This window comes from Apodemus sylvaticus, chromosome X, assembly GCF_947179515.1.
Source record: "Apodemus sylvaticus chromosome X, mApoSyl1.1, whole genome shotgun sequence".
NCBI classification, from domain to species: Eukaryota; Metazoa; Chordata; class Mammalia; order Rodentia; family Muridae; genus Apodemus; species Apodemus sylvaticus.
In genome coordinates, this window is record NC_067495.1 from 12506032 (window position 1) to 12642971 (window position 136940).

At 47.1% G+C, this 136940-nt stretch overlaps 8 protein-coding genes across 33 annotated transcripts in view; 1 reads left to right on the plus strand and 7 right to left on the minus strand.

Moving 5' to 3' along the window:
- Positions 1 to 1458: 1458 nt before the first annotated feature.
- Timm17b (translocase of inner mitochondrial membrane 17B) lies at positions 1459 to 8639 on the minus strand. The gene is made up of 6 exons (XM_052170524.1): positions 8523 to 8639; positions 6876 to 6975; positions 4559 to 4622; positions 2226 to 2354; positions 2034 to 2144; positions 1459 to 1937 (listed from the first exon to the last, which is right to left on the minus strand). Exons 1-6 carry the CDS (start codon positions 8546 to 8548, stop codon positions 1849 to 1851), a joined length of 519 nt encoding a protein of 172 aa, XP_052026484.1. The 5' UTR covers positions 8549 to 8639; the 3' UTR covers positions 1459 to 1848.
- A 52-nt stretch (positions 8640 to 8691) lies between these two features.
- On the plus strand, positions 8692 to 13112 carry Pqbp1 (polyglutamine binding protein 1). Of its 3 annotated transcripts, none has more exons than XM_052170521.1 (7): positions 8692 to 8806; positions 9304 to 9389; positions 11537 to 11648; positions 11833 to 11945; positions 12054 to 12332; positions 12526 to 12589; positions 12753 to 13112. In XM_052170521.1, exons 2-7 carry the CDS (start codon positions 9323 to 9325, stop codon positions 12907 to 12909), a joined length of 792 nt encoding a protein of 263 aa, XP_052026481.1. In that variant the 5' UTR covers positions 8692 to 8806; positions 9304 to 9322; the 3' UTR covers positions 12910 to 13112. The 3 variants fall into 3 exon arrangements, with proteins under 3 accessions (XP_052026481.1, XP_052026482.1, XP_052026483.1); XM_052170522.1 differs by lacking the exon at positions 8692 to 8806 and adding an exon at positions 9006 to 9097; XM_052170523.1 differs by lacking the exon at positions 8692 to 8806 and adding an exon at positions 9104 to 9203.
- Positions 13113 to 13162: 50 nt separating this feature from the next.
- On the minus strand, positions 13163 to 23631 carry Slc35a2 (solute carrier family 35 member A2). Of its 3 annotated transcripts, XM_052170519.1 has the most exons (7): positions 23225 to 23321; positions 22591 to 22647; positions 22251 to 22312; positions 21719 to 21901; positions 17858 to 18009; positions 14758 to 15485; positions 13163 to 13432 (listed from the first exon to the last, which is right to left on the minus strand). In XM_052170519.1, exons 4-7 carry the CDS (start codon positions 21774 to 21776, stop codon positions 13405 to 13407), a joined length of 966 nt encoding a protein of 321 aa, XP_052026479.1. In that variant the 5' UTR covers positions 21777 to 21901; positions 22251 to 22312; positions 22591 to 22647; positions 23225 to 23321; the 3' UTR covers positions 13163 to 13404. The 3 variants fall into 3 exon arrangements, with proteins under 3 accessions (XP_052026479.1, XP_052026480.1, XP_052026478.1); XM_052170520.1 differs by lacking the exon at positions 22591 to 22647 and having other exon boundaries at positions 23225 to 23311; XM_052170518.1 differs by lacking the exons at positions 22251 to 22312; positions 22591 to 22647 and having other exon boundaries at positions 23225 to 23631.
- Positions 23632 to 24204: 573 nt separating this feature from the next.
- Positions 24205 to 29740, minus strand: Pim2 (Pim-2 proto-oncogene, serine/threonine kinase). The gene is made up of 6 exons (XM_052171356.1): positions 29477 to 29740; positions 29241 to 29350; positions 28363 to 28413; positions 26219 to 26591; positions 25393 to 25569; positions 24205 to 25290 (listed from the first exon to the last, which is right to left on the minus strand). The coding sequence occupies exons 1-6, from the start codon at positions 29535 to 29537 to the stop codon at positions 25127 to 25129; spliced, it is 936 nt and encodes a 311-aa protein (XP_052027316.1). The 5' UTR covers positions 29538 to 29740; the 3' UTR covers positions 24205 to 25126.
- A 3566-nt stretch (positions 29741 to 33306) lies between these two features.
- Positions 33307 to 65338, minus strand: Otud5 (OTU deubiquitinase 5). Of its 6 annotated transcripts, none has more exons than XM_052171862.1 (11): positions 64837 to 65333; positions 64223 to 64682; positions 63981 to 64093; positions 51546 to 51639; positions 41359 to 41423; positions 41115 to 41271; positions 40869 to 41017; positions 36408 to 36611; positions 34831 to 35032; positions 34633 to 34746; positions 33307 to 34352 (listed from the first exon to the last, which is right to left on the minus strand). In XM_052171862.1, exons 1-11 carry the CDS (start codon positions 65044 to 65046, stop codon positions 34228 to 34230), a joined length of 1893 nt encoding a protein of 630 aa, XP_052027822.1. In that variant the 5' UTR covers positions 65047 to 65333; the 3' UTR covers positions 33307 to 34227. The 6 variants fall into 6 exon arrangements, with proteins under 6 accessions (XP_052027822.1, XP_052027823.1, XP_052027821.1 ...); XM_052171863.1 differs by having other exon boundaries at positions 33307 to 34349; positions 64837 to 65332; XM_052171861.1 differs by having other exon boundaries at positions 51546 to 51636; positions 63981 to 64682; positions 64837 to 65335.
- A 2932-nt stretch (positions 65339 to 68270) lies between these two features.
- Positions 68271 to 81524, minus strand: Kcnd1 (potassium voltage-gated channel subfamily D member 1). Its single transcript, XM_052171670.1, has 6 exons — positions 80273 to 81524; positions 74240 to 74402; positions 74055 to 74138; positions 73870 to 73968; positions 73235 to 73485; positions 68271 to 69708 (listed from the first exon to the last, which is right to left on the minus strand). The coding sequence occupies exons 1-6, from the start codon at positions 81391 to 81393 to the stop codon at positions 69468 to 69470; spliced, it is 1959 nt and encodes a 652-aa protein (XP_052027630.1). The 5' UTR covers positions 81394 to 81524; the 3' UTR covers positions 68271 to 69467.
- A 3133-nt stretch (positions 81525 to 84657) lies between these two features.
- Positions 84658 to 114237, minus strand: Gripap1 (GRIP1 associated protein 1). Of its 12 annotated transcripts, none has more exons than XM_052170616.1 (26): positions 114152 to 114237; positions 112108 to 112174; positions 111907 to 111968; positions 109944 to 109970; positions 109099 to 109206; positions 104562 to 104718; positions 103352 to 103536; positions 103108 to 103155; positions 102472 to 102503; positions 102332 to 102379; positions 102099 to 102198; positions 100066 to 100143; positions 99754 to 99846; positions 98927 to 99061; positions 94544 to 94639; positions 94071 to 94283; positions 93818 to 93931; positions 92416 to 92493; positions 92218 to 92313; positions 92032 to 92088; positions 91843 to 91942; positions 89868 to 89998; positions 87066 to 87188; positions 86820 to 86913; positions 85844 to 85998; positions 84658 to 85216 (listed from the first exon to the last, which is right to left on the minus strand). In XM_052170616.1, exons 1-26 carry the CDS (start codon positions 114191 to 114193, stop codon positions 85124 to 85126), a joined length of 2532 nt encoding a protein of 843 aa, XP_052026576.1. In that variant the 5' UTR covers positions 114194 to 114237; the 3' UTR covers positions 84658 to 85123. The 12 variants fall into 12 exon arrangements, with proteins under 12 accessions (XP_052026576.1, XP_052026575.1, XP_052026577.1 ...); XM_052170615.1 differs by having other exon boundaries at positions 111907 to 112016; XM_052170617.1 differs by lacking the exon at positions 103108 to 103155.
- A 13676-nt stretch (positions 114238 to 127913) lies between these two features.
- The window catches only part of Tfe3 (transcription factor binding to IGHM enhancer 3), a 12650-nt gene continuing 3623 nt past the window's right edge, over positions 127914 to 136940 (minus strand). For 4 of the 6 annotated variants that reach the window (XM_052170905.1, XM_052170911.1, XM_052170910.1 and 1 more), the window contains exons 3-10: positions 136297 to 136597; positions 135289 to 135534; positions 134975 to 135079; positions 133385 to 133502; positions 132128 to 132184; positions 131884 to 131959; positions 130431 to 130578; positions 127914 to 129640 (exon numbers count right to left, since the gene is read on the minus strand). In XM_052170905.1, the coding sequence (XP_052026865.1) occupies positions 129206 to 129640; positions 130431 to 130578; positions 131884 to 131959; positions 132128 to 132184; positions 133385 to 133502; positions 134975 to 135079; positions 135289 to 135534; positions 136297 to 136597 (1486 nt within the window). In that variant the 3' untranslated portion in view covers positions 127914 to 129205. The remainder of the gene's footprint in view (positions 129641 to 130430; positions 130579 to 131883; positions 131960 to 132127; positions 132185 to 133384; positions 133503 to 134974; positions 135080 to 135288; positions 135535 to 136296; positions 136598 to 136940) is intronic. The other 2 variants (XM_052170909.1, XM_052170907.1) reach the window with 2 other exon arrangements.

The following is a 136940-nucleotide window of genomic DNA, read 5'->3' on the forward strand; positions in this document are numbered from 1 at the left end:
AAGACAGCTACAGTGTACTCACATATAATAATAAATAAAATCTTTAAAACAAACAAACAAACAAACAAAACTGGTACCCCATAGCACTCAAGAATCTAAGGCAGGAAGATCAGTTCACAGGACAAGCAACTGTTATATAGAAAGTTAGAGGCTAGCCTGGGCTACTTGAGACCCTGTCTTGAAAGACAAACAGCAAGCAAGGTGTGGAAATACACCCCTTTAATCCCAGCACGTATCCATAGTCGATTTGCACTATAGCAGTCACAGTGGAAATTTCTGGAAATTTCTATGCCTCTTATATGGCAACTGGACTCCAGTAGAGACAATGTCTATACCATTGACTTAAGGGTTTATACAACATGTCAGATCCTGCGAGCTGTCCATCGGGATAATGGAGAAGGCAGGCAAATCTCTGAGTCTGGCCTACGTGAGCTCCAGGACAGCTAGGGCTACATAGTGAGACACTGTCTCACAAAACAAACAGCAGAACATAAAATTAAGTTGGTAGAGATGTGGAGAAGATCTGAATGGAGGTGGAGGTGGAGAAGGGGAAGAATATATATGAAAAAAAGAAATAAAAAATAACTTAAGATGTAATTAGTAACAGTAACAAAGAACAGCAAATATAAAAAGATCCAGATACCAGCAAATGAGGAAATGACAGAGACTGACAGTCTTTTTTTGAGAAAGCAGTCTCCCTCATCCCAGGATCTCCACCCCAGAGCTGTTATAAGGCCACAGAGATTGTTTTTCTATTTTGTTTTGTGGATTTTTTTTTTGAGACAGGGTTTCTTTGTGTAGCCCTGGCTGGCCTCGAACTCAGAAATCCACCTGCCTCTGCCTTCCAGAGTGCTGGGATTAAAGGCCTGCGCCACCACCGCCCGGCTGTGGATTGTTTTTCTGTTTGTTTGTTTTATTTTATTTTGCAAATGGACCCTTGAGAAGATAGAATGAGTGGTATTTTTAAAAAGCTTGTTTTTGCTTTTGTTTTTGAGACAGGGTTCTCTGAGTAACAGCCCTGGCTGTCCTAGAACAACCTCTGTAGACTAGGCTGTTGATAAACTCACAGAGATCTGCCTGCCTCTGCTGCTCTGTGCTGGGATTCAAGTGTGCACTACCACACCCAGGGCAAAGGCTTTTCTTCCAAGGCTAGTTCCCCATCCTCTCCAAGGGGAGCTTGGACCAGGAGGGTCCGGCGTATGTGTGCACAGCATCCACATGCACCAGCAATCCTCGTGCTCTTCCCTGTTTGCTGGATCCATGTCTAGGCCCCTAACCACGTTTATGCATGTGCCCAATTCATCTTCGTGACTCCTAACGCCCTTGCTCATTCATTCTCTAAACCTTTACCAGAGGCTGGGTGTGGTAGCATCAGACAAGTTCAAGCCCTGCTTAGACGACACAGTGAGACCCTGCTTCTTTCTCCCACTCCCCATGCAAAAAACAAACAAACAAAAATCCTTAGAACCCATTCATTGTGGAGCTTCAAGACCTAGACTTTCCAAGGCCCTTCTCCCGAGAGGGTCATCTAGGTGACTGAAGGTGGACATACACAGACATTTCAAAACTGACTTTAAACATTCACCGGGGTGCCACACAAGGGATCTGGGGTGAGAGAAGTGTTACATGTGTGAAGCTGAGATGCCCTGAGACACCAAAAGGGAACCCATGTGACAAGGCTGCTGGGGTGCCCCCACCCCTACCACAGAACAAGAGAGTAGAATAGGCCTCTAGGCCTTCTGTGAAGGTCTCAGGGCTCGGTAGGAGCCAGTCCTCCCTTGGAGGTAGATCATCCAGGAGGGAACTGAGGAGCAGCTCCCACGGTGGCAGGGGCAGGCAGCGGCTTCCTCAGTGGTACTGCTGGTAGTTGGGATAACCTGGGGCCGGAGCTCCCTCTTTAGGGGTTAGCTGGCTGGGGTCCTCCATGAATGGGGGTGCTGGAGAGGGGAGAATGAGGTAATGAGGTGAGGAAGTGTGGAGAAGGCTGGCAGTGCTTCCTGACTCTCCCTGACCATTGCCCACCAGGTCCTCACCATTGCGGAACTGCTGGGCGGTATAGCGGGTGAGAAGGATGCCAACACCCTCAATGAGGGCCAGCAGGATGCCCCCCATCATCGCAGAGCCCACCATGGCCAGCGGACCACCTGGGAAGCAGAAAGAGACACAGCTGAGGAAGGGCAGGCAGAACAGGGCAAGGACTGGGGTTGGGGGCTAGAGGCACTCACTGCGCGCAGCCAGCACGGCTCCAGTCAATGCTCCACTGGTGATGGAGTTCCAGGGGTCTTCTTTGCCCCGCAGCCGTACCAGGCCACAGTCGATGGTGGAAAACAGACCTCCCCACACTGCAAAACTACCTGTAGGGGAAAGAGAGTCCAGATAAGACATTCTGAGACACTACGTAGCTCAACATCTAGAAACTTCCAAGGTCTGAAGTCTGGTCAAGAAACAGTGCTGGGACTGAAGATGTGGTTCTGTGGAAGAGTGCTTGCCTAGGGTGATCCCCTCCCCCACTAAGCAAATAAACATGACCAGGATATAGTATAATCCCAGCACCTAGAGAGCTCACCTAGGAGGACTGCAAAGACCTAGACACCTATGCAGTAGAGGCTGTCTCAAAATCAGGAATTGGGTTGGGAGAGTAACTTAGGATGGAAGCCATGGGTCACAACCTTAGCCCCAAATACGAGAAGGAAGAAAGGCCAGATAGAGAACTCGGTGTCAGACTGCTGTAGACAGGCCATCCTTGCCGCCGTGAAGTGTCCACGGCTGCAGTTACCAGTAAAATCCTTTTGCTTTTATTTGGGAAATGGACACAAGCAGATTAGCCTTTCATACAGCTTTCAATGCAGCAACTTTCACCCTGTAAACACCACGTGGAGTTGGAATTCTGGTTCTGAGTTCAGGGAGAGGGAAAACTGAGCAGGAAAGCCAGAAGACAATATATATTATTAAACACTCATAATCAAGAAATCCAAAAGGCTTCAAAAACTACAACTTTTTGAGCATGGTCATGATATCAGAAACAGAGAATTCCATAGCTGACCTTATGTGACAGGAAACAGTCAAAAACGCAAGAGGACCAAACATGCTGCTGTAAAATTGGCACTTTTTTGAGACATTATCTCACAAAGTCAAGGCTGCAGTCAACCTTGCTATGGAGCCAAGGATAACCTTGAAGTTCTGATTCATCGGCCTCCATCGATTGAATGCTGAGATTACAAGTGGGCCCCATCATACCCAGCTCTTCTGCAGTGACTCCAGGGCTTTGTGCTGCTAGGTAAGTACTCTACGAACTAAACTCCATTCCCAGTCTCGAGATGCCATCTCTTAATAAAAATGAAATATACAGTGTTAAGAATCTGTCTTGGTGACAGAGCACTTGTCTAGCATGCTTAGTGCATCCCTACTATAAAACAAGAAAAAATACATGTTCATAGTGTTTAAAACAACACTTTGGGTAGATATAAAACTGATGCTATAGTACTTGCCTAACATGCTGGAAACAACAGGTCCAATCCCTGGTATCTCAAAATAAGTTAATTTTTAAAAAAGAGCCTGGCATGGTTCACATCTGTCATCTTAATACTTGAGAGACTGGAGCAGAAGGACTGTGTTTGAGGCCAGCCTGGACGATAGAGTGAGACAGGTTTCAAAAAGAGAAAGATATTCAAGATACGTAAATAAGTGGTACACAAACACAATTGTGTTTAGACTTGGGTCTAATTCCTAAACTATCTCACTCTGCATATGAAAGTATTGTAAAATCCAAAAGCCTCTGACAAGGGAAACACTTCTGGTCTGAAGCATTTTGGATAGGCACACACAACCTGTGGTTAAAATATTTACTGGGGGTTCATTGTGTTCTAATTTTTTTTTTTTTTTTAGTTTTTTTCGAGACAGGGTTTCTCTGTGTAGCCCTGGCTGTCCTGGAACTCACTCTGTAGTCCAGGCTGGCCTCAAACTCAGAAATCCACCTGCCTCTGCCCCCCAAGTGCTGGGATTAAAGGTGTGTGCCACCACTGCACAGCCAAATATTTATTTGAGGTAGTTTGTGTTTAGCTAACTTCTGCAATTTTAAATTAGTTAATATGATAAAAGGCCTTAGTATAGAACTGTCAGTTATTAAGCACCTTGTGCATTTATTTTCAAATTACCAATTAAGTGGTCTGAGCTGTCATTATCAGACGAGGTTTGGAGGAAGACTGCAGGTCACCAAACAGGGAAGAGCCAGGATCTGGATTTAAGTGCAGAAGAACCCAGGCTGGAGAGTGTACCCCTTTAATCCCAGTACTTGGAAGGAAGAGGTAGAGGCAGGAGTAGGAGAATCTCTGTGAGGCCCGCCTCATCAACAAGAGTGAGTTCCAGGACAGCCAGGGCTACACAGAAGACCCTGTCTCGAAAACAAATCAACTGCAGAATACATCATGGTGTCCTTTCATATTAAACTGTCGGGAAGTCGCAGTCAACTTTGAGTCTGGACCTGCAACTCACAGTCTAGTGTCAAAGGATCAATTACCATCAAAGTTCCTAACATGTCTTTATGGTTCTGCGATCTCACCTCCAATCTGGGGTGCTCTGATCCTCACAGCATTGACGCTACCTCTAAACCGGTGCCGAATTCCCTAGAGAAAGCAAGGAGAGACATTAGGCTAGGGGGAAGAGCACTCACTGGCAGGCAGGGTTGCTAGGCTTACAAGAAGGAAGGGGTGCTGGGGTCCTTAACGAGCAAGGCTCAGGGTTCTTCTGCGTCCAGCACTGCAACAAAGAGGAAGGCATGGGAAAGCTATCAGATGCAGAGCAGAACCAGGAGGATGGAGAGTAAATCCAACCAAGATATTCTCAGAGTGAGGCTGCTCAGTTTTTTTGGTTTTGGTTTTTTTGAGACAGGGTTTCTCTGTGTAGCAATGGCTGTCCTGGGAACTCACTCTGTAGACCAGGCTGGCCTCGAACTCAGAAATCCGCCTGCCTCTGCTTCCCAGACTGCTGGGATTATAGGCGTGCATCGCTGCTGGCCGGCGAGGCTGCTCAGTTTTATTTCTTCACTCAGTCACTCCACAATGAGCAGGCACCACATGCCAGGCTTCATCCTATATACAGGGCTACAACAAGGAACAAGGTCCCTGCCCTGTTACAGTGAGTACACACAGTAGAGAACCTAAGGGAGTAAGACAGCCTCAGGCGACCAAATGCAATCTAGAACAGTGGTTCTCTTCTCACCGTTCTGACTCCCTTTTGGTGGACTGACCCTTCCACGGGGTTGCCCAAGACCACTGTAAAACACACATATTTACATTATGATTCATAACAGTAGCAAAATTACATGAACTTTTATGTAGTAGCAATGAAGTAATTTTATGGTTGGGGGTCACCACCACATGAAGATCTAACTGTATTAAAACTCAGACCCTTTAATTAGGTTGAGAACTGTGGTTGTGCACACCTTCAATCCCAGCACTCAGGAGACAAGAGAGGCAGGTGGATCTCTATGAGTTCGAGGCCAGCCTGGTCTACAGAGGTAGTTTCAGGACAGTCAGGGCTACACAGAGAAATCATGCTTCAAAAAATGGAGCAGGGGGCTGTCCCAAAAGCTGTTGCCTGTACACAGGATATGTTTTCTAACCAGACTACCTTGTCTGGCCTCAGTGGGAGAGGAAGCACCTAGCCCTGCAGAGACTTGATGTGCCAGAATGGGGGGGGGAGGTACAAGGATTATAGGAGGGGTTGACAGGGAGTGCAGTGAGCGGGGTGTAAAGTGAATAGAAAAACACAAATAGCTGGGCGGTGGTAGCACGCGCCTGTAATCCCAGCACTCTGGGAGGCAGAAGCAGGTGGATTTCTGAGTTTGAGGCCAGCCTGGTCTACAAGAGTGAGTTCCAGGACAGCAGGGGCTACACAGAGAAACCCTGTCTCAGAAAAAAAAAAAAAAAAAACAAATCCAAAAAAAAAAAAAAAAAAAAAAAAAAGAAGCATCGCTCCCAGGATGGGAAGATGGAGGTACCAGCATCCATTCCTTACAGCAGGGAAAAAAAAGGAGGGCGCAATATATGTGAAGACTCCCAAGAATGAGAACTATGGACAAAGATCCAGGAAAGAGAATTCCAGAGCGAGACAGTAAGGTCACAGAACCAGGCCATGTTGCCAGATACCTGTAATCCCAGCACTTGGAGAGCCCAGACAGGAGGATTTCAAGTTGTGTGCCAACCTGTGCTACAGAAAAACGGTGTGTGTGTGTGTGTGGTATATACACATGACTGCCAGTGTGTGAACATGGGGAGGTCAGAGTATCTCACTGAACCAACCTCCAGCTAGGCTGACTGGCCACCAAGCTCTTGGGATATATACGCCTGCCTGTCTTGTGTCCCCTCACCTCCACACTGGGCTTATGGGCACAAGCAGGCATGCCTGGCTTTTTACATAGGTGGTGGGAAATCAAACTCGGGTCCGCATGCTTGCGCAGCCAAATCCACTGAGCCTTCTAGCTTCACGGGATGGGGCTCAAAGGAAAGATAGAATTAGATTACTTTCCCCTTCAATTTAAAGGTTCTTTCTGTCAAACTCCTGTCACTTTCCTGTATAGAGGATTTTTTTTTTTTTGAGACAGGGTTTCTCTGTTTAGCTCTGGTTGTCCCAGAATTCACTCTGTAAACCAGACTGGCCTCAGACTCACAGATCTGACTGCCTCTACCTCCTGAGGGCTAGGATTAAAGGCGTGTGCCATCACCACCCATATATACAGAATTTACAGAATTTTAACCCAAAGACTGTCTTGTGGTAAAATCTATGTTGTATGCATATTTAAAATTTGATGCTAACTTTTTTTCTGTATGTCAGCAAGACTGCAGATTCCCACACCACTGGGGGAAGGCCCAACTCACAACAGGGGCATTGCGGAAGCCCTTGATAGCCTGGAAGACTCCACCACCAATGACACCCATGGTGAAGGCTCCACCGCAATCATCCACAATTCGCCATGGGCTGCAAGCAGGAAGGAAAAGATTGGGTTAATGTGAGACCCTGCCCTGTTTGGAGAACCAAACTGGGAAGCTTGTGACTGATACGGAACACCTAGGATAACAACAAATTAGTCGTGACACCACTTTTTATACTCCCAATAAAGCTAGAAAGGAAAGCCAGATGTGCCCTGCACACCTGTAATCAATACTGGGAAGGCTGAGACAGGAGGATCACAAGCTGACAGTCCAACCTGGGCTCTAAGTGGAGACCCTGTCCCACAACAAAAGTTTGTGCACTGGGTGCTGGGGTGCATGCCTTTAATAGCAGCACTCGGGAGGCAGAGGAGGGTAGATTTATGTGTCTGAGGTCAGTCTAGTCTACTCAGCTTGAGGCCAGCCAGGGTTCTATAGTGAGACCCTGTCTCAAAACAAGCCGGGTGGTGGTGGCGCATGCCTGTAATCTCAGCACTTGGGAGGCAGAGGCAGGTGGATTTCTGAGTTCGAGGCCAGCCTGGCCTACAGAGTGAGTTCCAGGACAGCCAGGGCTACACAGAGAAACCCTGTCTCAAAAAAACAAAAACAAAACAAACAAACAAACATACCTACAAAACCTAAAAGAAAAGGTTTGTAAATCTATCTGTGGAACAAAAGTGAGGAAGAAAGAATTTGAGATAGGGGAGGTGTCACACCACATAGCATTCCAAAGCTGGGCTTATTACTGGCACAATAGTACTGTTGAATACAAGCAAGTATCAATAAAACTGTTTTTGTTATTGTCAAAAGTCAAATGGCTTTGGGACCTAGGAATCTCTTGCTTAAATCGACTGCTCTCCCCGTGAGCTAAATACTTCTAGCCCCTAAGACTGTTTCTGACAGTACAGTATTTCCACAGAGTTGTAGCGGGACAGTTGAATAAGAGTCCCTCAAATCCTAGATCCAGGAGACAAAAACAAAATGGTTTTTGTTACTATCAAAAATCAGTAAACCTGGCTGTCTTGCCAGGTTTCAATAGTGTTAACTAGCTAACGTTATTTAAGTAAAATATAAACAGGCTGACAACTCCAAGGAAGCCTGTGCCTTGTGTCCTTTTAAAACCTAAAACGGAAGAAAAATCAAAAGACCGTCCAAAAGATGGGAAGACCCAGGTCCCTTCTCTTCGCCCACAGTGGGTTCACACATGCTCTATCCGAAGTCAAAAGTCAGCTTGGGAAAAGCCACGCTTGGAAACCCTGTGAGTATTGGCTCCACGCCTCTCCTCCCTCGCCGCCGGAATGGATCTGCCCCGCGTTTCTCTTTTGGCTCACGAAAAGGGTCTAGGAGGAGAAGGGCCAGGGCAACAGTGCGGTAGTTTGTCGCACCCCGCACATCCTGGGCCACTCCACAGTGGCATTTTTTTTTTTTTTTTTTTTTTTTTTGGACGAAGTCTGAGTGGGAGGGGCCACGCCGGCCGCGCTGAGCCCGTGAAGTTTCCAAGTCTCCCGCGTCAGGGACTTGCCATTGCAACCCCTGCCTTTCCCGCCCGCCTCCCGTGGCGCGCGACTGTCCCGGAGCCTGTGCCCATCGCCGTACCAAGGTTCGCGAGCATACTCTTCCATGGCGCCAGCGGCAGGCCTGGAGCAGTCGGTCGCGCGGGCTCGGCCCCCCCCACTCCGAAACGCCCACAAGCGCCGAGGCGCCGTGCGTAGACCAGGGAAACAATTGGTTTTTCTCTGCTTACGTCATGCCAACGGCGCGCTCTTATTGGCTATCCAGGTGGGCCACGTCTGTTCCCTGAAGCCCGGAGTCGACCAGTTAATTGTAGCTGGGGAGAGGAGAAGAGCGTGTTGCGCTTTAAAAAGACCCTTTCGGTGTCGGTAAGCGTTGGGACAACGAGGGAGGGGAGGGCAAGGTGACACACTTTGACTAACCGCACAGCTCTACTGATAAGGCCATGGCGTCAGCTTTCTTGCAAAGCCGGAGATGGTGTTGGCATTTTATCTCCCCCATCCAGCGCCTTGGTTCCGCCCGCCGTGCGGACCTTGAGGAACGTTGGGTGATCCCATTTCAGGGTTGCGGGTGTGTGGCACTTGGTCCCACGGGCGGTGGGTGGAGCCTTGGTCTAGAGAGGAACTGGGTCTACGGTCCATCCGGTTTCCAATACCTGGGTCCGTAGAGTTCTGGTGTTACTAGTTCTGGCCGTACTGCTTCGTATCTCTTTCATCTTTTAGCACGCATTTTTTGTTCTGCTCTTCCAGCTACTGGTGCAGTTAGGTGGGGTGGGGTGCGGCAGGGCGGTGCATGGTTACTGGCTATCCAGGTTAAATTGTTGTTCATCGGATCTGCCCTTCAGTACTGTCTTGTCAATCTCTAGGTCTAGTCAGCAACCCACTATGCCGCTCCCTGTAGCGCTGCAGACCCGCTTGGCGAAGAGGGGCATCCTCAAACATCTGGAGCCTGGTGAGAAAACCAAAAGCAGATGCATCTACCATGTGCCAGGGTTAACAGACGTTCTATTATTTATTCTATTCTTTATTCCCCCTCTTCTCCGCTCCGTCCCGCCTCGCTCTGCCCCATCGAACCTAGGTGCATGCTAGGTGCACACTCTGCCACTTTCTGCAGTCCAAGCGTGCACACCTCCCCCCCCCACCCTTGTACTGCTGGGCTCAGACCAAAGCTCTTGGATGTGTTCTGCTGTTGACAGGCACCTTGATTTTGATATTTGATAGCTTGCTTGGCCTGACAGGCATCTCTTTGTCGATATAATGTTTTCTGATATCCATAACTCCTTCGTGGTTGGTAGGTACTGTGTGAAATGTGAGGCTGGAGGGATAGGTTTAATTTAAATCATGACTCAAGTGGACACGGTACCGGGTACAAATACTCTCAGCTGCTAAGGAGGCTGAGCCACAAACATGGCTTAAGCCCAAGAGGTCAAAGCCAGACATGCCAAATCTGGCAAGACTCAGACTTCAAAAAATTAAAAAAAAAAATAGAGCAAAGTATGGTGGCATTCATCTGTTATCCCAGCATGGCCAGGGATGGCAAAAGGGATCATAGGAGACAGCCTGCTTCACATGGTGAATTCCAGGTCAAATTAAAAAAAAAACATATCGGAAAATAAAAATAAATCTGTGACTACATGGTATTTAACTAAATAATGTTTGAGACATGGTCTCATTCTGTAGTTCTGGCAGGACTGGAACCCATTGTATATATCAGGCTGGCTTTGAATTCATGGCTATCTGCCTGTCTCTGCTTCCCTAATGCTAGGAGTAAGGGTGTGCACTACCACACCAGGACAGTATTTATTTAATAAAAATGACACCTGATATATCCTGCAGTCTCCTATGTGCCAAATACAGTGACAAGGTGCTAATGCTCTATGGTTTCACTCCCCAGAGGTACTTCTGTGATGGGCACTGTAACCTACTAACATTTAATTGTTGCTGCCTAAGTGCCTGGTACATATGATATGCTAACAGTCAGAAAAGATGATTTGTCAGCCTGGTGTGGTGGCGCATGCCTGTAATCCCAGCACTCTGGGAGGCAGAGGCAGATGGATTCCCAGCACTCTGGGAGGCAGAGGCAGGCGGATTCCTGAGTTTGAAGCTAGCCTGGTCTACAGAGTGAGTTCCAGGACAGCCAGGACTACACAGAGAAACCCTGTCTCAAAAAACCAAAAAAAAAAAAAAGATGATTTGTCAGATTTACTGTATTACTAGCTGCTAATTACACATTGTTGCCAATAGTAATAAAATGGAGCATGAGTTTTGATCTATATGGTGTGCTAGGCACTTGAAGGTACATCACATTATTGTATGGATAGCTGACATCTGTTACAAGATTACTTTGCACCAGACAGAGACTTTGTGTTTAATAGTACTAATCATGAACATTGATATTCGTTTTCTTGGTGATGTTAGGATATGAATCCAGGATTTCAGGCAAACCCCATATCACTAGTGTTTCTTTTAAATCCTTTGAGTACTGTGCCCACTGCTGATAGTGTTTATTAGCAATATGGACAATCATACCTGACATCTCTTTTGGTGTCACTATGATGCTGTGGGCACATGCATTTTATTGTTAACTATACCCAGACCTGAAATCTTTTACAGGCTTACTAATGACCAGGCATTGGGCTGATATACTACACCCATATGATATATGATAGACACCATCTTTATTCTACTATCACTAGATGTCTGCTGCAGGCTTGCTGTATATCAGCCCCTAGGAAGAGTCAGAGCCTTCCTTATTTAGATTGATTCCTTGTTGTCCAATATAGATGAGCCAGAAACCCATTGCACTTAAGATGGACAGATTAGCCATTATTTTAGACAAACCCCCTACTGTTCCAACCCATTTCATTAAAATAGGTTGGGATAATACAATGCCACATGGTATGTGAACTCAGGAATTGATTGGATGTCAAATTTTTGAAGATTCTCAGCTCTGAACAGATGCTTCCATGTTTTCCCCGCATGGTAGTATAGATGTGAGTGGTCAGTCATGTCTCCAAAGCCTGAAACTAGGAGGAGGAGAAATCCCCCACCCCTACTACTGGGTCATTAAACTGCTTTTCTCTTTCCCCATTCCTCCAGAGCCAGAGGAAGAGATTATTGCTGAAGACTACGATGATGACCCTGTTGACTATGAGGCCACCAGGATAGAGGGTCTGCCAGCAAGCTGGTACAAGGTGTTTGACCCTTCTTGGTGAGCCTACCAACAGGAGGTGGGAGGGACAGCTGGCCTTGCCCTTCCTGTGTTCTCTTACTGTGGGTGGAGAGGGACAAGATCTGCAGGTGGGACGGTGAAACCGACAGATCTGGGCACAGGTTGAGGAGACAGATGGTACAAGGGACATCTGTACTGACACTGCCTCCCTCGCTGCCCACAGCGGACTCCCTTACTATTGGAATGTGGAGACAGACCTCGTGTCCTGGCTCTCACCACATGATCCTAACTTTGTCGTTACCAAACCTGCCAAGAAAGTCAGGAACAATAATGCAGGTGAGTTGGCAAATGCAGGGATGCTTCAGTGCTTCTTGCAGTCTCAGAGAGAGGCTGAAGAGACCATATGGGTAAGAGGGGGGCTTCAGGACTTGTGTGTGACCATAGATGCTGAGGACAAGTCAGAGCGGAATCTTGAAAAGGTGGACAGAAACCACGAGAAGTCAGATCGGAGTCATGAGAAACCAGACAGGAGCCATGAGAAGGCAGACCGAAACCATGAGAAGTCTGACCGAGAACGAGAGAGGAACTATGACAAAGTGGAGAGAGAGAGGGACCGGGACAGGGAACGCGAGCGGGCATTTGACAAGGCAGACCGGGAAGAGGGCAAAGACCGGCGCCAACATCGCAGAGAGGAACTGGCTCCTTACCCCAAGAACAAGAAAGGTAAGCACATGAGTTTGGGACTTAGGTGAGTCAAATGAGGTATCAGGGCCCAGAATGTCTTGTCCGTGCCTAGACCTGGACTTCTGAAGGTTGCTGTGAGCCATGGTAGCCAGTGGTAATAAATACTTCTTCCTGGGAGGAGGGGCTCCTTGGGTCTCAAGTGAAGAACTTATCCCGCTACGTATTTCTCTAGCGACGAGTCGAAAAGATGAAGAGTTAGACCCCATGGACCCCAGCTCATACTCAGACGCACCCCGGTAAGTAAAACCTTGAGCAGGCTTTTTTGTTTGAAGATTGCCACCATGCCTGTAAATAGTATCTTTCCCTTTTGTCTCTTTCTTCCCATACTTTAAATCTTGGGCAGTTAAGGGACACCCACTGCACCCTCTTGCTGTACTCTTAATTCTCTGTTGTCCCCAGGGGCACATGGTCAACAGGACTCCCGAAGAGGAATGAGGCCAAGACAGGGGCTGACACCACAGCAGCAGGGCCCCTCTTCCAGCAGCGCCCCTACCCTTCCCCGGGGGCTGTGCTCCGCGCCAATGCGGAAGCCTCCCGAACCAAACAGCAGGACTGAACCTTTGTTGCCTGGAGCTTTGACGGTTCGCATTTCTGTGATTTTTCCTTGTGGCTCTGGGATAGGAGCCATAGCTTCTACATGCTCAATATTTAGTCCATCAGTGAGCTACACTCCCAGCCCCCTTGGTGTTGTTTATAAACAACAAGCACTTGTTGTTGTTGTTGTTGTTTAATAAAAGCTTTTTTTTTTTGTGACACGTATCCATGAGGCTTGAGTGCTTCCTTTCTTCATTCTTTCCAACCCAACTTCACATGGTGCAAAACATTTTATTTGCAGAAACTCACCTAAGAAATACTGTAAAGATAGCAGGAGTTTGAGGTGTGTCCATTAACAGAGGTTAGTCATGTCAGCCCTATGTGGGGCAGGGTTGGTGGGGACAGGGAGTTCCCATGTCTACCTCACCCTACCCCTAATACTGATAAGAGTTTAGTCCCAGCTGGGCCAGGGCAGGAAGGGAGAACGAAGGTAGGCCAGCGTCTTCCATTCCAGCAGCTACGACCCCTTCACCTTGGTGAGCAACCTGTGGTGAAAATGGGAAGGAAAGAGAAATACAGAAAGCTGGGGTGGGCTGGCGGGTGGCTTTCCGAAGCAAGCGAGGGTGGCTGGTAGTAAGCTAGTAATCCTGGAGTTAGTAATGGTGCTTATGTGGAACGAGCAGGCCCTTGGTCAGAAAGCTACACATGGACTAAATAAATACATCATCTTTATTTGGCATTGGGTATCCTGACATTTGTTCATTACAGTTCCTTAAAAAACAAACCAAAAAAAAAAAAAAATCAGAACAAATTAATCAAAAATAAAGATCCAGTGGCCCTATTTACATATAGCAAAGACAGCCCAGGCACCTTCCATGCGTGCACTTGTGCGTGCGTGCACACATCCACACACGCACACATCCACACACGCACACACACACATCTGGGATACAGTTAAGGAGTTAATAAGCTTTGGGGAGTGCAGGGGTGCAGGTTCCATGTGTCATCAGTTCTGACACCCACCATGAATAAGGGTGTTTTAAGCGGCCAGCGGAGCTGCAAGAGTAGACTTGGCAGCTCTATTTTCCCTCTCTGGATGTTTCTGAAGATAATCCTTCGCCTCTGTCTCTTCAATTACATGAGATTCAGCCACTTCAAGGACCTCCCCTCCGCATTTTTCCAACACTCTGGATCATTGATCTGATTATATCACAAATCTCCAAGCTATTGGAAAGCAGTTGGCACCGATTACACCCTCCCCAAATGAGCTGATGCGACAAATCTCAGCTTGTGCCTCTCCTCGTTCCAGGCACTTACAACAGGCTGATTGATCTTCAAGGGTCTCTGTACCAGGGAAACTGGCCCAAGGCCACATCAAGAGACCAAGCTGTTGTCATGATCCAGGGTGATGGTGCAGGAGAGAAGGCCTCATACAATGGGAAATGGAACCCCACGAGTAGTCATTAGTCGTTACTGGAGAGCTGCGGGGCTTTTGTCCAGTCTGCAGGATGGCTGGGATGAGCTGTCCCAGGCATGTGAGACATGACATCTCCAGCAGAGGGTCGTGGGGGGAAGGCCTGGAATAGCAGGACCCCAACCCTGTTCCCAAAGAGGTTGGCCCGAGGCAGAGGAAGCAGGTCTAAAAAGCTCCTCCAGGAGAGGGGAGCCCATCGATCAGGAAGCATTCATGTGACATTCAGCCCTAGTTCCATATCCCTCTAGAAATAAGGGAGAAAAAAAAAAACCCCTCCAACCCCACAAGAGGCAGGCCCTGGCAACAGCTTCGGACCTGCAGAAGCCCAACCCCCTCCAACCCAACCCCCTGCCCTGTTTCCCAACCACCACCAGCTCTCACTTCACCAGCACTGACTTTGGCAGAAAGGGCTCCGTGGTGAGGTCTCCTCGAGAAGACAGCTGCGGTGGAGGTGGCTGCCCCGGAGGCTGCTGGTGAAGGCAGGGCCCAGAGGCAGAGGCAGAGGCTATGGCTTTGACTGCACCTCGGGGAAGGCTGTAGAGGTAGACGGCACCAATGACAAGCCCAGCGCCCAGGGCAAATAATGGGTCCAGGTGGAAGCCAAAGAGGCGGATGGAGGCAACGGTGGACAGTACAATGGACAGGGAGGTGGCAAAGCCCTTGAGGATGTTGTCAGCATACTTGACAACAACAGCCACCAGGAGGCCACCGAAGGCTTGGTTTAGTACTACGCCCCAGACAGCAGGTGTGTACCCGAAGAAGAAGCCTTGACTGGCCACGGCCGTGCCCTCAGCCCACCAGAGCCCCACCAGGCCCAGCGCCGTGCCAAAGAGGCCGAGCTGTAGGTTACGCAGCCACACAGAACCAGAGCTGCCTTTGAGGATCTTCTCAAAGTAGACACCGGCGAAGCCTGAGGAGAGACAGGAGGCCACGACAGCTGCTAAGCCCGCCCCGGGGTTCTGATCCAGTGGCCGTGGGCCACTGCCACCAGCTTGCTGTGCCTGGACAATGGCTACACCAGTGAAGAGCAGCAGCAGGGAGGCCCACTGCAGGCGGGAGAGGCTGCGATTCAACATGAGCACAGAGAAGAGCGCTGTCGTCAGGATCTTCAGCTGATACGTCACCTGCAAGTTGCATGTGAAGGCACTGAGGGCTGGTCCCAACTCCCGTGAATGCAAGGGGGTTGGGACAGCACCCACTGTGGGCCTTTGGGAACAATGAAAAGGATAAGGTGGGGTACATGAAAATAAAACAAACTAGCCACTGGCCACTGACAAACCTCTGGCTACCTAGTTCCTAAAGACTCTTCCACATGACTAAGGGATGCAGTTCAATTGGAGAAGACCTTACCTAGCACACACAGACTGCTGGGTTCCATCCGCAGCACCATATAACCCAGGCCTAGCACCGTATAACCTAGGCCTAGCACCATATAACCCAGGCAAAGCGGCATACACCTGTAATCCCAGCCCTTGGGAATTAGAGGCAGGAGGATCAGAAATTTAAAGTTATCCTTGGGTATATAGAGTTAGAGGCCAGCCTGGGCTAGAAATCATCTCAAAAAAGAACTACCCAAGTTCTACAAAAGAGTAGCTGTGTCAAGCAGTCCCAAGCTACAGCCAAATCACTTGTCCCTCCTGAGACCTGGCATCATCTCTGTAAAATAAGGCTGCTGTATATAAAACACCTCCAGGTAGGTGATAAATAATTAAAGCTTTATGATAAGGGAAATCTTTATAGGAATAACTGAACCATAACCAAGCCAGAACATAGTCACAGATTACTATGCATGTGTCCAGCATGGATCTGGGCACCATATCGGGATTTGTACATTAAACCTTCACAACTCCCACGGAACTGGACACTGCTATCCTCTGAAATTCACTGATGAGAGAGCTACACATGGTGGCACATGACTGAAATAACAGCACATAGGAGTTCAAGGCCACATTGACCCACATAGCAAGAACCTGTCTCAAAAAACCAAGGAACAAAACTAAAAGCTGAAGACATAGCTTAGCTAGTAGTTTTGCTTAGCAGGCACCAAGTGCTAGGTTCAGTCCCTAGCACGTCATAAACGAGGCACAGTGTCACACACATATAACCCCAACACTTGAGTGGTTGAGACAGAAGACCAAAGATGAGGTCGTCATCTGTAACATAACAAGTTCATGGCCAGCCTATCTCAAAGAAAACAAAACGAAATAAAAATAAAAAGATAAGCAAATAAAGGCACAGAAAGGTAAGTGACTGATCCCCAAATCACAAAGCCTGAAAGTGGTAGCACTGGGATTTGAACCCAGGCAACCTTGTTGTAGTACATAGGCATATATTTGTTTGTTTGTTTGTTTGTTTTTTTGGATTTGGTTATTTCAAGACAGGGTTTCTCTGTGTAGTCCTGGCTGTCCTGGAACTCACTCTGTAGACCAGGCTGGCCTCGAACTCAGAAATCCACCTGGCTCTGTCTCCCAGAGTGCTGGGATTACAGGTGTGCGCCACCAGGCCCGGCTTGTTTGTTTGTTTTAAAAGATTTATTTATTTTATGCATGAGTACACTGTAGCTGTCTTTGGACACACCAGAAGAGGGTGTCAGACCCCATTACAGATGGTTGTGAGCCACCATGTGGTTGCTGGGATTTGAACTCAGGACCTCTGGAAGAGCAGTCAGTGCTCTTAACTGCTGACCCATTTCTCCAGCCCTCTATTTGTTTGTGTTTTAAGACAGAGGTTCTATATGTAGCCCCAGGGGGCCTGGAACTCTGTAGACCAGAGGCTGACCTCAAACTCACAGACATCTGCTTGTCTCTGTCTCCCTAGAGTGCTGGGATTAAAGTCATATGCCACCACGCCCAGCTTAGCATCTAGGCTCTTTAATAAACCTTGTATGAATACAAAACTATCCACAAATGCCTCAGAGTCATCAATAAACATTCGAAGGCTCTTTCCAGGTATTTCTTTTCTTTGAGATAGGGTTTCTTCCTTTAATCTATATTACTTATATATTACATACATTTAAAACACACAGATAATGCATATGCCACCCCCACCCAGTTTGTGTATTGGTGTTTTGCTTACGTGTATGTCTGTGTATCACATGCATGCCTAATGCCTCTGAAAATGGAGCTACAGATGGTGGTGAGGCACCATGTGTGTGCTGGGAATCAAACCCAGTTCCCATAGAAGAGCAGCCAGTGTTGCTGAACCCCACGAGATGGTTTGTTTATGTAGTCCAATCTGTTCTTGAACCCTAAGTCCTTCTGTTTCAGCCTCCTGAGTATTGGATTTGCAGGTATATGCCAATCTGTCTGGCCCCAGGCATATTTCCAGTTATCTAAGTATCTCTCTTTTCAGTTTCAACACACAAACAAACCAAATTTAAAGGAGTTCCAAGAGTATTCTGAAAGTCACATAGTGTCTGTTCTTTGTAGGCTGCCTCCCTCCTTCCATCGACCCAACCCCCCAGGTCCCCAGGGGCAATGGTGGGCTGGAGGCTCACCTGGAAAGTGGCAGCTGGCAGGTTGGTGATGGCAACATACTGAAGGTTATTCTGCAAGGTATAGATGAGAGAGGGCACCGCGAGCTTGAGTGTGTCCACATATTGCACCAGGACAGCCTCGTGGAGGAAGAGGACCAGGTGCTTCACATTACCTAGGTGGGAGGAGGCTCTGCTGAAGGTTGGGACCAGGCATAGCTCCTCTGTCCACCTCCCAGGCTCAACTGCCACCACCTCTGAACTCTTGCTCCATTCCTCCTGCCAGTGAAGTGTCTCCTACAGGATCCCAATGCCAAAGCTGTTTCTGAGCAGGGCATGGTGGTGCAAGCCTTTTATTCCAGCACCCAGTAGGCAGAGGCAGGTGGATCTTTCATAGACTGAGGCCAGCCTGCTCTACTTATTGAATCCCAGGATAGCCAGTGCTACAGAGTAAGACCTTGTCTTTAAAAAAAAAAGCGTTTTTGGTACTCAACTTACTGTAAAAAGGAATGGGGATATAGTTTAGTGGTGGGGTGCTTTCCTAACAGATGTGTGCCCCCAGGTTCTACCCCAACATTGTACGAAAAGAAAAATAATGGTCACAAAACTATGAAACCGTTATGCTTGCTAATCAACTACAGTTCATCCACCTGAGATCTACCTTCCTGACACCAGTACATTCAAGGCCTGCACTCAACATACATGTACAATGAAATAATCACCAAGTACCTAGAACCGTGTGACACAGAAGGGACATTTTAAGATTGTTTGTTTGTGGTTGTACCTAGGGCCCAACATACCACGGAGTTACACATCCAGTATAAGTCTTTTAGACATCCTAAGTCCTTAATGGTCCATTTCCCACCCAAACATCTTTTTCTCAGTCCTAGATACACTAAGAAGCTGTCTCTGCCCTATGGATGAATGTTGTCTTTTTTCGAATCTTTCTTGCTTCTCAAAAGAGTCTCTCTGTGGAGCCTGGACTGGTACACAAGGAAGACAGAGGCTGATGTTGGATGTCTTCGCCATCACTCTCTACCTCAAGGTTTATTTTTATGTAAATGAGTGTTTGTGCATGTATGATTGTGCACCACATGTGTGCATTCCCCAAAGACGCTGGAAGAGGATGTGAGGTTCCTGGAACTGGGGTTACAGTGTGAGCCACCATGTGCTCGCTGGAAACAGAGTCCTCTGGAGATCAGCCAATGCTTTGAACAGCTGAATCATCTCTCAAGCCCTACCTTTAGTTTTTAAGGTTTTTGTTTTTTTTTTTAAAAAAATGTGTGTATATATGTGTCTGAATACATGTGTGAGCAGTATCTGTGCAGGCCAGATATATTGGATTCCCTGGAAGTGGAGTTATAGGATGTTGTGAGCCATGCGGTACTAAGAACTGAAGTCAGCTTCTGGAAGAGCACAGTACACTCTTACCTCTCCAGCTTTCTCTCTCTCTCTCTCTCTCTCTCTCTCTCTCTCTCTCTCTCTCTCTCTCTCTCTCTGGGACAGGTTTCTCTGAAGGTAGCACTGGATGTCTTAGAACTAGTTCTGGCCGGGCATTGGTGGCGCACACCTGTAATCCCAGCACTTTGGGAGGCGGATTTCTGAGTTCAAGGCCAGCCTGGTCTACAGAGTGAGTTCCAGGACAGCCAGGGCTACACAGAGAAACCCTGTCTCGGGGGGGGGGGGGGGGGGGAACATAAAAAAAAAGAACTAGTTCTGTATTCTACCTGCCTCTGCTTCTCTAGTGCTAGAATCAAAGGCATGAGCCATCATTGCCTGCCTCCACCTTTTCTTTGTGACAGGGATGGATCTTTTAGCTAGACTGGCTAGTCAGTGAGCCCACAGGGCTGCCAGTCTCCAATCACCTGCCCGCCCACTGTCCCCCTTCCTGTCCCTGATTCACAAAGATGTTTAGGATTAGATTCATGCCACTATAGCTGGTTTTGATGGGGGTTCTGGGCTTAAACCAGATCTGCATTTTACCCATGAAGCCATCTTCCCAGACACTACTTGTGTGTGTGTGTGTGTGTGTGTGTGTGTGTATGCAAGATGGGATTGAAGCTACAGCCCTGAACAAGCTAGGCAAGTGCTCTATAGCTGATCACATTTCCAGCATGTTGTGTTGTACGTGATGCATGTGTGAGTATGGGCACGCACATCCCATGGTGCAAGCGTGGAAGTCAAAGGACAACTTAGAGGCTGGAGTAATTTCCCTCTGTCCATCACTGCCTCTGCTGGAGAGAGTTCAGGTTTTCAGGCTGGCATGGCAAGAGTTTTTATCAGCTGAGCTATCTTTCCCATCCTATATTTTCTTTTGACACTGGGTCTTACAAAGTTGACCAGTCTAGTGTAGAACTTCCTGCCTCCGCTTCTCAGGTAGCCAGGATTACAGGCCTGCAGGTCTGACTTTGCTTTTCTGTCCTTTGGTAGTTAGGGAAAAAAATTTTTTTAAAGTAGGGGAATTTTTATTTGTTTGTTTTATTTTGAGTCAGGGTCTTCATTGAGCCCAGGAAGCCTTGGAACTTATGATCCTTCTGCCTCCCATGTGCTGGACTTACAGGTTTAAATCACTACACCCAGCTTTATTGTTTGTTTATTTTTCCATGTATGGTTTCTTATTAAACTCGCTTTTTTGAGATAGAATTCCAGATAGTTCAGGCTGTCCCTGAACTTACTTTGTAGCCAAAGATGACCTTGAACTGCTGATTCTTCTGCCTCAGATTATAGGCATTTATCACAACTGGCATCTGTGCTGGTGGATGTCAAAGCCAGAGCTTTATAGATGCCAGGCAAGCGCTCTGTCATTAAGCCACACCCACACCTCTCGGCATGATGTTCATTTACTTCATTTACTTTTTAAAAATATTTATTTATTTATCATATGTAAGTACACTGTAGCTGTCTTCAGACACACCAGAAGAGGGCGTCCGATCTCATTACAGATGGTTAGGAGCCACCATATGGTGTCTGGGATTTGAACTCAGGACCTTCAGAAGAGGAGTTGGTGCTCTAAACCGCTGAGCCGTCTCTCCAGCCACAACTTTCATTTACTTATTTCTTACTTTCTCTTGTTTTCAAATGGTGCATTAAAATGTTGCTCAAGACAACCTTGAAGTCCTAGAATCGCCCGATGCCCTGTGTAAGCACATGGGATAGCTGCAGTTACAAGTATATGACATAAGCCAGGGCTTGGGGGTGCACATCTTTAATCCCAGCACTTGGGAGGCAGTGGTGGGCCAGCCTGGTCTACAGAATAAGCTCCAGGATAGCCAGGGCTACACAGAAAATCCCTGCCTCGACAAACAAACAAACAAACATGTTGACACTACACCTACCATAAAGGTGCAGATATGTAAAAGATATATAGATCAGTAGTGAACAGCTAGCCACTGATACATTTTTGACTGTGTGACCAAGAGTTGATAACTGTGATACAGAAGCACATTTTTACTATTTTATTATTCTTTCTGAGTGTGTGTGTGTGTGTGTGTGTGTGTGTGTGTGTGTGTAATGGGATTCTCCATATTACAAAGGTTTTCTTTCTTTTTTTTGAGATAATCACATGTAGCCAAGGCTAACCTTGGATTTATGTTATCTTGAGCTCCTGATCTTCATGTCTCCACCCTCCAAGCACTTTTATTACATCTTTGAATTACCAAGGGTCTTCTGTTGCCTTGTGGGCAGACTATCTCACTAGCATAGTTCTCAGGTATAAGGAATATACAAGCAGCGATGCAACTTCACACAGCTGCAGTGGCCAGGAAGCTTAAATGCTCGTCCAGACATTTTCAGATGCATCAGTATACTCTCCCAGCAAACCTTCCAGGGGTGCTTACACCTGTAACTTAGGGAGTCCCACCAACCAAGCCCATTTGTAACTCATACCCCTCTTTTGTGCGAAGAGCAGCAGGAGACAGGTGAGACCTTTGAGCACTTCGGCCATGACCACGGCAGTGGTGGCAAAGAAGCGGTCCCCAGGCAGTGTGCGAGCATAGCGAATGCTGAGGATGAGGGAGGCATTCTGGACCACCAGCACAGCTAAGGATATATACTTGAGGCGCCGGTGAGCTGCAGGGAGTGGAAGGAACAGAGGATGGAGTCAGAGGCAGCTGGGGTATGGCCACCCACCTCATTCCTCTTTTCTCAATCAAAAACCTTCTGCCTCTTGGGACTTCCTCTGCCTGCCCATCCTGACTCCATGAGAGTCTGATCTGTACCTGTTTCCATACCCTCAGCTACTGGCAAAAAGGGGCAGGGCAGGGAGAAGTGGGCCCCAGGCTGACTAGCTCTTAACCTGAAATCCTTAGTGTGAGAAAATGACCGGGGCAGGCTCTGGACACATGCCTTTGCTTCTTCTCCCTTCCCGGGGAAGCCACTCTTTGTCAGACAGGATTCCCAAAGTTTATTGAATACTTACAGTATGCCTCTCACTGCACTAAGAGATTTACACGGATTCCCATCTCTTGATTTCTGAAGGTACTAGGAAAAAGTCCATTTTGTGGATAAGCAGATTGAGGATTTCTATGAATTGAAGTAATGCAGGACTGTCCCATAAATGAAATAATGTTGCAATATAAGTGTTTAAGATGTCCACCCCCTTAGGTTTGTTCTATTTTTCCATCTCATATGATTACCCCAATAGTCTGTTTACTTTAATCCTATATGGAAATACTTCCCTACTGCATATGGTCCGTCCTCCCTCTGCTCTATGCCCTTCTCCCAGCCAATGAATTATTCTTTGTTCTACCCACACTTACAATGGGCTCTCTCTGCCATATAGAAGCACTTGGCACCCTCAGAATGTTCTTTCTGACCTATAAGGAAGGAAGTCTCCCACTTCAACACAAATAAAACTATCTCCATTTGGAAGAAATATCCCCAGAACATTCTCTCCATGTAATGAAGGACAGTTTCATGCTCAAAATGGATTCACTAGTCATACAAGGATGTGCCCCACCCTGACAATTTATAAGGGCCCTTTATAAGGAAGAAGCCACCACCCTAAGAGTCGGATCTCCCTTCTATAAGGAAAAACTCTCGCCCCCACAATCGTCTCTCCCTTTCACAAGTAAGGATTACCACCCCCTCCGAACATTATCAATGTTCTTAGCCTCAATAGGAAAATTCCCCACACATTCACAATGGCTTTTATTTGCAAATCAAGAACCCCAGTCACAGTCACCCACAGAACGACAGACGCCTATCCACAACATACAATGATCCATTCTCTCCTTCCTTTTTCCCACCATGCACGCGCGCGCGCACACACACACATACACTAACACGTAGGTCCGCTCGCACGAGATGAGCTGTCACTTCAGTCTAGGTTCATCCCACCCTCAAGGATCCCGACTTCCGCCCAGACAACGCCTCCACTCCAGGCCACCTCACCCGCTGTAGTGGACCCAGGCTCCAACGCGCCCGCGGACACGGCCCCTGCCCCGGCCGCAGCGGTAGATCCACCAACCCCAATCGCTGCCATGTTGGCATCTGCCCGTCCCGTCCCCTCGGCAACAGCAGGCTACTTCCGTATCCATCACGTCCGTTTCCGGACCTTCGGTGTGTGGGGCGGGGCGTTAGCTGGGACGTGGAGGAGTCGGGAGGTAGCCAGTTTCCAGCCTGATTCTAAAATGGTGGTTTCGGATTCCCAGGTTCCATCAAAACAGGAGACACAGGGCGCCACACCGTCGCCCGGAGCCTTTGCACAGGTCTTATTTGCACGCTCGTGACTCTGGACCCGGCCCCCACGTCTCGTTCGCTCGCCTGACCCTGACTGTCCGCAACCACCTGTCCAAACAGTCTTAGGGTTTCATTGGCTCCGTTGCTCCGCCATCTCGGCTCCTTATTGGAAACCCCAGATAGCACCACCCTCCTCGTGTCAGTTCTATTCCCTTCCCAGCCAGGTCCCACCCTCTAAGGGCCAGAGGCCAACTGGGAGGAACGGGACTTTTGAGAAGGCGAGACTAGTGAACCAGAGCCGACTGAGATTGTGACCATAATAGAAGAGAATGAGGGGTCGACTTCAGGACCAGGGTGAGAGAAACTAAAGGAGGAGAGTTGAGAAAAATGCAAAGGAGAAGCGTGAAAGGTAGAGACAAAATTAAATGGTTAAAAGCTAGACAGAAAGTGCTAGAAAGGTTCTAGTTGGAGCCTGGGATTTAGCTCGGAATTTCTGTGTGAGCAAATCCCAGTGCTCCAAGTTTGGGCTTAGAATGGGCCTCAAAAGACCCTAAACCCCCCCCCCCCAACCCAGTCAGACAGGCCCTACTGTGGGCTTTTTTCCCAGAATTTTTTTTTTCTCCAGCTACCTCCTAGACTCAGCATCTAGTAGATGCTCCACTAATGCCTGCCTCTATAAATTGGCCATCCACTTGTGACTTCATTATTTATTAAATAGGTTTCCACACATGGCTTTAAATAATCCAGGCAGGGGGAGAAGGGACAGGAGGGCACACTCGCTGCTCTCCACCTCCAGTACAGAATTATTTACACTTCACCCATTGGACAATCCTGGCTCAGGAGGAGGCAGCAAAAGTTGGAGAGGGGGGACCCCAGGAGAACAACAGTAAGACTTATTTCCTCCATCTCATCCCCCCTAAACCATCCATCCCATCCATCCTAGTCTCTGGTGGTTTCCGGTGATGCCCATCTCCCATTCCTTCCCAAATTATGGAAGTTAAGGTTCTTCTCACCAGAATAAGAGCACTTGGGATAACAATAGGGTCCCCTCACCAAACAAAGGAAGAAAAAAAGGAAAAAAAAAAAGCACTGGGATACTAATTAATTAATGGGGCATTACCTCCCCAGAATAATTATTTCTGGGCTAAGGCAGGCAAGCAGCAACTTAATGAGATCCCAGGGTAAGGCCCTTTCGCTAAAGAGCTGCTGGGGGTGGGGGGTAATTTTAAGGAAAAGCACCCTTGCCCAAGTGAGAGCATTTGAACTAAGTGTCTACGTTTGTGGTAGTATAGGAGGTGCCAGTGTAGGGACTACAATGCCAGAATAAGAATCTTAGGGCCCAAAAGGGAAGGAATCCAATCAAATAAACATCCTTAACTGAAGAAACAAGTAACTCTTCCTCCCAAATTAGGGACCACAGGTTCTGGGAGGAGAGCTCCTTCCCAGAATTGGGATAGGAACTGGGCAGACTTGGCTATCATCTTCTGACCACTGATCCCTATTCCCTGACCTTAGTAATACTGGATTTTTAACAACCTGTATAACCAGGTCAACAGATGTCCATCTATCCCTGTAGCATGACCATGGGATTCCAACCAGAGAGCCTGGCTAGGTCTAGGGAAGCAGGGACCAGGGCAAGGGGGTGGGGCTTCCTTTGGAGGGGTTGATAGGTTTTTCTTCAGCTGGTGTTTGCATCCAGGGGTCCAGCAGAATCTCCTCCAGTGAAGGTCGGGAGCAAGGTTTGGGGGCCAGGCACCGGCGGATTAGGGCACAGCAATCTGTGGGGTCAAGAAGCAGAGGGGAGATTAGCAGTGAGCAAGGGATACCCAGACTGGGGAAGAGTGAAGGCAGTTGGGGTTGGGGTGAGTGACAGGCCTCACCTGGGGAGACATGAGCAGGGAAGTGCAGCTCAGCCTCCAGAATCTCCTGGTCTCTCTCGAAGGGAATGTCCCCACAGACCATGTCATAGAGTAGGACGCCTAGTGACCAGACGGTAGCTGGAAGGGCATGGTACTGGTGTCTCGAGATCCACTCTGGAGGGCTATACACCCTTGTCCCTGCACACAAGCCAAGGATTAGATTGTCATCTGGTGATGCCCTTCCTCAACCCCTGTGTCCCTACAAGTCCGAACTATAAATTCAAAGGAGTATCCACTGGCTAGAACAGTTGTACTTCAAGTTTAACAGCAGTGTCCTGTCTGTGGCAAAACAGCTTTAAAGGAGTACTTCAAAATGAACAGTAAGATCATTTCACCAAAACCATAAAAGCCCAACAAGCAAACCCCATCCTATCCCCAAGCCAAAAAAAGAGCCCAGGAGGTTAAGAAACTTCTAAGATGAACTTTATTGGGGATCTAGGCTTGAGAGTGTAGTGTTAGAAATCAAGAACCTTAAAAGTGTATGACATGAGTCAAATGTTACTAGGATAACCCAGTCTTAAAGCTCAAAAGCCAGAATTGGGACTGGTGAGATGGCTCAGCGGTTAAGAGCACCGACTGCTCTTCCAGAGGTCTTGAGTTCAAATCCCAGCAACCACATAGTGGCTCACAACCATCCATAATGAGATCTAACGACCTCTCCTGGTGTCTGAAGCCGGCTACAGTGTACTTACATATGATAATAAATAAATCTTTAAAAAAGCTAGAAGAATTAATGATGAAAACAGCCTTTCCCCTCCCACCCCAGTCTGTAGGGAAGAAGCCTTACCATCAAAGTCTGTGTACGGTTCATCATGAAGCAGGGCACCAGAACCAAAATCAATGAGTTTAATAGAACCCCGGCACAGGTCTATCAGGATGTTCTCATCCTTGATATCACGATGGACAACTCCACGGGCGTGGCAGTGCTGGACAGCTGCCACCACTTGGGTAAAGAAGCTGCGGCTACAGCTTTCACCCAGCGGCCCCTTCTCAGTGATGTAGTCGAAGAGGTCCTGAGCAGGCATAGGCCGCTCAAGGACCAGCATGAAGCCTTCCGGAGTCTCGAACCAGTCAAGCAGGCGGATCACACCCGGATGGCCATTGCCTTCACCCACCTTCCACAGCAATGCAACCTCAAGAGGGCAAGTGACTGACTCTGACTGGAGGGTAGGAAGTAAAACGAGAGAAGGCAAGGGTTAATTCTGGGTAGCCCTGCTGGCGACACAGCAAGGCTTAGTTTCAAAGCACTGATTTTGGTTGGGCTTCCCTTCCTAGATCCTAGTACCCTCCACCCTCTTAAAGGCTCAAGTCCATCGGAGAGTGAAATGAAGAGAGACCATGCACATCTGGCATGGAGTAGGACAGTAAATATTTTGATAAACTGAAGTGTTCATCTGTTTTGAAGGGGAGGGAGTTTGAGACAGGATCTTTACATAGACCAGGCTGAACTGGAACTCAAGAGATCCACCTGACTCTACCTCCAGAGGGTTAACATGTGCATCCTCCATGCCAGGCCTTCAAACTGTTTTATTTTTATTTTTTTATTTTTTTTGGGGGGGGGGGTTGGATTTGGCTTTTCGAGACAGGGTTTCTCTGTGTAGCCCTGGCTGTCCTGGAGCTCACTCTGTAGACCAGGCTGGCCTCGAACTCAGAAATCCACCTGCCTCTGCATCCCAGAGTGCTGGGATTACAGGTGTGCACCACCACCACCTGGCTCAAAGTGTTTTATAATGTAAGTCCCTCTTCATAATTTTACCTATCTTGTTCATCAAGATTCACATCAGGACAGTTTTTATGCATACTAGATACTCAATAAGTTCTTGTAAACAGAAGTACTTTACAGCAAAGAGGGGCTAGCATGGAACTAAATACTATTAAATTAATACTATCACTAGATTAAATACTATTATTGTGTGTGTGTGTGTGTTGGTGAACTTTCTTCACTAGCTATTGATCTCAAGGATCAATCCTTACTAACAGAGCAGAACACTGGTAAGGATGTTAAAACAGAGAGAGCCGTTAATAGAAGGGACCTAACATATAATGAATTCTAAGAAATGATGTCGTATTTTGCAAACTGCCTATAAATTAAACCACTGCAGAAGCGTCCTCTGGTTTTTACATTTTTTGTCTCAAGCTTGAGACATAATCTTGCCACGTAGTCCAAGCTGGCCTCAAATTTACTGAAATCCTAGTGACCCAGCCTCTTAGACGTTGGGATTACAGGTGTGTACCACCAGTCCCAGCTTTCGTTTGTCCAAACCCGCTTACAGTGATTAATTGCAAAGGACCTGACACAGAGTAAACATTTAACGAATGCTGTCTTGTCGGTCTAGCTTATCAACCAGCACAAGTCAATAACGGCCCGTGCCCCAGCCCCGAACAGGCAGCAACTGCCAAGGGTCTTGTGTTGCCTCAGATGGGGTCCTTTACAGGCTCACTAACTTGCACAGCCGCAGACAGATTTTCACACGAAGACGCAAAATCAGCTACTGCGCAGGCTCACCCTCCCTCTCAGTCCACGGGCCGGCACAGACTACCCGAAGGACCCACCAGAGGGAGCTCTCTTACCTACAATCTGCCCAGACCCGCCCTGATGTCCGTTAGCGTTCTCCGGGTGGCAGGAGAGAAGCAGCCAGCATCACCATGACAACCAGTGACCTAGGCCCCTCCTTCCCCACCAGCGTGTCCTGTGAACAGCCCCAAAAGCAGTGTTTGGAAGAAGGATGAGAAAAGAGAGTTTGAGAGGAGAATCCAGGGCTCTGGGGGAATTGCGGTGATTTCAGAACTATCACATGAAGGCAGGAATCACAGGCTGGTGGGGTTCTCACGGTTTCAGGGCCCAGGGAGTCATATGTCCCCTAGAAAAAAAGCAGTGGATGCGTTCGGTGATGGAGTCTATGGGTCATGACGCACACCAAAGGCACTCACCACGGTGGACCAGCCTAGCACACGGTTCCGGGAGATTACTTTGATGGCCACCTAGAAAAAAGGCTGAGATAAGGGGGCAGCAGGTGATCCCAGACGCTTCCCAATCTAGACCCTTTTCCCAATTCCAATTTCAACCACCCGAACATTCCTAATTTCCATACATATCACCCCCATCGGGACTCGGATGCCCAGCCAGCCAGCTCTTAAGTCCTCAGAAGCAAGTTCACCTAAACATCTTTCCGCCTGGGCTCGTTAGGAAAGCATCAAGAAGCCCTGAAATCCAGAACGGAGTTGTAGATTTTTTTTCCCTTTTGCGTTCTCTCTCTCTCCCACTGTCTTTCTACATGCCACCACCCCCGCGATGTTGGTTACTGAACTCAGTGTTTGTGAATGGTGAACAAATAATCTACCACTGACCCATATCCCCAGATTCGAGTTCCATGTCTTTTGACGTCGCATGCCCTCCTCCATCATCCTCTCATCTCCAGGACACAACAACTCTATCTGGATTGTTGTTCTCACGACTCCACACTTAACACCTACTTTTAAAACATCCCCACCATCTCAGACACACGCGCACGCACGCCAATTCCATGGATCTTGGAGTCCAGTCCTGAAGATCTGCCCCCTCCCTACTAGAAGACGCCAGTCTTCTAGAATTCTTGTCCTGAATCCTGCCCACCCCCATACCCACCTAGACTGCAGACACGCGCGCACTCACACTCATAGCAACCCTGCTCCTTAAGATTCTACTACACATTTGAAGGCTCTGGCTCCCCACTGGAGCAACTGGCATCCCAGTCCCCGGTACCCCGCCACCACCACCACCACCCTTTGCCAAAACACCTGACCCCCCCAGAACCCCTTGTAGGGGATACCTGACGTCTATCCGTGACGCGGTGTCCCGCGAAGACGGTGCCAAAGCCTCCCTTACCCAGGAGGGGGCCAAGTCGGTATTCGGCCTCGAAAGCTGCCCGATCCTTGCCTCCTACGCAAGCGGAGGCGAGGAAGTCAGGGTGGCGGTGTACTCTGATCCCAGCCGTGACTCGCCCCCACACCAGCACCCATCCTTCCAGTCCACCCAACCTGCTGTAACAGAGGAAGCTACGCTCACCTGGAGGCTTCGTGGGGGTCACAGGGGGCGAAGGAAGCCCCTGCAGAGGCTTGGTCAACATGGAGGAGGTGCTGCGTATATTCAGCCCGCTGAATCCGCTGAGCCCGCAGGGCGTGGATGCCCGGGGCAGAGCGGCCGGAGAGCCAGGGCTGGGGGGCGCCAGGGTGGAAGGCACGGAATCTGGCGGCCCGGAAGCGCCTGCAGACGGCGCAGCGTTAAGATTCGTCGCACGCGCCAGCCCCAACGCTACTGAGCCGGGGCACGCGCCTCCCGGGAGAGTCGCCCTGCGCGACGGACCCGCCCACCTGGCTTTGATCAATCCGGACGCGGCACCTGCTGTACCCCAGCCAATCCGAGCCAGTCCTTATTTGCATGCCACCCTCAACGTTTCAAGTGCCCCTTATGCAAAATACATGCCAGGTTCTTCCGCGGAGGCAGGGCCTATATGCAAATGTAGGAGGGAGCGCGCGTGTGCGCGCGCACACACACAGACACACACACACGCGCGCGCGCGCACATGTACACACACACACACACACACACGGACACACACACACACACACACACGGACACACACATACACACACGCGCGCGCGCGCGCGCACGCGCACGGTCAAACAGGTTCTGGGAATCCCTTTGCAACAACTGCGTATGTTTTGGTTGTTGGTGTGGTGGGGTGTGTGTACACACTTTTAAAAAAAAAAAAGCGCAGCCTCCTTTCCTGGGACACAGGTTTGCTGCCGCCATCGCCTTTGCCGCCTTGGGATCAGTGAGGAAACAACGACAACCAGCTTTTAAATATCAGAGCCTGGAACTAGTCAGGACCCTGTCATGGGTGTTTCTCACGCAAGATCAGGCAGCCTTTGCTTCAAAACTAGTCTTACAGAAGAGCTGGTCCACTTCAGGGAAGGATAACATTCTTTACCATCATCAAAAGGAAGGGGCGCAGAGGACACAACGGCAGTTTGGCGCCTGTAATGGGCTTCTTGCTGCCATTCTCCTACACAAACCTGGCTAGACTTGGCCAGTTACCAAGGCTGGGTCTAGAATCTCTAATGGCAGGACTTAGTTCTTGTGGGAACTACAACTTCCTTGTAAAAGAGCTGGGAACTGACAGGCTGAAGAAATGGTACCAATTGCCGCAGCCAGTTAGTGTCCAGAGGACCCCGAGTCCAGGAAGACACCCACACAACTCCAAAGACACACAGAAAACTAGGCATTGTAGAGTACAGGTGAAATCCAAGTACTTGTATGTTGGGTCAGGACCATCAAGAATCTGAGGTCAGACTGAGCAACATAGTGAGAATATGTCTTAAAAGCAAAAGGTCTTCAGGTAAGTCTGCTGACCTCAGGACCCACACGGAATACTTCCATAAGTTGTTTTCTGACCTCCAATCGTGTGTGGGACTCATTACCCACACATACACCAAGAGTGGGAAAACTTCCATTAAAGATATAGTCAGGTACATTCAAGTAGACTTGTCCTAACCTAGGTGTACATGAAAATGTGCTCAGAAAATAATATCCCGCTGGCAGTGGTGGCGCATGCCTGTAATCCCAGCACTTGGGAGGCAGGTAGATTTCTGAGTTCGAGGCCAGCCTGGTCTACAGAGTGAGTTCCAGGACAGCCAGGGCTACACAGAGAAACCCTGTCTCGGAAACAAACAAACAAACAAATTTTAAAAAAAAAGAAAAGAAAAGAAAGAGAGAGAGAGAGAGAGAGAGAGAGAGAGAGAGAGAGAAGAAAAAGAAAATCCAGAAACATTCAGTGATATGACTTTACTTATACTGTTCTATGGGACCACTTAACACCATGATATGTCCCAACTAGAAACTGACAAACTTGTCACAAGCACACCAGCACTACCAGATATATACATTCACAGAAATATTTGTGTTGCTCCAGAAATGAGAGACCCAGAGCTTGTCACAAGGACATACAGTTGTTCCACATACATACACGCACTGCTCCAAAGCAGGCACGCAGTAATTCACGTGCTCCAAATCACCACATAGATAAGCAAAGCAACAAAAAACCGACCCAATCACATACACACACTATCAGACACACAGCTTATCACTGAAAGTATCCAGACAAACTACAGATGTACTGTCACTGACAGACCCACGCAAACATGTACTTCTTTCTCTCAGATACCAGACACAAACTGTCATGGGCAGAGTCCCACACTCAGTCACCATCTGATACACCTGGAAACAAGCCTCATGGGAAACAGACACATACACTCAACCAGAGACACGAATTAAGAGAAACTGGTAGACTCAAGACTCACTGCAGTCACAGGCACAAACAATACACACAAAGCAGAAAGGTTACACATCATCTCCCTTATTCAGCCAACACTGCTAGGTATCTTCCTATGAGCCTGACAGGCTTTAGTGGAGGGGTAGATCTCAAGACACGCACAAACAAGATAAGTGAGCATCACAGCCCCAGCCCAGAAGTTTATTTATAGTCCAGTTATTGGGAATAGTCGTAGACAGAAGGGAGAGTGCGAATGGGATCACACAGGGTTTTCTCCGGTGATCCCTCTGTCTTAGACAAGTAAGGACGGTAGCTGGAAATAGGGTTAGGGCAAATCGCAAGTAAAAGCCAAGAGTAGCAAGAGGCAGGCTGAGGCCAAATGGTACAAACTTACAAAATACGGTAATACCCCCAGCCCTGAAGTCTGGTAATAACCCCAACATTTGTGCTCTAAGAGTGTACCAGGTAATGTTCCCAGTAGTACATTATTGACCATACACATTCTCTGTCAAAACTCACAAATCAGAGAGCATGAGGTAGCAGACATTAATGACTCCTGTAGTTGCAGATGGGACGCTTGAAACTCAAAAGAAGAGCCCAAAGCTGGACAAGGCAGGTAGGTTTTAAATTCACCAACCCTCTTGCTGTGCTCATGCTTGACCGTGTAGTTGCTATCCTGCAGCCACCCACTGGGCAAGCTATACCCTCACCTGTAGGGCCTTCTGAAAGGACCCCACTGAGGCATGGGGGAGGGGGAGAATACTGTTCTGAGAAAGCCCGAGGGCCAGCCAGCCAGCCAGCCTTCTCAAGCTGGGCTTTACAAACCCTAGGAGGGGTATGGACAGGGATGTCCACAGACCTGAGGAACAAACAACAAAGAAGGATTTAGCCATTTCAGCCTCCCACTTCTAAAACCCAGTTGGGCAAGGGCCACCTCTGGTCACTGAACTAGTTATAACTAATTATCGACTGTTTATTTCTTCATTAGATTATCACAAGAATGAATGAGCATTAAAGTTGACAGTGGAAGTTCAGACACCAGTCAGTCATGGCCTCTGGCTCTCATACAGTCCTTAAATTAGCCCTAGGCTCCCAAATGCAAATATGGTAGGTGGGAGTAGGGGCTTCAGTTCTAGTCAATTTGGTTCGGAAGAAGTTTGTGATTTTTAATAAAAATGTCTTACTGTGTAGCCCAGGTGACCTGCAACTACACTCTGTAGACAAGGCTGGCCTGAAACTAAAAAAGGTCCACGTGTCTCTGCCTCCTCAGTGCCAGGATCAGAGGAGTGCACAGTTGTAGAGTTATTTGTTGTTGGCTTTGTTCTTTTAAGAAACCATCTTGGTTATATATGGCTCAGGTTAGTCCAACCCACCTGGGCTCTAGAGAGTCTCTGTTGTCAGTCTTGAGACTGCACCCAACAAGAAGTTAATTTAATACAGAAGATCAAAGATGAACCCCAGCTTACAGACAGCACCTACTGCAGCACAAGCAGACCTCTGGTCAAGCCCAATCCTGTGCTTCCCAGAGGCCCATCCACCCCTGTCCCACACAGAATAGAGTTGCTCAGGGAAACTGACATTTGGTTTTATTGTGCCAAGGACATTACAGATGGTGGATCTTGTCAACACCTGCAGTGCACGGGTGCCCCATCTGCTGAGGCTGCTCCCACTCCCTAAATTCAAATCTTGGGTAGTGGCCATGATTTCCGAAGACATTCCACCTCAAGACTCCAAACAGCCTAGCGGTGGTGGAAGGCAAAGCAATGCAGCAAGGTCAGGGTCTCACTGTCCAAAGCCCGTCTGCCACCTGCAACTCCTGCCACTTCCCTCTGGCTCGTAGCCTTGGTCCTTCCAAGGAGCTAGGGGCCAAAAGACAGCAGAAATCCATTGTTTCCTGCCCCGTTGTCCCATGGCCAGCCCGCCTAGCTCCACAGCAGAGGCGCCGTCCGTGCAGGGCCAACGCTGCCATGTACTTTGTGATTTGTTGATTTTGTGAGATAAAGCACATTTTAATAAAAAAATTAACTTCGAAGGCTCAGATTCTTCTGGTACTAGGACGAAAAATTTCCCACTTCCACTTTTCCTGTCATCATTGTTGGGAAGGGGTGACACGTTTATCTGATCTTTAAGGAAGGGTGAGCAGAAGACTTCCTTTGTCTGAATGTCTCTCTCCTGGGGCTGCCTGGCTGCCAGCCGGTCTCTGTGGGCCTCTTGCCTACCTTCCGCACCCTTTCCAGAGTCTCCTGTGGAATGCTGAGATGGTGCTGTGCAGGGGCAATAGGGCACATCAGCTGGCAGAGACCAATGGTGGTGGCAGGGATGAGATGGATGGAGCGCATGGGTGGGCCAGCCAGAGGGAAGTGGAAAAGAAGGAAAAGAGGAAACAAAGGAAGGAAGCCAAAAGGGAAGAAAGCCAAAGAACTTCGGGTGGCATCAGAGGGCAGGAGTGGGGAATCGGGGATGGTGTCCAGTCCCTGGGTCTCCATCAACTCTTGTCTGGGGGTGGGTCTCTGTGCACTTTGTTTTTCTTCATACTGTCTAGGTATTCCTGTTGGGACACTGCCAGCACCGATGCTAGGATCTCATCATCATCCCAATCATTCAGACCTGCTGGGCAGGAGAGAGAAGAGGACAATGATGATGGGGGGGGGGGGTTAGGCAACTTTCCCTTATTTCTGTCTGATCCCTGGCTCTGGAAGAATCCATCCAGGTCCCAATTACTCATTGACGTCCTCAACTCTGTGAAGCCCCACTAGACCCACTGTGGAAAAAACCTTTGGGACCTGCAATTTTTTCCCTCCTGCCTCCAACTTGGAGAGATGGCCAGGGGCTTCAAAAATCCTCTGGGCTCTCCCAACTTGCAGCTGGCCCATCCCCCAAGGAAGCTTACCAAAGGCAGAGGGGGACATCTGCTGGATGAGGGCCCGGCACTCCAGAGCAGGGTAGAGGGACACAAGAGGAGAGGTGGCCCGATCAGCCCCTGCTGAGAACTGACTGCTTGTACCTGAGGCAGATGAACAATCAGAGGTAGGGCCCAGCAAGCAGAGCCTCTTAGCCCAAGCAGGCACCCTGAAAGCAAGTCACTGACCTGGTGCACAGGGTGAAGGAGGTTTGGCAAGGGCTAACACAGTGCCTGGGGAAGGGGGCTTAATGCCTAGCTCGGCATGCAGTTCAGGGTGCTCAGGTGACGAGGCTGAACTTCGTTGCCGTGGGGATCGACTAGTCCATTCCTCCAGGCCACTGGAGGCTGCTGCTGTGGCTGAACTGCATGTGGCACTGGCTTTCCGGGGCTGTAGTAGGGAAGGAAAAAGTTATAAGGACCTATACCAGCTATGACCTTCCCGTGCCAGAGTGCTTATACTCTTTCCAGAATCCTGGCTACAGAACAGCTTTAATGTATCACAGTGGACTGTCTACAGGGAAAGATTCTTAGCCACTCTCATACTCCTGCAGGCATCTGACAAAGTCCTATTCTTTGAAGAGATCCTGATTCCATACCACGCCCACAGTGCCCTCCCCTGTCCCTGGGACTCCCTTGGGAGCCTCCTCCTCACTGATGTACTTTCTCCCTCAGATTTGCTCTATAATCAGTCAAGGTGAACCTGTCAAGTCCTAACTCAAATCCTTTTTCTGTTCACAGCTCTCCCATGGTTTCTGCCTCATTCAGAGCAAAGTCCTCTGCAGAATTCACAAGCCACTATGCAACCTAGCCCACTACCGTGATCTTACCTACATTCTGTTTAACTACAGCCTCTGCCTGAGTTATACCCACTCCACTGCCCTCACCCCAGGCCTTGTTCTGACCATGCACTCAGGTAACAAGTTCCCTGTCTATGGGCTTTCCCCACCTCATCTGCTGAGGCCTACCCAGACAACTGTTTAATCCCATGAACTCAGACCGTCCCCACTCAGTCTCATCTGTCCCCTTTACCAACTGTCCATTTTTTATCCACCATACCTCCAACTAATTTATTCATTATGAGTATTTTATTTCACTTGGTAAAACTGTGAGCAGCCTAAGGATAGGTACTTTGGCCTGCCAGCTTCACGATGTACACTAGGATGCCAGCTTCACGATCCACACTAGGAATAGGGCCTCCAGCTTCCTGACACAAGCCTACAATAAAGACTTGCTGAACAGATTATTCAGCTCTTGTAAGCATTTAATCATTCCCAACCCCTCTGTGATTCCTGATGCCTTCCTCCCTGCTTGCTACCCTAAAAATACAGACTGGACCCCCCTCCCCCACCTCTCCTGGTCTTGTATAACCAGAGTCACAGGCCTGACCAATGCCGTATCTGTCTCAACAGACAGGATCAATGAAGATAGTGAAGGAAAGGCTTTATATCCTCAGTACAGAACGTAGCATGCGAAGGGATTCCAAAAAAGCTGGTGTCTTTGTAGCTATCCACTGTTCCTCTGTGCTATCAGCAGTGTTAGCTGCTCTCTTCATCTCTTAAGAGCTGCTCTCCTTCACTTCTTAAATCAAGTGCTGGGAGTTCCAAGGTACGACGCCAAGACTAAAGATAAGATGAGTTATAGATTGGACTGGGAGCTTCCCTCTCTCCCAGATGTCCAAATCTCTTATTTTATCGCTGTTAATTAGGGGCCAAAAGCTAAGAAGTAACAGGTCTTGGTCAGGCCAGTGACAGTCCATGACCCACCTGGCTGGGTCCCCGGACCTGGCGGGCCTGTTTCTCTTGATCCCTCAGCCACTGAAGGTAAGATTCTCGAGCCACCTGCTCCTCTATGGCCTCATTTGTGGCCTCCCAGTCTGTAGCTCGTTTCTTGTCTTCCAGCATTTGCTGTTCAATCCATGACTCTTCTGATGTCTTTATGGCATTCTTCATCAGGGACTGCTCTGCAAACTGCCAGGGGGGAGAGGAACAGGGGGAGAGGATGTGCGATGATGCTCTGAACCTGGGTAAGAGCCTGAACACGCTCAGGAAGGCAGGCCTACAGGCCTTAGCAAAGACAACACAGAAGTTATTTTTACAAAGCACTCCTCAGCAGACTGTGTATAGATCCATGCATAACTGAAGAAAGCAGGCTTAGATGTAAGACCTGGTTATCTGAACTACTATTTCTTGACAGCTCAAGTGAAGCGGCATTAAGTCAGGAGGTAAGAGGGGCTCTTTGCTCTAGGCCTTCAGTTAAAGAAGCCTCATCTAGCAATGATTCAATTTCTCAGTGCTGAAGCCTTTCTCATATACTCCCACATAAGGCATAGGAAAAAGATGAACAGAGAAGTACAGACATGGAGTGGAGGCAGGAATCAAGCGTATATGAGGCTGGGTATGGCTATGTGAGGGAGTAAAGGGTCAGAATTGGCATCGTGTGGGTGCTAGGACACTGCATGAGAGAACCTCATAGCGACTTGGAAGATACTACAGCATTGTTTGAGAGTCATGGCCTGGAATTCATGGCAACCTTCCTGCTTCAACCTTGCAAGTGCTAGGATTACAGTCATGAGCTAACACCCACATCCAGAGAAATGATGCTAATGAATAGAGAACATCAAAGTATATTTCAGGGTTTAAATGCAAATACTGCTTCCTAAAGTTTTGGTTAAGGTTTTGTTTTTCAAAAACAATGGCTTGGTATGCAGCCCAGTTTAGGTTTGAACTCACAATTCTCTCTTCCTCTGCCTCAAGAATACTAGAATTACAGGCATGCACCACCATGTACCTAGCAACATCATTTTCAAATACACAGATGTCACATACATAAATACATGTATGCTAAACAACATAATTTTCTATCATGGCGCACACCAGGAGAAATATATGTATAAAAACGTTAGATCAAGCCAATGCAAAAATAGAGCCAGCTCACTGATAATGAATTCATACATAAAAACATGGGTTCAATTCCTAGCACTACAAAATGACAAAGGGAAAAGTAGGTAAGCAATCTAGCCGCACATGTAAAGAGATAGAGACGGCAAATGGACACAGATAAATGATACTCAGGCCAGGCAAGAAGCTCTGGGGTAGAGCATTAAAACAATGTTCAACACGTTCACCTTTAAAAACCACTGAGAATGGCTAAAATTTTAAAAAGTAGAAAGATGAATTGCTGGGAAAGAAGAGGAAAGTAACTTTCATTCATTGTAATAGCGACTGGAACAAATCAGGCCACTTCATACAATAGTCTAGCAGTTACTTACAAATCACAGCATGATCTTATATTTCTGCGATCTTGCTTCTAGATATTAATATAACTAATCATAAAATTTAAGTTCCATCAAACTCAATATATACACTTAAATATATCCATTTGTTGTATGTCAAAGATCACTAACAATGCCAATTTTTAATAAAGAACAGAAGTAATAAAAAAAATTTTAAGTTCCTACAAAAACCTGAACACAGCAGTTTACAGAAGCTTTGTTCATAATCATCAAAACCTGGAAGCAACCAAGGATATCTTTCAAATAGGTGAATGATTAAACCAACACTGTGCTTCCACAAATGGAACAGTGATAAGAGAATAGCTAACAAGCCATGAAAAACCATGGAAGAACCTTAATGCATATTGCTACCTGAAAGCAGCATTTTAAAAAGCCTACATACTTATGATTGCAATTACATGACTTTCTGAAATAGGCAAAAGCAGTCAATAAAGATCAGTAGTTGCAGGAGAAAGAGTGGGGACCCTTCAGGGCTGAAACTAGCTGAATGAATAGGTGTCTAAGATAGATGCACGGTATTGTTATGCATCTGTCAAAACCCAAGGAACTTTACAAAACAAAGACTAATCCTTAATGTATGCTAATCGCTTTTTAAAGATTAGTTAAGAAGTAAAGCTCCCAGAGACAAAACCACCTAAATGAATTACAAATGTATGCAAAGACAAGCAGGTGGTGGCCTCAGGCACTTAGAAAGTGAATAGAATCAGTAACATTAAACAGAAAAAGAACAGTGGATATCACCGGACTCCAGGGGGTCCAGTTAATGAGTCTGCCCCAGCTTATACATGTATATGTAAATAGAAATCATGTAAATGACTGCTGGGTGGTAGGAAAAGTTTTCTAAACTTTAAAGCGAAAATTTACTCAGAAAAAGGGAACTTTACTCAAGAAAAAACGCTAGGATGAGGTAAATGGTCAAGGGATTTTAACTAGAGACATCAGCAATAACCCCAAGCTTACATTAACATAAATGCTGGGAGACAGACAGAATTCCCATTCCTTAAGTGTGACTTCCTTCCTAACACTACAGCAGTCAAAAGGTGGGAAAATTCCTGACTTCTGCCAGAAGATCAAAATCAACAGTCAGGATCATATTCCTAATACATACTCTTGATATCTGTACTCTTCTGCCTGAACCCAAATTCCAAGTTAAAATCATTAGAACAATACTGGAAAAAAGAATTTCCCTGCAATACTTTTGAACGGTTCCCCTTAAAATTTTTGAGGTCATCAAAACAAAAGGAAGGAATGAGGCAGTAACTTCAGGTTAGTAGGAATGGATTAATACTGGTTCACACAACGTAGCAAATGTACCAGAGTCTCTGTTCCTTGGGAAGAGACTAGTTGGAAGCTGTATACTGAGAAAAGTTTTCTGAAGGTTGGGAAGATAGCCCAGGGAGTAAGGGCGCTTGTGCCAGCCTGAGGAACATAGAGAGCCGAGTTGTTTATAGATCTTCACACACCCCTCCCCCAAACAAATGCAAAATAATTTTGAACAATTAAGTCTATTAATTATAGAAAGCTTTATACATTCAGATTTTTAAAGAAAAAGGAAATAAAAAGTCAAGCCAGTGAATGTTACAGATGAATCTTAAATGATATTAAGTAGAAAAAAATTTCATTCTGGAATAGCTACATACACTCAGTTAAATTCCCATTATATGACATTCTAGAAAAGGCAAAACTGTGGAGTGGGTCACCAGATCAAAACAAAAAGAATCAAATTCTTTAGAATTTGATAAAGTCATAAGAAGTCAAAGGGGACAATTAACTGTGAGACAGAATCCTGGAAGAGAAAAGGTTCACCCAGAAGAAACTGAGAACTGGGTTCTTAATGGTTCCATACTGATCTGTTAACGACAACAAATGTACCATGTTCATGTTAATCACAGCAGGCATATGGCAATGCTAAGAGGCTCCCAATCGTTCTGCAAATCTAAAACTTTTCTAAAATTTAGGAGAGAGAGAGAGAAAGAGAGAGAGAGAGAGAGAGAGAGAGAGAGACCGACCCTCCCCCCAAGGTTGGAGGCTGATGTTGTTTCTTAAGATTAGGCAGGACCACCTTCTGTTTGTAGGAAGTGAAACCTGAATAGAAGCCTTCCAAACCCCCAGGAGGGGTGAAGGGAAGATAGAGAAGACGGAGGAGAGGGGGAGGAGAGAGGGGAAGTGGGCTGAGGAGTAGGGAAAGAGACTTGGAAGAAGGAAAGAGGGAGGATCAGAGGACATGCTAAAACGGGGAACGATGGAGCAGGGAAGATGAGAGGAGAGAGACTATGAGACTATGAGAATGAATGATTATCTGCCAGTGAATGCTGGGCATATGAACTGCAATCTTCTGACACGTATTAGGTCTTGGGCCTGTGAGAAGTCCTTTCAGTATAGGCTGAAGCTATACAATCTGCCCATAGGGCCCATTCCAGTAAACTGTGGGTCAGGGCTACATTCCAAGTTTGACCCCAATTGTAACTGCTCTGAATGATGTTGGAGAGGATCTGTGGGGAAGTTTGGCTATCCAGTCCAAGGCCTGGCTTACTGTTTCAAATTGAGCTCTATCCTAAAAGAGCTCACTGGGCAGTGGTGGTGCACACCTTTAATCCCAGCACTTAGGAGGCAGCAGCAGGTGGATTTCTGAGTTCGAGGCCAGCCTGGTCTACAGAGTGAGTTTCTGGACAGCCAGGGCTACACAGAGAAACCCTGTCTCGAAAAAACAAAAACAAAACAAAACAAAAAACCTAAAAAGCCACTCTCAACAGCATGACATGAGTGAGTCAGTTCATGCACAGGTGAACCAAAAGCCACAGAGTGACTTCTGATCAACAGTAACTCACTAATTTTATATACAGGTAAAACTTTGGGGGGGGCATTTTGTGGGCTAAGGGCAGAGCCAATGATCCATATCTAGCAAATACCTGGGGCCCAGGGACCCACTTACCCCTGGTTTAAATGATGGCAGGCCCAGCCCCACACCAATAGTGGCCTTGTTAGGATTCACCACTGAATTATAGTGGATATTCCGGTGGTAGCTGACACGGATGGGTTCATCTTCATTTTGATGGATCCCATGGAATGTATTGATAGGTTCTGCAGAGAAAGAGAAGGAGGGAGCATCCACAGGGGCCCGGTATGGTTGGCTCTGATGAGGAACCATGAGGCCCTCACCTACCCACTCCAGAAGTACCTGTGCTATATTGATACACCTCCACAGGACGGTTGTACATCTCTGCCATGGCCTGCATTTCAATGTGGTTGCCATGGCAGTTGTTTTTCCGCTTCCGATTGATATAGGTGGTGAAGTCTTCTGTGACATAGTTGGAGAAGTAATCGGCATTCTTCATCTGTGGAGTAGATTGGAAAATTAAGGTTTGTGTGCAACGGGGATCCCCCTACCCTCCTGCTGCCCCAAGGCCTCCCCTGGATCTCACCAGATAGTCCATGCAATGCTTTCGCACAACCTCATGCATGTCCTGGTCTCCATACACCTGGTCAGCTGGGGGTGTGGGGACAAAACAAAGGAGAGGATGGGGTCAGACCTGTCACCACCAGAGCTCTGAATCACAGAGTCACAGAACATCATTAGGGAGAAGATGGGCTGAAGGACTAGGGAAACTCCCTTTTCTACACCAAGGCCCAGAGACTTCATTTGTGTTGGTAATGGAGTGGTGGTAACTAACAAGCAAGGGCTGAAAACATGCTGAACATGCACACATCAGCCAGGTGTAGTGGTACATGTCTATCATCCCAGCCCAGAGGATGTGGACGTGCGGTGACCAGAAGATTATCTCCAGTTATCTCCAGCTATAATATGAGTTCAAGGCCAGGCTAGGCTATATGAGACCCTATCTAAAAAACAAAAGTAGCAAAGTCGAACAATCCTGAAGAGTGAAAGAGTATAGGGTATACAGGTTAAGAGTAGTATAGTCAAGGGACAGCAAGATGGTATCAGTGGATAAAGGCACCGGAGCACAATCCCCAAGACTCACACAGTTGAAGGAGAGAACCAAATTGCTCCCTTAAGTTGTCCTCTGACCTCTACATGCGACTGACCATCCCAATCTCCATACCCACTAATAAAAATTAAATAACAAAAAATTTTTAGGTTGGGCACAGTGGTGTATGCCTTTAATGCCAGCACTCTGGAGGCCAGCCTGGTCCTACACGTGAGCTCCATCCAGGACATCCAGCACTAAACAGAGAAACCTTGTCTCGGTGGAGGGGGGAAAAGAGGGCAGTATATGCCTATAATCAAGGCTGAGCAGAGAATTGCCAAGTTCAAAGCCTAGATCACCAGAGATCTAAGTGAGACTATATTTCAAATCAAACCAAACCTACATTCAATACGCACCCCCCCCCCAAAAAAAAAAAAAAACTCGAATATTTTTTTTTTTTGGAGACAAGGTCTCAGTATGTAGCTCTGACTGGTCTGGCCTCAATCTCAGAGTTCTGCCAGCCTCTGCTTTCTAAGTGATAGGATTACAGGCATAAACTACCATCAAGATTAGAATCTTTTCTTTTCCTTTCCTTTCCTCCCCTCACCCCTCTTTCTTTCCCTGAGTAGCCCTGGCTATCCTGGAGCTTATTCTGTAGAACAGGCTGACTTTGAACTCAGATATCAACAAGTCTCTGCCTCCTAGTGCTGGGATTAAAGCGGTGCGCCACCACATGTGGCTATGATTAGAATCTTAAAAACTGAAGGGAAGGAACACACTTTAAGGTCTGCCAAATAGTAACTAGTGAGGTAAACAGCCAGAAACAAATGACTCTCTGGGTTTCCTATGCCTCCTCTATGAAGTGGAAAACAAACAGGTGTGACCTGACAAGTTTCTTATGCACAATGTGGACAGTATGTGTAAAGTGGTAGAACCCCTCTATCATTCAATACCAAGGTGTACACAGACTGACTACACAAACCCTCCACTGAAGATAAGGGGCAACTCACACCTAAGCCCAGCAGCAGGCAGGCAGCTCAGGACCTGATGTAGTAAAAGAAATTGAGTACAGCTTGCTGAGCAGTCATATAGGCTGAGGCACAGGAAGCAGGAGTCTCTTAATTAATGTGGGCTTGAAGATTAAGCAAACCTGACTTTCACTGGCTGCCTTGAAAAGGGAATTTCCCTTTGTTTCCCCAGAGATAGACAGCTCTAATGGGATCCCCTTGGGGCACAGGGGCAGGGATGCTAGGAATGGGAACCTGCCCACCAAGCAAGCCTGCCAGTCTTCTTCTCTGAAGACTTGCCAGAAGGTCTTCACTGCCCAGCGATCCCCTCCATGAGGGTTCTGTGTGATATAGGAATCAGAGGCTGCACTGAGAGAAAATGGGCAGCTCCAGCCTCAAGTCATCCCAGAGGTGACGATACCTGAGGGGTGGAGGAGAAGGGGCTGTGAAGGCAGGAAGGGGTAGCCCCTTCACCGATGTAAACAAGGATGTGGCTTCTGTGGCCACACTCCCCCCCAAGTACTTCCAGTAAGTCACATGTCCTGCATATAAGCTGGGGGTGGGGTGGGGGCTGTCGCTGCCTTTCTTAGAAGCCAGGACCACAGAGGCTGCTGTAGTGCCTAGGGTGCTTGCTGGAGGAGCTATTTTTGTAGGCTCAGCTTGGAGGCAATGCAGTCTACAGCTGCCATAAACAGGAACTAAGATGGGAGTGAAAGGGTTAAATAGGGGTGGGCTATCAGGCTCTGTGAACTGGACTGAGTTAATGGGAAACACTATCTCCTACAGAAGGTGACTTAGAGGCCCGCCCGCCCCCAGCATTTTGATTTGTCAGAGTTAGATGCCAGATTTGGGAAAGGGGGATCCTTTAATTTGCCTTGGTCTGGTGAAAGTCCATGCCATCTCTTAGCTGTGTGGCACTAGACAAGGCCTTTCATTTCTGAGTTGAAATGCCCTCACCCATAAGTGAGGACAGTAACTCTTCTCCACTTAAAAACGATATTGTAAGGACTACAGAGGAGAGCTAGAAATCTATTTCTATGGGAGAATATGGCATGCTAGGTTCAATCTTCAATATGGGGGTGGGACTACAAGACATTTGTCAAGTACCTAAAGCATAAACAGTAGTCAAAAAACAGGCACTCCAGGCCAGAAATGCTCAGTTTATATATAGAGATCCTGTTTCAAACACAACACAACAAAACCAGACACTCCATTTGTCGTGAGGACAGCAACTCCTATGACATTGCTAGCTACCTACCCGGCAGCCAGCCCGAGTGCTGAGAGAATTGCTTCTTAAGCCCTTCCTCATTTCTGTTGCACTTCCTCCACTAGAGGAAAGCCCCAAATGCAGAAAGGAGGGCCTCCCCTCCTAATACAAGCACTGCTGGTACTTTTTACAGAATGCAATGGTCCAGATGCTGACCTGTGCCTTTGTTCAAAACTCTGACAACCAAATTCCTATCTAAGTAATAATACTGACTTTTTATGTTGGGACCGTAGGTACACACAAGTTATAGTATTTAGAGGCTCATTCCAGATTCTATAAGAAAACAACCTGGCACTCATTATACACTGTTCCTTAATTTTTAATTTTTATTTTTTTAGTTTTAGACACTTGGCCGGAAGAGTACTTGATATGTAGCCCACGCTGGCCTCAAGCTCACTACAACCCTCCTCCTTTACTCCCCCAGTGTGTGGCTTCCAGGTGTACACCACTATACCCAGCTTATCCCTGAACCACTAGCATGGAATAAAATATGAATCTCAGCCTGCCGGTGCTGGTACACACCTTTAATCCCAGCACTGGGGTGGCAGAAGTGGGTGGATCTCTGTGAGTTCAAGGCCAGGGTGATCTATACAGTGAGTTCCAAGACATCTAGGACTCACAGAGAAATCTATAATAATAATAATAATAATAATAATAATAATAATAAATGGATCTCTAGATCAAGAAAACAGAAACAGTACTTTCCCGGCAAGAGAGAAAAAACCCTTCAATGTAATAGGTAAAGCATATCATAATATGAATTAGCTTTTCTAATTTTCCTAGCCCTTCCACTTCAGTCCTTAGGAAAATTCCTCCTCCTCCTCCCAGGTTAGCATGCGGGGGCCAGGATGCACTTCCTTGTGTGGGGGGGAGCAAGGTGGGAGAAAGAGTGGCCCACTGGACCCATAAATACAGGGGGAATTCAGAGAAAATGTTTTGAAAGAAACTGAAACTCCTCCTTTGTTAACACTAACACTGCACTTGGCTAACATATGCACCTGTTTTTTCCAGGGTCCAGCTGGAAGGGGATCCCCCGCTGTATTCCACCCCTGTTCCCTTTCTAAGTAGGGCTCACAAGTTCTCAGTACATTACTATCATTAGTTTTACTACAGACTTTTTTTTTTTGTTTGTTTTTTTGTTTTTTGTTTTTTTTTTTTGGTTTTTTCGAGACAGGGTCTCTCTGTGTAGTCCTGGCTGTCCTGGAACTCACTCTGTAGACCAGGCTGGCCTCAAACTCAGAAATCCGCCTGCCTCTGCCTCCCAGAGTGCTGGGATCACAGGTGTGCGCCACCACCGCCCGGCTACTACAGAGTTTTAAAACAATTCATTTGATCCTCACCCAAAACCAAAAAGAACGAAGTTCTATGTGCTAGGGGGTGGGGAAGGCACCGATACAGAAGCATCACAGCTGGTGCAGGATCATGTACTTATCACGGATTGGTGCCAAAGGTAGAAAGGAGTCAATAGGTGGTCCCAAGTGACATTGCCCAACCCCACCTCACCCCCCACAGCCACCTTATTGGCCTAGGGCTAGGCATGATCCATCTACTTCAATTTCCCTGCTAATCCACAAGGAAAAAGCCTGGGAGAGAGCAAAGATAAGTATCTGGCTGCACACTTGCCTGGAATCAGCATCAGCCTTCCTCCCCATGCACCACACCACTTTGCTTTCCCTGAGCATACAAAGATACGATGAAGTGCATATATGTGCACAGCCAGCAGGGTCTACAAAAGACTGAAACCTTTGAGACTAAATACCCACATGACCAATTCCACAACAAAGAACCAGAGCATACAGCGAGTAGGAAAGTCTAAACATTAGACAAGAATCTGTGCGTACCTAGGAACTTATACAACTTCCTTCTCAGCCTTTGTTGGGGATAGGTGGGAGAGGAACGACCAACACTTCTAGCAAACTTGTTTCATCTTTCTCCTCTGTTATATGGGGAAGTCCTCCCGCCTCAGGCTCCCTAAAATGTAACCTGCATTTGCCCACACTTATTTTTTTTAATTTTATTTTATGTATATGAGTTGTATGTACACCTGGGTGCCAGAAGAGGGCATCCAATCTCATTACAGATGGTTGTGAGCCACCATGTGGTTGCTGGGATTTGAACTCAAGTCTTTTGGAAGAGCAGTCAGTGCCCTTAACCCCTGAGCCATCTCTCCAGCCCTTGCCCACACTTATAAGAAATAAGATAGAGATTACTTTTCCCCCTTTTCCCTCTACAGAGATTATTTTGCTGTATGTCTATGAGGTTTGCCTACATACATATACAGGTGTGCTGCATGCATACCTGAGGTCCACAAACAGGCAATCCTCTGGAACTAGCATTAAGGAATGTTGTGAGCCACTGTGAGAACTGGGAACCCAACCTGGGGTCCTCTGGAAGAGCACCAAGCGCTCTTAACTACTGAGCTCTCTCCAGCTCCACTTCTTTTCTTTTTTATTATTTTATTATTATATTTATCTCTTTTGCACATGTTTAGGTCAGAGAACAAGCTGTGAGAGTCAGTTCTTTCCTCCCATCATTTGAGTAAGGATTGAACTCAGGTTGCCAGGCTCAGCAACAAGCACCTTTACTGGCTGAACCATTTATTTCCCTTTACCCGCTCAAGTCTACATTATTTCTAAAGGGCTATAAATGAAGAGTCTACTCTTGCTTTGGAGGGACCTGGGAACCATCTACTCCTCAGACTGCTACCTACCACTAAGTTCTGCTAAAGACAGAAAGGCAAACTTCAGGGCTATGCAGATGGCTCAAGAGGTAAAGGCACCTGCTGCCAAGACTGGCAACCAGAGTTCCATCCCTAGAACCTACAGGGTGGAAGGTGGAAGGAGAGAACAGACTCCTATAAGTTTTTCTCTGACCTCCATGTACACATACTACGGTACACATGCATGCGTGTGCACATACATGTTTAATAAGGAAAGGAAGCTTGGCTTTTGTGGAGAACCTAAAACCAAACCACACAAACGTGGGTAGACGGACACAGCTGCAAGTGCGACAGCAACCTAGTCTGCTCTCCACTGAATTCATGCTCTTGTGCAAACCCTGCCCTCAATGAGGCAGCAGCAGTCAAGAAAAGGTCCTACCCACCCCCCTATCAAGTAGCCATGGTATGACAGGGTACACACACCCAACTGTCCCAATGGGCACAGACTATGGGCAAGACAAATGACCTCAGACCTCTGGAAGATCCCCTGCCCCACCCTCCTACCAATCTGAGATACAAGTTTTTCTGCTTGAGGATTCCCCTGGAAAAAATGGGAAAACACCAATGATCCTGAGCAAAGATGTCAAAGAGGCAGGTGTACAGGAAATAAAACATAGGAATCTACTATGTCTTAATACATGTTAATAGTGTTGATCTGACATTGGCTGGCTGACCTAGATAAGACAGGGTCCTGGCTTTCTCTTGAGGCCTCAGTTTCTCATTTTATAAAGTTGGTAAATCTAAGGCTGGACATTGGTGTACCTTTAATCCCAGCATTTGGGAGGCAGAGGCTAGAAGATCTCTGAGTTAAAGGCTAGCCTCATCTACAGAGTGAGTTCTACAGAGTAGGTTCTAGAACAGCCAAGGCCGCACAAAGAAACCCTGTCACCAACAAAATCTGTCCAACAAGAAAGCATAGTAGCAATATGTCTGTAATCCTAATACTCAGGAGGTTAAGACACCAAGATTATCACAAGCTCAAGTTACAAGGGCACCTGGTCTACCTAGAGAGTTCCTAGAGTGAGGCCCTATTTCGAAAACCAAAGAACAATAAAAGGCAAAATTTTAAAAATGATCTAAGAGCTATTCTTTCCAGTACTGATGATCCATGTTCCAAGACTAAAACAACTAGAAGTGGGCCTGGTTAACACTTCTGGGCTCTAACACAGCCCAGCTACTCTCTTCTGAAGCCCATGCAGACACATGGCCAGAGCTAGACATTTCTGCTGAGTCAAATGTCAAATGGAGGGAAAGGGAGTGAGGCTCCTGTTTCTAGGAGGTTATCTGAGCACAGCAGGGACTGGGTGGGCCACAGGATACCCACCTCCACCCAAGAGATCGCTGATGCTCATAAATCTGTAGGAGGAGGTACCAGGGAGAAATGGGTACAAGTAATTGATACTGATTCAAAAGTGCTGTCTGGATGTCAGAGGCAAAACAAAAGACAGAAAACCACCTGTGTTGGACTATCAACAATGGAAGAATAAATACTTCTAGCTGGAAGAAGGAAAACTTAAGAAAGGTCAAAGAATGGACAAACTAAAAAACTGGGTCAATTATTCTAATGCATGATCCTTCAATACAGTTGTACTACTTCACAACTCTAAGTTTGCTGTTATTAATTGTAGCATAAATATGTTTTTTTGATGGTCTTAGGCAAAAATGGTTGTATGACCCCAAAGGGGATTGCTATCCACAGGTTAAAAACCACCGAGCTAGGGGCTCCTCGAGTCATCCTCTGTGCGAACTCTACCACTGTCACTTCCCCTTCAATCCTTGGCAGTGCTGAGCATCAAATCCAGGGTCCCCTGAATGCTAGACAAGAGCTCTACTACTGAGCTATACTTTCTGCCCTTCTTTTCAGACCTTCAACTGATTCAATTTCATGGCTTAATGATCCAAAAATTTCAGGAGGTCCTGAAGCGCCCAGCTGGATGCGTAGCACACAGCAGGGTCAGAGAGACAACAAAGTATAATGTATGTGTGCAACCCACTCAATTCCGGCTCTCAGTTACATGTTCCCTCTATTAGTCAATACATGGTAAAAAGTTAATGCTTGCAGGCCTTTGTAGAAAGAGTGAGGCGATGGCCATCTGTCCCTGTATAAGCTAGGCTAGAAACGGGGGGGACAGCGGAAAGCCTGGGGACAAAGTCCCCTTGCCCAGCACGTGTTGTGTACTCTGCACCAGGGAAACCTCTAGAGGAGGCCTAGAGACCAGGGGCAACGCACTTCAGGGGAGAGCCCATAGGACTTGAGGTTTTACAGAGAAAAGCTGAGGGCAGCCCAGTCAGGGGAAATGTGTAGCCATAGTGCTGATAAGGAAAGGCCTTAAACCTGCTGTGGTCAGCTCTTCCTGTATGCTTAGGCCCCTTACTGGAAGGCCCCAATGGGGGGCGGGTAGTAGCTAAATAGACACAGGCATACAAAAAATTGCTCCTGATGTGGGTTACTATCCACACCAGGTGCTCAGTAGCTCCAGCCTGCCTCAGTCAACATCTGAGCCCAGATGGCCAACAGCAATCTTGCTTCTGCTAACATCCACCCTGAGATTAATATGGAACCCAGAAACTGATAGGTTCTCACTTTTCATTCTCTGCTTTCCTTTTATCCCTAAGATACTTCCAAACCCAGGTCTTTCTCTAGTAAATATCTCAGGGAGAACATGACTTCAAGCTAGATGGGTAGAAGGGGTGGGATTTTTTCTCCAAAGCAACAGAAACCATTACCTGAATAGAGTCTGCTTGATAGAAGGGGTAAGTGGCCCTTCATCCCACCCATTCCACAAATGTTTCTAGCTCTGAGAGACAATGGAGAAGAGCAGCCAGGCTATACTAGTGCTACTGTTCCATGATGACCTACTATGTATCAAGCATTAAAGGGCTTTACTAAAGTAAATCAAACCATAATAAAACATAACAACAGTGGAGTCCTTAAACCCATTCTTCAACTAACGAAAGAGGGTCCAGAAGAGTCAGTCACTTGCTCAGGACCAACCAGCTTATAACAAACATGCAGGTCAACCAAAAACCAAGAACAGACCTAGAATGAACTGATGGAGCCCTGGGGAGCATCACCACTTCATGGATGGGAGACGGCCTAAGAGCCACACAAGTTATCAACTGGGTCTAGAACTAAAAATCACATCTTCTGATTCCCAGTTCAAAGATGTCAGAGAACAATTTTCCTTTGAAGAAAGCAGAACCACTGGTATGGGAGGAGAGAACAGGCCACACTCTAGTCTCCATTCATGTCAGTACAGGATTTCACAACTACTTTTTGGTTAAAGGTTCATAGCCACAAGGGACTCAAAGATCTAGCTCAGGCTTAGCAGATAGTATCAAGAAATTACTAATTCTAGGCTGGCACAGTAGCATGCCTTTAACCCCAGCAATTGGGAGACAGAGGCAGGTGATCTCTGAGAATTTTTGAGGCCACTCTGGTTTACACAGAAAGTTCCTGAACAGCCAGGACTAAAAAAAAAAAAATCTCAAAAAAATTTATCAATTCTTAGCTGTGTATACTGACTCACACATATAATTTTTCAGCTCTTAAGAGGCTGAGGAAGGATTATTCTAAGTTCCAGGCTAGCCTGAGCTAGAGAATGAGAAAAAAAATTGCTAGGTATGACAACAATGCTTTGCTAATGCTAAAACTAGAGAAAACAATACAAATGTATCTGTTAAAGCAGAGAGAGAGATTTATGAATGAAACGATAATACAGTGTAGTTCATAAAGTAAGGCTACTCATGTGTTAATCACTTTGTGAAGTTATGTCACTAAGTGCGAAAAGGGCTCACTATTTTCTCTACTTCTGTGCAAGTTAAATTTCAATATAGAAATTTGTTAAGGTCTAGATTTTTTTTTAGACAAAATGAATATAGCCTTGACTGTCATGGAACCTGCAGTGTAGACCCGGCCCACTGTTCTTGAACTCAAAGAGATCCAACCTGCTTTTGCCTCCTGAATGCTGGTACTAGAGGTGTGCTTCACCATGCCCAATTTTACACGCACAAGCATAAACACAGGTACTAAATAGACACCATCCCCAATACACCATACCAGAGAAATCTCAGGGTACAAACTCGTACATAACAAAGGGACAATATGATACAGTTAACCCACATACAAAATCCTGACTCTATGTACTTTTGTATAACCCTGGACAAGTCACTCCCTACTTCTGAGACATTTTTCAGTCCCACATTCACCTAGACTTGGGGATAATAAAAGGGTTTCCACACCAGGTGGCTGTGGTGCACACCTTTAATCCCAGCACTCAGAAGGCACAGGCAAGCAGATCTCTGAGTTCAAGGCCAGCCTGGTCTACAGAACAAATTTGAGGACAGCCAGGGCTACACAGAGAAACAGTGACTTGAAAAACAAAACAAAAAAGAAAAAAGTAACCAACCAACCATCTACCTAGCTGACTTAATAACTAAGTGGGTTTCCTGGAGTCTTGGCAGAGCAGTATATCAACAGTGATGTCCCTTTATCACTACTATTGCTGTTATCATTACTTACTTAACAATCCAAGACCAGAGACCAAACGTTAACATGAGCTCCATGCCTGTTTAGCTTAAAATATCAAGCAGTTACCTCTGCCTCAATCCTGTCTCAAGGACTGCTACTGACTACTAGGCCACAGCTCAGAAGCCTTAAGCCCTTCCCTCAGAACCAAAGCAGACTCACCTACAGCCCGGAATAGACAGGCACCGTCCTCCTTCATCTGCTTGATTATGAAGCCTTTCTTGTCCCGCAAGGCCTTTTCAAACCAGTGTTCCTGCTGGAGGAAAGAGCAGGAAGATCAGCAACAGGGAAGCCCATACCCTTCTCCAGGGGCCTGCCTTCAAGTTCCTGAGAGGACCAGATGATTGGCCAAAAGGATACTGGAAAATTCACAGCCCTTCTTGACTACTCTGGCCACAAAGCAGGAGACAGTCTATGAACAAGAATAAGACTTAATCCCAGAGAGGTCCCAGATTCCCTGAAAACAAAAACTTCATGTGCTTTCCGATCCCTGCTCTCAATCTTGCAAGACCTGGCCTAGGCAGCCAGGGACTGAGACCTCCTAAGTGCCTAGATGGAGAATGTGGTGCTCTATCAAGAAGGTTCCCCTGGAGCTGGGCAGTGGTGGCGCATGCCTGTAATCCCGGCACTCTGGGAGGCAGAGGCAGGCGGATTTCTGAGTTCGAGGCCAGCCTGGTCTACAGAGTGAGTTCCAGTACAGCCAGGGCTACACAGAGAAACCCTATCTCGAAAAAAAAAAAACCAAAAAAGAAGAAGAAGAAAGAAGAAAGAAGAAGGAAGAAGGAAGAAGAAGGAAGGAAGAAGAAAAAAAAGAAGGTTCCCCTGGAAAGATGCTGAAGAGAGTAACTAACTAGAACCCAGATCTTGAACCTATGAACATGGGAAATTCTAAAATATATTGTGTAAGGCAGAAAATGAGTCAAGTATGACTCAAGTGTGTCCAAACACACTTACATACATTAACAAGTCTCTACATATGTATACATACACACACACACATATACTGTCTTTTTTCAATTTTGCGATATAGACAATAAAATATAATCCCTAGAGGCTGCAGAAATGGCTCAGCGGTTAAGAACACTGACTGCTCTTCCAGAGGTCCTGAGTTCAATTCCCAGCAACCTCATGGTGTCTCACAATCATCTGTAATGGGATTTGATGCCCTCTTCTGATGCATCTGAAGACAGTGATAATATATTCACATATACAAGATAAATAAAATATTTTATCCCTAAGTATTAATGCTATAGATGATTTTTATTAGCCCTTCCCAATAAAGATACACAATTTATTATCCGAAATTTTAAATCTCTAAATGCTTTGAACATCAAAAGACTTGGGGAAAAAAACCCAGAAAACTCAAAGTCTTCATCTAATTCATGCCCCATCACAACTTGAATAGAATATACCAAATACTCTAATTTGAGGGTGAAGGCTCAAACATTTTTATGCAAAAACATTTAGGCTGCTTCAGCCTCTGTTGAAGTATTATATAATACAAAGTATAAACACCAAGAAACTTTAAAATTCTGAATAGTTTCTAAATTTCAAATGACATTTGATTCCAAAGTGTTTGGTTAATAAACATATACAAACTCATACTTCTAGATTAAAATAATAACAACAACAACAACAATAATGACCTTGACAGCTTAAAACATTTCCATTTCAAAACGAAGCAGAAACAGATCTTTCTCTGGCCCCTCACGCCCTCTGCTGGCTGTCAGAAGCAGATAGCTTGACCTAGCAACACAGCTGCATTACAAAATAGGAAGCCTAGGGGACATTACCCTACCTAAGAACCTAGAGGCTCTCTACTAAAGATGACCACAAAGGGCCATTTTTGTACCCCACTACAGGAAATGGGTAGAATCCATCTCCTCGAAAAACCAGAGTAGGCAGTGTCTGGAGGTCTAAATCCCTGGTTTTCAAGCCAGCCAGCTCCATCACTGCAGTGTTTCCTGGTTGTAGGGAAGCTGCCTAAACTCATACCAATTACAAAAATGAGAAGCATTTGCTCTTCTCAACACATCTGCCAAGAAGGCAGAAGTTCTGTCAGGACCTAAAGAGGCTCTGTAATAGCCTATACTGGTGAGGTGGTCACTAAACATAAAAGAGGAAAAGACCAACATAAAGAGATGTAGAAGCCAGGAATGGTAGGGAATGCTTTTAATTCCAGCACTCCGGAGGCAGAGATGAGGCCAGCTCCCACCCCAAAGAGATGATATACAACGGAGGTACCCCTCAGGAAGTCCTAGGTGAGTGTCTAGACAAAGGATGAAGATGGACAAGGGAAATCCTGGCCAGCCCCACCCTCTGGGCCCACCACATCAGGAAGGTGTGGTGTCATTTGCAGAGATGACAAATACATCTGTAAGCCTTTAATGTGCTTCCCTGGGTAGCACAAACCCATCTGTTTGTACACAACCTTCCAGCAGCCCAGATACTCATCCTGCCCTGGAGGCTGTGCACTAGCACACTAACTAGTTATTCTTAAGTTCATCCTTACCCACACTGTTAGCCATGTCCCAGAATCACAAGGCCTAGCCCATCAAAGGGTGTCCAGAAGAGAAACTTAACCATAACCCCACAGCGTAAAAAAGGGAGAGCTAAAAGGGGGAGAACAGGTATGGGAGGAAGACAGAAGAAGGGATCAGAAGAGAAAAAGAGGGCTCCTAGTTAATCATCTCACAAAATATGAGTCATCCTGGGATGGACAATGAAGACAGAAAAATGAATCACACTTGGTCTCTACCCTGAAAAACTTCAAGAGGAGGGGTAAAGAAATATGCATGATGACGTACAATTTGAGTGGGGCTGCAAAACAGATGAATGTTCCCTTGCTTTTGTGAAGCATGAAGAGACCTTATCCTGCCTGACATTAAGGCTGGCATTTGAGCAAAGGATCAAGACTTGCTTGATAAGTAGGTAAGTCATTTCTGTCACCAAGCACCAGAGATGCTCAAAGCCTGGCAATCTATATAGGAGAGCAAAGACACAAGCAAAACTAGGCAGCTAAGCAGGGAAAAGCCAGAAAGGATGAACTCATATTAGCTGAGTGCTTTGTCCTATGCCAAGTGACCTCATTTCATTGTCCTCACTGCAACCCAAGTGGCAGAAAGGAGCTGCAGTCTGGGTAGAAGCAAAGCTTAGTAGTAGAGACATAGCACATGATGTACTATGAGTGGTGACACATACCTGGTAGCAAGTCTTGGAGAAGTTCTGATGTGCCTTAAAATAAAGGAAGTCTGACTAGGCAGACCTTTTGCACAAGTAGAGTGTGGGTCCTATGGTAACTGTATGGTAGCTAGGCCTGCATCTAGAGGAGGATCACTAAGCATCCACTGGCCTTGGTATCCCAGTTTGAAAACCTAGGGCTCTAGCTTTCTCACTCATTTTGGGAAGAAAATGTTTAGGAAGTGATAGAGGGCTGGAGAATAGTCCAACAATCTGTAGATTTATTCTGTATTGGTGGCCTGACCCAAAAAGATGAAGTCTCAGCCCTGAACTTTACATGTTCAAGACCAATCCAGGAGCAGGGGCTCTCCCTATCTCTAAGCCTTAGCAAAAGGACTGGACAAAGCTCTCTGACACCACAGTATCAAGTCCCAAGAGCTAAGACAAAACCCTATTTAAAAGCTGGTTTAAAAACTTAAAAGCCTAAGAGAAGCCTATGGAACCACTGATTTAGGTTTCAATGCAGTTCTACCAAATAAAAGCCAAGTGATAAACTGCTTTGAACCATAGTGTTCTAACCTGTGAAATGGGAATATACACTTCCTAGTAAGTGGGATACTAGGCAGTACTTTGGTCAGTGAAGGGGACGGGGTGAGGACAAGATCTATGTACCCCTGGCTATCTTTGAACTCACTATATAGACCAGGTTGGCCTCAAACTTACAGAGATCTGCCTGCCTATAGAGTGCTGGGATTAAAGGAGTACCCTATCTGTTTGTAACTATGTCTTTCCAAAGTGCTATCAAGCCAGCTACTTCAGATAGGTGGAAAACATGGTGAGAGCAGTGTATACACCTAGCCCTTCAGTAGGACATCTCTTAATGAGTTGCCATCCCCTCCCTGATCTGGATTAGGCAGAATGATGTCCACCTGAAAATATAAGACCTAATGCCTAGAATCTGTACACGTTTTAATTTTTCAGACACCGGAAGAGGGTGTCAGATCTCTTTACAGATGGTTGTGAGCCACCATGTGGTTGCTGGGATTTGAACTCATGACCTTTGGAATAGCAGTCAGTGCTCTTAATCGATGAGCCATCTCTCCGGCCTGTACACATTTTAAAAGGATTTTGCAGAAATGACTGAGACTCTTCAGATGGAGAAGTCAAACTAGATCACTAAGTGGGGCCTAAGTGCAATCTCAGGTGTGGACATTAACTTATTTTTTAACTTGACTAGACCTGGAATCACTTAAAGAGATAATTCTAGATGTGTCCTTCAGGGAGTTTCCAGATAAGTCTACCATCACCTGAATGTGGATAACACCATCACATAGGCTGGAGTCTCTGGATGAATAAAAAAGGAGAAAAGGAAAAAGGAAGTTGAGCATCAGTATTCTTCACTTCTTCTCTGGTGCAACATGACCGGCTGTCTTACGTTCCCACTGCCATGCCTTACCCACTGAGATGGGACTGTATCCCCCAAATAAATCTCTCAAGTTGCTTTTGTCAGGTATTCCGTTACAGCAGGAAGAGAAAAGTTAGTACCCAGAAGTGGGGTCACTGCTATGGATACCTGACCACACAATTTGTAGGCATTTGGAGGTGACTGCAGGAAGAATCTGAAAAGGCTTACTTCTGGGGGCTAGAAAAGACTTAGAGTGTGAAAGCAGAGCTTAACAGTCTATTCTAGTAGGAATGTGGAATAATAGAACACAGAAATATGAACAATAAAGTCCTGGTTAAAGAGATCTCAGCTGCTGGGCAGTGGTGGCACACGCCTGTAATCCCAGCACTTGGGAGGCAGAGGCAGGTGGATTTCTGAGTTCGAAGCCAGCCTGCTCTACAGAGTGAGTTCCATGACAGCCTGAGCTACACAGAGAAACCGAGAGAGGAGGGAGAGAGGAGAGAGAGGGAGGGAGGGAGAGGAGAGAGGGAGCAGGAGAGGAAGAGAGAGAGGGAGGGAGGGGAGAGAGAGAGAGAGAGAGAGAGAGAGAGAGAGAGAGAGAGAGAGATATCTCAGCTACTATAAGGACTAGAGGCCATCTGTTTTATATTCTGGCAAAATAACCTGGCTTGTTATGCTCATTTGAGCAAGGCTAAATTCCAAAGTCATGGAGTAAGTTGCTTGTAGAATTTGAAGTGAGCATAACCTCTAGGCTTTGATTTTACTGTTGTTACTACTTACTGCGTTAATCCCTGGAGGGCATGCAAACAATACAAGATGTGGAAAGTGTGCAGTTTGGTGAGGAAAAAAGCATAAACTAGGGCTAACTGGATACTTTGCTTATGTTTACAGTCCTAACATTTAGGAGAGAGAGACAAGAGGATCAGCAGTTCAAAGTCAGCCTGAGTTACATAACCTAGTTCGAGGCCACAGTGAGCTACATGAGACCCTAACTCAAAAAACTAAAGTTACAGATAGAAATATGCAGTATGACCATGAAAGGAGCTTGACTGCCTTAAAAGTTGAAGGCAGTTTGGTTTGGACAAAGTGGCTAGAAGTGTAATGAAATTTGTGCAATTAAGAAAACCCCTAAACTCTATATGGTATATATACTGCCGACCCAGGAAAGGCTCCAGGCTATAAAACTGGAAGCTGGGCTGAAGAACATAATGCCTAAAAAGCAGAGCCTCTAGAGTAAGCTGCAGGAAACCATCTAGAAGGCAGGGAGAGGCCACAGTGCCTGCGCTCCAAGGAGACTAGCTTCCATCCTGAGTTGGTAGCATAACTTGACATCATCCACATCATGTGGGTTTTCAGACATCCAGAATTCAACAACAAGGTGATCAGCCTTGCACCAAGATAGCAGGGTCAGATTGCCTGCAATAAGACCCTAAGAGGCCATTTTATGAAGCTATGAAGGTAAGGCTTTTTGCAAAGGTGACCTCAGGGGTACCGGAGATGACAGAAACATCTGTCAAAGAAAGCATTAGGCCAGTGGTTCTCAATCGTCCTAATGCTGTGACCCTTTAATATAGCTCCTCCCATTGTGGCAACCCCAACCATAAAACTATTTTGAGTGTTATTTCATTAGTGTAATTTTGCTACTGTTATGAATCATCATGTAGACATCTGTGTTTTCTGATGGGATCCTGTGAAAGGGTTCGGCATCCAGGTTGAGAGCCTCTGTCTTAGAGGCCGAGTGAAGCTGGTTCAAAGCACCAGAGCTATGAGGGCACAACTACCCAAGCTTATTGGAATGCAGGTGATGCCATCAAAGGCCCAGGTGTTGGGCATGGACTGCAGAGCTTAATGTTTTATTGGTGGGTTTCAGTCTTGCTTTTATCTAATCTCTCTTTGCTAATATCTTCATTTCTGTCTTCTGGAATAGGAATGTTTGCTCAGTGCCATTGTATATTAGATAATGTAACTTGTTTTGTTTGTTAATTTTACAGAGGCTCACAATTAAGGCTCACTATGCAACCTTGGCTGGCCTAGAACTACTGAGCTCCACCTGCCTCTACCTCCCAGGTGCTGGTATTAATGGTATACACTACCTCACCAGGCCTTGAACTTAAGATTTTTGAACAATGTTAGAACTGCTAAGAATTTGGCTACTCTTACAATGAACTAAATGTGTTATCTACCTTGACATTGCTGTCAGATATGGAGGACCAGGAGTAAAATACTGATCTTTAAAGGCAGTAAGGATTGGGTGCCAAGCTGACAATGGGTAGACTTGTGATGGTTAATCCTCATTATCAACTCAAATGAATTTGAAATTACCTAAGAAGCAGAAATCTTGGTGTGCCTCTATAGGGAATTTCAGGAGCATTAACTGAGGGGTGAAGGCCCACCCAAAACACAACACCACCCATGGGCTTGAGGGTCCTGTACTGAAGGAAAAAATTAGAGTGTGTACGAGCATCCATCTCTCTGCTTCCTGACTGCAGATATAGTCCATCCACGGGAGGATGGACTGTATCCTCTCAAAGTGTAAGTAACAATAAACTCTTCCTTACGTTGCTTTACTACTACACCTGTACAGAGTGAGATGAGGGAGAAGATTTACAGAAGAAGATTTAATACAAAAAAGGAAACCATACACATTACACTCAGAGAAAGAGGAAGAGGTTGGAGTGATGTAGCCATTAGAAACTGAGAAAGTCTAGATTCCTTCCCAGCCCTGCTGGAGGATGTTCAGTAAACACCAACATCTTGATTTTGGCCAAGTGAAACCCATTTTGAACTTTTGACCACCAAAACTGAAACAGAATTTATCTGTTGTTCTAAGCCATGGTTATTTGTCACAACAACCACAGGAAATTAATATATCCCCCTTGTAGTACTCCTTTGGTGTGAGCTCTAGGGCTCTGTGGCTTTGAGAGAGGGTTAGAATTAAAAGGCAGCAGGGGCTGGGAATCCTCCCTCTCAGCCTGGGAAGTTGCTGACCCAGCCTGTGGGTAAAAGAACTGCCAATAAAGGGGGAGGGCACAGGGAAGGGTGGCAACAGCACTGGACAGATGTCTTCTCAGAGCCCATGGCCAAGAGGTATTTAGTATTCTAGGCCTCGCAGCCTTGTCCCAACAAACCTGGAGCCAACACTACCCCCTCACCCAAAACACCCAGGAACACTGGCTCTGCTCCAGGGGCCATAAATACAGGCAGTCCATCCAATGAGAAACAGACATACTACTTCTCTAAGGACCGACACAAGCCTACTAGAATAGAAGAAAGAGAAGCAAGACCCCCACCCCCCAAAAAACTATTTCTGGGCCACCAGAGGATTAAAACCCCAAGATCCTATTATTTAGCAATAAAAACAAAGCACAGATAAATGTTATACCATGATGTGCTCTGAACACATGCTATCCACAAGAGACAAAGCTACAAAGGACTACATCATTGTATGATTCTACTTGTTTCAGAATCATTCAATCCAGACAAATTAGTAGGTTGCCAGGAGCTGGAAAGGGATGAAGGAAGGGGGGCTGTTAAAAGCTATAAAGGGTTCTATGATATTAAAAACATCATAAAACTGGTAACAGAAGTACAATTCTATGGCTATTTTGAAAGCCACTTTTTATTTTGGTTATTTTAGACAGGATCTCAACACTCAGCTCAAGCTGGCCTCAAACTTTTGGCAATCCTCTTGCCTCAACCCCCAAATGATGGGACTATACTCATGAGCCATCATGCCAGAAAATCGAGCACTGAGTTTCATCACAATAAACACAAAATCACCAAAGAACTTTCAACACCTCCCAAGAAGTGCAACACTTGCTGAAACATCACATCACATCACATCTAAAACATAACACTGTAAGTGGGCAGTGGTGGCACAGACCTTTAATCCCAGCACTCAGGAGGAAGAGGCAGGCAGTTCTCTTGAGTTTAAAGGCCAGCCTAGTCTACAGAGTAAATTCAAGGACCACCAGGACCATTACATAGAGAAACCCTGAACCATCCCCAGAGCCAAGGGGTACCAAATAAAATCCCATAAAGAGAAATGTGCAAAACAGGTAATTAAAGATGAGATTACACCTTTCTTCAGGACAATGAATCCAACCACTGTTCTCGCCACTTCCCATTTAATAGGTAGAAAAACCAAGACCCAAGCAGTATGAGGTATGGTGGTGCACAACTTTAACCCTGGAACTCAATAGTCAGAGGCAGGTCAGATCTCTGAGTTCTGAAGCCCGTCTGGTCTACAGAGTAAGTTCCAGGACAGCCAGGGCTACAGAGAAACCCTGTCTTGAAAAACAAACAAACCCCTAAAACAAAAGATCTGGAAAAAGGAACTGCTCAAAGACCACACAAAAGTTTAGTATAGAAAAAGGACTCAAATCCATGATGCCAGGTCAGGGACCATATGCTGCTTCCTTGCCCGCCAACCACCCAATTTCAGATGGGCAAGCTTCTAGATGCCAAGAGATGGGTACTATGGATGGACAAAGCCTCTTGAGAAGAAAAGATTGTCCTGAAGCCGCGATTACTCATCCTGAGCAAAAAGAACTAGCCAAGGTGGGCAAGGCTAGATGTTTATACTCTATTAGCCCTTACAACTTTTTGCTCTAAATGAGAGTTCTACAATCATAAACCAGATCAACAGCTAACACTGGAGTTTGAACTCCAACCTGCCCAGCTCCAAATCCCAAATTCTTTCCACATGTAACTGTGGAACCTGATAGCTGGCTACAATACTGCTACGCATCATCCTTAAGCCTTATACCAAAAAGGCTTTGACCTGCCCAGCAAAACTCTGTGACTGGAAAAGAAGCAAAGTGCAAAGAGAAGGAACCCAGCTCCTCTTCAAAAGATACCCAGTATTCATTATCAAGTGCAGGAATAGGGAGGGGGCTTTGAAATCCCTTAAACCCAAAGCTAACTGACAACACATAAGCACATTAGTGAGAGTAAAAGAAAATCAGGTGCAGAGAACAGAAGCTGTTCTAGTTTACTCTGCAAAAGGCAACGGACTGAGAGATAGAATCCAGACACACTGACTGTACTGCTAAACCTAGCATCTTCCACTACCTTGTCTGTCCTTTCCTCCAAGATCTCTGAATTCTCCTGGCTTAGGATGCTTCTAAGCTGTCGTTTTCAGTGGCTAGGCTCTCAGTAAGGTGACCATGCCTGAAAAAAGGAACCCTATGACATCATTTCCCCAGTACTCCAATCCAAGGTACCTGAAGGAAACAAGAGTACATATTCATCGAACTGGAACTGAATTTCCCATTCAGACTAATCATCTAATCATCATCCCTCTGTCAGTACTGAAATAGCCTCTAGGTTAGAAGCATCTGCAACAGCTGTGGACCAAGATTGGAGTAACATGACCAATATCCCTTCTTTTCATCCTCAAGAGGCTCAAAGTTGGGCCAGGTGAGGTAGGGGGACTAGGACTAGCTCCTTCTTCTCTTTGTGCCCACAATAGAACAGAAAGTCTCTCCCATCACAGGGAAGAGCAGGCTTTATGAGTCTGTCAGATCTTATTTCCAAGTTCTTATGAAGATAAATATAAGGGCAAAACTGCAAGGGGTATAAGAATGTGCTTTTGCACCAGGTGGTGGTGGTGCACGCCTTTAATCCCAGCACTTGGAAGGCAGAGGCAGGTGAATTTCTGAGTTCGAGGCCAGCCTGGTCTACAGAGTGAGTTCCAGGACAGCCAGGGCTACACAGAGAAACCCTGTTTCAAAAAAAAAAAACAAATAAACAAAACAAACAAACAAAAAAAGAATGTGCTTTTGCATCTCCACCAACAACATACCTTCTCGTTCCCTGGGATAAGGGATGCATACCTCTGTAAGGGGTAGAGTGTTTACGAGAACCAGGGATTCATGACTCTTGGACCCAGTCAGGCAGTGGTTGTGCGCACACCTGTAATCCCAGCACTTGGGTAGCAGAGTGCAAGGCCAGCCTGGTCTACAGAGCGAGTTCCAGGAAAGTACTACTCAGAGAAACCTTGTCTTGAAAACAAACAAACAAACAACTCCTGGACCTGACATCTCTGAGTCCAGATGATTTGTTCTGCCAGAAATGACAGGAAAAGAACAACAATGGTGGCTATGAGACTACCCGCTGACCCCTATAAAACAGACATTTTTTCAACCAAAAGGAAATGGAATGTAAGAAATTTCCAGAAGTGGGAATCAACAATGGAAATAGGGTCAACCTCTACCAGTTCAAGGGATGCCTCAGGCTTCTGGTCCCAAGACCTGACAGCCTTCTTGGCTCTGACCTGAGGGTAAGGAAGAAACCAGAACACCCAGGTCCTCTGTCCAAAGAAGGAAGCCTCTGGCCATATTGAAGATGACGTCACGTCCTCTCCCTGGTGAGAAAGAATCACCTGGTGTGTGTGTGGGGGGGGGGGGAGGACAGCTGCATGCCTAAGTAAGGACTCAGGCCTCAGTCCCCTGAGGCTCTCTCTTGCCCCTGAGGAAGATGGAAAGAGGCTGAAAACTCTAATTTCCTCAAAATGGTAGCATTCCCAGGTCTCCGAGTTTCAAGTAAACTCCAAAAAGACTTATGTTCCTAAAAGCCTCCTATGAAGAGGGTACTTATGTTGTCTTAGGTGACAGCCCCAAAAGAGTCAGGCCTCAGATCCTAAGGTGTAGAACAATCCCTCACATAACTGATGTGATGTTGAGACTAAGACTCCATTCCTTAGGAAACCTAGAATCATGCCCACCAGTCCTGGTCTTCGGGCACTACCTCTACAGTGTTTAGTGGCACTTAAGGGGTTCCTATTCCTAAGGAAAGCCTTATATGTCCTTCACAGAACAGAGTCTCAGTCCCTTGAAGGCAGATTTGGAGAGAAACATCTGACGTCGCCTCTGGGTCTCTAAACTGCTCATGTCCTGAGGCTGGAGTTTCTGAGGCAGGGATTGGACAGGACCCATAGTTTCCAGGCCAGATTCTGGACCTCATCTGCAAAGTCAGTAGGTGAAGAGTTCTCCAAAAGAGATGGAGCTCTTCCTAAGAGAGACTCTCAAGGTTTTTTGTTTTCCAAGGAACTTAATCTGGGTTTAGTGACTTGAGAGCTCTTTTCCTGTGAGATTAAAAGATCAGCCCCTTGGGTATCAGAGAAATCCAGATGCACAGAAAAGGAAAACTGAGATGTTGAATCCCTGAAGTAAATTTCAATAGATAAATTTCCTTAGGGAAATATATGACCTCCCCCCCACACACACACACACAAGAGCATAGACACCAGCTTGTGACTGATAATGTGTCCTGAAGAAGTCCTCTTGACTGGAACATCTGTAATTAAACCCCAGGCCATAAGCAAAGAGGTCTTTACCTCAACACCAACTGTGAGCCAGTTCTGCTTCTAGGTACTGGTTTTGGCCTTTGTTCTTAAGCCATAGAGAGTTTTATCTCCCAGAATGAAGTTTCACAACACTGGAGGGATACTTTGGAAATCGCTATCTAAAAGGTGTGTGGGTATAACCTAAACCTTCAATTCTACAAAGAGGTCTAGGTCCCCAAATACAGGCTTAGGACTCCTGAGCAGGCCACGGGCATGGTTAGTGAACAGACCTGTTAACTGTGCGTAAGAAGAGGGGGGTCCTTCCTACATGAAGGGTTTAGGTCTCTTGGGTATGCTTAGACCATATCTCTGAGGACGCTACTTTGAGTTCTTTGGAGAGGGAATCTCAGACTTGTCCTAAAGGAAAAAGAGTCACTGAACTGAAGTCCCTTACAGAGGCTTGAGATCTTCCTCTAGGGAAGGGCTCCAACCTACCTGTGACTCCTGGGTCCCAATGCCAGTCACTTAGATGAGATCTCAGGACCAAGACTGACAACTATGGGCAGCAAAAGAGTACCTTAGCTTACTTAGAGCCCCTAACACCAAGTCTTCGGGGAATCCTAGCAACAAGACCTGGGTTTCTTGGACCAATCTCAAACATTTCCTTGGGTTCCTTCTCAGTCTTGCTGTTTCTGCCAACAGCCCCTCACCTTCCAGCCCTTACCTGTTCTGCAGTGGCGGGATCCATGGCCTCGATCCGTGCTGCAGCAGCTTCATATTCATCTTCACTGTTGTAGCCTGCTCCGACCTCTTCACGTTCCGGACTGGCCCCGCCAACTGCGCCAACGCCGGGAGCTTGACGCCGCCGCTTGCTGTGCCCGGGCCCCGAGCAGCAGCCGCCCACGCCCACGGCACCACCCACGCCCACCACCACCCCTGCCGCGCCCACCCCCGCAGTTGTCGCACCAAGAGCGTCACCAGGACCGCCGCCGGGGCCACCAGGGCCCCCACAAGGAGGTGGAGAAGCCTGCTGTGGCCGAGGGCCCGCAACTGCGCCAGGTGGCACGGCTAGTGCCCAACGATGAAGAGCACCAGGCGGCCCCGGTAGCGGGCCCTGAGGTGGTGGTGAAGCCCGGGGACGGGCCCCCACGACGCCGGAGTCACGGTCGCGTTCTCCTCCGCCCACGCCCGTGCCGCCGCCGCCCACGCCTACACCCCCACCGCGCCGAGGCGCTGGGGGCAGCGGCCCGGGCGGCGGCGGTTCGTTGGCCGGGTCGGCGTCGGGAGGTGGCGGCTTCTTTTTGGGGAGAATAGTCATGGCGGCACCGCCAAGTACCCCACAGCAAACCAGACGCGGAGAACGCCGGGAGAGAACCCGGATGAGGGGGCTACAGTTGTGCGCGAGGCACGATGGGAACAGCAAGGCCTGGATAAAGAGATCAGGACACCGGTTCGAGAACCGCAGGCAGTACGCAGGTCACGCCCAGAGGAGATCCCGGATGTGAAGTCCAGTGGGATGGTACAAAGACCGATTGGTCGTAACCTTTTCTCCCTCCAAGTCCAGCCAAGCTTACTGCTACCTTGTTCCGGGATTCGGCTTCAGAGGAAACACAACCAAAACAAGCACCTCTTCGCCCCGCCCCTCCGCAGGTTCTTGAACTACCGGGTGGGGCCTCCCTGGCTGTGGGCATGCGCAACAGGACACCAGCCCCGCCTCCTGCTCGGAAGTACGTGGGCAAAATGCTCGCCGCCGTGACAATTGCAGACACCAGCCAATTGAAAAAGTGCATAAAGCCTTGACAACACCCACTAGCCAATCCGGGCTGAGCACTCACTCTCTCAAGTCCTCCGTCTCAGATTTCAAAGTCGGCAACCTTCTTCCCGGGTTCTCTTTTCAGTTCCTGTTCTATTCTTTACTTCCCCCGAGGTTCTAACCCACAGGCGTCAGCACTATGGATAAACAGAATGGTCTGTCTAGCACACAGTAAGACTCGTGTCTCCAAGGATTCCATCTGGAACTCAGTTACACTCACTGGAAAATATCAACATTCCCAGAGCATAGCGTCCCCTGTGGCGTCACTTCCTGTTCCTCCCAGCTGCAAACCCGAAAGGGTGGACCCTACTTCACCCTGGCAACAATCGTAATCTTGCGGTGATTAGTTCAACAATGCTGTCCATCACTTCAGATGGGCCAACCGCTAGACAGACGTGCACCATACCGATAGTTAAGAGTTTGGCGGAAAAACACGCCTTCTCCGTCACCTCCGCCCTTTTACCCTCACGTTCACCTCAACCTTATATCTATTGCGCAAGCTCAGTACAAGCCTTACGCCCTCTGCCACCAAAACAACAACAACAACAACAAACAAACAAACCTTAGTTTACTCAGGAAAAGAGAATATTTACGAACCAAGACTCAGCAGCTAGTGTGTCCCAGTGGTGCTGGCAAACTCCTTGATATTAATCAGCTAAGACGCTAATACTAGCTTGGCCCTTAATGTCTTATTGTTTGGAACAAGTCAGTTAACACCCAATCTATTCTCTATTTCTACTCCTCTATAGGTTAGCAATATTTTTTCTTTCGTTTTTTATTTGGTTTCTCAAGAAAGGGTTTTTCTGTAGCCCTTGCTGTCCTACTCACTCTGTAGACCAGGCTGGCTTCCAACTCAGAGAGCTCAGCCTACCTCTGCCTCCTGAGTGCTGGGATTAAACCACAACCCAGCAGCAATAATTTCTATGTGTTAGAAATTAATGCCAATAAATAACCTGGTTCTGTGCATTGCACATAGTAAGTGCTTTATAAATTAGAACCTGTGGTAGTGCAGAAGAATCCTGGACTTTGATTCCTTATAAGGAAGACATCAGTTCTAGACACACATGGAGCATCATGAACTATTGACCTTGTACAAATCACTGTCTTTTTTGAGATTACCTAACAAAAGTGCAATATCAAAACGAGTGTTATAGCTTTGGAGGTTCAGGCGGTAGGACCAAGAGTTCAAAGCCAGGGGCTGGAGAAACGGTTCAGAAGTTAAGAGTAGTTAAGAGTAAGATGGCTTAGTAGTTAAGCTCTTCCAGAGAACTCATGTTCAACTTCCAGCACCCACATGGGGGCTCACAACCATGTGAAACTCCAGTCCCAGGGAGCTGACAGCCTCCATTCAGCATGCATATGATGAAAAATATATACATGCAAACAAAATATGCATACATATAAAATAATTTTAAGATTTTGTGTGTGTGTGTGTGAGTGAGTGAGTGAGAGAGGGAAAGGGAAAGGGAGAGAGAGGGGAAGAGGGAGGAACAGAGGTAGAGGGAGGGAATTAGTTCAAGGGTAGCCGTGATACATGTTGGGACTGTCTCCAACAAAAGATATTTTGGGGAAAACAGAACACCTAACCTCCTCCCTTCAGATGAAGCTTTTTTTCCCCCTGAAAGGCATCAGTAATACATGGATAAATATGGGTCCTAGTAATATTTTCAGTTCCCAAGACTCCACAATAGGAGGAGACTCATATCTACAGGACTTCTGTGGTCAGGGATTTCTGCCAAATACCTATAAACATTACCCTGAGTCTTCTAATGGTTGTCTCCAGACCCATATTTCCCATTCCTCACTGGCTATCTACTCAGCATCTAAAACTGAACTCTATTCATGAGTAACTTTCACCCCATACTTAACTATGTATCTGGCACCGTAGGAATTTCCTTCAACAGCAAAAGGCACCCTAAGCCAGCCATCACCCAGACCAGAAACCTAAGAGTCAAATGTGACTGTTTCCGCTTCTCCAGCTCTCGGCTGCCTGTCAATTCCAAGCCCCACCCAGTCTATCTCTGGAATTTCACACCTCTCCAATTCCACTGCTATCACCCTAGCCATCATCCCTTACCAAATGGACTACCACAAAAACCCTTGACAGATCCTTCTTCATCTAAGACTTTTTCTCCATAGCTTATTCCCCATAGGCAAACGTAAGGCCTGGCTTGTTTCTGAGTCTTCAGTGGTCCCCCCCCACCCTACACCTCGGACAAAGTCCCAAATCCATCTCCCAGTTTCAAAAGCCTTTTGCAGTCTGTACTATCTACTTCCCTCCTTCAGCCCTGCACTCTCTCCCCCTCCCCCTTCCAGCTAGTTTGAACTCCTTTCAGTTCCCCAAAGGCCTTAGGCTCGTTCTCTGACCTCCAGAGAATTGGACTCACTGTGCCCTCCACCCACCTGTTGTTTAGCCTTCCATCTCTTGCTTGACTAACTCCATCTCCTTCTTTGAAGGCTTGCCAGGTGAGGTTACCTGGCCGCCTAAATGTTTCTATAACCCATCAATCTCAGTTGTACCACACTGTATTGTGATTGTCTGCCTTCCATGCTTACCTATGAACATTAGATCTAATAATGCTACTTTGCCCATCAGTGTACCTTAGTCCTAGTACGTGATGGGCTGTTAACAAATACTTGGTGAATAAAGAAATTCCTGTCTCTATTTCACATTAGCAACTTGACACAAAGAGTGAGTCTCTCACCCAAGGACTAAAATGTGTCAATCTGAATCCAAGATTAGTCTTCACATGACTCTACATAGTAGCCTGGTGTAGCTGGTATCCAGAAGAGAACAACAGGCTATCCATGAGGAAGGGGGATTATTACCAAACTCAGAAATCATTTTATTATGGTCAAATTTATAGGGTTTTGCTATCAGGAAGCTTGGGCTTAAGTTCCCCCTCAAAGTAACTACATATTGCTCTAGATCTTGACTTCTCCTTCTAGGAATGAAGGATTGGGAACAGTATCTAAGGTACATCAGTCTTAGGACCCTCCGGCCTGCTTCAGTGCCTACACAGACCAACTCTTCAAAGCACCCTTTTTCATTTCTCTATAATCCACATCTTCAAGAATAGAGCACTAGCCACCCATCTACCCACACCAGTCCCTTCACTGTTAAAAGAAATTGAGACCATAGTGTTCTTAACCCCTCAGCGGAACCCAGCCCTCAAAGTCAATCCACAGAGTCAGTAGATGTTCAGTCCACACCTCTCCTCTTAGGTTTTATTGACTGATGAAAACTTCATCTTTGTCAGCTGCCAGCTTCAGAGGGACAGAGCTGGAGACAGGGAACCTGAGATGACGTGAGATTCAGTCAGAGAGCACAGACAGATCCAGAAGGCGACCCAAGAGGGAGGAGAAGACAGTGTGCAAAGGAGTTACAGCAGAGAAGGAGGCGGTATCTTCTATCTCTCCCAGGGGTCAGGAACAGCTCAGCCCTCTGCCCACACTCCTTCTGGACTTCTGCCCAAGAATATCAAACCAGCCCATGTTCTCACACCCAGCCCAGCTCTTGCTGGATGTTAGTCTCTTATCTCAGTAGGTCCAGACTCCAGACCAACCCAAGAAGAAAGCATGTCAGAGAACAGAGTAGTTAGATGTGGCCCATCTGATCAGAGCAGATGTGTATGCTGCAGCAAATTGGTCCAAGGCTTTGCATACTGGTACGGCAGCGGCTGCTATTGCTAGAGTTTGCTGGAGGCCCAGCAGAAGACAGGTGGCAGGAATTCAGTTCAGCAGCTAGCCAGGGAAACAGGGGTGGTAGTGTTTGTGCTATCTCTGTGTTGGGAGAAGCAGCCTGACCCCCCCACTCCCAGCCAAAGTTTGAGGGTAGCAGGTCACTACAGAGGCCACAGCCCATTAAGCCAGCCCAGGGTTGCATTCCAAGCTTCCAAATCTGGGAAATGCTGGGCCCATTGAAAGGCGAAACCTTGCCCCCTAGAGGCTAAATTGGAGTTGAGGGTTCTCTTCCCTGAACCCCCAAACTTACAGAACACAAAGAGAAGAGGAACTCTCAACTCTTGTCACACCAAACAGACTTCAAATGTCAGACTATAGAAAGCTTTAACCTGCCTCTGGGGCCCAAGGGAAGGGGCATGCAAGAGCCCAGCTAGGGGAGAGGCCAGTCCCAGCATGCTGGGGCAAGGAGGCCAGGGACCTAAGGAGTCCCATGCTTCAAGCTCCCACTAGAAAACCTGTCTGGACTGAGGGACGTTCCTCATTCCCTACCTACATTCCCACCAGACAGGCCATTCCATGAGACTCCATTGCATAGTTCTTGTCAGGGGGCATAGGGAGTTCCCAGGTCTGCCCCCTTTTTGCCTCCCCAAAATATGGCTTTGGAAAGGAGTTCCCAAGAACAAAGAAGGCCCTCTGAATGGGCGGGCCTCTTCCTCACAGGGAAGAGATCTTGACAGTCTCAGGGAGGAGGCATGGAGTACCCAAGCGGGAGTTCCTGAGGGTGGTGTTGGTTGTGCCACCACTGCCACCACCACCACCACTAGGGGAAGAAGGTTGACTCTCATCTGGCGTGTTGGCAGGAGGGGTGGGGATACTGATGATGGCTGCCACGAAGTCCCGGCTGTCACAGTTCAGGTCAAGGCTGTCATGTGGCTTGGCATTGAGGCTTGAGCGGCTGTGAACAGGGGTTGGGAAGATGGAATACTCTTAAAAAGTCATCTGGATAATTGCCATACATCTTCATACTAACAAAGCACCATCTGGGTCCCTTGCACCGTGCTACAAGTGCTACCTGCATCCTCAATTGTGGCAAGGGAAGTGAATTCTGGAGTCAGCTGGGCTTAGGTTCAAATCGTGCTCACCAAATCCCTCTTTTATTTGTAGCATGGAAATAAAAAAAAAATATTCCTTACCTCATTGGGTTGTTACAGAGACCAAATGAAATAATAAATGAGACAGAGTGCCTGAACATAGTGTGCACACACACTGTTTTGTATGATGCTGAAGGTTAAATCCAGAGCCTTGTCATGATTGTCTATGTACACATGCATTCCTGATGCCCAAAGGAGGCCAGAGCGGTGCATCAGATCACCTGAAACTGGAGTTAGGGGTGGTTATAGGTGCTTGGAATTGAACCCAGATCCCCTGCAAGAGCGATAAGTCCTATTTATTTTGTTTGTTTGTTTCTTTAAGACAGGGTTTTTCTATGTAGCCCTGGCTGTCCTGGAGTCAGCTTCATAGACCAGGCTGGCCTTGAACTCACGGAGATCCACCTGCCTCTGCCTCTCAAGTGCTGGGATGAAAGGCATGTGCCTCCACTGCCCTGCCCAATAAGTACTCTTAAGCACACAGCCATCTCCCTAGTCCCTCTTATTATCTTGAACAATGCCAAAATGACAGCAAGAAGGTAATGGTGGCACACACCAGAAATTCTGGCACTCAAGAGGCTAAGGCAGACAGATCCTGAATCTGAGGCCATCTGAGGCAAATAATAAGACTCTATTTCAAAAAGAAACCAAGCAAAGAAAAAGTTTAAAGGTCTACACTAGCCAGGCACACAGCTTTATTCCCAGAACTCTCGAGACAGAGCAAGGTGGATCTTTGAGTTTAAGGCCAGCCTAGTCTACAGAGCGAATTCCAGGATAACCAAGGTTACACACAGAGAAACCCTGTGTGGGGAGTGGGGGCGATATATGGAGAAGATTGACATTAGGAATAAAACTGAGTCTTCACGCCTTCCTGATTGTCTACCTTCTTTTCCCCCCACTTCCTGCTCTGTGCATAGCTGTTTCCTTGCCAGACCTCTGGTGTACTGAGGCCTCTGGGCATTTGCTTGGGCTAAACACTATCTGGAAAAGCTCTTTCTCTAGTTCCCTCCTTCAGATGTGGATTCAGATGCCATCTCAGAAAAGCTTTTCTTTTCTTTAAAAGAGATTTTTAAGGATTATTTTATGAAGTGGAAACTTGTAGTCCCTTTGGAAAGTTAGTCAAATGGTGTTTTGCTGGGGCGCACAGGTGAAAGGATGTCTTGCTAAAGCAAAGACGTGAAAGACTGTTTTCCTGAAGCAGACCCAGGTGGAAGGATGTTTGGCTATAGCAGACACGTGAAAGGACCTGTGATGAAGGAGTAGGAATCTGGACAGACAGTGGGAGATGAGTGTTGAGCTTTGGTTTGCTCTACCTTGCTATTTGACACACACATTTGCTAAAGACACACACATGTATGGGTTTGTGCTACATGATGGTGTTGAGCTCAGCGTGTGGTAAAGCTGCCACTGAGAGAAACTGGACAAGAACTGCTCATGAGGTTCCCGAGGCAGCTTGCTGCCTCCAAGGTCTTGCCCCAAGGAGTTGGCGAGCCTAGCAGTTTCTTCGAGATTGACCTGTAGCGGGTGTCTGGCTGCCTAGAGGACTGGTCTGCAGCTGCTGAGTCATATTTGGTGTTTGCTATGGGACTGAACTGCTGCCCAAGAAGACCAAGCTCACCCCCAAAGAAATATTGCTGAAAACATCTACTTCTAACTTTTCTCTTCCACCTCCTCTGCTGGGTGGTAGGCTAGAGGAGTGGTTGAACCCTTATTAAAAGTAGCTTACAAAGATTTTATGCCTACAGTTCTGTTTAATTTCATGTGCATAAGTGTTTTGTCTGCATGTATGTATATACGTGCACCACATGCATGTCTGGTGCCCATGGAGGTCAGAAGAAGTCATCAGATCCCTGGGACTGGAGGGTCCAGTGGTTCAAAACCACCATGTACATGTTCTGAGAATCAAACTCGGGTCCTCTTCAAGAGCAACAAGTGTTCTTAGCCACTGAGCCATCTCGTCCACCCCCAAAAAAGCTTTTCTTTTTCTTTTCTTTCTTTCTTTCTTCCTTTCTTTCTTTCTTCCTTTCTTTCTTTCTTTCTTCCTTTCTTTCTTTCTTTCTTTCTTCCTTTCTTTCTTTCTTTTTTTTTTTTTTTGGTCTTTTGGAAACAGGGTTTCTCTGTATAGCCCTGGCTGTCCTGGAGCTCACTCTGTAGACCAGGCTGGCCTCGAACTCAGAAATCCACCTGCCTCTGCCTCCCAGAGTGCTGGGATTACAGGCGTGGGCCACCACTGCCTGGCTAAAAAAGCATTTCTTGATGACAGTACTTACACTGCATCTGACTACATATGGTTCAGTGATAGAGGATTCAACATTTGTGAGACCCTAGGTTCCATTCCCAGTACTAAAAATTATTTTTGGAAACAGGTCTCACTACATAGCTCTGACTGGCCTGAAACTCACTATGTTGACTATGCTGGCCTTGAACTCACAGGTATCAGGGTGCCTTTGCCTCCTGAGTACTGGAAATAAAGGTTTGTGCCACTACATCTAACCTGAAAATAACTTTTTTTAAAGAAAAAAACTGAGGCTAGAGAAATGGCTCAGTGGTTAAGTACTTCTCTCACCGAGCACCCACATCTGGCAGCTCACAGCCTCCTGGGGATCTGAAGCCTCAGGCTTCCGTGGGTAACTGCACTCACATGCACATACCCACACAGAGATACACAGTTTAACCCCTGTGTCAGCCTCTGCTCAGTACTCTCTGACTTTGTTCCCAATTTCTCTTTCATCATGCTACTTACAAATGTCTGACCCAAGATTCTGTCTGGACTTGGTTGTCAATTGCCTTTTCCTATTAGAATGTAAGTTTCAGGACACAAGGAGCCGCCCTCTCTCCTAAGCCTGTGTGTGTGTGTGTGTGTGTGTGTGAGAGAGAGAGAGAGAGAGAGAGAGAGAGAGAGAGAAGATTGGGGGGTGTAAAATCTAAGGCTTCCAGCATACAATGCAAATGTTCTATTACTGACTCACATTCCTAGTTCAAATGATTCTCCTGCCGTAGCTTCCTGAATGGTTAGAGCTATGCCCTTATTGTTTACTCAGTAAATATCTGAAAGAATGAATGAAGGGCAGATGGCAGTAATGTATGTGTTCTAGCACTTGACAGCTGAAATATAATTACGAGTTTGAGGCCAACTTGGTCTATAAACAAAGCAAGACCCTATCTTAAAATTTTGAAAAATTAAGGTGTTTCCAAGACAAACTAAAGGTCCTTCTTATACAGAGGAATTTGGGGTTGGGCGTGAGTTGAGAGGCCTATACTCACAATCTCAAACCCATGATCCAAACTCTGCATTTCCCAACTATGGTCAAAACAGGCGAGCCAGGTCCTTACCTCTGAGGGGCAGGGCTCCTCCGTAGACCTGCTAGTGTGTCTAGCTCCTGCATGCTGCCACGGCTGACAGAGGCAGTAGAGTTGGCAAGGCGGATGGCTCTGCGCTTGACCCTTCTAGAGCAGCAGGATGAGAACAGGTTCCCAGGCCCCATCGGCTGGGATGATACTGAGGTACTGCGGCTGGTGCGACCACCCAGTGAGACAGCTCCAAGGGCCTCACTGAAGGTTAGCTCGTCTGTGAACTCATGACACTGTGGGCAGAAGGGAAGCGGGATCACAGGGTGTCCCACATCATGGAAGCTAGAATAACTCCCAGGCCTTCGCTTAGGAAAAGTCACTCTCCCTCCTGCTTCCTTGCCCATCCTAGAAGTGGCTTTTTGCTCTTTGTTTTGTTTGAGACAAGGGGCAGGCTATGTAGCCTTGGCTGGCCTGAAATTCACTATGTACACCAGGCAGGCCTGGAACTCCTATAGATTCAGAGATTGCGTCTGCCATAAAACTTCAACCTCTTAAAGGAAGTATCATGCAATCTTTACAATTAAGTGCTACTACGGCTTCCATCTCGGTGAGGGGTAAAGCTTGGTGTCAGCTGGACCTCCTTCCTCCTGCCAATGCAACCTCTTGTTTGGCCTCACCGTAGTCTTCTCCAGACAATGCAGCAGATGGTGATGCTGCTGTTCAAAAGCAGAGCGGCTCCTAACACACAGCATCTGTCCCTCCCCACTGCCACTGTCCTGGAATGGAGAGAACAGAAAACAGGTAATGAGCACCTTCCCCTCCTATCCCTGCTTACCCCCTCCCAATAAAGGCCCCTCCCTACCTCGAGGCCTCCATTTTGCTTATACTGCAGGAAGGCGTTGGTGGTACCACTCTTTGCCAACCGGATTCTTGCCAGGCGTACTTTCTACAGAGAGGAGACAAAAGGTTAGATAGGTGAGCCCCGGGGAGCAAGACAGGCTTAGGCTGTAAGGAACACCAGTGCCCAGAAGGGAGCTAGCTAGCTACCTGCTGTGCACGGCGCTTGTCAGCACGCTGGTTCTGGTGGTAGATGCGGCTGAAGTTGGACACAATGACTGGCACAGGCAAGGCGATGACCAAGACACCGCTCAATGAGCAGATGGACCCAAAAATTTTGCCTGCAATGGTGCTAGGCACCATGTCTCCATACCTGGGAAAGACAGAAAGCACACCAAGGTTAGAAGAAGTGTTCGGCACCCCCCTTCCACCCACCCACTCCTGAAGTGCTCTGCACACTTTGGCAAGCACATGGATTTGCTGAAGTTCAGTTTCCTATGCTTTCTTTCTTCCTTCCTTCCCTTTTAAGTTTCATTGTATGTGCATAAGTGTTTGCCTACATGTATGTGTAGCACATGCAATGTCAGGTGTCCGAAAAGGCCAGAAGAGGGTGTCAGAGTCACTGGAACTGAACTTTTTTTTTTTTTCAAGACAGGGTTTCTGTGTATAGCCCTGGCTGTCCTGGAACTCACTCTGTAGACCAGGCTGGCCTCGAACTCAGAAATCCACCTGCCTCTGCCTCCCAAGTGCTGGGATTACAGGCACGTGCCACCACCACCCAGCTTGGAACTGAACTTAAAGGTGGTAGTGAGCCACCAGGTGGGTGCTGGGAGGGAAATCGGGGTCCTTTGGAAGAGCAATAAGTGCTCTTTCTGAGCCATCTTTCCAGCCCTAACTTCGGTTTCTTTCTTTTTAAAGATTTATTTATTTATTTGGATGTGTATGAATGTTTTCAGATATAAAGTACACCTTGCCCAGTTGCCCATGGAGGCCAGAAGAGGGTGTCATATCCTCTGGAACTGGGGTTACAGACAGTTGTAATGCACCACATGGGAGTCTGGGAACCTAAACCCAGGTTCTTTCAAAAAGCAGCAGGTGCTCTTAAGCTCTGAGCCAATTTATCTAGCACCAGCTTCAATTTGTTACACTGAAAAATTTAGAGAATTACTGTTTAGGAATTCAAAAAGGAGCCAAGTTCAAGACCCATGTCAAGCAGCTCACAACTATTAGAAACTCCAGCTCCAGAGGATCCGACACCCTCTTCGGGACTCCACGGATCCCTCCGCTCATATGCACACACCCACGTGCTCTATACATACTTTCAAAAGTATTTTAAGCCGGGCGGTGGTGGCGCACACCTGTAATCCCAGCACTTGGGAGGCAGAGGCAGGCAGATTTCTGAGTTCGAGGCCAGCCTGGTCTACAGAGGTGAGTTCTAGGACAGCCAGGGCTACACAGAGAAACCCTGTCTTCAAAACAAACAAACAAACATAAAACAGAAGACAAAATATGGAGAATGACCTCTCTAGTCCGTTGCAGTAGAAGTCAAATGAGAAACGGGGCTGCCCCTCACTCTCTACATCCGCTTGCTCCTATCTAAGGTCTAGGCATTGGGAGTCACTGTCAGATGGAAATCTACTAATAGCAAGCAGAAAGGAAAACAAGAAATAAAGACTGGGGAGGCTTCCACCAGGTCAGATGAGAGGCTCTGTATTTTAGGAGGATTCTCTGTATTTTCTAGGAAGGAGTTTTTTTCTTTTTTTAAACTTTTTTTTTTTTAAATAGGGTCTCTTTGTTTGGTCTTTGCTGTCCTGGAACTGTCTTTGTAGACCAGGCTGGCTTTGAACTCACAGAGATCTGCTTGCCTCTGTCTCCTGAGAGAAAGGACCCTTCCTCCCAGAAGAAGCCTTGAAAGTGTCCTCCTATGAAAGATAGGGAGCATCAAAACTACCCTGCTTTCCTCCAAGCCAAGCCTCTCTGATGGACACGGAGCAGAACCAACAACTGCTTACTAATTTGTTTTGCGAAGGAGGAAAACAAAGCTCACAGAGGTGCCACAGTTCATCTGCCCAGGGATGTACAACACACTTTTTTTTCTAACCACAACACCAATTGGAACTCCATTGAGAAATAGAAGAGTCTTCAACTTCTAGGTTCTTAGCTCTTCCTTAGTTGTAGTGTTGTTGCTGCTGTTGTTATTGTTTTGTTGGGACAGGTGTCACGTATTCCAGGCAGATCTCAAACTTCCTATGCATCCGAGGATGACCTTAAACTTCTGGTCCTCTTGCTTCTACCGCCCAAGTACTGGGATTATAGGCACCTGTAATCCTGCTCAGTTCACGCACTGCTGGAGATTGAACCCGGAGCTTTAAGGATGCCAGGCAAGCATTCTTCAGTTGAGCTTTATCTTTATCTCCAGAGCTTTTCATTTGGTCTAAGCTTACATTCAGGAATCTGCTCCAGAGCCTCTATAACTTAGACATTTCTAGCTATGTGAAATACGGACTACGGCTCACAAGGCATGAGCACTGACTGCCACAGCTGTTCAGTGGACTGTACGTAGCAAAAAGGCATCAAGATATCTACTGCCTACTTAACTGTTAGGACTCAAGATTTATTGATTTGATCCAATCATGAACTTCCAACTAAAAGTAATCACTACTTTTGAGAAACTTGTACTTCTATTAAGGCACTGACCAAATTCAGTCATTCTATGGATACTGAATAGCAATCGCCTACATAATTCTAATGATGGAAATTTAGAGAAGGATCACTGTATCTTCTCTGCATAATATCTGTTATAAACACTGGAAGGAGGCCAGGGAGATGGCTGTGTATGCATGTGGAAGGACCCACGTTCAAATCTCCAGAACCCATGTAAAACAGTGTTATCAGTGGCACATACCTATCATGCCAGCCCTGGAGGGCAGAGATCAGCACAGCCCTGGAGCTCATTGCTCAGCCAGTTCAGCTAAATGAATGAGCCTCTGTCTCAACGAGAGACCCACCTCAAAATATAAAAGCGGCAGAGTATAGCAGCACACACCTTTAGTCCGAGCACTTCAGAGGCACAGGCATGTGGATCTCTGTAAGTTCAAGACCAGCATGGTCGACATAGCAAGTTCCACACCAGTTAGAGTTACACAGTGAGAGAAAGTGTTGTCAAACAATACATACAACAGGGGCCAACAAGAAGCCCGCCTGCAAAGAGCTTACCTAGCAAGGTTGACATCCTGAACTAAATCCCTGGAGTCCAGGAAAAGGTAGAAGGAGAGAACCAGCTCTCCAAAGTTGTCCTCTAACCTCCGTACACATGCTACCACATGCACATACAGACACTCATATACCATACATACATATAATAACAATAACTTAAAATGTACAGATTGAATGTATGCATGTACATATGAACATACCCACACACACACACTTGTGTGCACACACATCATGACAGACAGAGAGGAAACTGTGAATTATGGCACAAGCCTAGAATCCCAGCATTTGGGAGACAGAGGCAGGAATAGGATTCATATAAATCTGTACAAATTGAGATTCTGCCATAAAACCAAATACTACAAGAGAGAGTTGGGGCAGAGCCTATGGCTACTATGGTGAGACCTTGGGTTAGTCTCCAATCATGGCCCTCCCCCAACAAGAAAAGAGCATCATGGGATGGCTGATTCCATTTACTGCATCTCTCTCAACTGTTTCCTCTCAGGGATTGGCTGTAAAAATTAATAGGGATTTAGCCAGGTGGGTGCCCCAGGCCTGATACCAGCACTCAGGAAGCAGAGGCAGGAGGATGGTGAGGTCGAGGGCAGCTTGGCCTTCTTAGGAAGAATCTATCTCAAGGAAAAGAAAAGTAATGCTAAAAAATAGCTTCTGGAAAATATCAAGAATCACAAAGTCTCAGAAGCAATGCTCACAGAGCAGACAGTTCTAGAAGGTTGACAGACTTGACATGAATCCTCAAAATGTGGGAAGAAAATGTGCTAGGAAACTGACACCTGTGTCTCCTGTGCCTGAAGTGTTCAGAGAACTCACATGGGATCACTGGATCCTCTCGGAGTGATTGTTTCCCCCTTACAAAGAGGAACCTAACACGGTACCTCATGTCTGTAATCCAAGTAGAGTTAGGAGGCTGACGTGGGAAGATTGCTTCTGAGTCTGAGGCTACCTTGGACTAAAAGGCAAGCCTGGGCTACATAATGTAACACTACCTCAAAGTAAAAAGAGAAGGAAACTGGGACCCTGAGGAAGTGAGAAGAGAAAGAGAGTGACAAAGGTCCTGAAATCTGACCCAGAAGTATCAAGGCATGGTCAGCGCTGAGAAGGATTCGAAAATTTAAATATAACTCCCTATATATTTTTAAAGATAGGGTCATGCTATGTAGCCTCACTGGTCTGGAACTTGCTATGTAGCCCAGGCTAGCCTCAAATTGATAGAGATCTGCCTACCTCTGCCACCTAAATGCTGGGGTTAAAGATATAGGACTACAGCTCAGTGGTTAAGAGCACTGACTGCTCTTCCGAAGGTCCTGAGTTCAAATCCCAGCAAACACATGGTGGTTCACAACCATCCGTAATAAGATCTGACACCCTCTTCTGGAGTGTCTGAAGACAACTACAGTGTACTCACATATAATAATAAAGGCTTGTCTAATACTTTTTTTTTTATGACTGGGTCTTACTTTACAGCTCTAGCTGGCCTAGAACTCATTATGTAAACCAGGCTAGCCTTGAACTCACAGAAATCTACCTGCCTCTGATGCTGGGATTATAGGTGTGTTCCACCAACCAAGTTAATTTTATTTCTTTTTAAATATTGATTTATTTTGCTTTACATGTGTGAGCACTTTCTGCCTGCATGTACATGTGTTCACATGTATTCAGGGCCTGAGGATGTCAGAAGAGGGCACTGGATTCTCTGGAACTAGAATTTCAGATTGGTGTTAGTCGCCATATGGGTGCTGGGAGCCCAACCTGGGTCCTCTGCAAGAGCAGCAAGATTTCTTAACCAGTCAACCATCTCTTATAGCCCCCTAAAGTTTATTTTAAGAGATTTATTTTGCCATTCATAGAGGCAGCATACCTTTAATCCTAGCATTTTGGAGGCAGAAGCAGGCAGATTTCTATGAGTTCAAGGCCAGCCTGGTCTACAAAACAAGTTCCAGGACAGCCAAGGTTGCATAGTGAAATTCTGTCTCAATAAAACTAAAAACTAAAAAAAAGCTGATTTATTCTTATTATTTTCAATTATGTATAGTATGTATCTATGTGCAGATATGTGTACATGTGTGCAGATGCCTGAAAGGCCAAAGCCATCAGATCCTCAGGAACTGGAATTACAGGCAGTTGTGAGCCATCTAACTTGGGTGCTGGGAGCCGAATCTGGATCTTCTGCAGAAGCAGTATGCACTACTGAGCCTTTTCTCCAATCCCAGCTCTCTAAATTGTTATAGATTAACAAACTGCAGCTCAAAAGGAGATAAAGGAGCCAACGATGCTCGTATATATCTGTGATACCAGCTCTAGGGAAGTGGAGGCAGGAGGATAATATGTTGACCCTAACTTAGACTATATATATATCTTCACAAACTTGTCTCAAAAAAGGGATGGTAGAAGCTGGGCGGTGGTGGCGCACGCCTTCAATCCAAGTGCTTGGTAGACAGAGGCTGGCAGATCTGTGAGTTCGAGGCCAGCCTGGTGTACAGAGCTAGTTCCAGGACAGCCAGGGCTACACAGAGAAACTTGTCTAGCAAAATCAACAATGGGGACTGGAGAGAGAGCTCAGTGGTTTAGAGCATTGACCGTTCTTCCAGAGGTCCTGAGTTCAAATCCCAGCAACCACATGGTGGGTGACAACCATCGGTAAGGAGATCTGATGCCCAATTCTGGTGTGTCTGAAAGACAGTGTACTCACATTCATAAAATAACAAATCTTTAAAAAAAAATCAACAATAGGGCTGGAGAGATGGCTCAGCGGTTAGACAGCTACAGTATATCATATGAGTAAAATAAATAAATCTTTTTAAAAAAGAAAGGAAATAATCAACAATAACAAAACAAAAACTAAAGCAAACAAAAAGAGGGGTGGTAGGTTGAGGCAGAGTCTGCGTTTTGCATGGGTGAGGCTCTGGGTATGATGCCCATCACCGTAGAGGCATAGAGTTCATGTTCTCACCTTCCTAATGTTACAGAAACGGTATGTTGGCCAGCTCCCAACTCAAGGTCTATACTTACCCAAGTGTGGTCATGGTGACAATGGTATACCAGAAGGCAGCAGGGATGCTTGTGAAGTTAGTCTTGCTGGTGCCCTTCTCAGCGTAGAACATGACAGTGGCAAAGATGATGATGGCCATGGTGAGGGAAAAGAGGAGAAAGCCTAGCTCCGAGGCACAGCTCTTGAGGGTGTAGCCCAGAATCCTCAAGCCCTGGGAGTGCCTGGAGAACTTGAAGATTCGGAAGACCCGGAACACACGTAGGGTGACAAAGGCACCAGAGACATCATCGTTCTTGGGCACGAAAAGCCCAATGTAGTAGGGCAAGATGGCCACCACATCGATGAGGCTCATTACACTTCGCAGGAAGCGGCACCGGCTGGGCGCTGCAAAGAGCCGCAGAAGGTATTCCCCGGTGAAAATGAGTACACAGGCAGTGTCCATACAGAAAAAGGCCGTGGGGAAGCGGTCACCACACGACTGCTCTTTTGAGGGCCACCGTGCAGGACCACGGCATGGGATGGTCTCTACTACGTTGGCAATGACTGACACGGCTATGAAGAAGCCAGTCACATAGTAGAAAACCAGTGCTGCAGTGCTCGTGTGCGGGTTCTCAAAGGCTCTCCAGAGTCGTTGTCGCAGGGAGCTGCCTGCTGGAAGGGCTGGCCCTTCCCCGGCCTGCTCAGCCTCCTCATCTTCCGCCAGGCGCTCTGCGTTCTCCTTCTTGCGGTCCCTGTACTCTTCAAGACAGCAGTCACCAACAAGCTCTGGGACTAAGCCATAGAAGGCCAGCTCCTCATCAAAGGCCTGAATGCACTCCTGCCTGGGGCAGTGCAGCCGGCCGGTGCGATAAAAGTTCAGCACGTGCCGGAACATGTCTGGGTCACGATCAAAGAAGTACTCGCCAGATTCAGCATCATAGAAGAATTCCTTCTCTGAGCTGCCCAGCAATGTGTCTGGGTAGCGATCCAGCGTGTTTTTCCAGGTTTCGAAGCGCCGACCACTCACATTCACCACCAGAACCTCATCCCCTCGGGATGCCTTCACCTCCGGTGCAGGGGGCAGGGGCTGCTGGGCTAAGGGTAACCAGCCCACTGCAGCGGCCCTTGCGAATGGTAGCCACGTGGCCACACCTGCCGCCATCCTGCAGCTCCCCGGGCCCACGGAGACTTGGGGGAGTTTGGGTTTAGGAGAATGTGGCTATCTCCAGGATGGTGGAGGCTTGGAGAGACCTTGGGCTACCCAGAAAAGGAAACAAGTGTGTGTATATGTGTGTGTGTGTGTGTGTGTGTGTGTGTATTGGGGGGAGGAAGGAGAGACCAAGAGGAACCAGGAGGAGGAATTAGAGAGACAGACAGGAGTGTGAGAGTTTTTTGGGGGCTGTCTAAGGGATTGAGAAGGGCTGGACAAACCAAGAAGGATCCTCAGGTCTAGAAAAACTGAGATGATTCTAGAGGACTCAACACATTCCTGAGAGTTGTCTGAGGGGATCCCGAGGGAGCAAGAAATCGGTTGGGAGTTGTTCACCCTCAAGAGTTCTCAGTCCAGGAGGGCTTGTAATCCCTCAGATGGGTTGGACAGGAGACAGGTAGGGGCATTCAGAGTGCTGGAGATGGGACCAGAGCGGTTTGAAAAAGGCTGAAGGGCTGTTCATACACAGACGACTTACGGGAAAAGAGCCCTGGATTGGAGCCCCCTTGTAGATCACAAAAGGGGACTGGAGCATCTCAAGGGTAGCTATGGAGCCGGAGGTTGTAAAGATGCTAAAAAGTATCTCAGGAGTGACTAGCACTACCAAGAATAGCCCGGGCGGTGTTATCTACAATCTACAGGAGTTCTAGGGAAGGTAGGAGAGGTGAGGACTGGGGTGGGGGACAGGGTAGCTGAAGTGGTATATGGGACTGGCTTATTTCTTAAGAGGCCAGCAGGGAGGATACCCGGAGGGACTTAGAAAGCCTGGTCCATATCTGAAGAGCTCTGGTGAGAAGGAGGGAGCTGGGGAATCCCAACGGGCTGCTCCTCAACTGGACTAAAGTTGGTTCTAGCCCCCTAAGCACATAAGGAAAACTTAAAAGACTATGCTAAGAGGACGGGGGATTCCCTCAAAATAGGTTGGAGAGGGGGCGGGGTAGTGGAAGAAAGTTGGGTGTGTCTTCCGGGAGAGGGGTTGCTGAACCTTGCAGGATGCTGGTGGAGGAGAAGACCAGAAGGCTGGGTCCCACCGCTGAGCGCAGGTCTGAGGTAAACACACACCGAGGAGCTGGTAGTGTGCGCCCAGCCAGGGCAGGAGCAGCACAGGGAGCAGGAGCAATGGAAGCAGTCGCAGCAGCAGCAGCAGCAGGAGGAGGAGGAAGAGAGCAGCTACAGCCAGGCCTAGGAGGGAAAGGTGGCACATGCGGGGGGCGGGGTGGGAGACAGGGGGAGGAGGCTTCTGGGTCCTTGGAAGGAGGCTCTGGAAGGACAGGAAGGTCCCCAGTGGGACCCCTGGGGCACTCTTCGAGGATGGACTAGGGCATGAGGACTGGATCAGGAAAAGACAAGGACAGAGCTCTTGATGGTCCCGTCCCTCTCCCCACGGGCTGTCCTCACCTGTGTCCCCGCTGCAGCAGGAGCAGGAGCAGCAGCAGCAGCAGCAGCAGCAGCAACAGCCTTGGGGCTGGGGGTACCAAATACCGGAGCTCCTGGCCCCCTCTGCAGAGCTGCCGGAGTTCCTCCTCCTCCTCCAGCGCTCTCTCCCCGCCCCTCTGGAGCTTGTCGGGAGATGAAGCGAGAGGCAGGGAGGGGCCATATGGCTCCCAGAGCCCCCTCCCCTAGGATAGCTTGAGAGGGACCCTGGGGAAACTCCGCCTCCTTACAGAGCTGGTTGGGCCTCAGTCGTGTCATCTGGAAAATGGGGGTGGCAGGGAACTTTGCCAGTTCTCCCCACCTCCTACTTCCTGGACTCCCCCTTCTTTCTGCCCAGCTCCTACCCCCACTGCCCCTAGGGGCCCTCACCCCCACCCGTCTGAATCAGCAGCACTTAGCAGAACCAATCGATGGGGAGGCGTCTGTTAATGGCCCCAGAGCGGAGTGCCATGGGGAATGATGCAGTGCTGTGTCCCCTCCCTGCCCCCAGGCTGTGGAAAGGCGGGGGGCGGGGGGGGGGGAGGGAGGACTAGTGGGGATGTTTCTTTAGATGACCAGACCTCCAGATCTGCTCAGGAGGGAGAACAGAGGTCAGGGCCCGATTTCTAAGGCAGACTTTGCCCGTGGGCCTCCAGTAAGCATCTTCCAGTTTGGAGATGCAGAATTATGGGCAAGGCACTACAGATGGGGACAATCCAGCTACCACCCATCTACCCATAGGCCCCTTGCCAAAAAGAGCAAGGCTTTCCATCACCCCTCTCCACAGTGGGCCCGGCTTCTGGGTATCACAAGGCCAAGGGCTGAATCCTCTGGGTTAAGTCTGTGAGTTCTGAGCCCGGCTTTGCCAGGCTTGTCCTTGAGCGGGTGACTTGTTTCCCAGTGGTCAGCTAGACTTATCCCAACTTGACAGTGTCCTTTAGAGCATTCACTGAAGTATCACGATCAGGGCTGGCGTAAGGTAAGGCCTGGCAGGATGCCTAGTCTTAAGTAACTAAAGGTGTGTGAGGCAAATGCGGTAAAGTGGATCTGCCTAGCCTCGTGAGCCATTTACCCATCCATGTTGGTCACTCGCTTCCTTTATATACTCCTTTTCCGCACCCCCCCCCCCCCGCAAAACCAATGGCAATGCCCATTCCTCTGCACACCCACCCGTCCAGAGCCGCCTACTCTCTCCAACCCTTTGCCACCCAAGCATCAATACTCCATTTTTCTCTCAACCACTCCACAGCTTCGCCTGGCATGTATGCATCCAACCTCACCCTTCCCTTTCATTCCCTTCTACATCCAGAATTCCACTCCAGCCATTTCCAGTTTACTCCCAACCCCTCCATAAATCCATCAGTCTACCCATGTGGTTAATTCACCCACTTATCCATTTGTCCACCCCCCAGACACCCATCTGCCCATTAATATCTCCATTTATCTCTACTCTCTCTCCACTTACTGATTCATCTACTCAGTTATTCATCCAGCCATGCATCCATCTACCTATGCATTTATTTCCCTGCCACACAACCACCCACTTATTTATCCCTCGGTCCATCTAACCACTTATCCGCCCTCCCATATGTTTGTCTATCTACACCCTCAACTTTATACACAGCCACCTACACAGCTATCTGTGGATATTTCTGCTCCTCTCTCTTGGAGAGTTCTGTCAGGAAGCAGGAGAGGTAGCAATAGAAGAAAAGGTATAGCCAGAGGTCACCTCCCCAATTCTAGCGCAGTGACCACCCCGCTCCCACCACATCCCTCTTGATTGAAAAGAACGAGACCAGACAGTCAGTGGGTGGGCCCATCTGGCCAGATGGTATTTTGGCCACATAGTCTTTACACACACACTCACACACATACACACACATTGCTGGAACATTGAACATGGACTGCACCCCCACCCAACACCCCCAGTCCCGAATGCAGAGTTGAGCTAGGCTTCCGGACATAAATTAAAAAATAAAATAAAATGAAACAGAGTTGGTCTCTGGGAGGGAGAGCTCATGCAGAGGTGAAGGCAGATGATCCTGGGAACCAGAGCCAAAAAGGAAAACTCCCTCAGGATCTCTTCTCCCCAAGGGCCTCAGCCATACATCAGGGTTGCCAACACCAGCCACATACAGGCCTCTAGCCCCTTTAATGTCCGTCTCCCAAACTATGAGATTTGGTGCCAGCCTCCATATTTTCCCACAACAGCCCAAGGGAGTGAGTGGCATTCTGGAAAGGATTGGGAATAGTTGTAGCCTGTAGGTCTTTAGTTGGCTTCTCCAGGTTCTAGGTCTGGGTCAGGGGACCCCACACATTCCTTGCTGAGCCGCACAATTTCCTGGGATAGAACTTCCATGTCCTAAGAAACAAATGAGCCATCAGGAGCTAGAGGAGGGGAAGAAAGGGGCACAGCTCTGTTAGCAAATATGAGGTGTCGTTTGTAGCTAGATGGCCGGATGGATTCTCAGCACCCAGTGGTATCCGGCCTTGGACAGGAAGATCGACCACCATCTCTTTATAACAAACATGAGCCTGTTTCTTCAAGGCAAGACCTGGCTATGGCTCCTTTAGTGATGAAGGAGTATTTGGGCGGAGGTGTGGGGAGGAATGAATGTGGGGGTGGGCCTATGGCAAGCCGATTGGCTCACCAATGAACTTCGTAGAGGGCAAGAAGGCAGGTAGGTAGGCAAGTGACAAAGAGGTGGGTAAAAGGCAGACTGATGAGTTCATGAAAGACCGACGCATAGGGAAATGGATGGCGGCCTGGCAGCAGGCCAATGGGTAAGGGAGCGAGTGCACGCGTGGGTGGGTGAGTGGGTGAAGGGCAGATGGCAGACTGATAGGCTAACCTGGGAAATTGATTGGAGGGTTAAGAGAGGTGAACACAAAAGGGTGGCAGATGACGGAAGGACATTGCCAGGGACTGTGTGGGTAGGGAAGCAGGCACTTGGAGGGATGGGCGGGCAGGCTGGTGGTCCACACTCGCCTTGTGCAAGTGCATGTTCTTGGTGAGCTGCTCCTCCAACATGTTCTGCAGCTTCTTGTTCATTTCCCGAAGGTTCTCATCGCCTGGCTTCACTAGGTCTCTCAGGACGCTGCCCAGCCCACTTCGGTCTGTGTGGCCTGCTGCCACAGACACATCTGCAAGGGTCCAGGCTGAGCACCGCCCCCGTCGGCAGAGCCGGCTGGGGTTGGTGTGGGGCAGACTGGGCAGAGCCAAAGGAGAGAGGAGGAAAACAGAGGGCGGGCAAGAAGGGAGGGGGGGAGGCAATGTCCTGTTCGGGGGCAGAGGCTTTGACAGGGGGAAAGTTCTTAGTTATGTGACCGAAAAGTAGGATAATAGCTAACTCCTGGGGCATGCGACATACAGGGCACACGGTAAACCCTCAGAGCAGGTGAGCACAGAGGTCAGAGAGGAAAAGGGGGACGAAGGTACAGTGGGCGGAAAGGTACAGAAGGTACGGCTAGGCGTAGGCATGCGCACTTGGAATCCTAGCTCCTGGAAGGTGAAGGCAGGATTGCTGAGAGTTTGAGGCCAGCCTGCGCTACAAAGCAAGTACCAGGCCAGACGAGGCTACAGAGCAAAATCCAGTTTCAAAGAAAGCAGACAAAGAAATAAAAATGGAAATAGAACAAGAAGAGAAGATGAAGAACAGGAACCGAAAAAAAATAAATAAATACGGAGAGAAATAGAAAGCAGGGGACAAAGAAGTGTAGACAGAGAGAGACAGAAGTCCAGGGAAAAGCACTAGAGGAAGGGGGAGGGGCGGGGGAGGGGAATGGCGAGTGTACAAAGCAGAGGCTAGGCAAAAATGCAACGCTTCCCTGCTTCCTCTCCATGGGTCATGAGCTTGTCAGTAGCTTCACTGAGTCTCAAGAGGGGGAAAGGAGCAATGGGACAATGGAAAAAGAGCGGCAGGTGAAGGTTTCACTGTAGGTAAGAGCTGGAGATGGGCACTGACCAATCCGGCTGTCCATGACGTAGGTCTCAATGATGGCGCTTTTCCGGCAGAGGTCTTCCGCCATCGAGGCGCTGCTCACCTCCAGGTGTTTCACCTGCAAGGTGGTCCACCCCATCTCAGGCCCCTCAACTTCCCATTTTGTCCCATGAGGAGGGGACCCAGACCTCTCTCAGACACCCTTCCCACCCGAAGCCCCCCACCCCCAGGGTATTTCATGTGGAGATTAGCAAGCAGCCCAGACAGCACCTTCTCCTCCAGCGTCCATTTCTCCTGCTGTGTCTCAGCCAGCCTCTGAAAGAGCTCGGCCACTTCCTCATCTGACAGCTCAGCAGGCCGAGGGGGCTGGGCCTGAGGGCTACTGGAGAGAGACTATGAAAAAGGAGAAAGAGAAAACTGCAGTTCTCCTCGGTAGGAACGAGGAGCTGGCGGCGCGTGGGCAGGTTGAGGCTCTGGGGCTGGAGGCCCAGGGCCACGCACTTGGCAATCTCAGAAAACTTCACATTTCCTTTGGCTTCAAGGGAGGCAGACAGTGTTATCACCACCACAAGAGCGTTGCGGAGAGGATTGAGGGAAATCCAGCAGCAAATGACATCTAATTCCCAGACGGCAGGAAATGGAAGCAACGGTGGGAAGAGCTAAATGGTACCATTAAGAAGCAAGCAGAGAAAGCTAAAGGCGGGAGGACGCCTGCAGGTCAAACACTCCGCTTTCCTCCACCAGCTGATGTCAAGAAGAGAGGCCCAGAATAGACACAGGAGATGGAAGGGAAATAAGCAAATAACAAGTACAACCAAGGCGTGCTCCGAATGTGAAGTCTAGCCGCCACAAAGGAGAGACACTTTGGCTGAAGTGGAAATTTCCCACCTGGGGAAGGGAAGAGTAAACAACTAACACAAGCAGTCTGCTTGCTCCCCATCTCAATTCTTTGTTCAAACATACATAGCTATTTTTACTATTTTCATTTTTTTTTACTATATTTTTATTTTTACTATTTTATTTATTCACATGTGTCTGTGGTGTGAGTGTATGTATGCCACATGGGTGTGGGAGTCCAAGGAAGACAGAAGCAAGGCTTGGAGTCCTGGAGCTGGGGTTACAGAGAGGCATGAACTGCCTGATATGGGTGTTGCAGTTGGATTTGAACCTGGATCCTCTAGAAGAACAGTCAGTGCTCTTAACTGCTGAGCCACCTCTCTAGCCTCCTAGTTGTTTGTTTGTTTTAATTGAAAAAAAAAGGTTTTAGCTAGGTGGTGGTGTCTAGGGGCTCAGATACCTTCCTCTAGCCTCTGTGGGTACTAGGCACACGTGCTACACAAACATGCATGAAAGTAAAATATTCATACACATCTGAATATGTAAGCACAAAAATCATGAATAAAAATGGAGCTGGAGACACTTCCTGCCCTTCTAGAGGACTCAGGATCAATTCCCAGCACCCACATGACAGCTCACAGTCATCTGTAACTCCAACACCTTCTTCTGGCCTTTTGGGCACAGGACACCAGGCACAAGTAGAATGTGCAAATACACATGCAGGCACCCATTCACATAAAAAATATTTTTTTTAAAAAAGGATTTTAAAAAGGGGGTTGGAAATGTAGCTCAGTAATACAATGTTCACATACAATGTACGAAGACCCTGATTCAAGCCCCGGTACAACAAAGAAAATATCTTTTTAGACAGAATCTCATTATGTTGTCTAGAAGGTTGGCTTCTTTTCTTTTTTTTTTTTTTTTTTTTTTTTTGAGTTGGTTTTTTTTCTTGAGACAGGGTTTCTCTGTATAGCCCTGGCTGTCCTGGAACTCACTCTGTAGACCAGGCTGGCCTTGAACTCAGAAATCCACCTGCCTCTGCCTCCCAGAGTGCTGGGATTACAGGTGTGCACCACCACCACCTGGCTTTATTTATTATTATATATAAGTACACTATAGCTATTCTCAGACACACCAGAAGAGGACATCAGATCCCATTATAGATGCCTGTGAGCCACCATGTGGTTGCTGGGATTTGAACTCAGGACCTCTGGAAGAGCACTCAGTGCTCTTAACCACTGAGCCATCTCTCCAGCCCTGAACTAAGAATTTATAATAATATTCTTTGGGTAATGAAAATATGATATTTATTTTCTGTGGTGGTGCATACCTTTAACTGCACTACTTGGGAGGTAGAGGCAGGCAGATCTGAGCGTTCAAGGCCAGCCTGGTCTACAGAGTAACTTCTAGGATAGTCAAGGCTACACAGAGAAAACTTGTCTACAAAAACACTATTACTATTGCCATCTGTCATATCATGTTCCTTGCCAACCACTTTTTATTTAGATTTTTGTTTTGTTTTGTTTGTTTTTCAATTCCCAGAAACCATCTGTAATGGGATCTGATGTCCTCTTCTGGAGTGTCTGAAGACAGTGGCCTCACATACATTAAATAAATAAATTCTCTTGCAGAGAACCAGGTTGGATTTCCAGCAGCCACAGAGTGGCTCACAATTAGCTGTTCTAACTCCAGTTCCAGGATATCTTCCACCCTCTTCTGGCCGCTTCGGGTACTGCAAGCTGAGGTATCCGGACATACCCCCGTTCTCATAAACTTAGAAAATCAAACTCAGTATTTAAGGGCAGGCAGGGTGGCTCACGCCTTTAACTTCCCACAATGCTCGCACTTTCCAGCACTGGGAGCCGTGGGATTAACCTACAGACTACGAAACAGAGGGGCGCAGAGAAAAAATGGCCTGCCTCCTGGGTGTCAATCGCTCTCAGGCTATGGGTTTGGGGAGCAGCTGACAAAATGCTTTAGTCAGGGGCTGGGGTTGCAGCCCAGTAAAGCAGCATATGTTGACATGTGCTCTGCATGTATGTATATGTGTAAGGCCCTAGGCCCAATCCTCAGTCCGAGAGAGACAGAGACAAACAGACACATACAGAAAGGGAGAAAAAAAACACAAACACAGAAAGAGACAGAGAAGAAATGCTTGTCCAAAGGTTAGTGTAGACAATTTCGAGGGAGGAGAAAATAGGGAACGTCCAGACATCCTTAGAAGGTGACGCTTACCCTGGCTGGGAGGGCTGAACTCTCCTTCTCCTTCAAGATCTCCCGGTAGCTGAAGGAGGAGATGCTACTGCTGTCCCCTGTCTGGGTCCTGCTTGGTGAGTTCATCTCAGAGAGAACCAGCTCCTCAAGGCCTGAGTGGAGAGGAAAAAGCAACCTGGGTCCGGATCGCCTGGAATCTCAGTGGGAAGAGACCTCATCAAAAGACTTGCTAGAGATAGAAAGAGGATGTACCCGGGCAAGCAAACTCAAGGCCTGGACCAGGCCGAAACAAGGCTAGTAACTCTGTTGGCGACAATTTCCAGTGGAAGAAAGGGAAGTGGGTACGGCTAAGGGAAAGGGCTGGGAGTAGACACAGGATTCCCATGGCCAAAGCATGCAAACCGAGATTCGGAGAAAGGAGCCGGACTTGAGCGTGCATGATGGCTCCCACCCACATGCAGGGGAAAGCGCAGGGCAGGAAGCCACAGAGAAGGACACATTCAGAGCAAAATCAGAACAAAGATGGAGTCGGACTTGTAGCCACTTGCCTAGTTCTCAGTCCCATGGAATGGATAAGAACAATGTATAATATAAAACTCTAGACCCAGTGGCAGTGGTGCACGCCTTTAATCCCAGCACTCAGGAGGCAGAGCTAGGTGGATTTCTGAGTTCGAGGCCAGCCTCATCTATAGAATAAGTGCCAGGACAGCCAGGGCTACACAGAGAAACCCTGTTTTGGAAAACTAAACAAAATGAAACGCAAAACAAATAAATAAAATTCTAATCTATTCCCAGCTTGTTAATGTATTAAAACGAGAAATCACTTCAGGGAGGCTGAATGTCTCAGGAGGGAAGTGGTTTGGTGAGAGAGATGCCACTTGGCATGTCGGTTGGACACTTTCTGAGCATGGTGGGACACACACGCAGGCAGATTGCCTGAGCTGAGGCATTCAGGGTCAGCCTGGGCAATGGAGAAAAACCCTGTCCCCACAATGAACCAGAAAGTATTGGTACTGAGTTGGTGACACTGCCCTTATAGCTGCTCCCAGGTATCAGGGAAAGAGAGGGTTTAGTACTCCAAAGGGATCCTCAGAAAGGGTACAGTGCCTAAGTGGGCTCGCCCAGCACCTCGGTTGACAGTCCCAGTTTTCTCTAAGTCTGTCTGAGATCTAAAGCAAGCACTAGACCCAATACTGAACTTGAGTTATTCCAATGTATTTACAGCTACTCCCAACCAAGAAAAGGTAGAAATAATTCCAGTTTTGCGTGGGTATGTCTTCTGCTTTCAGTGGCAGAAGCATCGTGGGTTGAGTTAGCTGTATACTGAAAACAGTACAAAGCCAAACATGGTGTCGGATGTCAGTAGCCAACCTCCTAGGAAGCTAAGGCAAAGAGCCCTGAGTTTGAAATCAGCATGGGCTACAAAGTGATGCTGTCTAAATGATGATTATGAGGAGAAGGAGGAGGAGGAGGAGGAGGAGGAGGAGGAGGAGGAGGAGGAGGAGGAGGAGGAGGAGGAGGATAGCTGTGTACTGCTATTGCCTATGGAAATCTATCTCCCTTGATTCACTCTGAGTGTGTGGAAGGGGGTGACTGGGGGCTGGGTGTGGGGCTTGAATCACAGATCCTAGACTTACATGGTGAGGATTTCTAGAATCCAGGAATGGAAACAGTGGAAAAAGAAGAAGAAATAAAGGCAGATACAAAACAAAAAGAAAGAACACAGACAGAGGAACAGAGAAATCAAGGAGAAGACACACACACACACACACCATTATATGAACTGATCACGGTGTATTTGTATGTTTAGGAACACACACAGACACACACACACACACAAAGCAGACAGTGCAGGGAGAGAAAAGGCAGACAAAATTCAGGCAGGACAAAGGGCTGGAGCAAGGCTCATGGGAGGGGGGTAGGGGGGAGGGATGGGGGGGGGGAACGGACGGAAGGCTGCCGAAAGGCTCAGCTTCCAAGTGGCCCGGCCTCTCACCTGTGCGGCTCTTGCTGTTAGTGAGGATCTCCTGCAGCCGCTCCTGCAGCTTATCAGCCCGCTTCCGCTCCAGATGCAGCTGCCTCTTAAGGTCTTTGAGCTGCAGGTAAGGGACAGGGTGGGGTGAGAGCTGTGGCCTACACGGCACCCATAAAGAACGGGGAAAGGTCACAGGCCTTGCTAGCTTACCACAGCGCTGCCTTTCTTTTCTAGGATCCGCTGCCCATCCACTGTGTCCTTTACTTCCTGTGGTTTGAGAAGGCACAGCTGGGCAGATGTTGGCACAGTCGTGTGCAGCGTATCCTGCCTCCCTGCCCCGCCTCATTCTGCAAGCTTAGGCCATGCTGTGTCTGGGACCACAGATATACCACAGACCTGCTTCAGGTCGCTGATGGTCTTCACGTGGCCATCTCGCTCCTCCTGGGCCTGCTGCAGTTGATCCCGCACAATCTGAAGCTCTTCCTCCTTGCCCTGCAAAGCCAACGCCAGCTCAGGCAACTGCCTCAGACACCCCTGTTCTCCTGCAGGGGTACCCGGTACCCGGAGACGGGAGCACCATCATTCGAGAGGCACCTTCAGCTTGGCGGCATGCTCCTCCCGGCACTGCTTGAGGGTTTCCTCTTGTTCCTGTTGCTGCTGCTGCAAGGATTCCTGGAAGAAGAGTCCCACGTCTGTTCATGGTCCCCACAAGACAGCATGTCCAGTAACACGTGTCAAGTAAATTTCAGACAAGTTCTTTGGGTATTTATGAAAACACCTTTTTATTACATGGCCCACACTGGCCCTGAACTCTTTTTTTTTTTTTTTTTTTTTTTTAAGATTTACTTATTTATTATATGTGAGCACACTGTAGCTGTCTTCAGACACTCCAGAAGAGAGCATGGGATTTTAGTACGGATGGTTGTGAGCCACCATGTGCTTACTGGGATTTGAACTTAGGATCTTTGAAAGAGCATTCGGTGCTCTTAACCACTGAGCCATCTCTCTCCAGCCCCCTGAACTCTCAACCCTACCTCAAGGCTCCTGAGTGCTGGGATTTACTGGGAACTCACTGCCACTCTTATAGGAAACAGCATAGGCCTTTAAGGCAGGAATAGGAAGTGGAAAACTAACTATACCATTCCCATAGTAGAGCAAGTGATTTGCATTGATATTTTCTTTCTTTAACAAGACAACACTACGTGCATGTCAGTAACATTCAAATGGCTGTACATATATTAAGTCATTTTCTGTACTGTTTCTGAAATATCTAGACAATAAGTCATTATTTTCATCATTAATTTTGTTTTGTTTTTCGAGACACACAGGGTTTCTCTGTGTAACAGAACCTTGGCTGTCTTGGAACTAGATTTGTAGACCGGGGAGTTCTTGAACTCACAGAGCTCTGCCTACCTCTGCCTCCCAGGCGCTGGGATTAAAGGGGTGTGGCGCCATGTCTGGCTCATGCTAACCATGTGGTCTACCGTGAGCTACATGCTCAGTCTCTCCTGTCCCCTTTCTGCCAAAGCTGCGAATGGGTCATAGAAAGATGAGATACATTGCATAAGATCATACGGCTAGGAAGTGGCCCAGTGGGGCTGGAGAGATGGCTCAGTGGTTAAGAGCACTGACTGCTCTTCCAGAGGTCCTGAGTTCAAATCCCAGCAACCACATGGTGGCTCACAACCATCTGTAACTGGATCAGATGCCCTCTTCTGGTGTGTCTGAAGACAGCTACAGTGGACTTACATGTAATAAATCTTAAAAAAAAAGGGAAGTGACCCAGTGAGCATTCAAACTTAGGGAGACACCCAGCTTGAGTGTATATTCTTCTCTGCTACACATGAGTTTTCCAGGGGAAAAAAAAAAGCTATAATGTTTTTTGTTTTTTTGTTTTTTTTGGCAGAGGACACCATGCACAATCTAGGAGAAAGAAATGCCTGCTCAAATCTCCACCTAACCCGCTGTGCACCTTCCCCAGGTGCCACCAACTCACCTCAGCTTCCTTCAAGCGCCGTTCAAACCAGCCCTTGGCTCCATCCATGGAGTGTACCTGAGCCTGGAGTTCTTCCACTGTGTGCTGAAGATTTTCTAATTCCCTTGTTCGAGCCTGGAAGGAGAACCCAGACAGGAGTCGGGCAGCAAAGGACTGGCCACCTTTGCATATCACCTACCTGCCACCATGTCACCAGCAGCAACGCCATGGTCCTCAGCTATTAGAGGAGAAAGGGTATTGTTACCGCACCCACCTTCTCCTCGCGAATCTGCCCCCGGAGCTCGTCCTCCTGCCGTTTCTTGTCCTCATGCAACTCCCGAAGCTCACGCTCATAGCGGGCTCGCACCCCCAGCATCTCCTTCTCATGCCGTAACCGAACAGCCCCCAGTTCTTCTTTGTGCTGGGTCTTCTCCTGCAGTGTCTCCATGGCTAGCTCATCCAGCATGACCTTCCTTTTCTCAGCACTCTGGGGACCAGGACAGTGGGCCAAGAGAGTGGCAATTAACTTTATCTCCCAACACCACAAAACGACCATGATTCTATTCTATGCCCAAGGAACTAGCCGGACTCCACCTCTTCCCCGGCCCTTCAAACTGGCTGAGTCATTCACCAGTCTTTTTGGAAATGATCATTCCTCTCTTCTCTTTCCCTTGCCAAGATTTGGCTATAACACTTCCTGCCCTCGTGGACTAGGCCATCTCGTTCCCTCTTCCCATGATGCCCCACCTTCCGGGCTTCCTGGAGATCCTGGGTCAGCTGCTCCTTCTCCTGCCCTACTTCTTGAAGTTGTTCCAGCAGCCGGCTATTGGCCCTTAAGGACTCCTAATTCAGGAGAGAAGAGGACGTTGGAAGAGAGTCCCTGGTAGGCAGGGACCTATGAGCCACCACACTTCTGGTAGACCATCCCCCGAATAAAGTAGGTGTTCTAATCTTAATCATAATGGGAGAGATGACAGACACTGTTGTGTGCGCCTCGGTACTGTCTTCCCTGCTCCCTTAGCAACAGAATTTATACTTGGGAATGGGACAGTCTAAAGTACTTCTCCCTTCATAGACAGGTAGGGCCATGTGACTCACTTCTTGCTCCTTTGTATTCTCTTCTTTTTTTGACACAGGGTCCCACTATGTAGCCCTGGCTTGCCCGGAACTCTCTATGTAGACGAGGCTGGCCTGGAACTCATCTGCCTCCCAAGTGCCAGGCTACATTGCTTTCTATTTTTTGGGACAAAATGTTCCGTCAAAAGTCTTTTTCTTGAGATAGGACCTTATTTCAAACTTGCTATGTAGGCAACAGTGACCCTGGACTCCTGATTCTGCCTTTACCTCCCAGATCATAGGTATTAGATGTCATGGCTGGATAAGTTTTCTCCTCCTTCCCTTCCTTCTTCCTTTCTTTCTTTTTGTTTGTTTGTTTGTTTTGTTTTGTTTTGTTTTGTTTTAAGACAGGGTTTCTCTGTGTAGTCCTGACTGTCCTGGAACTCACTCTGTAGACCAGGCTGGCCTCGAACTCAGAAATCCGCCTGCCTCTGCCTCCCAAGTGTCAGGATCAAAGGTGTGCACCACCACACCTGACTCTCTTCTTTCTTTTTTTCCTCTCTTTCTCTCTCTCCCTCCCTCTTTCTTTTTTTCTTTTTTTCTTTTTTTTTCTTCCTTTCTTTCTTTCTTTCTTTCTTTCTTTCTTTCTTTCTTTCTTTCTTTCTTTCTTTCTTTCTTAACAAGTAAGCAAATAAGCTCTGGCAAGTTTTTTTTTTTTTTAAACAAAAACTGCCAGGGCCTAATTTCTCCAGGGGCCAGAGAGATGGCTCAGAACAGAGCACTGACTGTTCTTCCAAAGGTCCTGAGTTCAATTCCCAGCAACCACACGGTGGCTCACAACCATCTGTAATGGGATCTGATGCCCTCTTCTGGTGTGTCTGAAGACAGCTACTCATATAAATGAAATAAATTTAAAAAAAGAAAAAGAAAAAGAAAAACTTCCCAGGTTTGCTTTTCACCAGTCTGTTCTAATATCAGAATCCCAGGATCAACAAAGCTAGTGTGCATGCTCTGTAATGTCTTCCACATGCTGTGCCACTGTAGTGACGGACAACAGTTTTGGCCAACATGGAGTAATGGTATTCTATTTCAGATTGCCTCAAAAACAGGTGTGTTGGAACGAATAGCCAATTTTCTTTTTCCCTGTTTGGTCATCTTCAGAGTATGCTTGTATCCTGGCAAGCACTTTCTGGTCTTCTTAACAAACTGGAGACTAGAGTTGACCGGCCCCAGAGGCTTCTCATCCTCTTTACAGCCACCACTGTTCCGGCTAAAGTGCAGGCCAGCCCCCAGCCAAGAGCGGCCGCCCAGAGGGTTGAGTCCGAGAAAGGCTGTTTTCTTTTTTCTTTCTTTCTTGTTGGTTTTGTTTCGAGTCAGAATCTCCCTATGTAATCCTGGTTGTCCTGGAACTTATGTGGACCATGCTGGCCTCAAACTCACAGAGATCTACCAGTGCTGGGAATAAAAGCAGGTACCACCACCACATCTGGCCCCTGTTTTCTTTTTTGAGACTGGGTCTTGATTCCTTAATTGAAACAATCCTACCTCAGTTTCCCAAGTAGCTAGGAATAGAGGTGAGCACGACTGGGCCCAGTTAGAATTCGTATCTAGAATTGGTAAGTGTAACTTAAGTCTTTATTATTATGATTTCTTTGTTTTTGAGACAGGGTCCCACTATGGATCTTTAGTTGGACTCAAGCTCATACAGATATATCTCTGTCTTTGCCTCCTTAGAATAAAGGCCACCATTATGACTGTTTTTTTTTTTCTACCCAGGCTGGCCTCAAATTCACAATCCTCCTAAGCTTTTTATTCTTTAACTTTTACTTATCTATTTATTTTATGCGTACAGGTGTTTTGCCTGCATGTATGTCTGTATCCTACATGCATGTCTGGTGCCTGTGGAGGCCAGAAGAGGGCAGCAGACGCCCCAGAATTGGAGTTCAGAGAGTGGTGAGCTACCAGGTGGGCACTGAGAACTGAATCACCGTCCTGTGGAAGAGCAGCCAGTGCTCTTAACTGCTGAGCCACCTCTTCAGCCCCGTGTGAGTTTTCTGAGTGCTGGGATTACAGGCCGGAACCAGCAGAGTCAGCCAAGCATGTTCTCAAAAGAAAGGAAGGGCCTCCTTACTACTATTCCCTGCCCCCTTTCGTCTTTCCTTCCACATACAATGTAAATATGAAGGTGAAACAGTTCCAAAGACTGTCCTGGAAGCAAAGCACAGGTCTGTGTCAAAGGCTGTAAACTGGCAAGGGAGAAGGAACCTAGCTCCCTGGTGACCGGATATCCATAATTCAGGACAGGTGTGGAGGCTCATGCCTATAATAGGAGCTCTTGGGAGACTGAGACAGGATGACTACCATGAATTTGAGGCTAGCTTGGGCTACACACGAGTACCAGGCTAGCCAGGAACATATACCAAACAACTGTCTCAAACAAAATAAACAAAAGAGAAAGAAGACTCCACCATCACTGGCATCATTCGTCCCCAAATGGCCTACTTGGTCCCATCTACCTCTCACTTCTGATTTCATTTCCTTCAGCCACGGTCTCTCACCATAGCTGCTGCTCACAGTTTTTGGATCCTCTGGCTAGCTCCTAAGCCCCAGCTACCCTGGCATCACCTCACCCCCTCTCAGCAGCATGGGCATACTTTTCACATGGTGCTGGATTCTGAACTTGGGTCTTTATACTTGCTCTTGTTACTAAGTACTCTTGCCCATTGAACCATCTCACTGACTGTGCCCCCCACCCCCGATTCTGCCCCTGCGCACCTTGATACAACTCTCCTATGTAGCCCAGACTGGTGTCAATCTTCCTATGTAACTAGGATGACTTTGAACTTCTGATCCTCCTTATTTTGTTATATGTGTGTGATCCTAAGAACTGAGATCACGAGCCAGGCGGTGGTGGTGCACACCTGTAATCCCAGCATTCTGGGAGGCAGAGGCAGGCAGATTTCTGAGTTCGAGGCCAGCCTGGTCTACAGAGTTAGTTCCAGGACAGCCAGGGCTACAGAGAGAAGCCCTGTCTCAAAAAACAAAACAAAACACAAAAAAACCCTGAGATCACAACATAAATATCACAGGGCCTGGTTTATGCAGTGCTGTGGATGAAACCCAGGGCTTTGTGCACACTGTACAAGTACTCTGTTGACTAAGCCGTATCACCAGTCCTAAATCTTGTATGTGTGTGTATAGTGTGTGTGTATATATATGTGTGTGTGAGAGAGAGAGAGAGACAGACAGACAGACAGAGTCTTAGCCCTTTCTGTCCTGAAACTCACTACATAGACCAAGCTAGCCTTGAACTCAGAGATCTGTCTCTCAAGTGCTAGGTCTAGCCCCAAATTTCTTTCTTAATCCCATATTATTCTAGTTTCTCCAGGATAAGCATCCTTCATCCTAAAACTTAAAATCTGAAACTTTTTTTTGTTTCTTTCAGACAAGGTCTTACTATGTAGCCTTGAATGGCCTAGTATTCACTATGCAGCCAATACTGGCCTACAGCATATGGGAATCCTGCCTCAGCTACATGAGTGCTAGGATTATAGGCATACAGCAGTATATATGGCTTAAAATCTGAAATTTTGTGAGTCTGCACATAAAGCCACATATGGGAATTGCATACCTGACCACCAATGCACACCTCTGATCTCAGCAGTCGGGTGGCAGAGACAGGTGGATTTCTGTGAGTTCAAGACCAGCCTGGTCTACAGAGCAAATACTAGGGCAGCCAGGGCTACACAGAGCTCTACTTCATCTCAGAAAAAGGGCAGGGGCACTAAAAATATTGACAAATGAAACAAAATCTGAAGCAAGCATAAAAGCATTACGTATGAGAGACATTCAATTTGTACATTATGGTACCAGAATGGAAACTCTGATTAACTGAGGAAACTCAGTTTTGCAGAAGGAAAACTACCCAGGTCAGGACTTATTGGTGCTAGGATGTTAAGAAGCCAGCCAGGAATTCAGGTTTCCCCTGACTTCAAAGTCTTCTCACCATTCCTCAAAAGCAAGTCACTGCACTAGTACTAAGTGAGCCACACAACAGGTCAGAAGAAGCTTCACCTGGAGCTGGGAGTTGAGGTCATCTTTCTGTCCCATAAGCTCTTCATATTCAGCCTGACGATGCTGTAACTCAGACGCCAATTCAGTGGTCTGTTCCCGAAGCATATTCAGTTCTTGTGTCTTTGCTGTCTGGATCTGGAGAATGTGGTAATGGTGGGCAAAGGAATTGCAGGGAGCCTTAAGGCCCAGGAACCCCTGGACCTCCCAGTTCCAGGGAGACAGAGAGAGGAGTGGGAAGGGAGGAAGAAAGACAAGGTTTAAAACGGAAAAGCAGGGAGAGGAGTGAAACATTCGTGCAATAAATACTATGCAGTGATAAAAGAAGCCATGTAACATACGGGTAAAGCTCACAGACACAAAAGTACCAGAAAGCAGGCAAGGACAGACGAGCATCCATTCCATTTATAGGAAGTTAAAGAACAAGCAAATGAATTTATATTGTTAAAGGTCAGAGTACTAGTTACTTCCAGGGATATGCTAACTGGAAGGCTAAGTAAAGGAATCTTCTAACATACTGAAAAGTGCTCCATATCTTCTTCTGGAAGGTAGTACACAGAATAATAAAGGAACATGGACAGACACATTGGATTTACTGAGTGTACACTTAAGATTATTATATCTCAAGCACTTTATCATAGAGAAACGTGACTGACTACCCAGAAAAGCAGAAGTAGATGGAGAAGGCTAGAAGCCAACAGAAAGGGAGAACAAAAACAGAGACCACAGAAGGGGAAAGGGCCCAGATCACCCTGGCCAGACGTGGACCAAAAGGGAGAGAGAGAAAGGAAACAGGGAGAGATCAGCAAGGGCTCCCAGGTAACCTGTACCTGCTCCAGAGCAGCCAAGCTAGTCCTCAAGGCATTGTTCTCAGCCAACAGCCCTTCCACTTGTTCCTGCGCATCTGCACTCTGGCTGGACACCTGGCCCCACCCCCACGACAGGTGAGAGCAGGTCCAGAACAGAGGGACAGGACCTACCCGCAGCCAAGAAAGAAAGGAGACAGACACACAGACACACAGACACACAGACCAGGACTAGGAAGAGCAAGACCCCCTTGGGCCATGCTTGCCTATAAGATACCAACTCAGCCTGCTCGCCACCCTCGACCCCAGCTCCCAAGCCCACCAAGTACAACATACCTGATCTTGCAGGGCCCGCAATGCTGCTGCATGCTCCAGGCGTTCCCCCTGACGTTGATCTCTTAGCTCTGCCAAGCTCTGTGGGAACAGGGATGTCAGGTAACCCCATTCCAGACCTCATCCTTCCCTAGGTGGTCACAGAGGGAGTCCGTGTATCTGTGACCACCTAAAAGCATGCTCTTGGCATCTGTGAGTCTTGGACTAGCTGTCAGAGATTTCAGGTTCACCCAGACCCCAAGTGATAAATACATCATTTACACATAGAGCTCTCAAACATAGTCCCTCCCTCTTTCTCAGCCTTTGAGCATCTTGGACACACCTAAGTTCCTGACCCTAACTTCTGAGGGGCTCAGACTCATCCAGATTCCAGTTTGGGGACACTAGGAGTTTCAGTCCCCAGGGACTGTAACTACTCATCTCCAGAACCTAACCACCAGGAGCTGCTGATAAACTTAACCCCAATGTCCCAAGCTCAGGAGCTCAGTTCACACGGATACTTAGCCCCAGATCCTACAGATCTCAAACTCACAACCTCCGTTTCCAGTCCTCGAAGAAGTATCAGACTGACCCATCTCCAACACCGTTCTGGTTTCCTCTCGCTGGGATCTTTAACCCTAGATCACCAGCAGCTCCTGAGGGGTTTTTTTGTTTTGTTTTGTTTCTTTGTTTGTTTGTTTTTTCCTAGAGGGGGTTTCTCTGTATAGCCCTGGCTATCTTGGAACTTACTCTGTAGACCAGGCTGCCTCTGCCTCCCAAGTGCTGGGATTACAGGCATGCGCCACCACACCCAGAGCTCCTGAGGTTTTTATCCAGAATTGATCCTGGCTCTCACATTGCAGTTTTCTGGGGTCCCTGCACCATATTCTTAGAAACCTCAGACTAGTCTCCTCTCAAGTGAAACCCAGAGGCTACCCAAGGACTTCAAGACCACCCAACTCACATGAACACCTCACTTCCTAAACATCATAGAACCAGACCCTGAAGGTCTCAACTGTGCTCTGCCTCCAGCCGCAACCACCCCATACTTAAAAGTCCACTGTCGACTCAACCCTCACACCTTTGACCCCTGAAATTTTCAAATGTCCCAACATTTAAAAAAAAAAATTTTTTTTGAAACAGGGTTTCATTATTTGTCTCTGACTGGCCTCAAACTCAGAGATCCAATTGCCCCTGCCTCCGCCTTTGCCTCCTTAGCACTGGGACTAAAGGCATGCGCCACCACTGCTCGGCTGATATCACAGCTTTTAAAGGTTTCAGCATCACCAGACTCTTCCTTCCTTCCTTCCTTCCTTCCTTCCTTCCTTCCTTCCTTCCTTCCTTCCTTCCTTCCTTCCTTCCTTCCTTCCTTCCTTCCTTCCCCTAAGACAGGGTTTTCTCTGTGTAACAACCCTGGCTGTCCTGGAACTCACTCTATAGAGCAGGCTGGCTTTGAACTCACAGAGTTCTCTGCCTCCCGAGTGCTGGAATTAAAGGCATGTGCCATTAGCTCCCACCTGCATCACTCAGTTTCTTTCTTTTTCTTCTTTTTTTTTTTTTGGATTTGGTTATTTCGAGACAGGGTTTCTCTGTATAGCCCTGGCTGTCCTGGAACTCACTCTGTAGACCAGGCTGGCCTCAAACTCAGAAATCCGCCTGCCTCTGCCTCCCAGAGTGCTGGGATTACAGGTGTGTGCTACCACTGCCCGGCTCATCACCCAGTTTCTAAAGTGAGAGTTTCATAGCTACATTCACCCTAATTCCTGAACCTAGACCCCATCGAGAGTTCTGACTCATACACACTTGTGGTATGCAACCAGAGTCCCTAGACTCCTGCTTCAGGAATCTCCGATTCATGTAAACTCTCATCCCAACTCCTAAGGCTCTCGAGTTTCTGAGTTCCTATTTTTCTAGCTCCTAGAGGGCTTACTCATACTTATCAGGTTGCTCTAGCTATACATCTCAGATATCCCAATCAGCCTCCAAAGACCTCATACCTCCCCCAACTGCCAGCCCTGGTTCTCCACTCAGGGGATTTTGGGAATCAGCCCCATTACCTGATTGGCAGCCTCAAGTTCCTGCTGTAGTTTCTGGGTGCGAGCCAACTGGGCTTTCAGATCAGCTTCCTTCCGCTGTTGCAATTCTTCAATTTTGTTCCTAGGGGTGGCGAGGATAGTGTACACTAGGCATGGCTAGAAGCCCGCTCTCCCATCTCTACCCCTGGGATCTTTGCTTAGTTTGCCTGGGCATGGTCCCTGTTTTTCTGCTACTGACAAACCCCAGTAGTTACCTGCTGTCATTAAACAGTGTTTCCTTCTCTGTCTGCAGACGGCAAAAACTGGGCACAGAAAAACAAGCCAACGATGTGTCATTCCCACAAGCCAACCCTCCCTCTCTAGGCCCCCAAAACTCTGGAAAAGAAAACTATACCTTTCTTGTTTCTTTTTCAATTTCTCAGAGAGCTGAGGGAGAAAGAGGAAGGAATCAGACAAATAAGAATAATGACAAAAGAAAATAAACAATAACATTTATAGATACTTCATACCGAGTCCTTCCTACAAGTCAGGTTTTACTTAGGATATTCTTGCAGAATTCTCAGAACATCCTTGAGAACTGAAAACTACCGATTTTACAAGTGGGTAAACTGAGTCTCAGAAGGGTTAAGCAATTTGATGGCTCAGTTGTCAACAGCAGCAACATCATCTCCAACTACCTCCCCTGGAATCCAAAGACCATTATTGACACACACACACCACAAAGTGGTGCCAATGGCCACATCCCAGAATGGCTAGGCTGGGAGGCCTGGAAAGTAGGATCCTGATTGGTTGTCTTGGCCCTGGGCCCCTAGGTTCTAAAGACATTCTTATATGGATGAATTGGCAAAGCTTCGAAGCAACAAGAGATGGGGTCCGCCATGCACAGGGGAGAATGGGACCACATTAGCCTATTCCACAATGGAAGTAACTCTGAGATTTGCGAGCCTGTTTCACACATGATCAACTTGAAGCTCTGAGGGCTTTCTGCTCCTCTGCTGTCAGGAGAAAGCCAGGCTGTGGCAAACCCCACCTTAGCAAGTTCCTCCTGTAGTCTGGAGGTTTCGGCTTGCTTTGAGCTCTGCGGGTGGTGGGGGGGGGAAGACAAGGGATGGAGTTGTTATCAGCAAGGAAGGAGGAAGGCCTCTAATTTTGCCTGTCCCGCCTCCCTTTAGCCCATGAGATGGTGATGTCACAGACATCTCTATGGGCCCACAGGTGACAGGTAAGGCATCTGCTGTCTCCCAGCACCCCAGTCCCAGGAGAGCCAGATTTACCTCTAAGCCTTGTAGCTGTTCCCAGAGCAATTTTTTTTCTTCTCGCTCCATTTCCCATTTCAGCTCCACTTCTGCCAATGGAATGGGAGCCAGGGGAGTGGGGAGTACATCTCCTGGGCGATCCCCTTGGCCCTCACTGACAGCAGAGGGTCTCACAGCCTCTTTCCCATAGCGTTCCTGCAGTGCTGTTGAGAACAAGATGGTTTGATAAATGACATCGTCTCTGAAGTCCCTCGCCACATCTTAAATACAGGGAGAACTATTTATCCTTTAGCCTCTCAGGCTGCTCAGGACTCTGCCCCAAAGGAAGCCTCATTCAGGCCTGTCACAAATAATTCTTGAGAACCACCAACCTCAAAAATCCTATCTACCATGTTCCATTCCATACTTGCATATATAACCTAATTCCTACTCATATTGGACCTGGCCTCATACCTGATCATGGAACCATTACCATGGTAACCTAGTAAGCCCCAGCTATTCACCAAAGGCCATGTGTGAGGCCCTTCACACATTCTCCCAAGGTGCCTTTCTGCTTTCATCCCATACCCAACTTACAATCTGGGCTCAGAATCTCCCCAGTTTCCTGGTTGTTCATAGTCAGCATCTGAATCTCCTTTTCTTTCTTTCTTTCTTTCTTTCTTTCTTTCTTTCTTTCTTTCTTTCTTTCTTTCTTTCTTTCTTTCTTTCCTTCTTTCCTTCTTCCTTCCTTCCTTCCTTCCTTCCTTCCTTCCTTCCTTCCTTTCTTTTTTTTGGGTTGTTTGGATTTTTGGGTTTTTTTGAGACATGGTTTCTCTGTATAGCCCTGGCTGTCCTGGAACTCACTCTGTAGACCAGGCTGGCCTTGAACTCAGAAATCTGCCTGCCTCTGCCTCCCAAGTGCTGGGATTACAGGCATGGGCCACCACCGCCCGGCTGCATCTCCTTTTCAACATTCAGTCTGCTATTCTCTAACATCTGCTGTGTACCAGACACCAAACTAATACAGAATGAAACCACTTAATTGCTCCATTTTCCTGGCATAGACATTCTGGTGTACTGTGTAGATGAGCATTAGACCCAGAGAGATAAAATGCCCTCCAAAATCGAAAATCATATACTAGTTCAGGTAAGGCCAAGTCTCCCTCTGAAATTTCTTCTTTCTCCCATAAGAGGACTATATCCATCCTGGCTCCGCTCAAGTCTATATTCCTGGAAGGCCTCCATGTACCTGCCATGTTCTTCTGCAAGGCTGTGTTCTCTGCCTGCAGCCTCAGCAACTCCCCGTCCACATGTGGTCCAGCTGCTCCAGCTGCTCCAGCTGCTCCAGCAGCCCCCTCCTTGAGTTGTCTGTTTTCCAACTCCAGCTGCTCCAACTGGCTGCAGAGCTGAGCAGGGGGACAGAGACGGCAGAGGCACAGCAAATCAGAACAGTATCCACCACAGCACAAACAGCATTTGGCCGCTCCATGTAGAATTCATCACACTCCCACGAGAACCCAATAATGTGCTTGCCCTTACACTTTATGGATAAGACACTGAGACATGGCGATATTAAACAATTTCCAATCTATACATCTGTTAAGTAGCAAAGTTTTTTTTTTTTTAAAAAAAAAAAAGTGAGAATACTAAGCACCACCTTCCCTTTGCCAACTCCCAAGCTCTCAGATGCAAAGATCTCAAGCTGCTATGGAAGCTGTTACCACCATGGACAGCCTTGCTGGCACACATAAACTCCCTTCATCTGTGGAAAAATATCCTAGATCCCTGGATCGAAGGAGAGCTCCCTCCCAACCCAGGCATCACAGACAGCTTTCAAGACATTTCCAGAGTAAACATATCTTACAGTTCTTAGCGTTCTGGTCTTTAGCTTTGAAGATGTACATTTCTCTCAACAACTTTTTTTTTCCACCTGAGCAGCATCCTTTACTACTATGTCGTCTTTAACATAGGATTAGCCAATGCAAAAATTCCAGTAATTTTTTTTTTCAAGACAGGGTTTCTCTGTATAGCCTTGGCTGTCCTGGAACTCACTCTGTAGACCAGGCTGGCCTCGAACTCAGAAATCTGCCTGTCTCTGCCTCCCAGGGTGCTAGGATTACAGGCGTGTGCCACCACCACTGCCTGGCAAAATTCCAGTATTTTACCACAGCATTCTCCGTTCGCTCCTTTCTGACCAGATATCAATCACAAATAAGTTTTATTTATTTGTTGATGTGTTTTATATTTTTGTTTTATTTTATGTGTTTGTGTATGGGGTTTGCTTCTGGGGGGTTCTTTAAGACAGAATCTCACCATGTAGCCCTGGTTTTTGCTGAACTTAAAATCTTCTTACCTCAGTGTTCTAAATGCTGGGATTACAGGCATGCGCCATCACCATGCCTGGGTAAATTTTGTTTTGTAGCATGGAGTCACAAAACACAGCCTAAACTCTAGATTTCTTGGGACTGGAGAGATGGCTCAGTGCTTAAGAGCACTGACTGCTCTTCCAGAGGTCCTGAGTTCAAATCCCAGCAACCACATGGTAGCTCACAACCATCTGTAATGGAATCTGATGCCCTCTTCTGGTGTGTCTGAAGAGAGCCGCAGTGTACTCATATATATGAAATAAATAAATAAATCTTAAAAAAAAAAAAAACAGCTAGATTGCTTGGACATGAGTTCTTACTTAACCAGCTGGCTGATCTGGGAACAAATTACCTTCCTGGGACTCAGTCTTCTTCATCTATTAAAAAGGGATACTAAATTATAATACATAATTGTAAAAATTAAATGAATAACATAGAACAATTCAAATAGAAACAGAAGCCAGGCGGTGGTGGCACACTCCTGTAATCCCAGCACTCTGGGAGGCAGAGGCAGGCGGATTTCTGAGTTCGAGGCCAGCCTGGTCTACAGAGTGAGTTCCAGGACAGCCAGGGCTACACAGAAAAACCCAGTCTCGAAAAAAACAAAAAACAACAACAACAACAACAAAAAAAAAAAAACCAACAAAAAAGAAAAAGAAATAGAAGAAATAACATTAGTAAACTATCGCTGTTATTATTTCTCCCCATCCCACCCATAAAGTATAAGTATTCTGGCCCATTTGTTGTCAACTTCACCCAAGCTGGGAAGAGAAACCTCATCAGCTTATAGCAACTTGGTACATAATTGAGACTATTAGACATTTTTTTGATTTTTTTAGTGATTTATTTATTTAATTTATGAGTCTACTGTCTTCAGACACACAGCAGAAGAGAGCATCGAACCCCATTACAGATGGTTGTGAGCCACCATGTGGTTGCTGGGATTTGAACTTAGGACCTCTGGTAGCGGGGTCAGTGCTCTTAACCGCTGAGTCATCTCTCCAGCCTGACATTTTCCTGATTAATGATTGACATGGGAGGCCTCAGCCACTGTGAATGGTGCCATGCTGATGGACAAGGGTGGAAGAAACTAGCAGGCTGAGCGGTCCACAAAGAATAAGCTAATGAGCAGCGCTCCTCCACGGCCTGGGTTTCAGTTCCTGCCTCTAATTCCTGCCTGGGCTTCCCTAAAATGATGGCCTGTGAATTGTCAGCCAAATAAACTCTTTCCTCTCTTTTCGTTTTTAGGCCACTGTTTTATTACAGCAATTGAAAGTAAACTGTAACGGTAAGTTACCCAAGAGTTAGGACCATTGTGTGTAGCTCACAACTTTATTTCTGGAACACAGAGTATAAAGCAGGTCCCTTTATCTGTCAAAGGAACAACTGAGCTGATGATATAGCTTGGCAGGCTCTAGCATCAGGCCTTCCAGTAAGTACCATCGGGGCCTGAGCGGAGTGGGGGAGGGGATTACGGAGGAACCCAGAGCGATGCAGAAAATCATTGGCAGTCATTATGAAAGCTCCGGGAACTAAGGAGAGCGCTTCAAAACGGAAGGGATTAATTAAAGAAACAGTGGGCTCAGGGCTACAGGTCTGTAAAGTAGCGGAGTGGATCAATAGAGAAAACTCCAAGTAAGGAGGTCAGAAAGCTGCAGAAGCAGAGAAGACAAGAGGTGGTAGAGATAGCCAGGTGGTGGTGGTGCACGCCTGTAATCCCACCACTCTGGGAGGCAGAGGCAGGCGGATTTCTGAGTTCGAGGCCAGCCTGGTCTACAGAGTGAGTTCCAGGACAGCCAGGACTACACAGAGAAACCCTATCTCGGGAAAAAAAAAAAAAAGATGTGGTAGAACTGAGGCCAGACAAAACTACAGAATGAATACAAACACATCCCATACTAAGCAAGCACTCTTCCACTGAGTGACAGTCCGCATTCCCTGATATAAAAGTTCTCCCTGTCATTTACCTTCTTTTGTTCTCCCCATCCACTCTATGTATAGATGGATGGATGGAATGGGATGAGGATGTGGCACCGTGATAGAATGCATGTTTAGCATGCAGGATCCCTGAGTTGGTTCTTCATCACCAGAAAACAAGTCAAGACATAGTTTAGCAGGAAAATGAACTAACGAGATAATGTCATTAGTGGACACTTCCATCGCTGATCCTATGTAGGAGGCTTTTAGTGACTTACATGTTTCCCCACTGAATCCTCACAAAAGCCCTGTACAGCAGGTGCTGCTAGCATTACCATTTTCATTTTAAACATTTGGGAATCAAGAAAAAAGAGGCTCAGTGACATGTTTAAAGTTCTAGTTAGCAAAACATACAGCCTTATCTCGGCCTTCTGGCTTCTACTTAGAATCACTGACCATTATACAGTCTCTTCTGGCCTTGTAAGTGCGTAAACATTATTTTCTGTTGTACTTTGTTTTGAGCTTCTTTTTAAATATTTTTCTCTATTCTTTGATTTGTCATGTAGCCCAGTCTGGCCTGGAACTCACTATGTTGCTGAAGATGACAGTAAACTTTCTGATTTTTCTGCCTCTAAAGCCCAAGTGCTAAGATGATAGGTATGAGCCCCTCCATAACAGCTTGTGCAGTACTAGGGATCGAACCCAGGACTGGGCTCCAGTGACTCAGGCACTCCAGCAATTCAGCCACATCCCAAGCCCTCGTATGGTATCTGCTGTTACTTTTGACCATTTCTTATTGCATACACACATCGTGATCACATTGTTCTTGTTTTGCTTTGTAAGGTATTATATTCCCATCAGGCAAAGTCCTGGAAATAACATTCTTCCCCTCCCCACCCCCACAGCATATTTTTCCTTAGAACTCACTGAAAACTCACAAACTGATCAACCATGCATACAGACGACTACTAAGAAAATAAGACACAGGACTTCCAACTGCCCAGAAGGGTTAGAAATATCCAGGATATTAAAATCAGTAAGGAGCTAGAGTTAGCCAATCCAGGATGAATTACCTGAAAGAAGTAGAAGCCCAGATTCATGGCGGATGAAGGAAAGAAAAAGAAAATGGAAGCAGTTCAAACACTTTTCCATCCATGTTAAGCAATAAGAACTTTACTTAAAGCCCCAGAATACACTGCATCTCCATAGCACCATCCCAAAACTATCCAAAAGGAGACTTGAGCTAAATAAAAGGAGTGACTTAGGAACCAAATAAACTCAGGGCTCAAAGGATCTAGTTCCATGAATGTGTTTGCCCCCACCTGTCAATTTACTGCCCCCAAGCGAGAGACGAAGGCCTGTTTCAGCACCACGGACAGTGCTCAGCGCCAGCCCCTGTCCACCCTCCTGTACTGCTGAGCTTTTAGCCTAGGGAGCTCCTGCCCACGCATTCACAGATGCACCACACCCACTTCCCCCCTCAGCTATCCCAGGCACCAGCACCTTGCTGAACTCGGCCATAAGTGTACTGTTCTGCAAGCGGAAGTCCTCCTCCTGGTTGTGTAGCTTTGCCTGCAGCATCTCATTTTCACTCAGCAGGACCTCCACTTCCTGCAGTGGCAGACACGGGCCAGGACTCCAACGGGGATAGAAAGGATGGGGAGGTAGGGAAAGAAGGAGAGAGAAGGGAAGAATGGCATGGGGTAGAAAGAATAGGGCGATATATATAGGAACAGAGACATGGGGAGAGGGAGAGGGAGAGAGAGAGAGAGAGAGAGAGAGAGAGAGAGAGAGAGAGAGAGAGAAGAGGGCGGAGAGAGAAGGAACCAGAAGGGAGATATAGACAAAGGGATGAGGGGAAAGAGAAATAATGATGGAGAGATAAGGAAAGGGAAGAGGGCACAAGATGGAAGGTTGATCAGGAAAGAGAAAAGGCAAGAAGACAGGAACAGAGAGGTAGCAACAGGGGAAGAATACGGCAGAGAGCAAAAATAGAAGGGAGAGAGAGGAGTGGGAGAAAGAGAAACAAGAAGTCAGACAGAGGGAGAAAACAAGAAGAGAGACAGAAACAGGTGGGAGAGAGAGAGACAAAGGGAAAGTTGAAGAGAAGCAGCAGAGAGGGAAACAGGAAGGCAGACACAGATTCAGGGAGGATAAAGGAAAAGATGCAGAGATACGAAGAGTGTAAGACAAACACAGGGAAACAAAGAGAGACAGAAACACACAGCCGTGAGGAAGTTGCAGATACATGGGTGTACATAGATAAAGGCCAGTACAATGCCACCAAACGGAAATATCCCCACTGTGACAGTCTTGCACACATATTCACCCACCAAAGACCCCCTTACCTGAGCTTTCTTGCTCTTGCTTAGTGCCTAAAAGGAAGGGTGGAAGAGAGCTGAAGTGAACAGCAATGGACCCTGTGGGATATGGAGACTACTGCAGCAGGTGTTAAGTGAGGGCAAGGGCAGGCTGTGGGATGGAAATATGTTTAAACACAGAGCTTGCATAACCACTGGAAGGCCACAGAAATAACAGAAGAAATGAGGGAAGTACAACTAGGGATGCTGCTGCCTTGGAGCACAGCACTGGAAGAAGTCTCCCTTTCTTCTACGCTCTTGAGGGCTTGAGGGAGAGGGTAGAACTGTGTCTTGGAATGTAACCCTTTATATCCTGGCTCTCCGAGCTAGTGAATTGTGGCCTCATCACTCCACCTGGTCTAGCACATCAGTGTGCTTCCCTGTCATGCAACACAGCAACTTCTACCCTTCTGCTTGGTAGCCAAGGATCACATCAGGCTTTGCAAAGAAATCAGCACCCTATCAAAAATTCCCATTTCCTGACTGCTGGATTTTCCTGAATTCTATATTCATTCATCTAAAAGAGTATTTAAAAAAAAACAACAACCATGTTTGTTATCATTGTGCGTGTCTGTGCACATGAGTACACGTGTCACAGCTTACACGTGGAGATCAGAGGACAATTTCATGGAGTCAGCTCCATGAAAAAAACCTTCCACGGGTTTTTTTAAATTATTTTTATGTGTACGGGTGCATGCAGTACTCGAGGAAACCAGAAGAGGGCATCGTATCCCCTGGAACTAGAGTTACAGCCTGCTTGTGAGCTGGCATGTGGATGCTGAGGATGGACCTCCGGAAGAGCAGCCAGTGCTCTCAACCACTGAGCTCCAGCCCCTCCTCGTCCAACAAGTATTTATTCAGCATGTACTATATGCAACATTGTACTGCATATGAACACGGAGCAATGAAGAAGGATAAAAATAAGGATCTAGCCTCTCTTTAGAAGCCATGCTAGGTTCTATTCTACCTTATTATCTTGAAAGGATCCGAAAGGTAGGTTTGGTCTCATGTGGCCAATGGGACCAGGAAAAGTAGATGGGGTAGGAGCAAAAGGAAGCGGTGTAAGTGGAAGACAGGAGGCAGACTCAAGGCAGATTTACTGAGAGACCTGACTAATTCAAAGTTAATGAATGAAACCATGTGTGGTACGCACGCCTATAGATCCAGGTACTCAAGAAGTTGAGAAAGGAGGCCAACTTGAGGCCAGGAATTGGGGACCAGCCTGAGAAACACAGCTAGATGCCCTTTTTAAGACAAAGTTCATGAATGGGGGCTGGAGACAGAGCACAGGAGCAGAGGCAGCTTAGAGCCAGGGATGGGGGCTTACTCCTGTAATCCCAGAACTTGGGAGTTGGAGACAGGAGGATGAGGAATAGAGGATCAGGAATTCAAGGCCATCTTCAGCTACATGGAGGCATAAGGCGAGCCTAGGCTTCAAGAGACTGTCTCATAAACAACAAAAAGATCACCTTTTAGCCTTTTGGCTAAGATCAAATACAGAGAGCTCGCCTAGCATGCATGAGATCCTAGGCTTGATCTGTAGCAACGCAAAAAAAAAAAAAAAAAAAAAGTAAGTAAAAACAAATAAGCAATTGATATTAGAATAAATTAAAATAAATCAATAAATTAAGCAAAGCCAGGCATGTCAGCACACATCTATAATCCCAGCACTTGGGAAGCTGAGGCAGTACAATCAAGAGTTCAAGACCACTCTGAGCTACATAGCAAGATCTTGTCTCAAAAGAAACACACACACAAATTAAGCAAGATTAGGTTAAAATTAGCCAACTGAAGAGACTTCTGTGGAAAAAAAAAACAACTTCAAATGACTATAAGAAAGCAGCATGTGACATTAGGTCTGCTTCAGTGTACGTGTTCAGTGGGAATGAATCAGATGGATGGGGCGAAGCAGAGGTGGGTGGGTGGCGGAGGCGGAAGCGGAGGGAAGTACCTTTTGAGCTTTACTGAACTCCTTATCCAGGTAGGCGACCTTCTGTCGGAGACTGGAAAGTTCTGGTGCAGGGAAAGCAGGGAATCTCAGCTTCAGGCGGTAACAAGGAACTGAAGGGTCATCTTATCAGGCCTCTAAAGGAAAACCTTTGCCTCTCTTCCCACCAAAACCACCCCATCTAATGAGTCTCTCTTGGCTCACCAACACCATTCTTCCGAAGTTCATCTGAAAGCTGGTAGTTATTTGTCCGGAGCTCCAGGAGCTGAGTCTTTGGAAGGAGCCAAGAAACAAAAATATTTATTAGGAAAGCATTCCTACCCCCCATATGAGGCAAGCAAGCCCCTAAGCCCTAAAGACTGGACTGATATCCCTAAACACTTCCTTAGCTGCTCCTTAAGATCTTTGGATCTTGTATTCTTAAATAGGCAGCCAAGCCCTGAGCTCCAGCTCCACCTGGTCCAGCTCCATTTATAACCACAGCCAGCTTCGACCCTCCATTTTCCCACTAATTCATTCCATACCTGGACCACTGAAAGGTATTGGCATACTGAAGGGTATTAGAATAGTTAGACTTCTGTTCCTATGTGTTCCTGTGACCATACATACAGATAAAATCATCTTGGCTGACCTCCTTACACGCAGAGCACTGTCCTGCCTAGACCCAGGAGGCCCCTTTGGCAGGGGGGGGCTTCTAAATTCTTTCCCAAGGAAAGAGAATCTAGTCTTTCTCCTTCCCAACTTCCATGAGTCAGGGGATGTTGCTCAAAGTCCTGTGGAACTGCCAAGGTTTTCAAAACAAGCCAGAGTCCCTTCAAGTATAGAATTAAGAGGAAGTGCAGCAGGCCACTTCACACAGTCCATGTCTATCCACCAGCCTTGGAGAGCCCTGAATCTGATTCTTCCCACAACCACCCAACTGTCCCCTACCCCTGTTTGTATGTCCTTTTCAGTTTGCTCCAGATCAGAAGGCTTAGCTGCTATAGAATCTTTCCTGTTCTGCTCTCCTCAGGACCCAAATATCATCTCTCCTAATCCTAGGCCAACTGGAATACCTTTCTACCCACCTTGAAGTCCCTCTCCAAAAAAGCTCAACAGTTTTTCCTTACACATGGCGCAAATAGGATAACCTTTCCTTGCTCAAGTATCGATCTAGCCACTTTTTACAAGATGTCTTCAGTCATGATCCAATAGGGGTGACATTATGTATGTCCTTCAGGATCTCACAAATCCCCTTGGGTGGGCCAGCTGAACTAGTGTTGTTCAGAATCTTCTGCAATTTCCAGTGGTCCTCCCCATTCCTGGTCCAATGAGCTCACTCTTACATCTTCAGTAAGCAAACCAACTAGCTCCCAATCTTCTGCTCCCTCAAGCGTTCTGCCCCTAACCTACAGGACTCTAAGGTTTCCCCATGTCAGTCTTTCCCACTAAGGCTCTCTCACTAAGTGTCCATTCATTGTGCAGTGCTATCCTTCCCTGTCAGGATGCCCTGAAAAGGATCAACAGGTCTGAGTACCGGGTCCGACTTCTCCCCAAACCCAGTAATGTTTCCCTGAACTCCCAAAGTATCGTTTTTAAAATATCCTCTGGTCCCTCCTCTAATCTGGGTTAATGGTATTACCCACTCAGACTGCTCATCACCCCGGGTCTACAGAAATCACCCCAATCCATGCAATTATACCCCTCCCTACCTCTAACGACCGTCTACCATCAATGGCACAGCAACTCTAGGGAAGAGAGCCATGGTCTTTACCTACTCCCCCGGCCTAGTGGTATTGGTATCTCCCACAAACTTTCCACCTCCCACCAGTTTATGGTCTTGTCCTGTCAAATCACCAACCAGCGCCCCCCCACCCATGACGCAAATGGTTAGATGCCTGCTTCTTTTCTCTCCCGACAAAGTAATTTCTCCTCGGAATCTGTATCCTTTTAAAGTCTAACATCATCACCATTTAGTGGTATGCCCTACACATGGACCCAAAGGTCTCACCCGGATTCCGGACTGAGAAGGGTATCGCCTAAAGATGTTCTACATTCCTTACAAGGCTCACAGAATCCAACCTTCAGAACCCACGTAGAATCTTCGAAATCAATAAGGTCGCCACTCAGAGCCTCAGTTTCCCTTCTCCAGACCACCCCCTTATACTAAGATCCATCCCAACCAAATCTTCAGAGTCGATGGCACGGCTTCTCTATACCCCGCCCCCCAGTCTACTAGACGGGTGGTCTTCCCCACATCCAGCGGCACCTGCATCCGTTGAAACTCCTCTTCAGACAGAGCTTGCGCCATGTTCCTCCCCCCACCCCCCGCAAGCTTTGTGCGCAGCCGCAGCTTCTGCGGCCTGTCAGTGCTAAGGTCGGAGCGAACCACTGACCAGCAATGGAGGGGAAGAAACCTAATTCAAATGTTCAGCATTTTAGAGACGCAAAGAAGAGAATGATGCGTAAAGGTCATACAAATTTTACCTTGATTTTTACAAAATTGTGAATCATCTGTTATGGCTTTTGAGCATTGATAGATTACTTATTGCTATGCGACATTATGTTATCCCTGTATCACGGGTGGACTCGTCGGGAGGGAAGTAATCCTCCGACAGAAAATTACCCTTCCGCGACGCTCCTTTAAAGAGAAAGTGACTTAATAACCAAGGAAATGAAAGCGGAAGCTTCCTCGGGTCTCGTTCCGGCCCTCCTACGGGTGACCCCAAAGGGGAATCCCGCCTCACGTAAAGTCCTTGATCACCCACTCCTCTTTTTTTTTCTTTCTTTCTTCTTCTTCTTTTTTTTTTTTTACAAAAGATCTGGCAATGATTTTTATTAACATGGTGCTTTATATCATGTTAGAGAAAAGATCTAGTCATTGAGAAAGCTAAAAATTCATGAGGAGAACAGTAACGAATAAAACAAAAACATAAACCTCCATTAAAACTAAAAACGAAAATTAGCTCCATGGCAAAGAGTTTGGTAGCACACTCAAGGTTCTGGAGGTGATCCCCAACCCAGAAACAAAAACAAAAACATGAGAAACAAGTATTTAAATAAGCCTTAACCATCTCGGATCTGAGAGAAAATGTTGCTCAGTGTATTCTCATAGAAATGAACTTATTTTCCTGCTCTGGGAAATATATTCAAGCAGGACCTTTGTAATTTGAAAGATTTTATTGATATATGCTGTTTCTTAATATAAACGCGGTCATTTAAAGGATACCATTCTATGACTTTTCAGACACCTATGTGGTCACAATCCAGAAAGAACACTTCCATCACTCCTTAAAGGTTCTTCCGATCCACCCTTCCTCCTTCTGCAGGCAGAGCAACATTGTTTTATCTTTAGGTGCTGTAGTACCTTTGTCTATTGAAGAATTTCAGGCAGACAGGATGGGATACAATGTATTCCTTTTGTATTTCCTTTTCTTTTTCACTTTTGGCTCTTGCAATTCATCCACGTTGTGTTATCGGCTTTTTTTTCTTTTGTTAGTGAATAGAATTTCCTATTATGCATATACCTCAAGTTGCTTATCCATTCTGTTAGTGTGGCTTAACTTGTGTTTTTTTGTTAGGAATGAAAATGATCATATTTTCATGTGTTTAAGGACTGTTTTCATGTCGTGTCATGTGGGGTGTGTGTGTGTGTGTGTGTGTGTGTGTGTGTGTGTGTGTGTATGGGTTTCTGGGGATCAACAAAAGACTCTTGCATGCTAGGCAAGTGCTCTATTTCTGAGCTGCATATCCAGCCATTAATATCCTACTTTGAAGGAAAGTTGGAGTTTATTAAGAAACAGGGGTGGGTTTTTTTTTGTTTGTTTTTTGTTTTTTGTTTGTTTGTTTGGTTTTTTTTTTTTTTTTTTTTTTTTGATTTGGTCTTTTCTCGAGACAGGGTTTCTCTTTGTAGCCCTGGCTGTCCTGGAACTCAATCTGTAGACCAAGCTGGACTCGAACTCAGAAATCCACCTGTCTCTGCTTCTCAGAGTCCTGGGATTAAAGGTGTGCACCACCACTGCCTGGCAAGAAATAATTTTTAGCCAGGTGTGGTGACACACACCTTTAATAATCCAGCCAGAGCTCTGTGAAAGAAAGAAAGAAAGAAAGAAAGAAAGAAAGAAAGAAAGAAAGAAAGAAAGAAAGAAAGAAAGAAAGAAAGAAAGAAAGTTTAAATATAGATCTAAGCACAAACCCATAAACACAGGCAGAGAGCTAGCTAGCCTCCTTCTATGTCCTGGCTATGGCTTTGGCCCAAATTAGAGGTGAATCTTCCCACCTCAAAAGATCTAGATTAAAAGTGAGTCATTATCCGGGCTGTGGTGGCGCACGCCTGTAATCCCAGCACTTGGGAGGCAGAGGCAGGTGGATTTCTGAGTTCGAGGCCAGCCTGGTCTACAGAGTGAGTTCCAGAACAGCCAGGGCTACACAGAGAAACCCTGTCTCGAAAAACCAAATCCGAAAAAAAAAAAAAAAGGGAGTCTTTGCATTGAAAATGGTTTAAAAAAATCACTCAAGTATACCTAATAATTTGGGTTTTAGTTAATTCCAGATGTAGTCAAGTTGACAAGCAAGGACAGCCACAGCACAACTTATTGTTCATCTGTCATCCACATTTATCATAGTAGTCTCTCTCTCTCTCTCTCTCTCTCACACACACACACACACACACACACATAATGGGATATGTATCATATATGTCAACACATATATATATATACATTATGTGTAATTATGTCTGTACGTGTCTGTATTTCAAAAACAAACATGAATTAATAGTGATATTCTAGTACCACATACTTGGTTTATTATAGGCTTTCCTTCCTGTTTATCTTTGTACTCCAACAGTAAGAACCTCCCTCCAACGTTCATCCTCCATTCATTTAACTGTTCACTGCTACTATATATAGCAATAAAACTGTTAGGGCTAAAGAGATGGCTCAGTGGGGAAGGCACCGGCTGCTCTCCCAGAAGACCTGGGTTCATTTCACAGCACCCACACGGAAGCTCATAGCTACCTATAACTCCAGCTCCAGGGGATCCAGTGCCTTCTTCTGGCCTCTCTGTACATCTACACATCTACCCAATCCACACACACATAAATAAAACTAAATAATAATAAAAACAATCTGTCCAGCTAGGCAGAGCACTCTGGGAGGCAGAGGCAGGCGGATTTCTGAGTTCTAGGCCAGCCTGGTCTACAGAGTGAGTTCCAGGACAGCCAGGACTACACAGAGAAACCCTGTCTCGAAAACCCAAATCCAAAAAAAAAAAAAAAAAAAACCATAACAAAAAACAACAACAAAAAATCTGTCCGAGCACCTCTGTGTCCTTGGGAAAGAGTGGCTCTTAACAGTCAAGTGCTTTCATACAGTTGCTCTTGGCTTTGATCTTGAAGCTTCCACATCAGTTTCTCCTTTTGTTGTTATTGTTGTTTTGTTTGTATGTTTTTTCCAAGCCCCGGCTGTCCTGGAACTCATTACATAAGTGAGGCTGGACTAAAACTCACAGTGAATGTTCTGCTTCTGCCTCCCACAAGTGCTGGGATCAAAGGCGTGCACCATCACACCCAGCTGCCACAGCCTTCTAAATGACTTGAACCAGTTATTCATCTTTCCACGTCAGCACCCCACTCATACACCCCAGAAGAGGGCATCAGATCCCATTACAGATGGTTGTGAGCCACCATGTGGTTGCTGGGATTTGAACTCAAGACCTCTGGAAGAGCAGTCAGTGCTCTTAACCGCTGAGCCATCTCTCCAGCCCCCAAAGATAAACCTCGAATCCGTCCTTTTGAGGTGAGAAAATCCACCTCTAATCTGGGCTGTGCCTTCTGCTGGAAGCCTATATAAAAGGACATGGAAAAAGGAAGTTTTTCTTCTTTGCCTGCTGCTCTAGCCCTTGCTAGCAAGTCCATTTCTTCACTGGCATTAGACCCTACTTTGCCAGGAGCCTCCCTGGCTGGAAAGGGTTGAAATGGAACAAAAGTTGAATATAGGTCAAAAGGTCTCCAGCCTTTTAATTCTCTAACCGTTCTGTGCTTCATTAAGCGCTGGAAAACTTAACTCTTATTCACTTTATAAACTTACTGTGTAATTCTTTGGCAGTTAATGTATGCTGCATATCAGGGGGAATTCAGGAGATTTATGGCCAGTGCTGCTTTCTCTGGCCAGGGAACTGCATAACTCTTTTTGAACCAGAGAGAAAAAGGAAAGGAAAGATGTCACTCACAGACACATACACACCACACCGGGCGAAGTGGAAAATGGCCACACTGCCTTTGTTTATTACTGTTAGCCCAGGTTAGAGGTGGATTTTCTCACCTCAAAAGGACGGATTAAAGGTTTATCTTTGGGAGCTGGAGAGATGGCTCAGTGGTTAAGAGCACTGACTGCTCTTCCAAAGGTCCTGAGTTCAAATCCTAGCAACCACATGGTGGCTCACAACCATCTGTAATGGGATCTGATGCCCTCTTCTGATTCTAATTTTATTACATCTTTCTAGCAAAAGAACTATCTCTTACAATTTTCTTCCTATGATCATTTTAATCAAATCAGGATTTTTTTTTAAATCATTAACTCGGGCTGGAGAGATGGCTCAGTGGTTAAGGGCACTGACTGCTCTTCCGGAGGTCCTGAGTTCAAATCCCAGCGACCACATGGTGGCTCACAACCATCCATAATGAGATCTGATGCCCTCTTCCGGGGTGTCTGAAGACAGCTACAGTGTACTCACATACATCAAATAAATAAATAAATCTTCAAAAAAAAAAACCGTTAACTCATCTAAACAGCATTAATTTATGAAAGCTCATCTTTATGTTGATCTACAGGAAATCTGATCAATAGGCTGGGATAATGCCCAGGGATTATCATATTAATTTAATAATGAGAGGGAAGGCATATTGGCTGCAAGAAGCAATCCTGAGATGAAATGTCTTTGGGACCTTGCTGTTGAACTCACCCATAGGAAACCATGCAAAACAAAACGAAAAACAAAAAAAATAAACCAAAAAAATCGCTGGGCCACCACCTCCAGGAAGGCTGCCTGTTAGTCTTAGCCTTTCCTGGATGGCTCCTGACACTTCTTTTTTGGGATTCCATTGAATACTAAAGATTAGCTGAGACATCCAGCCTTTCTTTGTGTGTGTGTGCGTGTGTGTGTGTGTGTGTGTGTGTGTGTGTGTGTGTGTGTATTCTATAAGTTCTGTTACTCTAGAGAACTCTGGCTAATACAAATTTTGGTACCAAAAATGACTATAAAGCAACGGCAGTATAAGGATAATTATGATAAGTATCTGGAACAGGCTTTCCAATTTACTAACACCTTTAGCTACTCAAGCCTCTCCGGTTCTCCCTCTTCTGAGACAGATGCATTTGCTTATCCTGATTCACCAGCTTTGAGAGGCAACAGATTTGGTGATTTTGTATAGAAAATTTTTGACAATTTGTGGAAAAATAAAGAAAATGATGCTGCTGGTCAGCGACTCTTAGCATCTCTGGATAAATTGCAAAGGATAGGAATGAGTTCTGTGAAGAAATTAAGCAACTTCTAGCATCTCAGAATACGGTGAAAGGCAACAGTGAACTCGGTGACAGAACTGACCAGCTCCAGATGGGCACAGTCTAGAATTTTCTAAATATGCCCTAGAAGAGAGTCTTCTCTCCAGCAGCCACAGAGCTTAATTAAGTTGTGAAAAATCAAACTGAAGTCATCATTATAAGGTTGGCTGAATTACAGTGAAAATTCAAGTCCCAGCCTCAGAGGGTGTCTGCAGTTAAAGCAAGGACATTAATTGGTTAAAAAAAAAAAAGTGGTGTTCAAGCTAGTTTTGTGTTAATTTGCCATAAGGCAAAGTCATCTGAGAGAATGGAACCTCAATTAAGAAAATGCTTTCATAAGATCAGGCTGTAGGTACAGCTGGAAGGCATTAATTAGTGCCTTAATTAGTGATCACAGGGGGGAGGACCCAACCCATTGTGGGTGGGGCCATCCCTAGGCTGGTGGTCCTGGGTTCTATAAGAAAGCAGGCTGAGCAAGCCATGGAGAACAAGCCAGTAAGCAGCACCCTCTATAGCCTCTGCATCAGCTCCTGTCTCCAGGTTCCTGCCCTGTGTGAGGTCCTGTCCTGATTTCCTTTAATGATGGACAAAGTATCAGCCAAATAAACACTTTCCTCTCCAAGTTGTTTCTGGTCACAAGCTTCATCACAGCAATAGAAACTCTAAGACAAATGGGACCTGGGAACTTGGGATAGGGATGTGTGCTTGGGCGGTATTGAAGCTGAGATCTTTGAATCCTCAGATTCTGAAAGGTTTTTTTCTCACCAGAGGAAGTAATCTCTCCATCCACAGCAGAAGATGGACTTATACCCACACCATGAAATATTGCCCTTTCACCTCTGACTGAGTAAATTAATCCTTCGTTGTCTGCTAAACCAGCAGTGACTTTCTCTGAAGGAGATGCCATCTGTAATGGGATCTGATGTCCTCTTCTGGTGTGTCTGAAGACAGTGACAGTGTACTCATATACATAAAATAAACAAATCTTTTTAAAAAAGGTTTGTGTGAATAGTTGGCTGAAGTATTTGTCAAAAGCTGGTCTACTGAGCCACGTAGTGGTGGCTACTGTCTTTAATCCTAGCACTTGAAGGCAGAGGCAGGCAGATCTCTGTGAGTTCGAGGCCAGCCTGGTGTATAGAGGAAGTTCCAGGACAGCTAGAGCGACACTAATTAACCCTGTCTCAAAACCCAAAACAATAACAAGAAGATAACCTACTGAGAAAGAGTTGGATATGCCTGATATTGCTGGGTTTAGTGTTGAGGAATGGATTTTAAGACTTGGTGAGGGGCTGGCGAGATGGCTCAGTGGTTAAGAGCTGACTGCTCTTCCAGAGGTTTTGAGTTCAATTCCCAGCAACCACATGGTGGCTCACAACCATCTATAGTGGAATCTGATGCCCTCTTCTGGTGTGTCTGCAGACAGCTACAGTGTACTCATATACATAAAATAAATATTTTAAAAAGGGGGCTTGGTGATATTGCATTGCTAGAACGGGTACTCGGTTTAAAACCTAGTCCTCCACAATGGGAAAGCCCAGATGATGTGCCCTTCACTAATCCTATATGACACAAAATGATGAGATAGTATCAGCACATTTGAAAACACATCCCCTTTCCTAGTGTCAGACTTAGGGGTTGGAGACGATGCTGCTGAAGTTAGAGAATTAAATGTAATGGGTTTAATTTGGCTTTGAAATAGTAGGAGCCAGGTGGCAGCACTGAATTGCCAAAGGCAAGGTGATCTTAGGTATCATTATGGGCAAAACAATGTACATGGTGACCTAATGGTCAGCACAGGCAAAGTAAATTTTATGGTGCCATGACTCATATGGACCTTTGGTACTGGCTAATCAATTATGCTACAAAATAGATTAGAAGCCTATTGTATTTTCTGTTTGATTTGTGTAAGTAGAGAGATTCTCAAACAAATGAAACTGAATAATGGCAAAAGGGAATCTTGGCCTGTGAACCAATTTCCGGGCGTGAGCCAGTTTACAGACACAAAACCCCCTTGAATGAAGGGAGAGCCAGGTTCCCCAGAAGAAGGTCCTTAATAAAGTACCAAAGAGTTTTACTGTTAGCCTTTCCACGGTCCTTCCCCTGAGGGACCTACAGCCTTTTACAGGGGTGATTGCACACTCGGGGAAAGGAAACAATCAGACTTTCCAGGATGTGTTACACACTGGTTCTAAATTGATGCGGATTCCAGGAGACCCCAAGAACCACTGTAGCCTTCCAGTTAAAGTAGGGGCTTCTCTGAGGTCAGGTGAATAATGAAATTGTGGCTGAAGTCTGATTCATAGCAGGTCCAGTGGGTTCCTGTGCGTATTTCCTCCGTTCAAGAATGTATAATTGGGATAGATATACTTAGGAATTGGCAGAATCCTCACATGGGTTCCCTGATTCTGTAAGGGATATTATGGGTGGAAAGGCTAAATGGAAGCCTTTAGAATTGCCTCTACCAAAGAAAATAGTGAATCAAAGATAATATTGTTTCCCTGGAGGAATTTCAGAAATCAGTGCCACCGTCAAGGACTTGAAAGATGCAGGGTGCCGGGCAGTGGTAGCACATGCCTTTAATCCCAGCACTCTGGGAGGCAGAGGCAGGTGGATTTCTGAGTTTGAGGCCAGCCTGGTCTACAGAATGAGTTCCAGGACAGCCAGGGCTACACAGAGAAACCCTGTCTCGAAAAACCAAAAAAAAAAAAAAAAAAAAAAAAAAAAAAAAAAAAAAGGGAAAAAAAAAGGTGCAGGGGTGTGGCTCCTTCCACAGCTCCCTTTAACTCCCCTGTCTGGCCAGTGCAGAAGACTCATTGCTGTAGGAATGGAGTCTTGTAGCACTCCTGTTGGGAAAAGACACTTGGAAGAAAGTATGTGCTGTGTGCCGGCTTCATCTGAACTGTGGGACAGTCACTTTCCCCCTTCCCTAAGGTAGGTACAGAGTACAAGGGAGCCAATGAATGGAATTCTCAGATCAAACCTGTAGTCTTTTTCCTTTAAAAAAAAATGCCTGAGTACTGTATCTGCATGCACACCTGTATGACAGAACAGGGCATCAGGTCACATTATAGGTAGCTGTGAGTCATCCTGTGATTGCTGGGAATTGAATTCAGGACCTCTGAAAGAACAGTCAACGTTCTTAACTGCTGAGCCCTCTCTGAACCCCCTATCTGTTTCCTTTTTCTGATCCTATGTTATATCTATCCTTTCATTATAAAGAATCGTGGCTACTACGAAAACTGAGGGTGGTCCTGGAGCTCCTCAAGAAAAGTACAGACAAAATCATGGAGAAAAAAGGAGAGATAGGGCAGGGAGGGGGGGCGGGGAGAGAAGAGATGGTAAAACACCAATGTTGGGGATTGTTGTTTTGTGACTTTTTTTTTTCAGTTTTTAGAGACAGGGTTTCTCTGTGTAGCCCTGGCTGTCCTGGAACTCACTCTGGAGACCAGGCTGGCCTCGAACTCAGAAATCCACCTGCCTCTGCCTCCCAGGGTGCTGAGATTACAGGCGTGCACCACCACTGCCTGGTTTGTTTTGTGACTTTTCTACAAGTATGAAATTATTTTAAAATAAAGGTGTAATGGCTTTCTCTGTGCTTGGGATAGACTAATGCTAGTCTCTTAGAATGAGTCAGGAACTATCCTCATGTATTCAGTTCTCTGGAAGAGTTTGTATAGAGCTGGTCTTGTGTTCCCTTAAGGTAGAATTCTCTGTCTCCTCTCTACTTCTCCCCACTGACATTTTGTGTCTTTTAAAGAATTTGCTATCAGAACTTTTGGCATACTAGAAAGTCCCAGACTCCAGGGAAGCAAGAGGCTCCCAGGACCCAGTGGTGTTAACTTTAGCTGAAATACCCAACAAAGGGGAGATACAATCTATAGAGAATACCTCCAGTAAATAGGCATGGCCCCCAGTTGAGGGATGGAGCCACGCACACATCTCAAAAGCTTTAGCTCAGAAACGTTCCTGTCCAAAGGAAAGACAGGGACAAAAAAATGAAACAGAGACGGGGCATCCAGAGACCGGCCCCACCTAGGGATCCGTCCCATACGCAGACACCAAACTCTGACACTATGTGGATGCCAAGAAGTGCTTGCTGACAGGAACCTGGTATGGCTGTCTCCTGAGAGGCTCTGCCAGAGTCTGATGAATACAGATGCGGATACTCCCAGCCAACCATTGGACTGAGCCGGGGGACCCCAATGGAAGAGCTATAGGAAGGACTGAAGGAGCTGAAGGGGATTGCGACTCCATAGGAAGAATGATATCAGCTAACTGGACCCCCTAGTGCTCTCAGGGACTAAACCACCAACCACAGAGTACACAGGGAGGGACCCACGGCTCCAGATACATACGTAGCAGAGAATGGCCTTGTCTCACATCAATGGGAGGGTCCTGTGGACACTTGATGCCCCAGCGTATGGGTATGCTAGAGGGGTGAGGCAGGAGTGTGGGAGTGAGTGGAGGAAACAAAAAGAACTTTTGATACGAAGCTGTTCAAAACCGTTGTCCTCCCTTTTATCAGCTAGCATATATTAATTGTGCATAATAATGCTTTTCATTAAGACATTTGCATACATGTCTGTATTTTCATCACATTCACCTCCAGATCCTCTCCTATTCCATTCCTCCTCCTACACTCCTTCTCCTCAAGCAGTCCCTTTTTCTTTTCAAGTTTTGTGTGTGTGTGTGTGTGTGTGTGTGAGACCCAGTGAATTAGCATGGGGGAGGGGTTATCTACAAAAGAATGAGCCCCTTATCAGTGGCCACCACTGAAAAAAAAACGTCCCTTTCTCCTTCCAGCAATCATTAACTGCCAAAAGCCCCTCAGAGCTGGGGAGAGGTTTCTACTCACAAGACTCTCCTCGCTAGCAACAGTGAACTGCCTTTAAATCCTTAGGCTTTTACTCTGAAGCCCTACTTGTCCTCAAGCTTCTGGAGATCTTTCAATCTGGCTTTCTGAGTGTCTCCAAATGTGAGCCGCCAAACCTAGCTTCTCTTATTATTTTAAAATTGTGTGTGTGTGTGTGTGTGTGTGTGTGTGTGTGTGTGTGTTAGCTGGGGGGTGGTGGTGGCAAGTGTCTTTCATTGCAGCACTCAAGAGACAGATCTCTGAGTTCGAGGACAGCCCGGTCTACAGAAAGAGTTCCAAGATAGCCAGGGCTACACAGAGGAAACCTTGTCTCAGAAAATATAACAACAAAAATCAACCAAAAAAATAAAAAAATAAAAAACAACCCAACCCTGTTTAGAGGACTGGGGAGTCCTGGAGGCTTGACTCAGCTCTGAAGAGCAGCTGCTGCTCTTGCACGGGGCTCAGGCTTTTTTCCTAGCACCCTCACGGCAGCGTGCACCTGTCTGTAACTCCAGTCCCAGGGGATCTGACTCCTGACCTTCTGACCTCACAGAGAGAGCGCCAGGCATGCCTATGGCACATATACATACATACATGCAGGCAAATGTGTCATACACATAAAAGAAGACATAAATAGCTGGATGTGGCAGCATATGCCTTTAATCCCAGTACTTGGGAGGCAGAGGCAGATAGATCTGTAGGCAGATTTCTGAGTTCGAGGCCAACCTGGTCTACAGAAAGAGTTACAGCACAGCCAGGGCTACATAGTGAAAGACCCTGTCTGAAAAAATGATTGTGTATGTATAACAACATTGGCATTTTTATCTTTTTTTTTTTTTGAGACAGGGTTTCTCTCCAGGGCTGTAGAGATGGCTTAGCAGTTAAGAACACTGACTGCTCTTCCAGAAGACATTGGTTTAATTCCTAGCACCACAGCAGCTCACAACTTCCTGTAATTCCAAGATCTGATATATATATATATATATATATATATATATATATATATATATATATATATATATATATATAAAATTCTGAACTTGCTAGCCTCTGGTAACATCTGTTGTACTTTCTCTGCAAATTGTATGGTCTTGCTACCGCATATAAGTGAGTTAGTTATACAGTATATGCCCCGTGTCTGGGTCATATCACTTGGCATAAGTTTTGTCTTTTTTGGTTGTGAGCCTTTAATGGCTGAGTTATACCTCGAGCCTGAGGCCTCATATCTTGAAATGTATTCTTCTACGTGTTTGTTGTGTTTAGTTTGTTTTTGTTTTTCGAGACAAGGTTTCTCTGTGTAGCCCTGGCTGTCCTGGAGCTCACTCTGTAAGATCAGGCTGGCCTCGAACTCAGAAATCCGCCTGCTTCTGCCTCCCAAGTGCTGGGATTAAATGCGTGTGCCACCACTGCCCGGCTGTTTTAGGGTTTTTGAGACAGTCTTGTTGTGTAATCCAGGAGTGGGGCCTGAAACTGCCTGTTGGCCTCAAACTCAAGACGTTCACTTGCCTGTGCCTCCCAAGTAGTGGGGTGACAGAGGTGTCCCAGCAGGTCTTTGTTCTCTAGCTTTATAATGATCTCTATTTCCTTCACTTTTGAACCCACCCATACGTTTTGTATGTCAGTGCACCGTGTGCATGCAGTGCCTAAGACAGCCAGAAGGGGGCATCAGATCCCCCGGGACTGGGGTTTCAGAGCCACCCTGCGCAGGGCCTGGGAATGGAGGAAACCTGGGTCCTTTGGAAGGGTAGCCAGCGCCCTTTTGCCGCACCATGTCTCCAGCACCGTTATTTTTACACCACCATTGCTCTTGAGACAAGGTCTCATGTAGATCAGACTGGCTTCAAGTTTCCGATGTAGTAGGGGTTGGTCGCAAGCTTCTGATCGCTCTTTCCTTCCCCTTCCAAGAGCTGAGATTACCCGTAATTTTGTTTACCCAGCTGACTACTTTCTGTTGGCATTGGGTGTGGGTTACATGAGAACACGTGTCATGACCCACATGTACACCACGGCTGTCAGAAGACAACGCTGTGGAATTGGGTCTCTACTTCCTCCTTTAAAGTATAGAACTCCAAATGGTCAGGTTTGTAGCGAGTGCTTTTACCATTGTTATGAGCCATTATCGCCCACCCGCTGTGGTTTTGAGACAAAATCTCAACTCACACAGTTTAGCCTTGAACATATCAAGACCTTCCTCCTGCTTCAGTCTTGTGAGTGCTTGGGCACGCTCCAGCATGCCTCATTGGTGTGGGACACCCTTCACTATTCCTGCTGCAGCCTCCTAAACACTGGGTTTCTTCTCATGTGGAGAAGAAGATGAGGTAACCAGGACTGGCCGCTCACGGGACCAGTCTGGTGGTGGTAGTGATGTTAAGGACTAAGTCTGATGCTTGTCCTGTTGATCAGTTTGTTGAAGAATCATCAGGAAAGTATTTCTCCCAGCCTTGAAATGATGAGCCAGGTGTGTAATTCCATTCCTCAAGAGACAGAGGAAGCAAGAGTTCTAAGCCAGCTTGGACTACCTGAGACTTCTTTTTTTTTTTAAGATTTATTTATTATGTGTAAGTACACTGTAGCTGTCTTCAGACATAGCAGAAGGAGTCAGATCTCATTACAGATGGCTGTGAGCCACCATATGGTTCCTGGATTTGAACTCAGGACCTTCAGAAGAGCAGTCTGTGCTCTTAACCTCTGAGCCATCTCTCCAGCCCCCTGAGACTTCATCTTAAAAATAATAAAGAGGCTACATACGTGTACTTACCTTCATTTACATGCCCCAAAGTGCCAAACTAACGTGCTTCCCTATTTTTATTTTTTGTTGTTCAGATGGGTCTGAATAACCTAGGCTTCCTTCAACTTGCAAACTGTCAACCTCAACCTCCCCAGTGTCATTCCAGACAGAGTGGCCATGCCAGCTCCCACCTGCACTGTTTTTTTTTTCTTTGTTGTGTCCATGAGCTTGAATACCTTTTGTTGGTGCTGGAGAGATGGCTCAGCAGTTAAGAGCACTGATTGCTCTTCCAGAGGTCCAGAGTTCAATTCCCAGCAACCACATGGTGGCTCATGACCATCTGTAATGAGATCTAATGCTCCTTCTAGAATGTCTGAAGACAGTTACAGTGTACATACATATAATAAATAAATCTTTTTTTAAAAAAAAGAACACCTTTGTGAAATACGTCACATACTTTATAGTGAGCCTGCAAGGCAGGGACATGGCTGCGTGTTGGAGGGCTCGCTAGGTCTCCAACTCCAGCCCTCTAAGGAAGAGCATCTATCGCTGCACATGGCATTCTGGTGTGGCGTGTTACAGGCTTCCTGTCTGCAGAAGATACTGCTTCTCCGACGGCGAGTGGGAGGATCCGGGCACAGAGCAGTGCCCCCAGGGAAATCGACAGGGCAGGGCGGGTCAGAGCAGTTCAGCTGATCCGAGCAGGCCCTTAGGAAGGCTCACTGCTTTTGCTCTCAGGGGGTTTCCCTCTGGATTCCTGTTTTATCTAAAAATTCTCTATTTGACCCTCTGAAATCCGTTCTATTTTTTCTAGAATTGTGATTTCTCCTGGCCCACAGGGGCAATGTTCATTGCACCATCAAAAACAAGAACGGGAGACTCAATGTCAAAGTTAAAAGCGCATCAAACACGCCTAGCATTTATTATTTTAGTCAAACCTACAGACCCCTCAGTAAACCCTCCTTGGGGCCTGGCCCCAGCAATTTAAAGCTGAAGACCTTGGATGTAGGTGGCGGGGATTGGACTAGGTGGGGACTGGCTCTGAAACACGGGTAGTCCCCCAAATGGAGAACTATGGTGTGGATGGGGCAGAGGTCTGGGTTGACCCAACTTCTGAGTGGGTGGGTTCCATAAAAAAATTTACCAACAAATGAGGGATACATTATACCTTTGCCACCATTCCTCCAGGCCCCTGCCTTTTAGGGGAGACGTCTAATGTTTCTCTGGGCTGGTAAGCAGACTAGACCCGCCCTTTCTTTACTATTTTCTACACATTGAAGGGAAGTATTGGGGTGCCTAGACTGGGTCCACACTAATCCCTACCATCTCCCCAAACTGCCCCTCAAGGCAGAAAAGGCAAGATCTCGTCCCTAGGGTGAGGATCTAAGTCTCACTTGATCTAGGTCTAGAATGTCAATCCACAAGATTTCCAAATCAGTTCCCTTCCCTAAGAATAAGGTCAGCACAGAGCCCTCACACGTCAGGTCCTGGGTTGGTCCCAGGTGTAGGCAGGGAGCCTGGGTCCTCCCTGCTGAACGGAATGCTTGCATGGTGTGCTGCTAAGGGCCAGGGCTGGGGCCTCTGCACCGGCACTCAGAGCCTGGCGATTCCGCCATCTGTGCAATAACCTGTGCTGAGCTTTTCCTAGAGAAGGGATGGGCCCCAGGGGAACGGGCAAGAACAAGTCAGGGGTCATAAGGAAGGGGTAGGGACTAACCCTCCAGGGGTGGGACACTATTTTTATTTTTCTTCTTCCAGTGCCAGAAAAAGCTGAACTGGCAATTCTCAGAGAAGGAATGGAGTAGCATTCCTCTCCTTCACAGACCTGTTTCTAAGGGTCCCTAGTTATCCTACCCCCTTCCATCACATAGGCAGGAGTAGGACCAGGGCCAAGGGGTAAGGCTATGATGCTCAAGTGATGACCAGAACTTCCCCAGCTCTCTCCTGCCTTCTCCCTCACAAGTACCTGGACAGGGCGGGTCCTCTGGAAAAGGGGCGGGGCCTCACCTGATTCCTCCTCCTTGCCTATTACAGGTTTGGGGCCTGACTGCAACTCCTCTTCCCCCAGATTTCCTGGACAGGACAGTCTCACAGGAGGGTAGGGGAAAAGGCAGGGTCTCCTCCAGGCTCGTCCTCCTTCCCTGGGTGGGGAAGTCCGAGGGGAGGCCTGAGGCCCGATCAGGATTCCTCCTCCATGCTGAAGCTGCTGCGGCGGCTGCTGGCCTTGGAAACGGCCGGGGATACTGAAGAAAGCAGGGGGTCAGAAGCAGCCCGCAGTGGGGACAGGGCACCCCCTGACAGGCCGCCCACCATCCCCTCCTCCTCCATCAGAATGTCCTCTAGCCCTAGGTGGAAGGGGTCCCCCAGGTCCCCCAAGTGGTCGCTGGGAAAGTGCAGGTCCAGAAGGGCATCGGAAGGCGGCGCTGGCTGATGAGGAGGAGCGTTCGGGGCAGGCCCCCCTGACACAGGAAACGTGGTGCCCGGCCTGCCCTCCTCCTCAATGTCCAGCTGTTCTGGCTTGAGGCTGTCAGAGACCGAACTCGTGCCTAGGGAGAGCAGTCCTGGGTTGGGAGGTACTGGCAGACCATGGATCTGAGCCTGCAGTTCTAGCTCCTGAAAAAACAAAAGTAAGATGGGGTTCAAAGACCCTCACATGTAAAAGAGCGTCTCTATCGAAAGGGCAGGCTACTAGGTTCCAATGCGGCCTCTGGCCCTCACCCCTGGCCAAATTTCATGCTTAGTTTCTGAGCCCCAGAGTCTCATTCTGTAGAATGGTACACTCACGGCAGGTTCTCTCATATGGTTGCTTGGCATACGGCTCTTATTACAGCACATGAGTCAACATATATGCCATGCACATTAGACTGCTGTTTATTTGGAGAATCTCTCTTTCCTTCCCCCACCCCCCAGTCCCTAGACAAGAGATCTGCCTTCCTCTGCCTCCCTGGAATTAAAGGAATGTGCTACCATGCCCAGGTGAGACTCTTTTTTAAATATTTATATCAGTGTGTATTGGTGTTTTGCTTGCACATATGCATCGCGTGTGCAGTGCCTGTGGAGGCCAGAAGAGGGCATCGGATTCCCTGGAACTGGGGTCAGTGCCCTGAGAAGCCTTGCGGGTGCCTTTAAAGCGTCTGTTTCTCCTACTTTTTAAAGGCAGCGCAGCAGTCTGGCCCTAATCCTTGAGCTCACAGATCCACCAGTCTCTGCCTCCTGAAGGGTAAGAATTAAAAGTGCAGTAGAGCCCCACCACACCAGGTGTCCTAACTCTTGTTAATGGTGTGCTAATCACCTCATTATCACTTGAACTGGGTTGCCTAAAGGGAAAACCCAGTCAGCTCTTTGTCTGCCCCCCTGCAGAGGTGCCGGAGGCTGCGACCCTCCCAATTTTCTCCCCTCATACCTGAATCCGGAGCTGCAGGCTGCGGTTGGCTTGTTCCAGGGACCGCTGCCGGCTCTCCAGGTCTTTGGAGCGTTGCTGTTCCTTCTGGAGTTTGCGGATATAATCCACAGATGCCTTCAGGATGGTGCCCTTGTTCCAGCGCATCTCCCTGTGGAAGCCAAGGAGGGAAGATAGAGTGCTGTACAGGACGGCTCTCCGGGGGATCTGCACAAGCTAGACGGAAGCCCTGACCACATGTCAGAGTTGGAGGCAAAGGGTTAGAGTGCTTACAATAAACCCTATGCTTGCAGTCCTCCAGTGGTGGCCATTATATCCCCAAACCTGGAAGCCTTCTTGACCCTTTTTGGCTCCTTTTCCCTATGATGACCAAGGCTGACCTCTCAAGTGTTAACACAGGAAACTATTTTTCTCTCAAGCCCTGTCCTCAGATACAGTGCACCTAGAGCATTTCCTTCCACCATGTGGCCTCCTCCATCCCACCTGTCCCTGCTCTGTGCTGGGGATGAACGGTAGGCCAGCACTGTGCTTAGCTCAAGTGTCTCCCGCCTGCTCAGCCCTACTCCGCAGCTGCCTTCGCCACCCCAACATCCACTCATCTTCCGTGTATGCGGGTTTGGCTTGCATGTATGTGTGTGCACCGACAGCGCCTGCCTGATGCCCATGGAGGCCAGGAAAGGGTATCAGATGCCTTGGACCTGGAACCCAACCCAGGTCTTAACTGTGGAGCACGCTCTTCAGTCGCCCTGTGTCCTTTAGTTTTGAGGCTATCCTCAAACTCTACATCCTCCTGCCTCAGACTGCCAAGTGCTGGGCTAATAGGCATACACCAGCATGGCTAGTTCCTTTCTGTTCCTTCTGTTCCACAACCCTCATCAGACATGAATGGCATGGGTTTTCTTTGTCTTAACTGTGTTGCCCCAATTAAAGGCATCAGATCCAAAGGACGATGGTACTTTTCCTTTTGTTCCCTCTGATATCCTCAGAGCCCTGCAGAGTATCTGGTACAAAGCAAAGGCCCAATAACTGAACCCTGAGTATGCAAAAGCAGTACGGAATGAACAGAGCACTCGTGTTTATGACCCACAGGGTGCAGATGGGACGACAAGAACTAACACTGTGGCTTCAACATCGGAGGGTCTACAGTCCCCTCCCCCCCTGCTAAGAAAGACAGGGTTCTTTTCAGGGGAAGAGACTGGTTTTTTGATGCAGAGTCTCACTCTGTAGTCCAGGATAGCCTAGAGCTTACTATATAGCCCAGGCTGGTCTTGAACTCATGGCAATCCTCCTGCCCCAGCCTCCCCAGTGCTGGGAGTACAGGTATGAGCCTCGGCATCCAGCTCAGAGGACTTTTGTCTGGGCACGACTCCATGGCAGACACAGCAAGGACCAAGTTTCCTGGTCTAGGCTGCTCATTCCACCTCCCATTGGCCTGGGGTCCCCAGCCCAGACTCACGGATCATTGGACTTGGGGATGAGGGTGCCCAGTTCTTTGATCCTATCGTTAATGTTGAATCGCCTGCGTCGTTCAACTTTCAAGAGAGGGGGAGAAAAAGAAAGAGTAGGAAAGAGTCATCAATGGGTGAAAGGAGAGAGAGGAGCAGGGGTGCTGGGAGGCTCCCCGTGGAAGGCGGCCCTTGAAGCAAGGAGCACGCAGGGCTGTGTGGCAGGTGGGCAAGTGCGCCTGCTCTGGGGCTTACTTAGGTTGTGATTGTCTTTCTTCTGTCGCTCCTTCAAAAGGGCCTTTGCCTCGGTTTCTGGAAGAGAGTGAGGATGGATATCAGGGCTTCCGGGCCCAGGAAGCAGAACCCTGCAGAGGCAGAGGTAGGGGCTAGTGGGAGAGGGACAGACGCTGAGACTTTTTTAGAGCTGGGGGTCTCGCTTTCTTGTCCAGGCTGGCCTTGAACCCCTGACTTAAGCCATCCTCCTTGACAGTCTCCAAATTAGCTGCAACTACAAAGTTTGGCCACAGAGCCAGACGTGGGAGCGATTTCTTTTTAAAAACTGCATTTATCTTTCTGTTTACGGATGTTTGGCCTTCATGTGCAAATGCACAGCACATGCATGCCTGGCACCCAAGGAACTCAGAAGACGGCACTGGATCCCCTGGAACATGAGTTACAGATGGTTGTGAGCCACCGTGTGGTTGCTGGGATTTGAACTCGGGACCTCTGGAAGAGCAGCCAGTGTTCTTAATCACTGAGCCATCTCTCCAACTCTGTTATCGTCTTCTTTTGTTCTTCTGCGTCTTCTTTCGATGCTTGCTTCTCCTTTCTTCTCCTCTTTTTCTCCTTTTAAAGACAATATGTAGCCCAGACTGTCTTCCAAGTGCTGGGACCACAATCACGAACCACCGTGCTTTTGTTGACTGTTTTAAAAGATGTCTTGAGTCAGGCACGGTAGTTCATGTCTATAATTCCAGCATTGTAAGGAGAGGTGGGAAGATTGCTCCAAGTTCAATGCCAGCCTGGGCTATATAAGGAGTTCCAGAGCTGGGCATCTGTGCACAGCTCCTAGTTTCAGCACTCGGGAGGCCCAGGCAAAAGGGCTGCTCGGAATCTGAGGTCAGCCTAGGCTACAGAGTGAAACTGTGTCTCAAAAAGTAATAAATAAAACGGCTCTTTGATACTTTTTTAAAAATGAAACTGGGGTGGCACAAGCCTTCTGTTACACCCAAGATAAGAGGAAGTCAGAAAAAAACAAGGTGAAAGTCTGACAAAGAGCCAGGAGATTAAAAAAAAAACAAACAGAACAACAAAACAAAACCAAAAACAAAAATGGAATGCCTTAGTTTCTCCTCTCTGTGGAGCTTGGGATGGAGTGGACTGTCGTGCGGACTCTAAGCCCCAGCCTTTTCTGGAAATTTCAAACCCCTTCCCTCGAACTAGATCTCGTTCCAGCTTTGGTTGTGACAGGGCAGGGCAGGGGGGGATAAAGGGCAAAACCCTGGCACTTACCGGAGATCTCCCGTTTGATGTTGGGCAGCTCAGCGGGACAGGAATTACTGACAGTGATGGCTGGGGTGGCCGCACCCTGACTGCTGTACACTTCGAGAAGATTTCCTGACACAGGCAGCTGGAGACAGGAAAGACACAGAACAGCGTCCTCAAATTCAGGCTCTGACACTAACACAGTCAAAATCAGGAGCCTCTAAAGCAAGGCCTGGGGAGTTCCAAGGCATTTCTTCTCTGCCTTCAGGAAAGTTTCACATGGTACTTAACAGGAGGAACAGAACCGAGTGAACTTTCCCTGGTTTGTGGGAACTGGGGTGGGGGGTACCCACTCAGCTCCTCAAAGATCTCAGAGGCCTCTGAAACCCTCCTCCGAAACCCCAAGGCTGGCTCCGAGAAGAAATATGCTGGAAAAGTCCCAATCGTCAGGTTCTCTGTCAGCTCTGCTCTGACATGCCAGGCTGTTAGCGGCTTGCAGCCCAGCATTCCGAACCAGCATTCTTGGAACACTCCAACTCAATCCTTCCAGACCTTGGTAAATTAGCATGACAACGTGCCATCCAAAATCTGGCTTTCTGGAGAGTTCCAGCCTAATCCCCAGCCTTAAGTGTGATTCGATACTTTAAAAACCATGAGCTCTTACCGGTCATTTAGCAAGGTCTCGACTCTGCGTCTACCCACACATTCTGCTATCTCAGAATCTCTAGTCTATCTCTTTCCCAGCTACTGCTGCTTTTCTACCAGCCTAGTTTTTGTCTTGCTCTCCTGTTATCCTAGACACTGGTCTGGTGCGATACACTCACACAGAAGTGCACCCGGACCTAGCCCCTGTCAAGCTGCCTCGTACTGAAATCCCTCAGAAACTCTAGTTGTGTCCAAACCCGTGAAAAGTTACGACCAAGTGGACCTTTGTGTGTGTGTGTGGCACTGAGGACAGAGCCCAGGATCTCACCCACGCAAGGCAAGCACTCTGCTTAGCTCTACCCCCAACTCCAAACTGCTACCATTTCTATACAAGGTTTCTTCTTCTTGGGATGTTGGGAAAAGCTATGAGATAACTTGCCAAAGCAAGTGATGAAGGCTTTCTGACTGTTCCAGAATCAGATTGTTATAACAGCAGATCTCTTGCTCTGGAAAGTGGCCGGCATTTTTTTTTTTCTTTACAAGGACTGAGCCTCTCAGCCCAATTCACTGCAAGGGACCTCATTGCAGATAGTACGGGGTCCAATCACTTTCTTATGTAACTCAAGCTTTTTGGTTCTAATCACAACACAGTAGTACCTGAATCTCTCAGGTTGTTGGAATTGCTATGTGATTTCCACTTCTTGGTACTTAGCAGGGCACAGCCCAAGGGCCCAGGTAATAGTAAGTCTATAAAGTCCCCATATTATATACACTGAAGCCTCCCAGGGCCACCTCTCCATGAAGTCTAACAGAGGCCTGAGGGCAGTGGCAGCCTAAGCCCCCATTCTCCATAGAAGGCCTGTCTCTCTCTTAGTACAATGCATGGCAGGGAACGCTCACATACACACAGCCAATGCAGTTGTGGTCTTAGTGACAGACGGATGCCCTAATTTTCCCTTCTTAGGGCCTCACCGTGCTGGGGAGCTGCAGCCCCGCAGTGCCTCCGGGAAGATAGCTGAGCATCTCATCGTTGTAACTGGACTCCAGGCTGATGATCTCATCAATGACATCATCAATCTGGGGGAAGAAGTAGATACTGTACAGGGTTAGAAGAACTGGAAGGGGAGGCTGGGGGTGGGAGTAGCTTAATGGGAGAGTGCTAGCCTGGCCTGGGCAGGGCCCTAGGTTCTATCCCCAGCATCTCAGACATTCACACACTCGCAAACAAAGCAGTACTAAACCAGCTGGACCAAGGGCATAAGCGGAAGTTATCAACAGCCTCTTACCTCCTTTTCGGAGCTGGACCCAATGGTGAGCAGTGCCATGGGGCTGTTGGGAGCGCTGCCTGTAGGGCCGGTAGCATGAGCAGTTTCAGGGGCAGGAAGTGGCTGGGCACTGGAAGGCCCTGGTGGTGGGGTGAGGGCCTGGGATGCCAGCTTGGGCCCAAGTGTGGTTGACAAGTACTGTTTCACCTGCTGCCGGCGAGCCTGCTGCAGGTGGTAACGTGTAGGGTTCTCCAGGTGGGTCTGAACCTGTGAAATAAAAGATCGTGCAGAAGGAGAGAAGGCACGGGAGAGCTCAGAGAAGAAACTCGGAGCTCCAGCCTGTAAGTCAACTTTTTTTAGGCTCATGCGGACCAACAGGGCCTGGAATTTGAGAACATCTCAAAAATATTAGTGGATCTCCCCAAGACCCCAAACTTCTTTTCCCAGAAATCCTTTAGAGCCTCCAAAGTCTATCCAGGGTTGATAAGTTCTCTTGTTCTCTCTCTCTCTCTCTCTCTCTCTCTCTCTCTCTCTCTCTCTCTCTTTTCTGTTTTTTTGGATTTGGTTTTTTGAGACAGGGTTTCTCTGTGTAGCCCTGGCTGCTGGCTGTCCTGGAACTCACTCTGTAGACCAGGCTGGCCTAGAACTCAGAAATCCGCCTGCCTCTGCCTCCCAGAGTGCTGAGATTACAGGCGTGCGCCACCACCTCCCAGCTGTTCTCTCAGCTTTGAGATCACCTTGTCAGGGTCCTTAGGGTTCCCTGCTACGACTCTGACACCACCCAACAGAACCAGGAACTGTAATCACAAATGCCTTTCCTAGATATCCCAATGGCCAAAATTTTCCTCACAGGTACAGAAGAAAACCTAAGAAACCATAAACACCCGAGGCACAATGGCAGACCATTTAAACACGATCGTGTACTGTCCTTAGGAGCACACGGATCCTGTCCAAAAGCCATGAGGACCCTGGGTGACCCCTTAGCTCCTATAAGTCATTGGGTACCAGAGCTTCTGGACCTGGCCTTACCTTGAGTACCTCCCTGGGCACCTGAGCAGGTGGTGGGCGACTCAGTGTGTGGCCACCAGCAGCTACGCCGATCACAGAGATGGCTGGTGAGGCGGGCGCGGGGCTGGGGAAGGGAGCGGCCGCAGCCTGTTCTCGGCGTTCACGCCTCTCCTGCTCCTGGGCCTGGGCCCTCATAAGCTGCTGACGCAGCAAGACCCGTGATGAAGAGGATGACATGGCAGGGGTCCGGGAGCCCCCTGCGGAAGACGATGCAGAGAGGGTAGCTGGGGTGCTCGGCGTGGCCTGCAGTGATATTGGGAGGCTGTAGAATGGGAAATACGGGGCCACAGGTAAGCTACCAGTCTCTTTCCAAGCCTGAGGGTCACGGTGGCCTGCAGTACACCCAGAAGCACCATGTGCCGGTAGGAGACAGAGGTACCAGGTCTGGATGTGGGCCTCAGGAGACGCTGGGACCAGACACAGTTCCATCACTCAAAGGTCACAGTCTGGCCAACTCCTCGAGGAGAAATAAAATTGGAACCTTTGGTCTTGACGGTGAAGCCTCCTTTTGAGCAAGTTCACAGACTGACTACATTCTGGCCTCTCAGAAGAGTTTTTCTTACTAGAGTAAAACCTGAGCTCAGGTGGAACAGGAGCTGCGTGGC

Coding starts and splice junctions, on each gene's coding strand:
- Pqbp1 (XM_052170521.1), top strand. CDS start 9,323: ATGCCGCTCCCTGTAGCGCTGCAGACCCGCTTGGCGAAGAGGGGCATC. Junction 11,946..12,053: donor AGTCAGGAACAATAATGCAG/GTGAGTTGGCAA, acceptor GTGTGACCATAG/ATGCTGAGGACAAGTCAGAG. Junction 12,333..12,525: donor TTACCCCAAGAACAAGAAAG/GTAAGCACATGA, acceptor GTATTTCTCTAG/CGACGAGTCGAAAAGATGAA.
- Timm17b (XM_052170524.1), bottom strand. CDS start 8,548: ATGGAAGAGTATGCTCGCGAACCTTG. Junction 2,145..2,225: donor AGCCGTGCTGGCTGCGCGCA/GTGAGTGCCTCT, acceptor TCTGCTTCCCAG/GTGGTCCGCTGGCCATGGTG. Junction 1,938..2,033: donor CGCCCAGCAGTTCCGCAATG/GTGAGGACCTGG, acceptor TCCCCTCTCCAG/CACCCCCATTCATGGAGGAC.
- Otud5 (XM_052171859.1), bottom strand. CDS start 65,046: ATGCACTTTTTCAATTGGCTGGTGTCTGCAATTGTCACGGCGGCGAGC. Junction 41,424..51,545: donor CTGTCTATTCCGGGCTGTAG/GTGAGTCTGCTT, acceptor CCACACCCCCAG/CTGACCAGGTGTATGGAGAC. Junction 34,747..34,830: donor TCCTTCACCCTGTGCACCAG/GTCAGTGACTTG, acceptor CATCTGCCTCAG/GTACAAGCAGTCAGTTCTCA.
- Pim2 (XM_052171356.1), bottom strand. CDS start 29,537: ATGTTGACCAAGCCTCTGCAGGGGCTTCCTTCGCCCCCTGTGACCCCC. Junction 26,592..28,362: donor TGCTAGGCTGGTCCACCGTG/GTGAGTGCCTTT, acceptor CCTACCCTCCAG/TCAGAGTCAGTCACTTGCCC. Junction 25,570..26,218: donor ACCGTACACAGACTTTGATG/GTAAGGCTTCTT, acceptor GCTTGTGTGCAG/GGACAAGGGTGTATAGCCCT.
- Gripap1 (XM_052170611.1), bottom strand. CDS start 109,845: ATGTATCTGCAACTTCCTCACGGCTGTGTGTTTCTGTCTCTCTTTGTT. Junction 99,847..100,065: donor TGCGGGCCCTGCAAGATCAG/GTATGTTGTACT, acceptor GGGTGGGGCCAG/GTGTCCAGCCAGAGTGCAGA. Junction 92,494..93,817: donor GGCGCTTGAAGGAAGCTGAG/GTGAGTTGGTGG, acceptor CTCTTCTTCCAG/GAATCCTTGCAGCAGCAGCA.
- Kcnd1 (XM_052171670.1), bottom strand. CDS start 81,393: ATGGCGGCAGGTGTGGCCACGTGGCTACCATTCGCAAGGGCCGCTGCA. Junction 74,403..80,272: donor GTCACCATGACCACACTTGG/GTAAGTATAGAC, acceptor TGTCTTTCCCAG/GTATGGAGACATGGTGCCTA. Junction 69,709..73,234: donor AGGAGCCCTGCCCCTCAGAG/GTAAGGACCTGG, acceptor CCCTGTTCACAG/CCGCTCAAGCCTCAATGCCA.
- Slc35a2 (XM_052170518.1), bottom strand. CDS start 23,315: ATGGCAGCGATTGGGGTTGGTGGATCTACCGCTGCGGCCGGGGCAGGG. Junction 18,010..21,718: donor GCTCTTCGCACAAAAGAGGG/GTATGAGTTACA, acceptor CCTCCCACCTAG/GTAATGTGAAGCACCTGGTC. Junction 15,486..17,857: donor TGCCAGCTGCCACTTTCCAG/GTGAGCCTCCAG, acceptor TGCAACTTGCAG/GTGACGTATCAGCTGAAGAT.